The sequence below is a fragment of the Suillus subaureus genome (genome assembly GCF_016647635.1).
Source record: "Suillus subaureus strain MN1 chromosome Unknown BJ212scaffold_66, whole genome shotgun sequence".
In the NCBI taxonomy this organism is placed as follows: domain Eukaryota; kingdom Fungi; phylum Basidiomycota; class Agaricomycetes; order Boletales; family Suillaceae; genus Suillus; species Suillus subaureus.
Window position 1 is genome coordinate 1 of NW_024538622.1, and position 124,947 is coordinate 124,947.

Consider the following 124,947-nt stretch of genomic DNA (forward strand, 5'->3'; position numbering starts at 1 on the left):
GCAGCGGTTGATGACTCTGTGGGTTGAATACGATGGATCTTCCAGTAGTCTCGGACCACGCCAGTGTTTAGTGAGAGCCAGGTGAGTCGTGCAGTACATTTCCACTGCCCAGAGCCGGCTCTCACACTGCTAACCAAAACATGGCTATTGCAGATCGAATTTTGGCGATCGCCAGCAACACAGACAGGTTTAAAAGATGGCTCCTAGCCACTAGGGCTGAGGCTTTTTAATTCGTGCGAATCGTGCGGTTACATCGTAATGCAGCATACTAACCACTGGGATCCACCACCTTCAGCTGCTTACACAATCACACTCCACTCGATGCTTTGGCATGTTCGAACGCAATGGAGATAACGCCTTGATCTTGACGTCGTCTGCAGCGATGTCCGACTCATTTCGCCGCAGTACAATGTTTCGAAGACGAGGTGAGTCGCGCTTTTAAGATTCGGTGAAAGAGCACGGTACTCAGACATCCATTTCAATGATTGGTCCATGATCCAAGGCAACATTCCGTTCGAAGGGTATGCCCAAGCAATATCATGCTATGCAACAAAGTCTTCTAGTCTAGTTTTTGATTCCCTTCTATACTGGCTACTCTTCACGAGAGCAGTTGGATGACCGTGGGCAGATTCATTTATATATGTTAGATACGTGTCTGCTGATTGCCCCAAAGACGACTAACGACGAGTTTGTTGGCTGTAGGATGCACATGAATCTTCCAGGGGCTTTACTCCACACTGAAGGGGCTTCGAAGATCTATCAGGCAAACGAGTACATGGTCGTTGTTACGCAAGTATACAGCAGATTGAGCATGAATACTGCTATCTTAGAACTCCCCTCCTTATCGGCATTGTGATGGTATCACCACAAACCTTCTTCTATTCGTCAAGCCAACCGTGTTCATGGGCTTGATGACATGGATATTAAGAACCTCCCCAGTAGGATATAAATTGGTGAATTTTGATTGATCGGGGAGCACAGGCAAGATCCGATTTCACTGGCCGGATATGGCTCTAAATACCTAGACATGCGGGTGCGGATAATATATGATGGGCAACAATTGACCACAATGTTCAATTGTTTGATTGTGTGCAATGGCGCAAGATCTAGGTATTGGTATTGATGAGCCGACAGGGTGGTGTATTCGGAAAAACAAGAATGTCAAAGGGGGCCTGGGCAGGGATGCTTTGATGTGATGCTAAGGATGAATATGAGTCTGGTCAACGGTCGAGAAAACATGAGCCTGTATCGCACATGCCGCAAGCGCGATGATCGGTTCTGTGCGATATAGCGCAGCAGCGGGGGAAATCGCAGCAATTGTCGATGAAAGAAAAGCGGTACTTCGCCCACAGGAAGTTGTTCGAACTTTTGTTGGCACTATGAAGAAAACCAGAAAAAGTGCACCTCGTTCACGGTCACGAGTCATGACACTCATTTCGTCCAAGTGACGAAGATTGCCCTTCGAGGATAGGCCCGACCAGCTCGTCAATTGGGCGATGTAAGATTAAAGAACGAATGTATGTATAGAAGGCGAAAAGACACATCATTGATGGCATGTCACGACATGTCTACATCTTGAGCGACGTCGGGTCGAGGTTCTCCTCGAGCTACTGAGTTAACCAGCTCCCTTCTCACTTCGACGCCGATCTGTAAATGCGGGTTAACGCGAATAACGTCCAGGAGAGCATCTTTTTGGTCAGGAGTAAGATCCGGTGAGTATCTATAAAAATCGGATTTAGATTTGTACCGATGCCAAATGTAACAACCTGACCTCTGGCAGAAGGCTAGCAGGCTTTGATGCCAGAGCACTGGAAGCTTTTGAGTGTCACCACGCCCACGGGCCTTGTAAGTGTTGGAAAGACGAATAAAATGGAACACCAAGGCATCAACAACTTTGTATGGGAGTTGGTACTTTTTATCAATCAGGACGCGAATGAATAGAGAGTTTGGTCCTGGAAGGAATGAGTTAGCCTGGAAATAGCGAAGAATGACACTGTACCCGTATAGTCCATGTTTGCTATTCGGAGTAGAGCTGCTGCTGAATGTAAAACAGGTACTTTCTTCTTAGCAACGACAGAAGCAATGATAGCGGCCTCTTTAAGGGTACAGCCGTTCTAGTAGGTGGAAGAAGTAATTAAGCATGGTCAAAAATGTATGTCCGATAACGCACCTCTAACATTGGAAACACGATACCCTTAAAGAATGCTGCGGGTTTGAATAGTGCGCGCTTCAGGCATTCGTAATATTGTACATTGAGCTTTTTATTACTCTGTATATCCTCCCGTATTGCATCCAGGAGGACGACGGAAAGAAATAGCTGAGCCTGAGCAGGCTTCATCGTTGACACGAAAATCCGTGTTGCTGCTCTACACGCATGAGGACTCCAATTTTCGGGACGAGTGAGCGCTAATACTCTTGCCCATGCTGGGAGCGAGGGAATAACTTTGAAGAATTTTGGTAATGGCCCCGACTTATACCCGTGCAGGAAGATTGCGAGTCTGTAAGAGAGACGAAATTCAGTAAACGCCGTTGCGTGAGAGAGAATATACATGCTTTGAATAAGATTCTACGAGTCTAGGATCAAGACCGAGTGCCGGATCAGGATGTTCTTGATCTAGAAAACATGAGATAATAGCCTAAGCGACCAAGATTTGGACCGTACCCTGCTGCACCTTTTGCATGACATTGACACCATTGGTCTCCCCACTCTCCAATTTAGCGAAAATGATATCTGCTAATGTTCGGCGTTCACCAGAATTAGATGGCAGTAGTGCATCCAATGCTTGGATATCTCCAGAATCCAATTGCTAAGGGGGATGATGAGAGGCAAGCTAGACACATCAGAATGCACTGACAAACATATCCTCTGCATCACCGTTATCACTCATGTCATCATCGTCACTGTCCTCGTCCTCGTCATCCACGAATTGTACTCTGGGCTTGAAGTTCTCGCGTTCATCTTCATGTCGAGACTCATCCTCGTCCTCGGGTATATCGATCTCTTCTTGTTGATCCCTCGCGAGCTCAAAGATTCTCCTCGATATTTTTGAGTCAAGAACTACCTGTGCATTGCGCGATCAATCATTTTAACGGACATGATTGGAGTGTACACACCTCTGTGCTCTCTTCATCGTCGGAGGATTTCTGCCGCTTCGTGCGCTTCCCCGGTTGGGATACGCGACCATATTTCGCTTGTGCCTCATCGACATCTAGTTGTGCGTGAAGAGGGTCATGCCTTTGCTTCACCGATTTCTGTACTCGAGGCATGATGGAATGTAAGAGGTTTTATGAAAACATTATTTTCGGATGGGATATTGATTACCTAATAATCAGGGGGTAAATCAGGTAAGTGTTTTGATCTCCCTCGTCCAGACTCCGACACCTCCTGTTTCCGCAGTGGCGGCGCAGGCAAAAATCTGACCACTTATACTTCAGGCACGCCGCGCTTTGCAATTGTACTAGTCGCTTTTCATCTTCCCAGGATGTCGTCGTCTTCAGTTAAAGATGTAAGTCGTTGTACTATCTAATCTAGGATTTCTCTTCATTACTTCTACGTGTAATATGGCAAACATTTTATCGGGAAAAACTGTACTGACTGTCTTTTTCTCATCGATCAGTACCGCTGATGCATTTTTCTACTCATAGACCCAGACCCTGGATAAGAACGGCCAAGAAATCAAAAGCGTTGGCTTCCAACGCTTTGGGTTCGACTGTGAGGTGGCCCTTGACATCCTCCGATCACTGTATCTTCGATCGCACTATGTGGTCTCAGCTCCTGCATCCCAGGTTCAGGAGCTAGATGCTAAGGAAGAGGAAGGACACGGGTATTTGACGCAAGGCCCCAATGCCTACCAGTCTAAGTCAATCTTCCATCCAGACACACAGTCGATCTCGTACACAACCCTTTCCCGTTTCGCTCCAGTTAAGCTTTTACCTGCCTCATCTAGGAAGCGCGTTCTCGTCACTGGGGGTGCTGGTTTCGTGGGTTCTCATCTTGTCGATCGTCTCATGCTCTTAGGCCATGAGGTTACCGTCCTGGATAACTTCTTCACTGGTTCAAAGACCACCGTGAGTCACTGGGTTGGTCACCCAAACTTTGAATTAGTCCGTCATGATGTTGTGGAGCCATTCATGATCGAATGCGATCGTAAGCCTTTCGGCCTCGTGCGCTATTCGCTTCCTGGCTGATGACCGTGGAACCCCTAGAAATATACCATCTTGCTTGTCCCGCATCTCCTCCGCACTATCAGTTCAATGCAGTTAAAACCATCAAAACTTCTTTCATAGGCACGTTGAACATGCTTGGCTTGGCCAAGCGCACGAAGGCTAGGTTCCTTATTAGTAGTACATCTGGTACGGTTCTTTTCGGTATCGGGCATCTTATGTGCTCATTCCGCTTCAGAAGTCTATGGCGACCCTGAAGTCCATCCTCAACCGGAAGATTAGTGAGCCACGGTCATTTACCTCTGATTGTGTTTTTTATTATCTTGTAGCTGGGGTCACGTCAACCCGATAGGCCCTCGCGCCTGCTATGATGAAGGTAAACGTGTTGCGGAAACTCTCACGTATGGCTTCCATCATCAAGATGGCGTGGATGTTCGGGTTGCACGTATTTTCAACACTTACGGTTGGTCTTACACTCTTTGCCGTTTCTATTACTTAAGTGTCATCCCTTAGGTCCCCGAAGTTCGTTTCGCCACGTTTTAATCAATCACAAGGCTGATCTAAGGTTGATCTCACAGTGAACCCTCACGATGGTCGTGTGGTGTCCAACTTTATCGTCCAAGCCCTGCGCGGCGAGGATATGACCGTCTATGGTGACGGCAAGCAGACTCGTTCCTTCCAGTACATCCACGACCTCATCGACGGCCTGATTGCCCTCATGAACTCTGATGAGTCGCGCCCAGTCAACATCGGCAATGGCGATGAATTCACTATTGGTGAATTCGCAGAACTCGTTCGCGAGATCGTCGAGAAAGTGCAAAAAGAAGATGGTATCAAACTCGAGCGCCGCGTGCAAATTGTTTACAAGCCAATCCCAACTGACGATCCTCAGAAGAGGCGCCCTGATACGACTAGGGCAAAGAATAGCCTGGGATGGCAACCCCGTTGGTCAGTGCGGATGGGCTTGGAGGAGATGGTCCGATACTATAAGGCTCAGATATCAGAAGGGAGCATGTAAAATGGTACTCAACTCAGTATTCTCACAATGTTATTGTTGGGCTCTGTGTGGTCGATTCTGAACATTATGCATATAGTTGTACATGAGTAGTATGAGCGTACTCTGAACTTTTAGATGTGGATACATATATATCTGCCAAACACATTAAGGTAGTTGTGAATAATCCAAACGTCGTATGTGATCTGTGACAGCCTTAGTAAAGAAAAAATGAGAGTGAGTACTTTTGTACAGGCATCATGAGAAGTCATGACGGTAATAAAGCTTTCGTTATGACCCCCCTAGGCAGTTGAGCACTTTGTGTTACTACCTTCTGCATCGTTCCTCTAATAACGTGCTTGTCGACTGAGCTAGCATTGTAAGTCGTTCGACGCATGCGACCATCCTGCGCGACCTCGTCTGTGACTAGGCTTTCTTTGTTCGCAGTTAAAGATCCCGCTACCGGACGTTCCGGAGAGCTGGGAGCCTTAGGATGTGATTGTTTGTATCCCTTGTAGTTACGAGCAGCTTTGAGCTCGGAAGTGTCTGTAGTCTTATGAGGCACGGTAGGGTGAATCCGTAGAGCACGTGAACGTACCGATGTAACTGTTGCCATGCTTGTCTCCTTGGAACCAGTGAGCCTCCTTCTTCCGTTCAGAGTACCTTTGAGTAAAAGGGGTTAGTATGATGAAATCGGAGGGCGAACGCTGTAACTGACTTGCGCAACGGCCGTCCATCTCTCCCAAGCGGACAGTATGCTTGATTCAAATCCTTTGCGTAAAACGACAAATTTTCCAACTGGCTTTTCGCAACCTCGGTTTTTACACATGAAAACGAAAGGGGAGAACGAGGATCCCTCTGGGCAATAGATGGAATGCCGACGAATTCCGCAAGCTTCGATAGAGCGACCTTCGACCGTTCTCGTATGGACAACTTTGGAGTAAGGAGGTCGGACCGTGTACGAGGCTGTTGGGCAAGAAACTTTGAGAAGACCTGGTTAACTATCGAAGCGCTTCCAGGCAGGATGTTTAAGCAAGCTTTGGCACCTGCAAAAGTCATAAGGCAAGTCACCATGTGCGATCATAGGCGCACCTACCCTTGACAACGTACAATCGAGGTCCATCTTCAGCGTTTATTAGTTGCTGTTTAAGGTTCTCTGCGTATTTCAGCGGAGCTATGGGACTTGCTTCTCCCTGTAGATATGTATCAACACCCCGCTCGTTCCTCCAATCAGATTTGCAGGATCAATACCTGAATAATAAGAACAGGGCAACAGATACTGGCAAGTTCCTGGGGCTTCATAAGTGTACGCTTACATGACAGATGAGCTGGAAGCATAAACGGACGTCAATATAGCGCTCACGTTCATCATAATGTTAACAAGTTCTACAATCCTCAGGCGTTTTGTTGGAGGTGTATATTTCTCCCAGTAGGCTATCAACTGTCATTGACTTAGCAATTGTGCTCCGACTGGTCAGAAATGACATACATCATCTTGAAGGTCTAGATTGTCGCTCTGCACACGGCGTCGTCGGTTTTCAAAGAACTTGCATGCTATGATCGGCGGCTTACCTCCCCAGTCATGAAAGTCACTACTTCATTCCCTGCATGTTCGAACGAGTCGAGGTCTGGCGCGTAACACCACAATTGAAGGAGTTCGTCATAAGCGTGGAAGACCCATTGAAGTCTAGGAACAGTTATCAGAAAACAAATAATCAAACACATACAAAGAAGGACATACTCTGTCGGAGGGGGGACGTCGCATAAAGTTAGACTCAGGACCTGCTCAGGCCACCTAGAAACTGACAGTCAGCTGGTAACCATCACGCATTGGAGGACATACACTGCAGCGAGTCTGAGAGCTGCATTAACAGAAATACACTCGAATGCCAATATATGTGCAGGAGGCAAGAGCAAAGCCTTAGATTCAAGTGTTAGAAACCGGGCTGTAAACTTCAATGAATGGATCACACCTGACAGACCATAGCAAGATCTGCTGCATCAACATAACTGTCATGCCATTGACTGGGTCTACATCGTGATCGTCCACAAGTCCGCTGGTCAAAAGCTATCAAGTTGTAGTCGCGGGAGAGTCTGGGATCATCAAAGTGCCTAATCAGCCAGCTTGAGTCCAGAAATAAAGGATGAAGGAGGATGCAAGTGGGGCGCTCTGGGTCAAAGCTGCCAACGTTCCCGTGGACGGAGTTCGTGATGTACCATATAGACACGTAGTCGTCCCTGGATGGGATATCGATGTAGGGCATACGGGAGAGGAGAACAAGAAATAGACCAACAACAAGGCACCCACAGGTTTACAAAACAGTTTTATATATATGAAAAAGGGTCCAACAGTAACGACCGCCCTCCCTAGAAGGCCCTGACGGCCTTGGGTCAAATGCGATCAAATTTCTCATTAGCCGAGTAGTAGCGTCAAGAGGACAAGCTAAAAATTATGGAACAAACTTGTACATACATAGATATTCAATATTCAATCCAGATGGCTGAGCGTCGAGCTGCATGATCGACGACGTCGCTGCCTTCAAATTATCAATTAAAAAGGATTACTTGCTTCCGTCTCCCTTGAATTATTGGCATTAATGCCCATCGATGCGTCTCTCAGGCTGAGGCGCTCCAATTTTAGTTATAATAATGACAACCTTCTTTACCCTCATACTTACTCACGGTCCGGGTCTCTCCAAGTCATTCCCAAGCCACAAGTACCCGTTGTCAAGAACACTCTTCCAAGAATTTTGATTGACGTTACGAACTACGTGTGCTCTCCACCTTCACGGGATGTCGCGGTAAGAATAAGATTGATAACCTCGGAATCTTCCTCTCCGTCTTGCTACCGCCCTTTTGTGCCTCCAGATATACTGGAGTCTGTTTTTTTGGTTAGTCCCAGAATTCATTGGTTGAATGTCGAAATGAGAAGATCCCTCAAGCTGCTGAAGAGTTACAATTGCGATAGCTAACATTCGTTATCGCGTACGACATGCCGGAATCATTGCAGGCAAACGGAAGCGGCTCAGGCTTCCTCCCAGCGTCTCAGTCCCTCTCACGTCTCCATCTCCTGAAGTAAATCACAGTATGCATGTAATAATCTGTGCTTGCCGCCGATAGTATAATCAGTGCCATGTTTTTCATTCCCGGAATGGCCAGGCCTAGAACATTGTCCGATGGGCAGGTAACCAGCTTCCGACAATCGCACACAAGCTCCGTTATGGAGTAAAGTTGCCTGCGGCTGCTATCTCCGCAGGGACAGCAGTTTGGCACCCGCACTCGAGAGTTTTATTGTGCTGAGGTCCGAGGATACTTTGTATCTGTAAATATGGCAAAGATAACAAAACACAGAACAAAAACATTCACAGATCCTCATTACCCCACTATACCTTCCAAGACTTGAACTACTCTCTGTTGTTTCTAGCAACACGGCAATGAGATTGGTCCACGTCTTCGTCACTGCTTCGATACTCACCTCTCTATCGGCTCGCAAATCAGAAGGGAACATAGTTGGTACTCCGAGGCCTTCCAGTGTAGACTGTTGCTTCTGCAAGAGACCGTCCCATGCGAAAAGCACGCGTTCCGCATCAAATTTTTGCAGCTCTTTCCGAAATGCATCGTTCAGCATCTGCCACGCAGGTTAGAACGAAAACGTGGAGTTGGTAGTACTTACATCCGCCTCATGCTGGGATATTCCTCCGCCAATCAACGCGGCTCTACGAGGGACGTCATTATGATGAAAGGAGATCCGTCGCCAAGAATCATACGGACTTGGTCTGCGTAACCTTGACTTTATTCTCGTGTTTCCTATGTATAGCGAGTCGCTCTTCCCACAGCTGTCTCTCCAAGTCCTTCTGCTCTTCTCGTAACTAAAGTTCAGAAATCATATAATGAGTGTGTGAAGACCGCACGACGGACTTACACGAGCTACGGCAGCAACAAAGTCTGCACTTTCCGCCAATCGTGTGAGATGGGGCAAGGCCTGCTGAAACGACATCATGTGGAGGTCCTCCCCGTGCATGAAAGCATGATGAGTCGAGTCCTCTGGAGGCTGAGCGGTGGAGCGGTGGCTAGCCACTTGTGAAAGTGGCAGGGAAGTAAAACGCGAAGTCGAAGGTTCAGGTGGGGGCCTTGATACAATTTTATGTTTGGATGAATTAAGTTGGGAAAGCAAATCGGCCACTGAGGACGACGGTTTAGATGCATCGCTCGTGGTGGCGGGTGGTTGTGTCAGAGGAGGTACGATTGAAGTTGGCGGTGGGTTCTTCGCCACGCCATTGGGGTCAGCGCCGCCACCGATACTCTCTTGCCAGGCCTGTGACGATCTCAGTTGCTCGAGCAGAGCTTTGATACCTGCAGGATCCTATCAGTGATCACGAATCACGATCAATGTCAGTAAGCATATGATCGTATATGGATCAGCTTCTTCAAATCGCTCACATTGATATTCGTGAAGTTCATACTAGGGTCAGCTGTATCATGACTAAACGCTTCTCAGTACTATTTTGACATGGTTTTGATTATGTTTGCCTGCTTATTCCAGTTGCCGCCGGGGTTTCGTTACTCGATCGATCGTGTAGGGAATATCACTGTGCCATCATACTCGAGAAGGATAATCATATACGCCTCAGCTTAACTTGGAAACTAAAATTTCACGACAGAGTCATATTTCGGATGTCAGCTCTAGCCTCGCTCCACGACGGTCTTTCCCTATCTGGCCCTGAATGCTAAGTCCTCTCAACTTACGAACCTTATGCGAGTACTGCGGGAGGCGCCTAACAGATCGCCGACAACGACAGGAGAAACCTCGGGTGATCTTATTGAGGACACGTGCCTTGCAAGGTTCCGGCCATCTTCGGTTGATCTTCGGGGGACAGCCTGATTAGTAGGAGGCGGCAGCGTACTTGTCAATGTGTCCAGATCGAACGTCACAGTGGCCTCGATCGTACCCTGTCGTGCCGCGCGCCGCGACTCATCGGAACCCATCGGCAACCGTAACCACATAGACTCGATCGTCAGTCCGCTCCGGGATGACTCGGATGATTCAGCATTATCACATCGTACATGTAAAATTTAAAACTTTAACAGGGGCTCGGAGTTGTAGTAACATTTTACCTACTATACCCCGAGGATTAATTGTTAAATGTGTCAACGGAGCAGGCCAACGGTCGGGTAACCAGCGCGTGCCTACGTGTGACACGTCACGACTTGACAACGGAGCAGCGGATAGAGGCGGACAGTGGACAATGGGAAAGACGGCTGAAAGACGAAACAAACGGACCGCTTGAAGCCTCAAGACGAACCCCTCCGCCGATTTGCAATACCGCGGAGATGTCTGATAATCGCGCGCTTTGCACGACATGGTTACTAGCATGCTGTGTGAAACGTATCATAAACCATCCACATCTAATCACCACATACGATTTATGTACGCAAACTCAAGCCAAGTGACAGCTATTTGAGGAACGAAACCAGTGTTCTGCCAACGCAAGTCAGTGTAAGTTTGACTTGGTGAAATTCAAAATATACTCATACCGGTAATTTTCCCATACACGCAAATGGATTCGGTGAAATATGAATCATTGAGTTCAGTCGACGTTAAATTTAAGTTTGATATGACAAAGGTAATGAAGTTTGGTTGCATGGTGGATTGTGAGAGAATCTACTTTGCAAACTGGGTGTTCAAGAAAGCCTAATCTGGTTGCAAGTGCAATTAGCATGTTACACGAAGGCACATACCGAGATTACAAGGAAAAACTACTCATCGAGGACCCATCATATCGGCAGGAGGAAAAAAATCGGATAATCCATGTGCTCTGTATATCCAATACAACTCGAGATCCAAGCCATTCATCATCAGCTCGAGGATGGTCCAGTAAGATCTGATCGCGGATCTGCGAGTGAACGGGCGAAGGACACTGCGGAAGGCTGATTGCATGACTTGCATAATGCGATTTCCGCAGTTGGCACATCCTCGTCGGCAGCTTGATGAAGTCCGGGCTGTCGTCCACAGGAAGTTGGACGGGTGGGCTCTTCTTCGTCAGCATTCTCATCGTAATACTGGCGCTTAGCGGAATAACGTTGTTGCAATAGTGATTTTTTACGAATGTGCATAATTTTAGTTCCGCGAGAACTGTCGTATGGTGGTGTAGTTGATAGGTAACCGTTTTCGCCATACGGTAAGTAGGAAAAATCGGATGAGTGCCGGCTGCACGATGAGACAAGGGGCCCAGTTTGAAAGGATAATTGAATTTTGAGAGTATCGTAAAGTTCGAGCTTGCGAACAGTCGCGCAGATAATACACGAGTATAGCCACATGATGGACCAGAAGAGCTGGGAATGATTATGGGTAGTGGCCCACAGGCTCGTATTGTAGTATTTCAAATGAACGAAAGTATTAAAAGGATTTCACGCACAGCTCGCTCTGTCCTTTGAGGTATGCTGCTGGTCTGAGAGAACTTCTTGCTCGTCAGGTACATGCTCGTAAGCAATGCGCTGCTTGTAACACAACCCCTGTAGAACCTCCCGTGCGAGTTGGCCTCCCCTAGACAGAGCAGTAAAAGGATGACAGCTGTATGATTCACATAAATGTCACCTTGACAATACTGCTAAGTTCTAGACACGCAAGTCACTGGTTCCCTTCGGCAAAAACTCTACGTAGTGATCCCACCACCAAGTTCCGTTCGCGGGCCTCTTGCGGGCCTTCGCCATTAAACCGGTCTGAAGTCCTCAGAGGAGGGTCCGACTCGGAATGCTTCAAATGCTATGCAGCGGTTGATACACGTGGAAACTGCATGTTCAAGCAGGGGCGCCCGGTACGCCAGACTGCGCGGATTATATGTATGTACGGCGTATCACCATGCGATCATCATAGAACCTCCTCTAGCTGTCAGAGTTACGTTCAGGTCCATAGCAGGTGTCCCTGTTATTGTCAGTAAAGTCCACCGGTTTCTCACGAAACGCAGCTTGAGCCAGCGTAACCGAAGAAGAAAGCCATGCAAGGCAGAAGAGTCATAGGGCTGGAGCAACGACTCGGACTGTTACGAACTTGACTCAGGGCAGCGAAAGCACTACTGAAGTAGTATATTTGAAGATTCGGACCCTACCCGAAGTTGCAAATACATGATCAGGCTAAAGCGCGATGACTTCAGACAATTATATGGTCGGCAGGGATCGAGTCAGTCACCATGTTACGGAAAGAAGGGAATCTGGTGCCTTGTTAGTATGATGCTAATAAAGTATGTTTTGGGACTCTTGCCTCTTTCCGATAAGGGCCGTGTTAAGTGACGACAACATTCCGTAAACATGACCAATAGACTGTTCTAAAGTAGCAGCATGAATAGATGTTATTACTGAAGCGGGTCCGATGACAACAAAAAGGATTGTTGGATGATATAGAAAACGCAGAAGTTCAGAAGGAGAACGTACTTGGAACGACATCTAGTGGCGATGTGGTAAAATGGAGCTGCCACTCGTACTAGTAGTTACCATGTACTAATAGCCAAGAAGACTGTTGCGAGAGTCTCGGAGGATACAGCGACGGATCATTCAGCATCTCGGGGCAGTGTGCCGACGATTGTTGAGATCAAAGTACCCCCGCCACAGCCGCGCCACTTGCCAAATGGGTCACATGCAAGCTGTGCCGAGTCACTGCGAAGCGATACAATCGCTACAGTCACAATATCGCTTGAGAAGACCGAGCTGCTGAGAATTTTAATCTCGACTCCGGGTGCCTACTACGTTTGCACAGTCTATCAGTTATGTTAAGGGACAACTTGAAGTGCGATGATAAAAATGATGACGGTGTCGTTACTAGCTCAGTAAATCTGCTGTGGGAAAGAAAAAGTCACGAGTTAGGCGGCCGAGGGCCGAGGTGTTTATGGTTCAAATTATTATTGTGACAAATGTGACAATAAATGATATTAATCTTTGCTACACATTTACCCACGACTACCGAGCCTCCTTCCTCTTTACGCCCTGCCTCGCTGCCGCATCAACATCTTTCTTATTCTTCCTTTTCTTGCCGTGTCCGTCGTTTAATTCTGTACTTTCTTCATCGTCACCTCTATCTTCCTTGATTTTAGCCTCCTTTTTGCCCTATCAATGGTATCCGTAGATCAGGCGGAGCAGTCTGCTCAGGCGAGCTCGTCTCATATGATGAAGACTACAAAACGGGGGAGGCCTTTTCTCAAGGCGAGCTTGCATAGTCTTTTTTCAATGGTAATAGCTAATTTGGTTCGGTGCAGGATACCCTCGACCTTTTTGCAACGCTCATCGTATCTCTTAATCTGACCACGCACAAGCAATATTTTCGCACTTTCCCAAATTCATTCTCCACGTCCGTGCTTGATCGCTCATCTCCAGGACATTTATCTCATACACTTTTGCAGGGACGAGGCTGCTGCGAACTTGGCATCTCTCAAGTTCTCTCAGTCAAATCGCGGGCCGGATCCCAGAGACAAATCACGAATAGTGACGACTACAACCACCACGACATTCTCAATGACTCGTGATATGGCAAAGGCTATGTGCCAACACTTCATGGATGCTCGCTTGATCGAAAACGCCGCCGATCTTGGCAGCAATCTTTTCAAAGATCGCGGTACTTATGTCCTCACGCCCAAGGGTCTCCATGTCTTGGAACGTTTTATATCCAAGAACGGCATGAATTCCGACCATCTGCAACCCGTGTTCGCCTCACAACCAATATGCATCAAGCTATTACACTTGGAGCGTCGATCGGCTGATGACGAGATCATCGTTACACAATCCGTTATAACTGCGCTCTTCCGTCGGTTCGTTGGTCGTCAGCCCAACTACCCCGCTCAGCTCTCGACCAATCCGCCGGACGCTTTTCAAGAATACCACGAGCGATCCAAGGGTGTGCCTTTAATGGATGTGCAAGAGCGTGCACAGCCTTTACTGGGAAAAGCCATGGTCATGCACAAGCACTGTTTCGCCGCTGTGAGTGCTCTTGAATGGCTCTGCGACTTCACCTCCGTGGTTGGAAGAGAAGAAGCGGCGGAGATGGCTGCTCAGTTTGTTCGCTTCGGCCTCATCACATTGGTTAGCGATAAAAGGAAAAATAATGACTCTGCAATCATTTTCACTGTTCGTGGTTCTACTCCAGGCGGGAATTCTCCAGTCAGCGTAAGTCCCCGTCAGCGAGTCATTCACAGGTGTTCTTATCCCCTCGTTTGTTCCAGCAACACGGAGAGTTCCGATGTACAGCTAAAGCTATCTATAGAATCACAGATGAAGGCAAGCGGCTCGCTCAGTGGGACGAAGCTACCGCATCTCCTCTCAGCTCGACGGTGAACCTGCATCATACGGAGCGCTCGTCACTGGAAAGTGAATCCATCAATGGTACTCCGAAGACGGGAATTGAAGCAGCTGATGCTAAAATTCATCGTCGCATATCCATGGCGGAGAAGCTTAATTCCAGCCACGAGGCTGCGGAGAAGAAAGGCAATGTCAAGAGCAATACCGACCGTCTCAAATATATCCTGGAAGAGCCATCTTATCGCGCTCTCTTCCGTGATTTCTTGAAGGCGAACTTTTGTGAAGAGAATCTGGCATTTTGGATGGATGTCGAGGATTTCAAGCGCAAATTCAATACGACTTCCAGTGCACAAGCTGCAGTTCCTGCTCGATCGAGCAGCAAAGCAACACCGGGACAAGCCGCCATGGAGAGGCATCACGAGGCTTTGATTCAAACTGCTTTCCAAATCTACAACAAATACCTCGCACCATCAAGTCAGAACGAGCTCAATATTGATCATGGTCTTCGCCTCGATCTCGCCAATTATCTTGGTGAAGTCATGGTTGGCCTGCACGGCAAATCGTTCGACGGACAAGTAGATGCCACTCAAGCTGGTTCTTTCAACGCAACGCAACTGCAAGTTCTGATCAAGCTTTACACGCGCATTCAAACGCATGTTCTTCGGTTGATGGCTATGGACTCGCTGCCCAAGGTATGCTTTGTTTTTTGCTTCAAGATTTTCTCATTCTTACCTCGTCAATGTGTCTGTAGTTCATTAAAACGCAGCGGTTTCTGGACGCACGGCAGTTTCTTGGTGAAGGAGATGTGCCGGGTGATGACGTTCATTTCCTCACCAGTCCTCCTGCTCCTCCTGGCCTCGGTTCTGAGGAGACTGGTGGAGCTTACATCACGGTGTCTTTGAAAGGCAGTGAGCGAGAACACCGGAGCAGAGACATGCCAGGATCGCCACATGTCTCATGAGCGGATGTTCTCTCCATTTCGCTTTCCATGGACTTATTCATTGCTACTCTAATTGTGGCGTGCTTGCGAGAGCCCCTGCACGACATCGTACATTCATCATCCCGGCTGACCACCGTATGCTCGCCATTCATGTTGTTTTCTTCTTTTATCGCATTTGATTCCAAACCCGGGGGGTTATCGTTCATACTTTCTTCATCGCCGTAATTGTTTTCATCTCTTTGGCATTATCCAGTATAGTATCCTGGGCCGGCTTGTCATGCTTTAACAATATTCCCCAATCCTGTCGAGCCTTCCCATCTCATCGCATTACGACGGTATCTTCTCTACATCCAGTCCCTTCGCGGTGTACAGTCTACTTAATACCCTACACTTACCTACTGCCTTGTTATGTAGGTAGCACTTAATTTCATGGCTTCCTGTCGTATATCAAGGAGTCATGTTACTTGTTGCATGTATGTACTCGAGGTGGAACAACTAAAGATTGATTGGAAAATCAATAATCTTGCTCCGTTGTAATCTTAACACAAGTGGCAGCTGCAAGGTGATCGGCAAGATCTCGGCTTCATTAATGCATAGCACTATTAAACACAGACGATTGTGTTTAGAATTAATGGGAGTACTTAGAATCATACAATTGCGCTCCTCGGCGCATCCGAGGGCTTAGGCCTTTCAAATAACTTTGTGATGCGAAATTCGACGAGGTTGTCAATACAAGTGCAAACAGCTTAGACTTGTATTAATATTGCTTCCGAGTTAATACCGCCAGAGTGCTCATTGGCAGAATCAATTCTCATCCGCGAGAGATGTCTTGGATCTGGAACCCAGACGGTGATGCCCCCAAGCCACCAGCAGAAGATAATATGGTTCAGGACCCATCAGACCCTACCAGGAAGGTAACCAAGAAAGCCGCCAATCAGCCCTTCTTGGCGTAAGTGGTTGTCACCTGTTTGCAGACAGCAACTTATGATTTGTAGCCATAAGCAATATAGAGAGAAGCAGGAACAGGAGCACCAAGCATGGCTTCAAAGAAATCGCGAGCGTGAGGAGAAACTTGCCAGAGGGGAAGAAGTTGGTCCTGCGGAAGTGGATCCTACTGCCGAGCAGGAAGTAGAGTTGCTTGGGCTGCTGAAGTTCATTGTATATTTGATTCTCATTATTGTCATCGCGGGCAAGTTCTTCACTGGCAGCTTCCTGTGGGAATACGATGGAAAGTGGGCGCGATTAAAAACATATTGGCCAGTCCGTGTGGTTCCATTAAGTTCTTCATTGACGTCCCTGACTCCGTTTACATTCTAGGAGAATAGCGGGCGCCTCTTCTCGGAAACATATTTGGCAACATTTGATGGGAATGACCCAACGAAACCCCTGTATCTCGCGGTATGGTCAACTGTTTCAAGTGATCGTACATACACCCTAATCACTCTCATGCAGATTGATGGTGACGTATTTGATGTCTCAAGTAATAGCAGAACGTATGGTCCGGGAGGTCCTTACCACCATATGTGGGTATATGCTATGCTTCCTAGACTTCCTCATCATTTATTTGCAGGGTCGGAGTGGACGCAGCCAGGTCATTTGGTACAGGATGTTTTGCCACTCACCGGACACATGACTTACGAGGTCTGACCGACAACGAGCTCAGGGTTGGTGATAACGGCGTTTTCCGTGTTCACACAGGACTAATCTGTCGATACACATGTAGGGCGTCGAACATTGGAAGAAGTTCTTTACTGAGCACAAAACATACTACAAAGTTGGCAAAGTCTTGCACCACCCCATTGATCCCAAAAGTCCGATACCGGAACATTGTGATCCAAAGAAAGAGCAGACGAATCATCCAACAACCGGAAATTCTAACCCGATGTCCCATTCTAAGGGTAATACGGAGACGCCAATCCGCGAGGAGTTATAGTCTACAGGCATAGCTATTGATGTCCATTATCATTAGGCACATATGGCGCGTATATATAAGTCTAGGGTGTTCCGTATGGCATGTCTACATAAGGTTTTTTCATAAAGTAGATTGTCCGTGTCACAAAGCATCTTCTGGCCGGCGTCCGCATACAGCTAGGTGGCCGTTTTTTAAGACTGATCCCGGCAATGATCAGTATGGCTTCGACAAAGAACCACTTGCTTGCTTACCTGAGGTGCGCCGTGCGTCATAAAGTAATTCCTCAGTATTGGAAAGTCAGCGATTGATCCATTGATCATTGATGAGAAGGGGCTCTCCCGATACTTGGCGATAATGATATTTCCGCGCCACGCAGCTGCCTCTCTGAATGATCGCCCCTGGATTTCCCTAAGACACTTATTGATAGGGAAGGGCATCCCGTCACGGGAGACGGTTGGATAGAAGATAACGTAAGGATTAACGAATTTTTTGTTCATACCGTCGAGAGCCTCGACGAGCTGAGTCCAACATCAGATTTCGACAGTAATGATACGCAACTTTGTACTCACATGATAATGCCAGGCTCGGGGACCGAGGCCCTCGGCGATGTAGTCCATGTAGACTTCAGGATGCGGCATCCGAGCTGGTAGGGTGCTATACGGAGCGTGTGGGTCGGGCACCGACATGGGGCTTGTCATCAAAGCCACCATATGCGGATTGCGACCGTCAGAAGGAAAGAGGAGAGCCTCAAATGATACTAGTTGGTCCATGATGTCACTGGAAGGAGATGAATTCGAGTACACTTGGTTTTTGAAGAGAAGATAAAGTAAGATTTGAGCAGGAAAGCAGAGATAGTCGTAGACCTCAGGTCTCAGACTAGTGTGGACTTCAAGTCTCAATGGTGCAGTCGAGCACTTTGGGGTTGAAAGAGGAGTAAGTGGCTCTTCCTTATAAAGTTCTTACCTGGAGACATGAGGCCGCCGAGATCTGTGAAGTATCACAAATGATACAACGGTTTTAGTGCAGACACGAGGACGGTCAATAGAAACAAGTTAACGGATTAAATTGGATGCGCCGGGAAGTAGATGAGTCGCGTCAAAGTGGATTTGCAATTTGTTGATGGGGAGTCATAATAGCTCACCCGATCTACTCTTGGCTGTTCGGTCGGTTTCAGCCTGGATAATGGATGCATCGATGATGATCTTGATTCTGTAGTGATCACAGTGTGGTCGCTGTGAGTGCGGGAAGCAACGTAGCATAATATAGCCCCACTAGTGCGCGGGCGGTACCGACAAATCAGGAAGTTTTGATGCTTATTAGCTTATTCCCTACCACACCGTCTTCTTGAGGTCGCAGAGGACATAAAAAATTGCAAAAGTTGACATAAAATCAGGGTATGTGCTGTCTGTACATGCCTTGAGGTCGTTGTTGACAGTTTTGGGGTCGATCATTAGCAACGCGTGTTTGTCTGCGTGCGTTTTTTAGTCCTTCCGGGTCGGCTCGGCACCCTCACAGCTTGCCGGTTGAAGTAAAAGTCAATCTTATCTGTTAGCTTTCGGGAGTCGCGAACAAGCCAACAGATTTATATAACATCAGATATAGCGGAGCTCTTTTTCAATTCCACACCGGGCGCCTTACAATGTATCGCTACTGCGTCCAACCTGGCCGCGGCTCCTCGAATTGGCCGTCGAGCAATACGGCGTGTAAACAAGGGGTATGAACGTGGATATAATTCTTTCGCGGCCGACTCATGATTCTAATATCATGTAGCCGGTCCAGACCTTCTTCAAACAGATTGGTCCTAGCGGTGCCTATGCGCCATTGGTGTAAGATCCCGTGCACAAATCTCTAAAAACCACCGCTTCCATGCTGATCATAAAGTGATTGTGACTCGTACGATACTTTGAAGGCTGTCCAACCGTCTCCTTGAGGGTGACATGAGATCATTTCGTGACAAGGAGGCTCATCTAGGCTCCGCCCACTCCCAGCTACAGGAATGTTCTCTTTTTCATTCATTTACTAAATCTTCTGATCCGTTCCCTGGGGGCACTCTCAACGTTGTAGTGGCCGCGACCACAGGGCCCAGAGCATGTACGTTGTGACGCAACGGTTTTTGCGCCTACTTCCAGTTACGAGCACTGATTTTTTGGGGTTGGCTCTCCAGGAAGGCTATCACTGTACGATATACCTGATTGAGAGAAATCGTTAATGCCCGGCATACACATCAGTACGTGTTCGTGATGGGATCCGCCATGACTTCAGCGCCACCTGTGATTTTTTGGCACGGCGCGGTTATGTTGTCCCATTTGAAACTTAGATAAGGTGAGATTGAAGAACATAGGGGAGTAGCTTTGCGCCACCTCGACTTCATGTGCTGTAGGCAATGCGCGTCTGCATAAATGCATAATGTTCTTTTACTTATCATCCCACTCAATCGAACGAGAAATTATTATAATTGAGCATCATGACCCATCAATTATTCATGTCCGCATGGTAGTAATAGATCAGGCTGGTGGTTGCACGCAGCTGCACAGCACACAACAATGTATAACATCCCGAGTGCACTGTATGTACTATTTTCGACACGATTAATACCGAAGTAGTATATAACTATATATACTGTAGTCAAAGTTTGTTTGAGACTGATACAGGAGTCCACGATCAGACGGTATATATGAGTTAGCGTGTTTCTCGATCAGACATACCCTTCGTGCTATCCCACAACGAAAAGAAACCGAAGGAACAAGCTACCGCGCGCGCCGGTACCACACGAAGCCTATCTCACTAGGCTGAGTTGAGTACCTGTTAGGGAGATCAACGTTGCAACTAAGGTTCATTTTGATGCTTTAGGCGCTTGTTAGCCGAAAAAGGTAACTAAGTTTAGCCACCAGCGTCTATTGTTTTCCAGTAGCGCAGACCTTGACCTCTCTTTGCAGAAACAGGCCATTTGTTGCTCTATCGTCTGCCTGTGCATCATCTGGCTACGATCTATTCTAGCATCAGAATGAACAGCAGTAACATTCTCGTTGCTGCTCAGCTCTCGTCGCTTTATCCTTCCTCTAATGCTGTATCCCTAGTTCTTCAAACTGAACGTCGAAATCTTCCACTCCCCCCACCATACACCGACACGGATTCGTCGTCAGAACATGCTTCATATTCATCAACATTCTATGCTCCTCATACAGGGACAATCCTTCTGCGCGTCATTCACGGTGGTCTGATATTAGAACTCATCTCTCTTTCCACTGATATCCCCCCAATTCGTTTCGTCTTCCCCTCTGCAGTCTTGCCTGCTCCAGCTATCTTCGCATGGGGCGAGAAGGAGTTACACGTACTGGCAGTAATCTCTAGCGGCTCATTATTCCGTTTGGTTCTACCCACCGTCAACCCGACGCGATTGTGGCACGATCCATTGCCCAAACAGTGGAGTCGAGAATATATAGTCAAAAACGTGCCAGAACAATTTTATGGTGTAGTTCAAGCACAAGGTTTACTATGTGTGGTGATTGGGTTGACAAATGGCTCCCTTATCCGCATAGAAGCTGAGAATATCGGAGATGACAATTTCCATGGTATGTACTTTTAACGTCCGCTGAGTAGTCTTTGACATTCCCCTGCTGCGTAGATCTTTGGGCGGAGCACGTTTACTCGCCAAGTTCATTTTTGGGAACACTCACTTCGTATTTGCCTAGTCTACAATCCTCGAGCTCTGCAGGATCAGAGATTCTCTCTGTTGCTAGCAGGCCGCAGCCCACCGAGTTGGGCCACATATGGACGCTTTCACGGGATCGTACTTTACGACTTTGGACAGCAAAGGGTGGCTGTGTTGCCTCCAAAGCTTTGTCTTTGTCAGGCAAGGCGTCTAGCGAGTCATACGTGACTTCCAACGGCATCAAATCTGAGCTTCTTGGAGCTGAGCCACGCAATCTCCTCCGGATATTTGGAAATGGGGGCGACGATGAAACTACGTACGCCGTTGCGTTTACGCCAACTCCTTCATATCCACAGTCTGGTGGTTATTTCCAACTCGTTGCCACTAACTCCGATCAAATGCGCGAGGTTCAGACCGTCGAATGTTCTGCCTCCAGTGCTCATTGTCACCTTCAAGATTTCATAATTAACGATGACTTCCTGTACACATTATGGGAACGTCAAGGGTCCTCAATGACGGAGAGAACGAGGTTAAATATAGCAGTGACTGGTGATTCTGATGCAATTTGGGAGACTGCTACCTATGGAGAAGAAACGGACTTGACTCCTACGAATCTTGACGAGCTCCTTCGCTCCCCCGGTTCATTGGCTGATAAATTCATGACGGCCATATTGAGACCAGGCGTGTTCTCTCCACTTACTCTGCGGACTGCTGTAGAGCAGTACACAGATGCATGCCTCTCAGTCTCCGGATCACATCCACCCCCTCAACTCACATCCTCTCACCCCACTACGGCAGAAAACATCGCTGCGGTAGTCGGCTGTACTGTGACTTTAATGCAGGATCCACAGACAGGGGCGCTGCAGCATGATCGGTATTGGAATGCACTCAAAAGAGATTGGGAGGGATTTGTTGCACGTTGCCGTGAAGTTGAGCGGAGCGCACGCTGGCCTCTGGGATTGGGTAAAGGGAAGAGCAGGGATGAAGTGATCGTGATCGAACGAGAACGCGTGGGTGTCTGTGTGAAGGAAGACCTATCACTAAGCGTCTACCGGCACCTTTCGGACTCCCTCCCAGTAGAATCTCATTTTGCCGTCCTGGACATACTCTGGACACTTTGCGACAAGATAGGGCACGAGGCGCTACAAAACCTGGAGACCAGGATTGTTGATATTCTCCATCAAGAGATTGCGTTTTCCATCGTGGATATTATTGAAGACCAAGCGCAGCGCTTCAACTTCAAGGCTTCCCTTGATGAGCCATCCGAAGCCAGCATTGTAGCAAGGTTGCAAGGCATAGAAGACCTTGATGGCGCCGTCCGAATAATTCTTGATCTCGTCGCAGGCTTTGAACAAGAAGTAAAGCGGGAAGAGGATGAAGTCGAGCTGTTGCTCCCAAGCAGTCGATCTGATTGGACGACCGCTTTATCCGCGTCATACATCACAACGACGGTACATGCCCGCTATGATATATGCATTGCACTGGTCACCTTGCTATTCTTCCTAGCTGATGATCTGAAGGAATGGGATCCTTCTCTGGTAGAAGAAGTCTTCGCCGTGTTTCGAGGGTTGGGGATGTTACGATCTGTAGCACGCCAACCTGCGGCAGACACCGGCGGTGAACAAGAGGCATCAGACGAGTTATTGACCACTGACGATGTGATTGCTCGAATGAGCAATATGCATGTGTCTAGGAATCAGGCTCGCTTTGTCCCGACTTTTTCGCTGCTTCACCGCCTCGCAGGTCAGTCCGGTGAGACGACAGAACTACCAGGGGCAGCTCATCGTTTTTTGGACGCGAGCGGCATGCTTCAGTCTACTTCCCCTGCTCGGGTGACGCAGTTCGAAGCGCTCTTTTGTGAACGTCTCCGCCTTTTGGGATACTACGAAGTCGCCCGCGAAATGCTGGCATGGCTGCCGCGCACGCCGGGCGTAGTATTCATTGCTGCATGCCTGTACATCAATATTGGTCGTGCTGAAGATGCTGCCCAGCTGATGGAAAAAGTTGCTGGAAGCTTTGGTGAGAATGTCGCTTGAAATCGACAGCTTCGTGCTTATTGTTCTCCCATAGGTCACGATAGTGGACTCTCCCTGGAGGATGCGGAAACCCTAGCCTCCGTTTTGCCTGGAGCTGTGCTGTTCGATTCTGAATTCACTTTTTATATTCATGCATCTGCCATCTTTAGATCAAGTGGTTTGATTCAACAAGAAGTGTCCTTCATTCGACTTGCGCTGTCTGTTGCACCCCAGGGCGTTGATACATCTGAGCTGTGGTTCGGCCTCATTCGAGGGTATATAGATCTCGGCTTCTATGAAGATGCATATTCAGCAATCATCGCAACCCCATACGATAGCGTGTATGTCTTAAGTTCAAACCCCAGATGTTCGCTCACAATGGCCGCAGGAAAAGGGAATGCATTTCCCAGTTGGTTTATCGAATGTGTGAGGAAAGCACAATCGAGCAATTGATGTCGTTCAATTTTGCCACTTTTTCGGCCGAAATTGAAGATGCATTAGCGTTCAAAGCACGCAACACGGACCCTCGAGCACGTCCATTCTACTCAAGAATACTCTACACGTGGTATACGCGCAGAGGGGACCATCGCAACGGTAGGTTTTCGACCGTCTAAATTAACATCACTTCTTAAACCCTTGATCTAGCTGCGCGGACTATGTATCAACGCGCACGTAAATTGCAGGAAAACGCCGCTCATTCAACTGACGTTATCACCCTGATGGAAGAGCAGCTTGAAGCGTACTTGCTCGCTATCAATTCTCTTTCTCTCTTGGGTGCCAAATGCGCTTGGGTTGTGATACAAGCTCCACCAAGTGCCATGATCGATACTGAGGTAAGTCTCCAGAAAAATTTGGAGTTATCTGCACGCTTTCTATGTTAACGTTTGCAACCAGTCTCACAAGCGACGGAGGCTTTCCAAAAATATTCCTGATTCAACATTTAATGGGGACAAACAAGATTCAGAGATTGTCAATCTCAGCAACATTAAGTACGACTACACGCTGCTTTCTGCTCGACTGTGGTTGATCCGAAGAGATCCCACACTTCTGTCTGCTGCAGGCTAGTTCATAATCTAGACGTTCGTTTGACTCAATATCCTAACGTAAACACTTTACTCCATCAGATGTCCTGCTTTCGCCGATATCGATCATACTCCGATTGGGCCAAGCAAACCAGTTCGATATGGCGATGGCTACTGCTCGGAGCCTCGATGTTGATATGAGTGAATTATTTGCGACATTAACAAGCCAGTGTTTGCGGCTATCTCACAACCCAGAAACTGTACTGTTAGTTGACACTTTCCATCCCATTCCTGTGAACTGTGAACTCACTAAGAAAACACAGCCAAGAAGACACATCAGATTGGCTACTCACTGACAACGTCTCTTCGTGGCCTGGCAGCCCTGCTGACCGTGGGTGGCGGTACCTCCGTGTCGCGCTTGAGCGCCACGACAGCATACAGACGGACTACAAGTACAGTAAGACTGCCTTTGAGACAATTCTGTCGTCCGATAGGTCTTCGCCTCCGCCTCCCTGGTTGGTCCATTCGCTAGAGGTATGTGCCGCCTTTCATTAGCTTACGAACTACGAATGATTGTGCTAATTGATGTGCAGGAAAATCATCACGAATATCTTATAAGAACAAGTCTCCGCTACGACATCATCGAAAGCGCACTAGAGCACTCGCTCTCACTCTTGCGCAAGGTTCGTTCTTTCATTTCTCTCACTCTGATTTCCTCAAGCCATCCTCCAGGCCAACACTGCGCTTTCGCGTGCACCCCAGAAAACCGCTAGTGTCACCTGGCTCCCATACACCCTGATCGACCAGGTGCTAGCCGCTTCTGCCCAAAACGACTTGACCACACGCGGGCAAAGACTCCGCACCGAGTTGCAGACGGAGGTGAACAACTGTGTCAAACGAATGCAGAAGATGAGTCGCTTTGCGGTTTGATCATAGTGTGCACTGTCCTGTATATCTGACTGCCACCACGTGTACATACAATACGATGTATTTGACAATGATTGACTATCGCGGGCCCGCGGCACTGCGAAGGCAATGTTTGGAATTAAAAATGGAGAATCGCAGTATCGCTGAATGCTGCAATACATTAATGATCATGGCAAAGCCGTGCGATCTCACCTTGCGAGCCTCATCACAGTGCACAGACAAGCAACCTGGTCTTAAGGACAAGTATGCAATCGCCGTCAATTTATTTTTCTTTCAATAATCAATTACAGAAACCGGAGGCCTGAGTGATGAATGAGGCGAAGAACAAGTGTGTTAGTGCAATGCGCGCCGACGCGAGAAGCGGAGTTGCAACGTTGAATGATTAGAATACGAAGCAATGCATATAGATCGCTTCGTACCGTCTTTTCCCCTCAGTCTGTTCCGTCACGACTGAGGGTGAGCTCTTTTATTTAATCGGACCGTACCTAGATACTAACGAACGCTCGTGGGTTGACGCTGTGTCTAGGTACATTATAATATAGTCTATTCCATCACGATTGAGGGCTGACACTGGCGCTGTGTCTAGCTTTCATAAAGCGGTTCGATGGAATACATTCAAGACTTCTTCTGCCGCTTTCCACGGCCACCACCACCACCGTCACTGGGAGCTGCTCGTATCGCTCCTAGTACATCCTGTAGATCCTGATCCGATTTTTGCACAACTAATTTGTCAGAGCTACCGGTCGCACTGACGGCAGTTCGTTTGACCTTCGCTCCCAAACTCGCGTTGAAAACAGCATCGATCTCGTCTTCAGGCCGGCTTCGTCGTTTCTTAGACGTCTTAGATGGATGAGAGACCTCGGCATCGTCAGAGTTTGGCCTCTGCACTATCGCAGAGGGCGCTGAAGGAAGAGCTGAAGGAGATGTGGTTGGTCCAGTGCTTGATTTGCTTTGTGATTGCAATTCTCTCCACTCGTCTGGTCGTCGTTGCAGAAGATATAAATTGATGTTTCGAGCGAAGAATTTTCCGAAATAAGACGCTGCAAGAAATTGCTCGTGCGCTACGAGAGAGCGCGCAATTTTCTCCTGAACAACCAAATTGTAAGATGAGTGCAACAGTGAAGTGAATGGCCTACTCTTAAATATGGGTCAGCGAAAGCCCAACACCTATCACCCACTCTGCTTCCAATTCGGTCATCAACTAGCGTGTGGTAATGACCAATGAGGGACATGACAAGAGCGCGCTTCACTTTAAAAGGCACAGTTTCCGAGTCAAAGAGTACGTCTATAACCCTAGAGCTTATCGGATTTTGAGATAATAAGATCAGATCTTCAGTGGGGAGGGACTTGATGCTGTAATCGCTTACGTCAATGTTATCATTCGACTTAACGCCTAAACCCACCTCTCGGTAACCATCATACAATGCGGTTCATTGAGACGAAGTAAACTTTGCAGAATTAAGGCCCCCTGAACTTTTGGTTCCTTGGAATTATCTACTTTTCCTTTTTCCGAGCTTTGCCGCGCATCCTCGGAGATGTGCTTTGTAGGTTCTGTTGCCATGTATTCCTTTAAAATGTGCATGAGTTCGGTGTCATTATGAAGTAAAAAATTAATTACCCGAAGAGGCTTTAGAACCAATACACATGACACAAGGTGACTACGATCTTTCGGTTGGACTAGCTCAAACGCATTGCACACGGCCTATCAACAATGCCTTAATTCAGCAAACTTTAAGAATTGCTATGCCATACCTGGCAGATATCCTTTTCGTGAGCACGAAGCGTGCATGCTCTATCGATCATGGCGCGCAACACCCCAGTTCTTGCTGATCCTACGTCCATGCGGAATGATAAAGAACGAATAAGCCAGGTGGGTGATCATTACATACCAATAACCTTATTCCACGAGCTCTCAAGCTCCTCCAGGGCACCTTTCAACTGCGTGGGATTTAACCTGTCTGCAGCTTTAGCTACCACGAAGTTAGCTACAGGATGTGTAGCCAGCCTCGCAAGCTTCCCCCGGAAGTAAGTCGCCCAAAGTATCGTAAACGCAGGATCAGGACAACGGGAAACCATCGTTTCCAGCAAATGAGAGGAAGTTGGGTCTCGAAGAAGTGTGACAAGGTAGTCAGATGCCTCTAGTTGTTCATCAGGGTCTCTGTCTGACGCCATTCAATACGTGATCGAGATACCCCATACAGCGTGTCAGAGAACTCACAACAAATTGTAATAATCCCGACCAAGACATGATCCATAAGAGAATCAGGCAATGAAGATTCACCGTGATCGGCTTCAACTTCAAGGATAAGCTGCGAAGTCGATCAGTTTGCATCAGGTGGAATGTCGGATGTCATGTACCTGGAGTAATGGGCTGGCCACTTTATTGGCAGCCAACGCTCGGACCTCGTTGTCGCTGAGTTCACTCTTTAAGACGCGCACAAACCTGATAGCGGCCTCGTGAAATTCGTTCGCTACCGCTCGAGTAGAATCAACACGATCATAGCTCTTATCGTCAGCGAATACAGACTTCATGGTACCCTGACGGGCTTTCCATGCACTGCTTTTCTTCGATCGCATGTTCGACTGTGCTTTATGACTAGCAGCAGAACTTGTAGGCGATAACAAGAGTAGCAGAGCACGGAGAACATGCGAGGCAAAAGGGTCCATCACAAGGGACGTGAAGGCCGGCGTGAGTTCCTGTTGCACAGTTTATTGCGGCGCAGGATTGCTAAGAATATGTGACAAACCTCACATATGTCCAAGATGAGGCGTGTTAGAGTGCGCAGTTCACCCTTGTCCTTGGAATCGGCAACAGACGGATATATACCCTTAGTCTTGTAACCAATCAGGGCGAATACTGAAGGATCGGTGACATTGGTGTGCTTACTTCGCGCGAGACGGTGTCTGCTGCTACTGTGAACAGTGTTTGACAGACATGTGAAGCAAAACGATGTTTGACGAGCGCCTCGTATCTACAAGTTACTTGATATCTGGATAGGCACACTACGAAGAACTGCTCCTACTCACGAGCCACTCAAACTATCCAAAAAACACCCTTCGAACGAAGTCATCCATCGAGTGCGCCATGCGTTCTAGAACAACAGAACAATCCGGGTCTGTGGCCAGTTGTTTCTCTTTTTCAGACATTTCACTAAGTGCGGCAACTAGGAATATCCGCTTTGCTAGGTGCAAGCATTGTTAAACACTTTCTGTATCGTAGCTGCTGTTCCAAACCTTCATTCGGATCGAGGTCTGTGGCTTGATCCTCCTCGTAAGGTCTCTCCTGCTGCCAAGTTCGAATTTGGTCGTCGACGGTTCTGAAATACGCCTTTATGTCAGGGTCTACATAACCGAATGGTGCCTCCGGATGGGGCTCCTCCAATTCTTGTGCAGGGACTATCCATGACGGCCGATTGTGATGTTCGGCATTTTGGGGTGCTTGATTAGTGTCGCGGGAAGGCTGGCTAGGTTCCTGCGTTTTCTTATGCTTCTTCCCTCGTTTCCTGTTTTCGTTCGGCATGTCGACCAGGTTCCTAAGATGGCTCAGAGAACATCAACAACCTCTTTCGAAAAATAAGCAAGAGAAGGACCCCGGGATTTGAGAATATGTGCCGGATTTGGACTCAATATTAAGTCAAGTGGCTTGACCCCTGGCAGCAGGTCACATTAATGATTCACCACACTCACTCAGGCTGGTAACAGGACCTTATAACACATGGCACCAACATCGTGTTCTCTATGCCGCGACGCAAAGGCAATTCTGAAACGCCCTAAAACAGGGCAGCAAATTTGCAAGAATTGCTTCTTCTTTGTCTTCGAGACCGAAGTCCATCATACAATCACAGAATCAAAGCTGTTCAAGCCAGGCGATCGAGTCGCAATCGGTGCTTCAGGCGGAAAAGGTAAGACTACTATTCAAACTTATCTTGCATCTTATTGCTCTTGTGGCAGATTCGACCGTCCTCGCGTACGTCATGAAGACCTTGAACGAGCGGTACAATTATGGCCTCGATTTATTTCTCCTGTCTATCGATGAAGGGATCACAGGTTATAGAGATGACTCCTTAGAAGTGCGCTATTAAGTGCGCTATATTGGAGGATATTGCGTATTAATTAAACCTCATGCAGACAGTTAAACGAAACCAGCAGCAATATGACATGCCCCTAAAGATACTCTCATATGATGAACTCTACGGCTGGACCATGGATGCCATAGTAGAGCAAATAGGAAAGAAAAACAACTGCACATTTTGTGGCGTCTTTCGCAGGCAGGCACTTGACAGGGGTGCAGCTAGTCTGAAAGTTGATCACATCGTCACTGGGCACAATGCAGATGACATCGCAGAGACTGTCCTCATGAATAGTGCGTCCAACTTCATGTTTAGGGCAATGTATTGATAATTTTTCAGTCATGCGTGGCGATATTGCTCGACTTGGGCGGTGTACTTCAATATGTACCCAGGGAGAGGATACAATCAAACGATCCAAACCTTTCAAGTACGCTTATGAGAAGGAAATTGTCATGTGAGTACAGTGACAGGGTGGTTTTATTCGGACTAGGCTGATTTTGTAGGTACGCTTACTTCAAAAAACTGGATTATTTTTCAACAGAGTGTATATATTCACCCGACGCCTATCGAGGGCATGCACGGACGTTTTTGAAAGATTTAGAAGCTGCTAGACCCAGTGCCATCATAGATATCATTCACTCCGGTGAAGCATTTGAAGTCAAGGAAGAAATAAAGGCAACTCAAAAGGCCCAGCGTCAGTGATGTCATTTTCACATGGTTATAGTTATAACACTGACTTGCCCGCAGAAACATGCAAGAGATGTGGGTATATGTCTAGTAATGATCTTTGCAAGGCATGCACGCTGCTGGAGGGTTTGGAGAGAGGTATGGCGAACTCCGTTATAGTGAGTTCAGGCTATGCATTTGTTAAAATGACTGAGCATTTATTTTTGTCTAGACTGACCGTGCCCGCAAGAAGATGGACGCTATAGGTCCTGCACCAGATAACATACGAACAATTCCATTATTTCGTTCGACACCAACAATTGCAGTAGAGCTGCCATCACAATCTTGAGTGGGTGGCGGTTGCATATTTATTCCCCGAATAAATACTATCACCATCACTAATAACAATCAACTCAATCATAACATATGTCGAAGAAATAGGGTATAATTATTATTAACCTGACATATCTGGCGGGTTCGTTAAGAATGTACTGGACGTCCCTCTGCTTCACAAAATGCTGTGAAAAGTCGCTCGCAACGGTCCAAGAGCTCATCACACTGGTTGTTATGCTCTTTGGAACGCGTCAGCTTCATCGTACCGACACGCTCTTTGCCCCATCTGTCACATTCTGAGATATAACGGAAGCCCACTTCAACCGTAGCTGTAGGGTCTGAATCGTCCAACTCCGTCGAGCTCACTGTGGGAAGCAAAGGCAACGGCACTAAGCAGAGATGCACCGCAGAGATGGCTGCCTTGAACGCGGTTATGAGATGGTATGGAGATCCAAGAAAACGAGCCTAAGACGTTTGGAATTATCAGGAATAGATCAGCTACAATGGCGCACAACTCACGAGATAGAAAGCCAGGAACATGCACATTGATGAGAAAGTACCCAAAAGAGCGTTGGCGATGTTTGTGCCAGCGACACCAGGTAGTACTATCAGGTGTCGCGTGGGCAACTTGTCAGAGTCTTGGAGTGACACCTGGTCCAGTTGATGGGCGATCAAGTCTATCTGGAATTTTGAGCTTTCGTATGAATGCGCAGATTTGATCAACTGCCAGTCTGTAGGGTTGTAATGAATTGGGCTTGATTCATGAGATGACATCCAAATCACGCGGGCGCCAGTAGACGTTTGGTATTTTGCTAGGTGGGATTTCAGGGCTCGAAACTGGAGCAAGTTAGCACATAAGATGAATTCAAGGTCAACTACGCATACCAGAACATAGTGTCCAAAGACGTTGCACTGCCATACCCACCCTAACCCGTCTTGACTGACTTGTCCAACTTCTTGCGTGTAGTATATAGGAGCTGTCACGGCCTCAACGCAGTCCATGACAAATTGCTTGATAGCTAAAAGCCAATTGATGCTGACGAAAGAAGCGACTCCTGCATTGCAAATGAGATGTGAGACATATGGGTACCTAGAGTGCCGTCAACTATTTGCACGTCGCCCACACCGAATACTCACGTTTTGATGACTTCGTCAGCGAATCGGAACACCGTTTGAATACGCGACAAGTCTACGGTATGGACCACGATGGTTAGGTGTTTTCTAAAGGTCTCGGCATGCCCATCGTAGCCTGAAAGGATTTCAAAGTGACGAACTTGTTCGTCTGCAAATTGGTACAATTTGTCGCGAGCAGCCTCTCCTCGTTGTCTACTACGACAAGCAAGAATTAGAGTCAACCCGTCGAAAGAGACGTCGTCGGTTGTTGTCGTTTTTTGGACGTGGAAATCATAATGAGGTTGGGCATCCGTTGGAGATCTGGATATCAGCTGAACAAGTAAACGCTGGCAAATTCCTAAACCGACGCCGCTGTGTATGTTTCAGTAGAGACCAAATTATGAGCGACTTGATTCATCACACCTGTTAGCGCCTGTCACAACGATAACTGGCCACGACGAAGGGGATGACATCCGGAAAAAGACGTGCGTGCGTGAGACGCTGTGAAACGCTCTTCGTACGATTACCGGTTACCTAAAATTGGGTGCGATCATAGTCTTCCGTTATACCACATCATGGCGAGCCCCTCATTCCAATGAAATCCGAAATATTGTATTCAAGAAGGCGGCAGCGTGAAGGAGTGCGAAGACTAGAAATAACAACAGACTACAACGCTCATGCCACTCTGACAGACTACACCTCCGTCTTCTTTTTCTTCTTCTTTGGCGGATCACTGTCCACTTGTGAAGCTGCTGCTGCAGCCGCAGCCGCAGCCTTTTCCGCCTTGCGGGCCTTCTTTCTGGCTTTGCGTTCTGCTTCCGTTTCTCCATCCTCCTGTAGTTCATTGGTTGAGTTGCGGAGGTGGGAGCATAAATTTGCCTACCTTGGGAGCTTCAGAGCCGTTGACCTCGCTTTCTCTTCTCTTCCGTTTCTTATCCTTGCTGTCCTTCTCCTCCTCGACGTCCATTTGATCATCATCCGACTCCTCCTTCGCTTTCTCGGCTTTCTTTTTACTACGTTTCTCCTCTTTCATCTTCCTCTTCTCCTCCTTGACGTCGAGGACAGCTTTCACGGCTAGCTCCAGAGGGTCACGTTGTGCTGGAACCAAGTCCACAGCGTCTGCAGCCGTATTGTATGTCTTGGTCTGACCCGTCATCTCAAAGCGTTGCGGTTGTTGATTTTTGTCTGCAAATCTTCGCACACCAGACAAATCGTTTTGATGTTCCAGGGCACGTAGGCGAGACTCCAATTTTGCGCGGTTTTCAAGTCCTATTGAAGGAGCAGTTTCTTCCGATTTTCCATCAGCGTCCGTCAATGCATCGACACGGATCGAAAGTGCGGCTTTTGTGGCAACCATACGGGCCATCTCAATAGTAACATGTCAGCCTGACGAGTTCTTTGTGGTTTTTTAAAGTAGTGAATTACCTTGCCCTTCAGTTTTGGGGGTGCTTGGCCAATGAGAGAGGCCTATACAAGGTAAGCGGGTTGGACAGCCGAGAACGATCAGTAACCCACATGATAGATGAGTCCATATTTCGGGGTATCGTGCTTGGTCTTGAGGGCACGGAAAAGAGCCTTTTCTGCACCGAGAATTTGCACCGTACTAGCTGGGTGCTTCGCCAGGCTCAATAGACTTCCAGCATGTGATATAAGCCGTGCTCCAACGAGGTCGCCAACTAGTGCGGTAAGATTTGGTGCCACTGCGTTCATGCGATTCCGCAAGTACTCTGCAAGTTGTGCACGATATGCAGTTATAGATATGACCTGGTCACATAGTGCATGTATATGCTGTATATCGGTGTCAGATATTTCGGTTCCCATGGATATTTCAGCAGCAGCTTTCAAAACAGCTTCGAGATCTTCTGGCAGTATGGTATCAAACGCTGTCGTGGCGGCATTCGTGCGGAAACCTGGACCAAATAACATCAGCGCTAAACGGTGAGTTGAGGAAGAACGCTAAACTTACCCATTGTCCGTACAACCTTAGCATAGGCAAGGTTATCAACGATAATCTTCCCCATTTCGGGAAAATGCCATCCATACCACTCCTAGACGCCAAATGAGACTTCAGTCATTTAAGATTTGATGGACTTTCCTACCTTAACTCGCATGGAATATATATTGATCTCTTTATCGAGATCATCAAGTAGCGCAATAGCTTGCACAATCATTGTATCGACTTTATTAGGAGAGAACTTGAGTTTAAATCTGCAGGAATACGTTGCAAACACCGCCTTTCACAATCTGACTTCATAAACTCACCGCGAGAGCGAATGGCTGAGACCTAAGCTCATGGTAGCAAGATCTTTTGGGTCAAGGCCGTCAAGTAATGCGGCAATTTGACTTCGGATACCCCTCCATAAATCACTATGGTCTTCTGGTGAGGGAGAAGTGACTTGGATGCTCAATTTTTTCGAGATGGAGTGGGCTTGTCACAAGTGTAAGATGACATGCATGATACTGACACAGATAACACAACGCACCTAGTTTTGGGTCGACCACCACCAAGGTTTCTTTCCGCTTTGCTTTCTCCACTACCTGTTCAGTTAAGAATTTCTTCAGACCCTTCCCCAGTTTACCCTCTTGTACAGCAGTCAGATCTTCTACTGCGTTTGCAGTAGAAGTAAAACGGTGAAGCGCTTTCAGCTTCAACCTTGTCCATCAAGTCAGGTTGAGTTGTTTCCAGTACGCGAACATCTTGGACGTACAATTTTGTCGCCTTCTCTGGCGTTTCGAAACTTTTATACAGATCTGCTGACTCGAGCTTGGCCGAGTCTGACAGTTTGAACAGGCAATAGCCCATCGCTGTCTCGTACAACACCAGCATTTTGAAAGAGTGGAATATAACCAGAACCAATCGCAAATCTTTGCTGCAAAGCTCAATAAGAAAAACTAAAGTGTAGACTTACATTCATCGGCAAATGCCGGACCGCATTTGGAAACAGTGTTACATCGTGTCACGCCTCCGCCAAGACTCGAGCGTGCGACTGCTGTTAGTGTTACCGTCAGTACATGTCAGGTGCTTGATTCACATGTGCAACTTCCCTCTTGCTATCGCCGTCGGAGTAGTCTCGGTTCCAGATATTTAAATACCGTCCGAAGTCGAGACTACTTCGCCGCGTTCAGGACATCAATCAAACATGCTTATCAGGCTACTGGTGGCTCTACTTACCCTAGCTGTTGGCATTGGTGCTCACAAGCAGACGATTTTCACGGATGATAAGCTCCGCAACGAAACAGTTTCATATGCCCGTCCGACTGTGCCAGAAAGCCTGGCCTCTCTTGCGGCTGTGGACTCTTTCACAACTTTGTCTCATGCCCGCTTCCCTCACCACGCCGTTCGCATCAAAAAGTCAGACTTTTGCGACCCCACTGTTTCGTGAGTGCTTGGACTTGAACGAGATATGAGTGGAAAAGGTTTACTTGAGCGTTTGTTTAGTGTGTACACCGGTTATCTTGATGTCGATCAGGGAGCAAAGCACTTGTTCTTCTACTTCTTTGAAAGTCGCAGAAACCCTGAAACTGGTGCATAGTTTGTTGTTTTGGCATCCTGCGCATTAAATCAATGGTATTCTTTAGATGATGTGATGATGTGGATCAATGGAGGTGTGATGTACCGCGTCGCTAGGTCCTTTCCTTCCTTCACTACAACTCACAGGTCCCGGGTGTTCTTCTGCGCTTGGCCTGTTATTTGAACATGGTGCGGACATCACTATATATGACGTGATCCATTCAAACAGTTTGAACACTAGGGCCATGTAGCATCGATGTCGACGGTTCATCCCCAAATGGTACCAATTGGAACCCATATTCATGGAATAAAGAAGCCAATATTTTCTTCCTGGACCAACCGTAGGCTCATGCGTCAGATCATCTACATTTATTATTAATATTGTGAATGTAGAGTTGGAGTAGGCTACTCATACGCCGACTTTGGTGAAACAGTTGAGACGACGGAGGATGCTGCTCAGAATGTGCATGCGTTCATCACAATTTTCTTCGAGGTTTTCAAACAATTCGAGGGTAGACCATTGCACCTCGCTGGTGAATCGTACGGCGTAAGTAACATATCCATGATTTTGGATGATTCTGATAACGTTGGATTTAAGGGGCGGTATCTTCCTATCTTTGCCAGTGAAATTTATGATCAGAATGAAATTGCAAAGGCAGAGGGACGACCGACCATCAACCTTCAAAGCGTCCTGATCGGAAATGGTATCACTGATATCTCAACGTGAGTAAATGACTTTACTGTAGTTTCAATAGCTCTCATGAATCTTAGTTTATACCAAGGGCGTTATGAGATTGAATGCGGTACTGCTGCCCTAGAAATACCATTTCAACAAATTAGCACTTGTGTGCGCATGAAGTCGGCGGTGGGTTTTTATCCTAATTTGTCGTCCCTCCGTTTTTTGATGACGCATCTCACAGTTACCTCGGTGTCAAGCTTTCATGCGTGATGGGTGCATCGACCAATTTGATCACATGAATTGCGGGGCTGCTGTTGCCTTTTGCGACACACAGCTTAGCACTGCAATGTGGGCGAGTGGTCAGTTGAACCAAGACTTGCTGGAAACCACTACTGAATTACTATTACTTTTGGATGTAAGGTCGGAATGTGTACGATATCTCGATGGTCGGTGGTTCCTTGATATAACGTGACGTAGCTGTTGACTTTGCCCACTTTGAAGACCTGTGAAGACCAAGAGCTGTGCTATGCAGGAGACGCCATTATCCGAGATTTCCTTGATGCGCCAGAGACACGGAAGATGCTTGGTGCTGAAAGCCCCGGTGAATTTTCTCTATGCTCCGGTGTTGTCGGGCGAAACTTTGTCTCTCACCTTGATAAGTGGGCACACCATACCCAACACTACGTTGCAGCCCTCTTGGAGAGGAACATTAGAGTGTTGATTTATGCTGGCACTTATGACTGGCAGTGCAATTGGATTGCAAATAAGCTGTGGGTGGATAAATTAGATTGGACGGGACGTTCTGCATACGTGAAAGAGAGCTGGCAGTCTTGGTATGTCGATGGGGAAAAAGCAGGTGAAACCAAGAATGCTGGCCCTCTGACATTTGCTACGGTGCTGGGTGCCGGCCACATGATGAGTCCTTTGTCGTTCTGGCTCCGCCCTTCAGCTGACCCTTTTATACGTCCCTCATGACAAACCTGCAGAAGCACAGGCTCTAGTTTCCAGATGGCTCGCCAATCAAGCCATTTACGGTGTCAAAGACATGCACACTGACACAGCCAACACAGCCACTTGATAGCTGAGCGTCGCTATTTCAGTATCGAGAGAGGAAGTGTCGCAACGCGGCGAAGTTCTTGTGTCTTAGCTAATCTGATTTGAAATTTGAAGTGTTTTTTTTCAACGGTAACTATGAACATTGATCACCGCGACAACGCAGCCAAGGCGCAGCTGTCAAATTGTCAGGCCCAATCGGGACCCCTCCCTGCAACAACAGTGCATTGTAAACACAGCCAATCACTTGTGCATGAGATAAAAACAACATTCATCCTGATGGCGTATCGGTGTTGTCCACCTCTTTTGCAACCTCCGTTCATTGTTTGTGGGCTTTCCCTAGAGGTATGTCTGCCGCAAGGACTCGAATGAACGTAGCTCACGAATTGTTGCGCTATCCAGGATCCCCTATTCTATCTTGACTTGGGTTGCACAGGTGCACCTGGCCTTTTCCTTCATATCTTTCCTTGCGCCTTTTTTTCCCCGTAGAACTTCCATTTAGTTTCGAGCTATGGCTTTCACTTTACTATACTCGCTCTGCGGCGCTGGCTTCGCCCTGCTCCAGCTGCTAGCTCCAGCCACAGCACGTCCAATAGCACGGTCTACAAGCTCTTCCACATTAGTGGCCCTTCGTGAGTATTTCTGTATTATTCTAGAACAAGCTCTCACAATAGAACAGAGTTCGCCAACGTACTGGAGCAGCTCGAGTCCACTTTCTACGCGCAGGCTCTTCAAAAGTTCAATCAGTCAGATTTCACGGCAGCAGGCTTTGCTTCGGCCCAGGTCCCCTTGCAACAGTTTCAGGCTATCTTCAAAGATGAATCCACGCACACAACTACATTACAGGTGTGTCAAATCATATGTAACATCTTTGAGTATGACGTTGACATCCTCTTAGTCGGCTATTAATGCGTTGGGAGGCCAAACGATATCAAACTGTACATTCAACGTTGCTTCCTTGCTCACCGATGTACCCACTATGGTGGCGGCAGCAAGGCTCGTGGAAAATGTTGGTGTGAGCGCCTACCTTGGCGCCCTGACCTTGATCAACGACACGGTCCTCTCCACTGCAGCTGCCACCATTATGACGGTTGAGGCGCGCCACCAAACTATTCTTAATGTGCTGGCAGGGGCCACCGCGATCCCTCAGGCGTTTGATGTCGCTTTGAATCCATCTGAGATTCTTGCATTGACAGGGGGGTTAATTTCTGGATGCAACCTCGGAATTCCAGGTACGTACCTGGTGTAATTGATTGTCCTCTCGTTTACCTTGAAACACCCTCGTTTAGCAAATGTTCCGCTCAAAGTGAACAATTCTGGTCCCATTCAAGCAGGAACGAAGTTGACCTTCACCTCTGCCGCACTGAACGGAACTGTAGAGGTCTGTCCATATTCGTTGGTCTGTCGCACAACAACTAACACGTAACTTACGCCAGAACCTGTCCTGCCAATTCCTCTCTGGCGGCTTGCCTGTTGCCATCTCACAGCCGCTATCTAACTGCAGCGTCCCGGCGAACGTTACTGGTCCTATGTTGGTGTTCGTGACCAACAGTAGTCAGCCCCTTGCGAATAACATCCGCGATGCCGCGATCGGCACTATCGTCGCAGGTCCAACGATGATCTTCATCGACAATCAACAGGATGCGCTAGCTATTGCAGCACGTCCTGGTCTCAACTCCACCGTGACCACCAGCAGCACCTCACACACTACAACATCTTTCGCGGCGCCAACGACAGTCACTTTGACTCCAGCCACTCCGAGCACAGTCACAAGAGGTACCGTCACTTCAAGCGTGACGTCTACTTCTCGGGCTATGGCTTCCACCACAGTCACCAATGATTGGACGGCTGTGACCAGAACGATCTCGCCATCTGAAGTTAGTAGTATTCTCGCGAGTGCTGTGACATCTATGGGTTCGAGATAAAGGTCGAGAATTAATACGGACTATGAGACGCTGGATCAAATTATATTGCACAGATATCTAAAGTACATCAGAACTGATGTGGTGACTTTACGGAATATTGGTAGAGGAGGACGATATTCATAGGGTATGAGTTGTACAACGATAGAACGTACTGCAAGGAATGGACTTAATCTTCATCACTATCCTCGCTGGACGATGTATCGTCTTCATCCGCACTGAGTTGACCGCCTGCGAATTGATTGAGTGACATGGGTCGTCCAGAGACATTTGCCACTGGTTCAAGATCTGGAGACATTGCTGCCATCAATATATCATCGTCAGATTCTTCTTCGAGTTCAGCTTCCATCTCCCGCCCGAAGGCGTCAAGATCTATCTCTTCCTCCACTGGATCATTGTGAGTGACTTCATCCCAGTCTTCTTCAGAATCCGACTCTGCTGCTGCAGGCTTTGTAGGAGGAGCAGGAGGCACGAAAGAAGGCGTTGTTCCTGGCAAGGCTAGTACGGTTGAGACAGACGGCTTTGGACGTTTCGAAGGGCGAGCGGGGTGACCAAAATCAAGAACCTCTTCCAAGTCGGAATCTTCTCTGTACGTATTGATTTCTCTCTTTGCCTTCGGCACTTCCTTGGGTTTGGGTTTCGGCTTCGGTTCGGACTCATGCTTTTTTGGAGGTGGGGCGGTAGGGCGAGACGCTTTAGGTTTTGGAGGTGGCGGAAGTGGCGAAGGAGCTTTACGAGGAGGTATTTCAATTTCCTCGCCCTCTTCTTCCTCTTCCTCCTCTTGCCTTTGCACCGTGACCTTCGCCAAAATGTCGTCGACGTCGTCCACGGCCTCACCATCAGCATCTGAGAGCCCTAAAAGATCACGTTCTAGCTCTTTCTCCAAATCTCCCGCGTCTTTAAGCTGTGCTGCAGGAGGAGTTGTTGCAGAGGCTGGAAGTCACTAGCATGAATGACGATGCCCGATCAAGCACTAGGTAGACAACTTACGAGACTTTCGAGTAAAGCTGGAGCTGGAAGAAGAGACTTTCTTGTCGTATGTAAAGCCCATGAAGCACTCTACTTTTTCAAGGGTGAATGTCTGGAGCAGTGTCACGAGCTAGATCCAACAGAATACAAGAGAACGGTTACTCACTCCCAGTTCCTCATCATAAATTAGAACACAATCATACTCCTTCACCGGCTGTTCAGTTCCTTTGAAGAGATGGTTTTCGCCCGCCTTTCAAAATCATCAACGAAGGCTCTGAAAGCTGAGCATAGCATATACGCCATACCTGTGTGCTAGGGCGTTCTAAAGTGACACTGGTCGAGTCTTTCCCGCGTTTTACTTCAACCGTTCCAGACCTGCTGGGTTCTATTGACTCAGGCTTGAAATTATCTGCCCCGTGTCTTTCAGCACGCCTAGAAACTGACAATAAAAGGCTTCGTACACCTGAAGGAGTAGAAATCCTTGTCGGGGAGATTAGAGCGCTTCGGTGGAGCTACGCCCTTGCGGGCTTTGAGTGCGCGCCTCAGTGAAGTTCCTATTGCTACGGGGTGTCGGCCTGTTGTGGGCATCCATTGGGTATCTGTAGTCGCCATCGCGTGTCGAGGCTTGACTAGGAGGCGAAAGGAAAGACTTGGATCAATAATAATGCTGAAGCAACGCTGAAGTAAGCTTGGCAGTGTTCATAAACGTTCATTGTTTCCTTGTTGTTTCCCGCGTTGTGGACAAGATAGGTTCGATTCAGGTAGACCTTTCAAACCAACTCGTCTTTACACTGTCAGTAATGCAACATACTGCCCTATGACAATCAAATGTCTTAACTCGATCGCAAGCTCGGATCATATGTTGCTAACGACCAGACGCTTAAATTGAACATTTCGGATCACATGCTTGAGTCATTGACAGCCGCCCTCAGGCTTGTGTAATCGAGTGAAGAGCTGCCTCATGAACATACTTACGACTAGCCACACTTTCAAGACACTTCATGCTCTACCATTTTCAATGCTCCACTTGGCACGAATGTCTACTATTATCATAGCCACCAACGGGGAATCGATGCATCGCAGCCTGTGCTCTGCATGCTGTTGTAGTCGAAGTCGCCACATTGGTCGAAACTTGAAACACTCGAGAAAGGCCGCCGGGTGTCCCCTAGCTCGTCTATTGATGCTTCGCAAAAAAATTCCCCCATAGCACGACAAGGGACGCCGAAGGAACAATGAGAGACGGAATGAGTAGTGGGGCGAGAATTGGGGGTGCCGAGCCTGAGTTGCCAACTGGGTGTAAGTGAGACTCGGAGCACTTGACGGACTGGTGCTGTATACGTACACTGAGCGCTGACGCTAACTCTTGAATGACCTTCATGTCAATAAAGTAATCATTACGCATCATGGTTAACACGCTTATCGTCAAGAGCACCTGCAGTGACGCCGTGAAAGGTCATTTCCGAGTCTGAGGTATTAGTCACGAGTTTCATCTATGCGTGCTAACTTAATCGATGCGCCCGTTCACGCGTCCTCCGGGACTATCATAACCCGCTGAGGCCAACCAAGTGAAGGTCGTGGAATAGACCCCTCAAATTATATCGGTACCTCCTTTGCAAATGATTGTTGGACTCGGAGGCTGAGGCCATCATGGGATCATGCTTAAGTGCCATGATGAATCCCCGTGCCTCCACCGAAGGCTGCGGTATATGGCACAAAATGCAACTCGTGTTTTTCAGCTTGTAGGTTGCCCAATTTGTCATTGATCTTACTTTGTGCCAGCATAATTTACTTATTGGCGATTCTTTTCATAGACCTGGAATTTGTACGTGTATGATATATGTAGGCAATCCTAATAGGCTAATGATAGCTAACGATGGGAAGACCATGATGGTATGTGAAACGATTCGAACTTCCGAAGTAGTGTTTCATCATCCTTCTGGCACTGTGTGAGGCTGTGTTTCATCATATTTGAGAGGTATGCTCCCACTTACATGCTTATCTGCGGAGCAGCTACACAGTCCGAATCACATAACAGATCTAGATCTATGCCATTTACTGGTCTCGTGTCCTTCTGTGGCTGTAGGATATATAGTACGGCGCAAACGTTGCTTTACTTGGAATGGACTCCAGCCCCAGCCAACATTAATGTCTTCCCCAACGCAGGTCCTCATCTCTCAACTTCAACTCGGGAACACATTTGGGGCATTGTTTATTGGGGTCACCTTGGCAGCAATGTTAGTGACCTATCTACTCGCAAAGCTTAGGGCTTCATCGAGCCTTGTCGTCCTAACATATCTCACGGAACAGTCTCTTTGGTCTGAGTAACATTCAAGCTTTCTTCTACTTTCAGACGCACAGGGGCATAGGGATATCATTCCTTAAGCTAGCCGTACGTCGATGCTTCCTCCTCTCAGTTCACTCGTTGATGCTACATTAGGTCGTCTTGCTTTGGTATGTATACTCTCCAGTTGCCATCGTCGAGCGCAGTGAGTTTACGCCCTAACCTGAAATTTAAGGACACTCGATGCTCTGCACCTATTCTTGATAGTCCACTGCGTCTATTATTATTTAGTGGCCCACTACGGGGACATGAGTGTACTCACAGAAATTGTGTGGAGCTTCAAAGTGAGTTTTGTTGTGGCTTCCGTGCGACCTCCACTATGATATTGATGGACTCGTGCAGCTTCAAATAGTCATTGATGTAAGTGGGTTTTCCCATGCATTGCGATTCACCCACAGATCCATTACAGGTTATAATCATCTACGGGGTACATCTGTAAGTTGGAAGTGTACTGTCATTTACAAATTGAAGGATTAATGTGATGCTTTTATTGGTTCGCAGTCTGTACTTTCATCGCATATGGATAGGTAGGCGTTTCCCTATCGAGCCAATGGTTCATCAAGACTGATGCAGTGTACCAGTTGGAAAGGGCCGATCTAGAGTCCTCCCTATAGCGGTGGTGGGTCCAAATCGATGATCACGTATCATGGCATGGATTTTGACGATGCAATATTAGGGCGTAATTGTAACTTTAGGTTCAGGTGAGTTTGTCATTTGGTATTCCTCTTTGCTCGGTTTTGAAAATTTCTTCAGGTGTTGCCATCGGTGAGAATTCAAAGCTCGGTACTTTTGCGGTCGGCTCATCATTGTAATCCAACTTCAGCCCTTATTTGGGCCATGTGAGTCAAACAATGTGTCCATAAATACACAAATTACTGATAGCGAGTAGCTATCAGTGTCATGTGTTCACGGATCTGATAAAAATCGAGTGGTCGACATTCATGTCCTTGGGCACAGTTGCTTTCATCGATTTCGTTATCGCATCATCGCTATGCTATCTCCTCGCTACTTCCCGTACTGGATTCTCTAGGTAAGGAGCGGTCTGTTCGCATCGAGGGATCTGACATACTAACACGGAGTACTTAGCACCGATTCCCTGATCACAAAACTCATGGCTTACATTATCAACACGGGCTGTCTGACGAGGTATTCCTTCTTCCAGGCTAGTCCACATCTTGACTCATATCCCATGTAGCGCGTGTTCACTGACAGCTATGATTACAGTAAGCCTCCGGCGATTGTACTACTCATCTTGTCTCTGAGGTCCTTACAGTGCGCAGTGATGCCGCACAACTTCATTTTCCTCAGCGTTGAATTTTTAATGGCTAAATGTATAACCCAGAGCATTCTCAGAATATTATGCTGACTACTGATCCTTTTTCAGTATACGTCAACTCATTCCTCGCACTTCTGAATGCGCGATCCTACTTGCAGCCCGCCGCCGAAACTGGTCATTCTTCTGAAGTCCACATACGCCACAGTGTCTATCGTCCAGAGTTGAACGTTATGGCGTCCCAAGAGGAGGAATTCCAGGGATCCCGGAAAAATATATTTAAACATCCTGACGATGATGTGATGCATCTTACTCGATCTGCCACAGTTAGTAGTTGCGTTGCTGGCGATGGAAGAGTACTGATTGTTACGCTTTAGCCACAACGGCCCATCGAGGTGACGGTAGAGATGGATTCCCACTCATCAATGTGATGTATCAATACTAGTATGTATGTATGTATCATGTGTCGTCCGCCTCTTCGCGAGATGGGACTCGTCTTTATTAGATTATCGCAGTGTCGGGACAGGAATTTACATAATCCATCATGCTTCCATTTGTGGGTTTCATATATATCACTGCTACCTAGAACCACAAGGAGCTACTACTTGGTTATTCGGCATACATGAGTTTTCATGCGCTTGGATCAACGGGACTCTCGCACATATACCACTAGTGGACTTGCCATCCGCCGCCCCGATGTACAAAACCCTCCTCTACTTCGACGCTGTCCAATTGCAATGTCTCACGCCATCAAGCCACCCGTAAATTGCTATAGACAAAGTTGGAGTTCTTGTGTGATTGAATACACCAAGGAAAAGTATGCGACTAGTCATCATTGCAAGACGCTTCATACTCTGATATCCTCAATACTCCACTTGGGACGAAGGTCTATTGTGTAGTCATCATAGTCACCAGCGAGGAACCGATGCATCGAAGCCCATGCAATCATCGCTGCATTGTCTGTATCAATGATTTTCAAACCCTGTGAATCGGTTGACACATCGAAACGCTGACCTGTGCATAATTCCAGCGGGGGGAAATGGAGCGATATGCGCTCATCAGAGCTGTACTCATCCAGTGCTGCTCGGAGCCTGCGGAAGCTAAGCACGAGAAAGAAAACCGAGCTTTGGAAACTCACCTTTCGCGTAAAAAGATGTTGCTGGCGACCCCACCGCTAACGACGACATCCCTAACATTCACGCCTTTCAGCTCGAGATTTTGCAGGCTCAACGTAAGTTTAGCACAGAGTTGACGGGCCGCGGCTGTCTGGAATGCACGAGCCAAGGCAATTTTATGTGAACTGGACAGAGGTTCGTCCACTGAGAGAAATGTAGCGGTCTACTGAAGATTGTAGGGATGCAAAAGAAAAGGCAAGTCTTCCCGGCATCGGCACGGTGAACGGTGGAATATCAGGTAGGGATTCCAGTTCATCATTTGTCATGCGGCAGAGCTCCTCGAGTGCTGCACCAGGGCCTCTGGTTCCCCAGGACAGGCCAAGTGCTCGGGCTGCCTTGTCAAACGCACGACCAATACTCGCGTCTGCTGTTGTCGCAAGGATCTGGAATGAGGTAGGAGATGAAGCTAAAAGCAGAAGCGTATGGCCTCCAGAGATGAGCAGTGTCAAGAAAGGAAACTTCGGGAGATCCGCAGTTGGAGTCGTGAGCAGGGGGGTCAAGGCGTGTGCTTGCTGAAATTAGATGAAAAAGTGTAGTGCTCAAAAGAAAAATTATGTGCGAACGAACCATGTGGTGGACACCGACAAGAGGCTTACCGAGGGCGGCGGCGAGCGACTTTGCAGCATTCGAGCCCACACTAAGGCAGCCTCCAATTCCTACAAACAACTTACAGGTCAGGAACGTTTGCTGCAGATTTAAAGGGAAGGCGCGGATACCTGGACCTCGCGTGAATGCAATCCCGTCGACATCGTGAATGCTAATATGTGCCTGTTCGAGAGCCATTCTGACAGCACCCGGCTAAAGACTTGAGTCGGAGCAAACAACTTGGGAGAAAGGGACGCATTCACCATGTTACGCTGGTGTGCTTCAATAGCTACAGATGGATGAATGCCGCCGAAACCTTCGTGGCTGATTGATTTGGGGTCAGACAAACATGCGCTGGACACAGAAGGGGCTCACAGATCGTGCTGCTTCACAACAACATTTGAAAGTATTTGACGTGAGGATGTCACGACGGCTGCACAGGTGTCATCCTGCTGAGCTCTCGAAGCCGAGAACAGTAAACGTGCGCCTTCCCGTATGCGCTCGGAACGTCCTATGCGCTAACGAAAATTTTGTTGGTATCGAGTGACAAAAAATATAAGGACTTACCAGTACGAGGTACACTCCTCAGTGCTCGAAGTAATAAGACATCTTGTCTGCGAAGCCCACTTTCGAGAATGGGCATGAAAAGTGGTGTCAAAGGCGTCGGAAGCGTCGTCGGTTTGCTGCTGTTTGTTTGCGTCGGTCTTTATGTTCGATTCTGAGTCTTGCTTGCGTTGTGATCGTCAAGCTTAATGCGCTGAGCAACGTTCAAATTGTCGAGATACTTGTTTCTAATTAATATCATGTCCTCAACGTATAACTCCATCCATTATCGTGCTGAGACTCGCACTCCCAGTCCTTGCTCGTCATGCTAATAGTTCTACTGCCGCTGAATGAACACTCGACCAGAGTGCCTAGTGTTACTTAACTCTAATGGGATCTTCATCAGGCCTCGACTTGAAGACTTCATCACTATCACACATATTATCTCCCCTCAGTGCATGCCCTCAATTCAGAATTCAACTCCAGACGCATCATAAATGCTCATTCCACCAGCATCTGACGGTTCTGATCCCCTTCTTCATTTCTTCGCATTTCCCCTACTTAACTATGGAAAGCGTGTAAGGGCAGAGCGCATCGTCTCCCGTACCCTCCTTTATATTCGCACTCTTACCCGCGCGCCGCCGCTACCTGTCCACCGCCATGCTCTCATCACCGTTTCCCCTGCTGTCAAGTGCATGTCACAGAAGCGCTCAGGAAAGAACGTTGTGAGACTTACCGCACATAAGGCGGGTGTTCATGCTGCATTGGCTGGCAGCAAAATAAGAGAGGGAAGACGGTGGAGGAGCGTTTAGCACAGGAGATTATTGCTGTTGTTAACGGAGATAGCAAAGCTATCACTGAGAAAGGGCTGGCGCGTGGACATGCCATGGTCAATAGGTATGTGCAACATTACGTCGGGTAACTCTCATTGGCACATCGCGCAGGGGCAATACGCTCGTGAAGTGAGGTGAGGATCTTGTATGCTTACTGTATTTCCCCCTTCCTATAATGGACCGCCGAATTCAATGCAGTATGATGGCGTGGCTTCCCGGCTTCTTTAACACGAGGCAACAAATACTGCGCCACTTTCAATGGACTGGGATGCATCAATTGATCGACTTGGCGTTCTCACCAAGGCTGGCATCTTTGAAGTCGCATTTACGCAATTTACGCATGCAGACCCTCTTTATGCCAGATATCACTGCTACTTTCTGATTGGCATTTTCTCATCCAGTTTCTCATTGGCCTTACTTAATTGGCAGACAACGGCCGGTCTGTGCATCTTGCACGGATTTGTGTGCAGTACAAGCAAGTTAGACTTAACTGGCTTTGAACGATCACCATCCTGACATGTGCACTTTCAGTATCGCTGGATCATGATGTGACGTCAATCAACGGTGCACTGGATACACACAAATATCCCGCTGCACGACCGCTCTTCCATCAGGAAGTCACATGCACCGGAGGCTATGCTCATAAGCGAAATATATTTAATCTGCTTGTTCATAATGCGCCAGCCCTCCTGTCTCTGCCTCCCATGACAGCTTCTTCCAAACTGACAGAGAAAAATTGGCATCCATCCAGCCTTCTTGCATATGACACACTTCCGGGTCACCAGGACTTTGACCCGATAATATCTGACGCGAAGTCCACTGCTGATACTGGAACCGATTTCTACGACCGCAGTCTGACGAGTCGCAGATATGCCCTTGTCGGAGTGGCATGCTCATGCATCTTCAGTTGCTCATGCATCGTTGTGGGCATTGTCATTCTGGCTAATCACGGAGTCTTGGGTGTGGTCATGGTCAACACAGCCCCCGTGAATGTGGATGATGTTCGGTTACCCTTGCAGTGGGAGATATTCACCCTGACACTGAACTTAATTATCACGTTATGCACTGAGTCCATAGGCTTCCTATACGGCATCTCATTGCGCTCTGCGCTAGCCTCTGAGTCCCGGCTTCGCTTCAACACCAATCTGCGCCTTCTAACCGCAGCTCGTGGATGGTATAACCCTAACGGCGCTCTGCTTAACGGTATCTCGGCTGTCCTCCTCATTATATCCTACAGTTCGGCCTCACTCGTCGTGTGTCTCGACTCTCCGTCGACACCAACATCAGAAATACTGGACGGTGTTATTGCCTTTACAGAGTTACCTTTCATCATTTTGGGCGTTGCACTCCTTCTTCAAGTGACGATCGCATTGTCAGCGATGCAGGCTGTCAAAATATTGACGTGGAGCTCCTCACCTTTCGACTTGACCGCCGCACTGGTCCACCACACGCGATTGACTCCTGTTACTTTGCGGTGCATGCGTTGTGTATCTGACCCTAGACACGGATGGAGGTCCAGCAAAGCCACGAGAGATACAGCCCTCGGCGTGGCATGCTCACCCTAGCATCCGGAAAGTTGTCATTTTTCTTTGGGTGATCGTTGCAGCATGCGCTGGATGGGCCGCACTCGTCATGTATATCTGGGACAAGTACTTGAGTTACGCGTCCAATGCGCTAACCCCACAAACGTGGTCGTTCTTGCCTAGGTTGCTGTCCAATCAAATTCAGTATTATCTTCAGAATTTCAGTTTTCTACTGTAGATTCTGCTCTTGGTCAACATCGCAGTTGTCCAGGGACCGTTGACACTTGGGCTGCATTGCTCGGAGCTCATCGCAAATGTCATTCGAGACGAAAGACAGTGGAGATGCGCTACCGGAAGGAAAGGACTTCAAGTGGCGATGAACCCGTTGAAGACGATTTTCACTCATCCAATCTGTCTCGTACTTTTCGTCGCGAAGCCTTTCCTGCGTGAGTCATTCTCGTCTAGTATTTTTATTATTAAACACCATCCTCGATGATCACAGACTGGATGTTTGGGCTTGCATTCAACATAACTAACATCGCATATGACGGGCAGCTGGCAGAGTTTTCGATGGCCATGTTCACTACCCAGGTTCGCACTTACTGCCTATGTAAAACTGCTGCGACACCCTCACACCCTCATGCAGATCTGGAACCTGTGCATAGCGTTGTTTATATTTGCCTGTTTCTTCACTTTCGTCGCACTGCGCTGGCCGCGTGGCCCCCAGCCGGCTGCATATGGCCACCTCCAGACGCTCGCCAACCTCGTAGACGAGTGGTCGCCTTTGATGTGGTGGGGACATAAGGAGGACGGAATTCCGTGCTGTCATGCTGGTAGGGTGCTTATATGCTCACAATGGTGCTATTTTGACACTTTTACAAAGGGACGAGCGATCGCCCGCTGCCGGATGTGAAGATGGACTGCATTTATGCTGGTTTCGGTGCTGGGTCTCTGGTACCCCTCTCGTGAGAGGCACTTGCTTTGCTTTTTAAAGGACATTCATTGATCTCTCTTTATACAGAGGAGCTATGTCCACGTCAAGTTGGCGATGCATTCGCGGTGCACACAACTAGCCATGCCGTTGAACGATACATATAATTTCTGCTGCGTTGTAGGTAGTTCATCTTGTACTTATACCATTCATATTTGGGACAGCTTTTAGTGGTCAGAGACACGTTCCATTCGACCTTCAAACAAATGCCGAATTGTTGTGATTTTGGTCGATGACACGTCGTAGGGTTAACTTGCAAAGTTATACTTTAGACCGTTCTGCCCCGAAGTGAGCACCATAACCTAGGATTCAAATGTTTACCAGGTATTCAGTAGAAACATACAATATTCCACGTCCTTGATTTTGATGATCGTCTCCCAAACAGCAAATTGCACGCATTACCCGCACATTCCTTATGTTATATTATCCGGAGTACCATCCAGACGTATTTTCGACTGGTGCAGGTTTCTCTCCGTGGTTACAGTCCGCTCTCTCTTCACAGCAAGTCTTGTTTTCGATGCGACTCTTGCGCACGTGCTGTGTCTGTCTTATTTGGTGGCATAGTTGGGCATTTGCATTCGTATCGACCCAGGGCCTGACCACGTCGTTTTCTCGATCGTGCAGATTTTGAGAGTTTGCTGTACAGACACTGTAGCATGTTCCATCGCTTCCTCTCTTATCGCGCAACGGTTCCTTTCTCTGTGGAGTCGATCCTTCTCTTGTGGTTAAATGAGGGGTTCTTATCCGGAAGTAACGTATCAGGAAAATCTGACCCCCTTAGCTACTCCGGTACTTCGAGCTGCTGCTGAAATTTTGCAAAGTGCGCATTCGGAAGTCTGCCTCAAGGGCGGTTGCGCCCAAGCTATTCTGCGTCATTTCACCCATCACATTGTGAGCTTTCTGGCTTTTCGGGCCAGCATCTGTTGGATCGTCTACTTGTTCAACTCTTGCCTGGTTGCCCCAATAAACGTGGCACGTTGCTCGCTGAAAAGGTGGATCACATGTACTGTGTCAAGGTGTTCCGTGCTTTGCATACCCCTCTTTGTTTTCGGATTTTACTAAATGTTGATGATGCCACCATCGCACAAGTCGGCGGATGGACGGCCGGCATGCACAAAGCAGTCGAAACAGTGTCGCATAGCACCTGAATCCAGGTCTGCGCTGGATGGATGCAGATAAATTACCGGCGTAGATCAATTAGCATGCGAGGGTCTGCTCGAAGTGGCTGACAACCGAAACGACAAACGAGGATTTGTGTTCGGTGGGTGATGGAACCTGATGGATTTACCAGCTTGATTCAACAGCATTCCAAAAACCCGGGAGACGTTTGCAGATTGGTGAAATCCGACTGACAACAGTGATCCCAGCATGCTAGATGTTTTCAGGGACCATGTAAACCTCGATGAGTGAAGTTCAAGATGTTGAGAACAGCAGTTGCACTGAGGATCACTACTAAGCCCTCTTAGTGACAATGCACAATAGGGTTAAACGTTAAACGTATACTTCGTGTGAGATAGTGCTTGGTTACGAACAAATCACCAGACATGCAAGGCGAGCACATGGGATGGCACGGGAGGCCAGAAATTGAAAGAGGTTCACATAATAGGATGAATCTAACAGTTGGCTTGAGATAACCGTGCGGAGCACGGTCATCTACAATGTTGCGTGACGTGCAGATTCAAAACAACACCAAAGAAATCTGACTCATTATGGTACCAAAGGCGACCTGACACAGTGACGTCATGAAATCCGGAATATACCATTCTCACGGGTGTCCCGCCATTCTAGTCTCTGTGTCGTGCGTGCGGTCCACCCTTTATCGAAAATTGTAAACAAAGCTGAGATTTCATCTGCGGAGCTTTGATTCATCATACCCAGTGAAAATCGACAAAATACAGGTAGATATACGTAGATAGAAGCCTAAAAAAATAATCCCTATGAAAAATATCGATACCGTTTGACCTCTTTTGACAAATGAGACTTTTCGAGACGCAAAAAGAAAGACATCGAGAGAAAATTTAGATGTTTAGATGCGATTCTCGCTGCACAGATATCCATTTACATACGAATTTATCACGCGATTTGTTACAAAAACAGATCTAATGAGAGCAAATAAGATTATCTGTAGGTATCGCCAGGGTTAGGGTGGTATCGCAAGCATTACTAGATTGGGTATCGCTGCGCCTAGTGCGCCATCCCGCCCTCCCCGCCCTCCCCGCCCCCTCCCCGCCATCCCGCCCACTATTCATCCTGGTTGTCGTCTGCTTGAGCCAGTCCTGTGGCAGACAGCTATAGAACATGCGGTCAGTACATGTGATAGCAATGCAAAAAACACTCACCCGAACAGCTGCTTTGCGCTTGTATAACTAGTGTGATTGTAGACAGGTTAGTTAGATGTTAATAAAAGAAAATTAAACGAACCTCTTTGTCAGCTGTAGACAACCTATTCCAGTAAGTAGCGAAGACACTGGCTGGTTCCTTTTGATGGCCGTTTGACTGCCACTCGAGGGCGCAAAGATTCCTAGACAGATAGTAATGAGCTTAATTACTGAAAAATATGGAATAGGACTCACCGCGCCGTGATCTTGGGGCTCACACGCATCGGCTTGGTACTCGGCTGTCGCTTCTTGATGGCATCAGCCTTCGAGTCGATCGTGTTAGCATTGACGAGTTCCATTTTCACAGCGAGTGAAGCCAGATTCAATAGGTGCCGCCGGTGGTTGTTGGTCTGGCTGTGCGACACCTTGAGAACCACGAGGTTGGTCGGAATTTTGGTCCTCTTCTAGAAGCACCTCATCAGGAAGCCGATTGTCAGGAAGCGCCTCAGGTATGGTGTCATACTCGAGGCCATCATACTGATAAAAATCTAGATAATATTAAATTCTCGATCATGATCGAGAAGAAGGACTCGTACCTTCATGAGCGTCATCAGGGTGGGGGTCAGGCTGTTCAGAAATATGTGAGTGAGCCTCTGGAATAAAACAATCGGACTTACCTCAGATGTATGCACTAGTTCTGGGCTGTCAGAACGTCCCTTTTTCTGATTTATAGGTCCCCCACCATCGAGATCTTCCTGAGGCCTCTTGCTGGACGAGGATGCAGCTGGTGGAGGGGTGCGTCGAAGATCTGGTGATGGGAGATCTGGCGCAATGCTCAGAGCGATCGGAGGAAGGAAGATTGATGTGCATCTGCTGGGCTTATGTCTGAAGTAAGTAGCTTTGGAAACACGTAAATTCCTCCCGCCTGTTTTACGAAGACAGGATTTACAGTCGCACACATGGATGATAGTGCCATCGTCGAGTCTGTGCACGCCAGCTTCCATAGAGTCCATGATATGCCTTACGGTTTTGCAGATTCGGACTTAGTGATATTAATATTGAAATTGGCGATCTGATCTTAGCTTGCCCGTGCACATTGCAAAGTGCATGTGATCTTTGCTTATTGTATGTTTTTTTACCTTTGCAAAGATTCTTGACATTTTGCAGACAATTTCATTTTTGACGTCTCGAATTTATTGAATTTCTATCTATCTCGTTTGGTACTTAGCTATGTATCTACATGTATCTACCTGTATTTTGTCGATTCTCACTGGGCATCATACACATTCCGAAAGATATGTAACGACCCTCGTCGCTGGCGCAAGGAACAACGATGGAAATGGATCATTCTTACTCAGTGCGTTACTGTAAATATATGCTTCACTCGAAGTTGACCTTATTTTCCAGTTCAACCATCGCATCATGCGTTTGTACCGTATCAGCCGTTAAAGCAAGGACTGTGTTGCTTCTTACTGGGGAACTTCTAATCGACACAGGACACCAACAAGGCACGATGTCCTATGCGCAATACTACACAACAGAAACCAGCATCTACTATGTACGAGACGAAGACTTGTGAAAACGAAAATGCAGGACAACCTCAATTGAAGAGAGTGCGCCAGGACAACGAAGCGAGTACATCTTGAGTAGTATAAGAAGTCGAACGAAAGTTGGGAAAGCACGATGGCGTATCTTGCATTGCATCTATATCTCGATGTCGATTATTCGTAGGGTCCCAAATAAAAAGGCAATCGCTCCGCACGGTCACAAGTCGGCAACGCCGACGCCTAGTAAAAGTAATGAAATTGGTCCAGCACTAATATGCACATAGTGAAAAGAATATACAAACCGTATGATCCGAGTCGCTACGATTTGTTCAACGGTGTCTATAATAGCTTGAACACGTGTGGACGTGATACGTATCTGCTATGATTTTCTACTCAGTAGATCATACGCGCCTTCGTCCATTGTCCAATCTGTGTGCACCATTCGGCCATCCCTCCCACAGAATCGCTGGCACGCTGCCAGTGAGACCGCAACCACTGCAGAATTACTGGCCTTCTCAAAAAATTCCAAGTTCTCTGAGTCATTACAGATCGCTGTGCCACCGATCAAATGATGAGCAAGTGCCACATCACAGTGATGGACTGCGGTGCTATTCAGGATAATATTTTTGTCAGGACGCCAGTGGGACATGGGCACGGCGATTGAGCTCCTCTGGCAATCACATGTACGAGCAAAGAAGCGTGTTGATCGTGGCATGCTTTGATGGGTTGTACTCTCGCGGTCTAAGTTTATGCTACATGCTACCATGAACCAACCCTAAGGTAGTCGTGAAATTATTCGACATAGACACCCGCAAGTACTTGACCGACACCTTGTCATCTAGATCATACATCGCTTGCACCGAGGAAGTCATTCAGAGGAAATTATAGCTCGTTGACCACCAGACATCCGATATGTCTGTACCACCGCCGTCCACCGGTCAGCCGAGGTGTGTTCCTGCTTCCTAATCTGACTCGAGATTTATTGGCCACTAAATGGATCACCAGGATTGCGACTTAGTTTTCTTAATCTTGTTATATATATGGGATTCTGAAGGCTAATGCACCAATACGATACGAACCTCTGTCCACTGATATATCAGCACTATAGCGATACAATCCGAATCATATACCCGATCTGAATTGATGACATTCACTGGTCTCGTGTCCTTCTGTGGCTGCAGGATATATAGTACGGCGCAAACGTTGCTTTACTTGGAATGGACTCCAGCCCCAGCCAACATTAATGTCTTCCCCAGCGCAGGTCCTCATCCCACAACTTCAACTCGGGAACACATTTGGGACACTGTTTATTGGTGTCACCTTTGCAGCAATGTTAGTGACCTATCTACTCACGAAACTTAGGGCTTCATCGAGTCTTGTCGTCCTAACATATCTCACGGAACAGTCTCTTTGGTCTGAGTAACATTCAAGCTTTCTTCTACTTTCAGACGCACAGGGGCATAGGGATATCGTTCCTTAAGCTAGCCGTACGTCGATGCTTCCTCCTCTCAGTTCACTCGTTGATGCTACATTAGGTCGTCTTGCTTTGGTATGTATACTCTCCAGTTGCCATCGTCGAGCGCAGTGAGTTTACGCCCTAACCTGAAATTTTAGGACACTCGATGCTCTGCACCTATTCTTCATAGCCCACTGCGTCTATTATTATTTAGTGGCCCACTACGGGGACATGAGTGTACTCACAGAAATTGTGTGGAGCTTCAAAGTGAGTTTTGTTGGGGCTCCGTGCGACCTCCACTATGATACTGATGGACTCGTGCAGCTTCAAGTAGCTATCGATGTAAGTGGGTTTTCCCATGCATTGCGATCCACCCACAGATCCATTACAGGTTATAATCATCTACGGGGTACATCTGTAAGTTGGAAGCGTACTGTTATCTACAAATTGAAGGATTAATGTGATGCTTTTATTGGGTTGCAGTCTGTACTTTCGTCACATATGGATAGGTAGGTGTTTCCTATCGAGCCAATGGGTTACCGAGACTGATGCAATGTACCAGTTGGAAAGGGCCGATCTAGAGTCCTCCCTATAGTGGTGGTGGGTCTAAATCGATGATCACGTATCATGGCATGGATTTTGATGATGCAATATTAGGGCGTAATTGTAACTTTGGGTTCAGGTGAGTTGTTCATTTGGTATTCCTCTTTGTTCGGTTTTGAAAATTTCTTCAGGTGTTGCCATCAGTGAGAATTCAAAATTCGGTACTTTTGCGGTCGGCTCATCATTGTAATCCAACTTCAGCCCTTATTTGGGCCATGTGAGTCAAACAACGTGCTCCCTAACTACATGAATTGCTAATAGCTAGTAGCTATCAGTGTCGTGTGTTTACGGATCTGATTGGACTCGAGTGGGCGATATTGATGTCCCTGGGCACAGTTGCTTTTATCGATTTCGTTATCGCATCATCGCTATGCTATCTCCTCGCCACTTCCCGTACTGGATTCTCTAGGTAAGGAGCGGTCTGTTCGCATCGAGGGATCTGACATACTAACATGGAGTACCCAGCACCGATTTCATACTCGCAAAGCTCATGGCTTACATTATCAACACGGGCTGTCTGACGAGGTATTCCTTCTTCCAGGCTAGTCCACATCTTGACTCATATTTCATGCAGCATGTGTTCACTGACAGTTATGATTACAGTAAGCTTCTACTGATTGTACTGCTCATCTCGTCTCTGATGTCCTTACAGTGCGCAGTGATGCCGCACAACTTCATTTTCCTCTGCTTTGAATTTTTAATGTCTAAATGTATAACCCAAAGCATTCTCAGAATATTATGCTGACCACTGATCCTTTTTCAGTATACGTCAACTCATTCCTTGCACTCCTGAATGCGCGATCCTACTTGCAGCCCGCCGCAGAAACTGGTCATACTTCTGAAGTACACATACGTCACAGTGTCTACCGTCCAGAGCGGGACGTTATGGCGTCCCAAGAGGAGGAATTCCAGGGATCCCGGAAATTCATAATTAAACATCCTGACGATGATGCGATGCATCATACTCGATCTGCCACGGTTAGTAGCTGCGTTGCTGGCGATGGAAGAGTACTGATTGTTACGCTTTAGCCACAACGGCCCATCGAGGTGACGGTAGAGATGGATTCCTACTCACCAATGTGATGTATCAGTATTAGTATGCATGTATCATGTATTGTCTGCCTTTTCGCGAGATAGGACTTGTGAGTCTTTATTTGATTATCGGATTCGCAGTGTCGGGACGGGAATCTACGTAGTTCATTATGCCTCTATTTGTGTTTCATATACCATTACTACCTAGGACCACAAGGAACTACTACTTAGTCATTCGGTTTCATGCGCTTGACTCTCGTACACAGACCACCAGTGGACTCCACCCCAATGGACAACCTTCCTCCACTAACGTGGGAGTCCTTGTGATTGAATACATCGAGGAAGAGCATACGACTAATCATACCTGCAAGACGCTTCATACTCTGATATCCTCGATGCTCCACTTGATACAAAGGTCTACTAAATAGTCATCATAATCACCAGCGAGGAACCGATGCATCGAAGCCCATTCAATCATCACTGCATTGTCTGTATCGAATTTCAAACCCTGTGAATCGATCGGCATATTGAAGTGCTGACTTGTGCACAATTCCAGCGGGGGGAAATGGAGCAATGTGCGCTCATCAGAGCTGTACTCATCCAGTGCTGCTCGGAGCCGAGCACGAAAAAGACAACTGACTTCTAGAAACTCACCTTTCGCGTAAAAAGATGTTGCTGGCAACTTCGCCGCTAACGACGACATCCCTGACATTCACGCCTTTCAGCTCGAGATTTTGCAGGCTCAACGTAAGCTTGGCACAGAGTTGACGGGCCGCAGCTGTCTGGAATGCATGGGCCAAGGCAATTTAATGTGAACTGGATAGAGGTTTGTGCAGTATGTACTCAGAAGGGGGCTCACAGATCGTGCTGCTTCACAACGTTTGAAAGCATTTGACGTGAGGATGTTACGACGGCTGCACAGGTGTCATCCGCTGAGCTCTCGAAGTCGAGAACAGTAAACGTGCGCCTTCCTGTATGTACTCGGAACGTTCTATGCACTAACGAAACTTTTTTGGTATTGAGTGACAAAAAATATAAGGACTCACCAGTACGAGGTACATCCCTCAGTGTTTGAAGTAGTAAGACATTCTGTCTATGAAGCTCACCTTCGAGAATGGGCATGAAAACTTGTTGTGCTGAGAGCGTCGGGAGCGTCGTCGGTTTGCTGCTGTTTGTTTGCGTCGGTCGAGGCCAATCGCCATGTTTAGAATCTTTGTGTTACTACTATGGATTCTTTGCTTTCGGCTCTCTTCGTGATCATCTCAGTGACATGTGCTTAGCAACGTTTAACGTGTCGAGGTACTTGTTTCTATTATGTCAACGCACACCTCCATCTATTATCATGTTGAGACATGCCCGCGTTCCCAGTCCTTGCTCGTCGTGCTAATAGTTCTACTGCCGATGAACGAACACTCAACCAGAGTGCCTAGTATGACTTGACTCTCCAATGAGGTCTTCATCAGGTCTCAACCTACAGACTTCATCGTTATCAGATATATCATTATCTCCCTCCATGCCCCCAAGCCAGATTTCAACTCCAGACGCTTCACAAATGCTCCTTCCGCCAGCATCCGACACCATTCTTCATTTCCTCCCATCTTTCCTGTTTAACCATGGAAAGCGTGCAAGGGTAGAGTGCGTCGTCTCCCGTACCCCCTCTATATTCATGCTCTTACTCGCGCGCTGCTGCTGCCTATCCTCTGCCATGCTCTCATCACCGCTTCCCCCGCTGTCAAGCGCATATCACAGAAGCGCTCAGGAAAGAACATTGTGAAACTTGCCACACTTACAGAAACATAAAGGTGGTTGTTCATGCTGTATTGGCTGCCAGAAAAACGAGTGGGAAGATGGTGGTGGAGTGTTTAGCACGAGAGATTATTGCTGTTGTTAATGGGGACAGGAAAGTTATTACTGATAAAGAGCTGGCACACAAATGAGCTATGGTCAATAGGTATGTGCAACATTGACATCGGTTAACTCTCATCAACGTATCGCGCAGGGGCAATGTATTCGTGAAGTGAGGATCTCGTACGTTTACTGTATTTTTCCCCTTGTAATGTCAGATCGCCGAATTCAATGCAGTATAATGGTTCCCCAGGTTCTTTAATGCGATGCAGCAAATACTACACCATTTTCAGTACTTCTGAACTGGTACCAGCCAGAAGCGCTCTCCGATCTGGTCCTAAAGTGCCTTGTTAGTAATCTTCCTGCCATTAGCAAATTTGTGGAGCTCTTCGTACACTTGTTGATGAACAGAAGCTCCACGATAGTTCGAGGTTCGAAGTTCGTTAAATGATTTATGCCGCTACATGTCAACGCAGCTTTCACAGGGTCCTCACCACTTAATTCTTGTCTGCTTCTCCATCAAATATCGCATCCAAAACCAGGTTACGACTAGGTGTAGTGCTCTGACCCATTAGAGGAGGGCTTTTTCTCTGACGAGGGCCACACATATTCAGCTTCCCACCATTGGCGACCACTGTCCTCAGCGGTCACTAATGCATCCTGGAGTGTTCGTGGAGGGAAGTGAGAGCAATAAGGGGATGAACGTGTCGCGGAATCCTGTACCAGTGTCGCTTTGGAGCTCATTGAATGCCACTAGTCGTCCCACAGACCATTTAAACGAGGGTTTGACTACCAGAAACAAATTTATCACGCCTGGGATGCATTAATCACCAACTGGACATTCTCACCAAGGTGAGTATCTTTGAACGTGCATTTGCGTTACTTTCGCACTACTACCTTCCGATGATTCACACCTGCAAACTTATTTGACTTCTATTTCTGTTTCTAACTGGCCTTACTTAACTGATAGACAACGGTCGGTCTGTGCATCTTGCAAGGATATGTGTGCAGTACAAGCAGGTCTGGCTTGACTGGCTTTCAATGATCACCATTCTGACACGTGCACTTTTAATATTGCCGTACAGCAATGCGATATAAATCAACAGTGCACTGGATACACATAAATGCCGCGTCGAACGACCACTTTTCTATCAAGGAATCAGATGCACCAGAAGCTATGGTCATCAGATTAAATCTGCGTGCCCATCGTATCAAAACGCATTCGTCGTATGAATTTCTATTTTACATCACAATCGCTCTTTGCTGCACATGTTCCACACATGCACTTTTTGTTCTCCGTTTCAACAGGTTTCTCTTATTCTGGCATACCCAGAACGAACTCTTCTCGATCTCTCAATCCGAATACTGAGGTGTGTATTAGCATTTAGCGACACATATTTTCATTCTAACTACCTACATAGTTCTCTTTTCATTCATAGGTATGTACTGCCGTAGTATGAGTTTCTCAATCCGAAGACTAAGTTCTCCTTTCTTTCTAGTCCGAGCCTCTTTCATTTGAGACTGGTCTTCCTGTGTCTGCCTCCCATGGCAGCTTCTTCCAAACCAGCAGATGAAAGTTCGCATTCATATAATGCACTCCCGAATGACCAGGGCTTTGACTCAATGATATCTGATACGAAGTTCACTGCTGATACTAGAACTGATTTCTACGACCGCAGTTTGACGAGTCGCAGATATGCCCTTGTCGGAATGGCATGCTCAAGTATCTTCAGTTGCTCATGCATCGTTGCAGGCATTGTCACTTTAGCCACTCATGGAGTCCCCGGAGTGACCGTGACCAAGTTGTCCGTGCATAATGATAATAATCAGTTACCGCTGCAGGGGGAAATATTGGCCCTGGCACTTAACTTCATCGTCATGTTATGCACCGAGTCCATTGGCCTCGTACACAGTATCTCATTGCGCTCTGCACTAGCCTCAGAGTCCCGACTTCGTTTCAACACCAATCTGCGCCTTCTGACTGCAGCTCGTGGATGGCATAACCTAATGGCACCCTGCTTAATGGTATCTCGGCTGTCCTCCTCATTATATCCTACAGCTCGGCCTCACTCATCGTATGCCTCGACCACTGAACCAACGCCACAATGGTTAGCACCACCTGATAATTTTATTGCCTTCGCAGGGTTACCTCTCATCGTTTTGGGTGTCGCACTCCTCCTCCAGGTGGTAATCGCATTGTCAGGGATGCGGGCTGTCAAAATATTGACGTGGAGCTCCTCACCTTTCGACTTGACCGCCGCACTGGTCCACCACACGCAATTGACCCCCGCTACTTTGCGGTGCATGCGCTGTGTCTCTGACCTAGACACCAATGGAGGTCCAGTGAAGCCACCAGAGATACAGCCTTCTGCATGGCATGCTCACCCTAGCATCCGGAAGGTTGTCATTTTTCTTTGGGTGATTGTTGCGGCATGCGCTGGATGGGCCACACTCATGATGTATATCTGGCACAATTCTCCCGGCGACGATTCAATGTCCCCATATGCGCTGACCGCACATACGTGGTCGTTCATCCCCGATTTGAAACACGGGAAGGTCAATTATGTCACGTATACGATGCCAGGTATCAATCTTGAGGCGTGGATTCTGATGTTTGGCAACATGGCAATTGTCCAAGGACCATTGACCCTTGGGTTGCATTGCTCGGAGCTCATTGCGAATGTCATTCGAGACGAAAGACAGTGGAGATGCGCTACCAGCAGGAAAGGACTCAGCACGGCGACAAACCCAGTGACGACAATTTTCACCCATCCGATCTGTCTCATACTTTTCGTCGCGAAGCCTTTCCTGCGTGAGTAATTCCCGTCTAGTATCTTTTATAGGTGTTATTGACAACCATCCTCGATGATCACAGACTGGATGTTTGGGCTTTCACTCCAAATATATACCGACGCTGCTTATGGGAAACTAGGTATATTGTTGGTAGCCATGTGCACTCCCAGGTTCGCACTTACTGCCTACGTAAAGCTGCTATGACATCCTCACCCTCGTGCAGATCTGGAACTTATGCATAGCATTGTTTATATTTGCTTGTTTGTTCACTTTCGTCACACTGCGCCGGCCGCGCGGTCCCCAGCCAGCTGCATACGGCCACCTCCAGACGCTCGCCAATCTCGTGGATGAGTGGTCGCCTGTGATGTGGTGGGGACACAAAGAGGACGGAATTCCGTACTGTCATGCTGGTAAGGTACTTATATGCTCGCAATATCACTGCTTTGACACTTTTACAAAGGGACGAGCGATCACCCACTACCGGATGTGAAGATGGACTGTGTTTATGCTGGTTCCGGTGCTGGGTCTCTGGTACCCCTCTCATGAGAAGTACTTGTTTTTCTTTTTTCAAAGGGTTCAATGATACGCGTACAATTTTTATGCTGCTTGCTGCGCTGTAGGTAGTGACATTACTCCAGCTCGGACTTTATAATACCATGATGGATGATTGGTACAAATCTATATGAGCTGTAGAGGATGGAATATGAATCAGAAGTGTACAGGTGGGGCTGTGAATGCCAGTGAAATTGGCGGACATTAAAGAATCAGGGTCTTGGTAGGATCGTATCACATCGTACGTACTACTTGCTGTAGTAGGCATGTAGTAGGTCTGTATGTAGTGACCGACGAACAAATCATTATCAACAGTGTATCTGAGATCTGAACGTACATCATGATTGATAACAACTGCATAGGAAAGGGTCTTGACCTGAAGTAGGATGACCATGACATACCCTGAACTTAAACATCCATGAAAACGAGACTGCGAATTGTCTGAAACAGTCATGATCTCCTCAAAATCTCCTACAAATATTGAGATTCAAAGTCAACATTCATCGTTCTGCTGTTTCAGAGTGTGCTTATCGAGTCCACTACCGTAATACACAACACCAATTCTCTTCGCAACGGGAACAGATCGGATACGAAGAAGTCATTGTCAAATGGCAATCTGAATATCAAACTGTGCCATATGTTGACGTCAGCAAGCTCAAGAACATCACCATTGATCCATAACCTTGTTTGAGCCAAACCTCAGCATCAAATGTTCTGCTTGCGAAAGATACCGAACACTAACGACGGATATGAAACACTGTTGACTATCAGTTGAGCAGGCAAGTTGATACAAGGCAGTCGCGGGTTGCAGATCACGTAAAGGGCAAAATCATTCGATGTACACCAGTGGGTGAGGGAAATTGCCATAGTGGGAGAATATGGCACGTCTTTGTGTAATCCGTAAACCTGCATCAATGTGGCCTGAGTATCGTAGTTTGAATGCGTGACTGGCAAGACTTACCATTAAATCCTGTACTGCTCTGCCACAACTCATTATCTCCGACGACAAAGGCAACTTCAATGTTTGCAGGGCAGGTATGAAGATGACAAAAGTCGTGTCATGAGGACGCAGGATTAATGTTGAAACGACAACCAGATTTTGTGGAAAAAAAATGTCGGAGGCGGGATGCGAGCAACAAGAGTGAAGAAACAGGTGCTGCCCAGGTCGGTGTGCAAACCAAGGCTGAAATCTGGGATGGTGCGTGAATAAGTTAGCTGGTGGATATGATATGGCATTGGCTGTTCAGTGATGATTGCAACATAGGTCGAGCTATAGAGTCTGGGGTCACTTCATTGTGAGTTCCGTAAGGGTGTTCTCCGGGACTTTGTTTGCTCAGAGTTTGAAGTTGATGAGTTACTAACGCCATGGAATATGGGCGTAGAATAAAGCTGAAAGTACTAAGAAGCCAGCATATGCATCAAATCGATCATGCTTGCTCTCGGAAGGGCACATATATGGCAATTGGATCTAACCCTAGAACAGGATTTTGATTCACCTCAGAACAATATCACACAACCACTGCTTAGCACCGCTCCTGCATCACTCTCTACCAGTGATAAGCTTACGCTTAGCCTGTTTTAATGCAATATAACGACCCTATACCCTGATAAATACCGCGTCACATGGCCGTTTTTCCATCATGAGGTCGCACCATGCACCAGGGGCTGTGGTCGTAAGTGAAATATATTTAATCTGCGTGTCCATAATGCCCACATGCACTGTTCATCCCCAACAGGTTTCTCTTATTCCAGCATCCCCAGAACGATCTCTCCTCAGTCTCTTGATCCGAATACTGAGGTGAGTATTAGCATTTACCGATACTGATTTTCATTCTCACTACCTACATAGTTCTCCTTTCGTTTCTAGGTATGCATAACCATAGTACGAGTCTCTCAATTCGAAGACTGAGCCATCCTTTCATTTCTAGTCCGAGCCTCTCTTCATTTGAGACTAGCCTTCCTATTTCTGCCTCCCATGGCAGCTTCTTCCAAACCGGCAGATGAAAGTTCGCATCCATACGACGCACTCCTGAATGACCAGGACTTTGACTAGATGATATCTGATGCGAAGTTCTCTGCTGATACTAGAACCAATTTCTACGACCGCAGTCTGACAAGTCGGAGATATGCCCTTGTCGGAATGGCATGCTCAGGTATCTTTGGCTGCTCATGCATCGTTGCAAGCATCATCACTTTAGCCAATCAAGGAGTCTTCGGAGTAACCAATGTGACAAACTACTCTACATATTTGCCTGGTTCCTGGTTGCCCATGAAGAGGGAGATATTGGCCCTGGCACTCGACTTAATCGTCACATTGTGTACCGAGTCCATAGGCTTTGTACACGGTATTTCATTGCGCTCTGCACTAGCCTCAGAGTCTCGGCTTCATTTCAACACCAATCTGCGCCTTCTGACCGCAGCTCGTGGATGGTATAACCCTAACGGCGCCCTGCTTAACGTCATCTTGGCTGTCCTCCTCGTCATATCCTACAGCTCGGTTTCATTCATTGTATGTCTCAACACTCCAAGCTCTGACTCGAGTGACCTGAGTGAGAGTGTTGCCATTGTGGGGTTACCTCTCCTCATTTTGGGCATCGCACTCCTCCTCCAGGTGATCATCGCATTGTCAGCGATGCGTGCTGTCAAAATATTGACGTGGAGCTCCTCACCTTTCGACTTGACTGCCGCACTGGTCCACCACACGCAATTGTCCCCTGTTACATTACGGTGCATGCGTTGTGTGTCTGACTTAGACACGTTTGGAGGTCCAGCGAAGCCATCAGAGATACAGCCCCTGCGTGGCATGCTCACCCTAGCATCCGGAAAGTTGTGATTTTTCTTTGGGTGATCGTTGCAGCATGCGCTGGATGGGCCGCACTCGTCATGTATATGTGGAATAACTATTCGGAACCGTGGGGCGGTTTTCAGTGGACATCCTTCCTCACCTGGCAGTCCAATGGCATCCAGTATCCTATACCAGGTGTTGATCTTGAGGTGTGGATTCTGCTCTATGTCAACATGGCAGCTATCCAGGGGCCATTGACACTTGGGCTGCATTGCTCGGAGCTCATCGCAAATGTCATTCGAGACGAAAGACAGTGGAGATACGCTAGTACCCGAAAGAAAGGACTTACGACAGCGACGAACCCAGTGAAGACGATTTCCAGTCATCCGATTTGTCTCATCCTTTTTGTCGCAAAGCCTTTCCTGCGTGAGTTATTCACGCCTCATTTTCTTTATCGGTGTCATTGAACACTGTCATCAACGATCACAGACTGGATGTTCGGGCTTGCAATCAGACTTAAGCGCTGAGGTACGCCATAGGCCTGATTACAAGCCTGTACAGGCATTAACAGCGCCGTAGACGGGCAACTGGCCGGCTTGGGGGTATCTATGTTCACTGCCCAGGTTCGCACCTACCGCCTATGTAAACTGCTACGACATCCTCATGCCCTCCTGCAGATCTGGAACTTATGCATAGCGCTCTTCATATTTGCCTGTGTCTTCACTTTCGTCGCACTCCGCCGACCGCGTGGCCCCCAGCCGGCTGCATACGGCCATCTCCAGACACTCGCCAACCTCGTGGACGAGTGGTCGCCTGTGATGTGGTGGGGACACAAGGAGGACGGAATTCCAGTACTGTCATGCTGGTAGGGTACTTATGTGCTCACGATGATGCTGCATTGACACTTTCACAAAGGGACGAGCGATCACCCGCTGCCGAAAGTGAAGATGGACTGCGTTTATGCTGGTTCCGGTGCTGGGTCTCTGGTACCCCTCTCGTGAGAGGTACTTGCTTTGCTTTTCAAGGACATTTTTTAATTTCTCTTTGTAAATAGAGGAACTATATTCACATCAGGCTGGCGATGCATTGACGGGCACACAACTAGCCATGCCATTGAATGATACACATGCAATTTTTATGCTGCTTGCTGCAGTTGTCGATAGTTTGTCTTAACATTGCTCTAGCTTGGACTTTAACGCATGAATGGACAAATCTATATGAGCTGTGGAGGATATGTTGAGTTGGAATAAGTGCACAGGTGAGCTGTGAATATGAGTGAAATTGGCCAACATTAAAGAATCCACTGCAGAAAAAGGCAGATTATGTCGGCGACAGATGTGGCAAGAATCTACAGATCTGTAGCAGACTCGTGCGAGATTTTTGTCAGGTTTCTCGCTACTGTAATGTCAAACGATTGGTCGCAATTTTCATGTATCTGTGTCTCATTTCACATAGGTTCGTGTATAACTTGTTCGCTCTATAGTCCTCAACCACCTATCCCACAATACCCTGTAGGTATAATATATCAATATCTAGTATTGTAGAAGGCTGATATTATATCAGAGCCTGTGGTCCATAGACCATGATGTATCAACTCCCCCACCTTTCCTGCTGCCTGTCCCATGATCATCAGACATCCAATGATAAAATTGTATAGGTATATAAAGAATTGCAATGAGTAAAATAGCTACATTAAGTGCAATATTGATAAGTTACATTGTGAAGTTTTATATAGTAGGATAGAGATGACAGAACTCACCAAATATGCAAGGATGAGCTTCATTGACAGGTTCCTGTCATATTTATGCATTATTCCTTACAATTGTAACACTAATTTGATGCAACAACACTACAGTTCTAATGTCATTTGCATCAGTAAACCCCAATTTTCTCCACAGACATAACATTTCTGACAGTTTCTGACAGTCACCCACAGTGCATCAGTAAAACCTCGAGTCTATTTTTGGTTCTGAATTTCAGTTTATCTTGGTTTGAATGGGTTGCCGAAATCTCAAAGTACATCATGCAAAAATAGAAAAAAAGGCCACTTGCCCTCTGAATTCTACTTTAAAACTCTTGAAATCACTTTACCAATCAACATGAATAGATCAACCAGCGTCACATTGTCCAATGAAAAGTACGAAAAGTGGTAAAATAGAAAAAAAGGTGTTATGCAAAGTGCAAACAAGAGGAAAAAATAGGGAGAAAGGATGGTAATGTGGGGCACGAAAAGCATGCTAAGTGGATTAAATGATGGTAATGCAGGGCATGAAAAGTATGCAAATTGAAAAAAAGTGGATTAAAGAAGCTGAAATGGTTCAAAGGATATGTGAATGCAGATAAGACAAAAATCATTATGAGTGAGAACAGGATAGGAAAAGCAAATGCAATAGGACAGAGACTTGGGTGCACAACACTAAACATTGGAAAACACCAGGAGGAAGCAGCGCAAAAATGAGATCTAGTATGAGACAGTAGTACTATCAGCTCATCAATATTAAGAGCAAGTAAAACAACTTCTTACCACAGCAGGGTGCAATGATCAATTTTGTTGTTGTCATCGTTGTTGTCATCGTTGTTGTCTTCATCACTAAGGTGAAGATATTTATCAAGACCACCCAACTTCTTCTTGAGTAATTTACAGGCTGTTGACACCAAATCCTTCATGAAGATATCCCCCTTTGCCCTGACAGAGATAATGTATGCTGCAGTCACATCGCCCCAGTTGCCAATGGAGAAAGCATTCTGGATAGTACTATCCTTGCCGGTGGCTGGGTTGAAGGTCTTTGGCATCCTGAGCTTGCACTTCATTTGTGCAGGACCCACGTCAGGGGTGTGCGCATCAATGTCCACAGTGCCTTTATGGAGCCATTTGATAGCACGCTCAAGCTATTTATGAAAGTATATTCATCAGACAGGTCCCTCATACTATGTTGAAGGTACTTACTGAAGTAGTGCAGAGAGCGATAACACCCTGCATGCCAGTAAGAGCCAGTACATCTGTCTTAAGCACAGTGACATGAGCGTGTCCAACAATGCTGTGAAGATGAGCAGTCGCAAAGAGCTGTAACATGAATGGAGACTGAAAAGTTTGCATTGCATCCAAATTGTCCATATCCTCAAAGAGGAAGCAAAAATCATGCAGAAGTGCCATGGCAAGCACCTTCGGCTCTGTGTCTGAGTTTCAAGCAAAGAAATCTATCATGATAGCCAGTCCTGTTGAACTGAAGTTGCTATGCCACTCCGCTAGATGTTGGGTGGCCTGAGTTAGATTATAACTGTTAGTAATAGCAATAAAAACTATTAATGTGCGACCTACCATGCCAAAGACACAACCTTGAGTGGTCACTTTATACAGTGGCTCAAAAAACTGTCTGCATGTTTTGACATTTTTCACTATCTATGATATTGTGTGAGAACAAAGAAATGCCTCAAGGACATGCTTATACCACATTGTAGTATGGCTTCAGGGCTTTTATTTGAGCCCTACACCGTGGGAATCGGTGGAGATATGGTGGAGACATAAGGCTTACAAAATCATGACTCATGCGGACAGTTTTTTGAGCACATATTAAAACTATATAAATCATCATTTATGACACCATAACAATCGTGCCACCATTAAATAAATTATAAAGTGGTGTCATTATGTCATTTTAAAACCATATCTAACTATACAAACCAAAAATTTCCATATGTCATGGTTATATTCACCATGAAAGCCACCCCCCTGCTCAAAGGGATAATATCCTCTCTCTTTCCTATTCTGGCCTCTCTGCTTGTCAAATTTCCTCTAGAACTGGAGTATCCAAGTCCACTGTGGCCAAGTTCATCAAAGAAAGTCACACAGACAAGGAAAACTTCTGTGAAGGGCGTCCATCCAAGCTCACCTCTACTGATAGGAGGGCTATTATTCAACATATCACTACAGGAAAAGCTGATAATGCTGTCCAGGTCACCTATTACATCAATTCCACCATCACATTCCCTGTCTCTTTACACACTGTGAGAAACATTCTCAAGACAGCTCATCTCAGGTCAGTAACAAGGAAGAAAAGGCTCTCCTCTCTATCACACATATGCAGAGAGGACTAGCACCCTTCTTGTTTCACATATATACCTTGCCATCTGACCCAATCCTATTTATTGTGGTCTTATATGATCATATAACATGCTTCCAGTCCATGTAATCCAATTCTGATGGGCTAAGGCAAAGGTTAGTCATCTCTGCATATGTGTGATAGAGAGGAGAGCCTTTTCTTCCTTGTTACTGACCTGAGATGAGCTGTCTTGAGAATGTTTCTTACAGTGTGTAAAGAGACAGGGAATGTGATGGTGGAATTGATGTAATAGGTGACCTGGACAGCATTATCAGCTTTTCCTGTAGTGATATGTTGAATAATAGCCCTCCTATCAGTAGAGGTGAGCTTGGATGGACGCCCTTCACAGAAGTTTTCCTTGTCTGTGTGACTTTCTTTGATGAACTTGGCCACAGTGGACTTGGATACTCCAGTTCTAGAGGAAATTTGACAAGCAGAGAGGCCAGAATAGGAAAGAGAGAGGATATTATCCCTTTGAGCAGGGGGGTGGCTTTCATGGTGAATATAACCATGACATATGGAAATTTTTGGTTTGTATAGTTAGATATGGTTTTAAAATGACATAATGACACCACTTTATAATTTATTTAATGGTGGCACGATTGTTATGGTGTCATAAATGATGATTTATATAGTTTTAATATGTGCTCAAAAAACTGTCCGCATGAGTCATGATTTTGTAAGCCTTATGTCTCCACCATATCTCCACCGATTCCCACGGTGTAGGGCTCAAATAAAAGCCCTGAAGCCATACTACAATGTGGTATAAGCATGTCCTTGAGGCATTTCTTTGTTCTCACACAATATCATAGATAGTGAAAAATGTCAAAACATGTGGACAGTTTTTTGAGCCACTGTATCTGATGTCTGAATAAACAACATCAAAAATACATTGTAGTGCTTCGACCAGAGAAGCGTCTGTGAATTGCCAGGGGTCGTCTTGACTACCAGCCCAAAGGTACAGGGTTGGCAGGAAATTCTTGGACCACCGCTGATCTTGGCATTGAGGAGGGAGATGATGATTCCAGTAGCTCAACCGTGATTGGTAGTGCTTCTCAATCCAGTAGCCAGGAGGCGCTGTAAGTGTTGGTGCTGGCATAGCATCATCATCAGCTTCTTCGGTCTTGACCTTCTTTGCAAGTGGTCATACAGGCAATGTAGCAGGCAATTCGGAGACACTGACAGAAGTCTAAACAAAGATTTTGCATCAGTAATTGTATCAATAGAAGTGGAAATAAACTTACAGATGATGTAAAATGTATGGCCTTTGATCGATTGGCTGCTTTGGTAGTAGCAACATCAACTTGAAGCTCGCCATCCTCATCTGAGGTGTCAAGGTCGAAGGTATGGGGTTTCTGATTGGCAAGTTTGCGCTTCCTGGTTGTTGATATGTGTGGTAAAAAATCACTACTATCACTATCCTCAGACATCCCAGCTTCATCCTCAAGGGTGTCGGCAACCATCTGTGTGTCCGGCATGTTGATATCACTGAGCTCCATGTCAGTATCCTGAGTCTGTTGGGGTAATTCTATAGCGACCTATACAACTCGCATTGTCTCAGAATCAGTATTTATTTGATGGTACCACACACCTTTACAGCAGACTGAGACTGTTTCCCTTTCTTCAAGTGTGCATCCAGATGTTCTTGGGAATCATCCAAAGTCTCATCACCAAAGCCACCAACAAGACCAGCCTTATCAGTGATAGCAGTGGTACTGGTGGAAACAAGAGGAACTTTGCTATGAGAGTTTGTAGATGCCGCTGTAGTAGGTTGGGAACTTAAAATGCTGCTTGGTGGCCCATGCGCCAAGGACAATGTGGAGACAGTGGTACCAGATCTTGAAGTGGTTGAAGGAGGCCGATCTGTTGACTTGGAGTTTGGTGTGACATCAGAAACCCAGCTATTGATCTGTCCTGCAAACAAGAACTTTGGATTGTTTCTGAATTCGGCAGTTAAGTTGAGAAAGAAAAGTGTTGATTCAGTGAACATCAGCATCATGGGCGGAGACCAACTTAAGAAAAATGACTCACAACACAACAGAAGACTTTCCTTTCTGGTCTTCAACACATGCCCCCTGAATGGTTGACCTGACCTGTCCCATCAGTCGAACTTCACCAACTTTGTCCTTCAATGACATCTTAGTTTGCTTCTTGGCTTTCTTCCTGACCTCTCCTCCATCAACATAGTCAAAATCGCCTCCCTTGCTGTCCTCAACAACGGCACCCTCATGTGGATCAGCATCAGTGAGTTTGTGCTTCCTGTTCCCACCAGATTTACCTGCTGATGTGGTCTTCTTATCAGCTGGAGGAGCAGGTGCTACTGCTTGTTTCTTGACCTGATGGGGGTGGGGTTTGACTGGTGCAGGTTTCTTTGCCACACCTTGAGCTGCTTCCTCCATTTCTACTTCCATAACAGCAAGCCGCTGCAAACCTTCCATTGCAGCGCATTCATTGGCCTCATGGATTTTCTGGAGGGCCTGGTCATCTTCTGCTTTCTGTGCCTTGCTATGTTGTGAGATTTTGCCTTGCAAATCAACCAAGCCTGGGCGCTTGAGTGCATTCTCTTGGTGAGTCTGGATCTGCTCAGTGACTTGGGACATTACTGACAAATTATAAATTTTGACAGGCCTTCAACGAGCTGGAACTGAGTAAAAAATGCAAGGGACTGGATGTGGTGGAAGTGAACCTTGAAAATTTGTAAGTTTGTTACTTAAATTTCAACCAAACAAGCGCTGTTGAATTGCCAAGTCAGTTCTAGTGCCCGTCCCTTCATGCCAACTGGATGGGCCCATAAAATTCATCCGTTTTCTGAGGTCAGTCCCTTATCATCTTGCCCATTATATTTTTGATGTTCAGTTGATGTCCTAGACTAGCTATCTTCCAATATGACTTCATCTGACAATCAAACTCAGGTTGTAGCTGTAACAGTAGCACCCACACCCGCACCCACACCATCCTTGCATCTGCACCAACAAATCTAGCAGCAGCACAGCAACAGCGGCAGCAGCAACAGCAGCAGCAACAGCAGCAGCAGCAGCAACAACAGCAGCAGCAGCATCTGCACCTGCACCCACACCCGCTCAGGTTGCAGCTGCAACAGTAGCACCCACACCCGTACCTGCATCAGCACTCACACTGACACCTGCACCTGCACCTGCAGCAACAACAACAGCGGCAGCAGCAGCAGCAGCAGCAACAACAACAACAGCACAGCAGCAGCATCTGCATCTGCACCCACATCCACACCTACACCTGCACCCACACCTGCACCCATGCCCACACCCACACCTACCGCAACCACCACCACCATGCCTAACACCATTCCATGCAGTCACTCATGCCAACAAGACCACAGCACACTCCAACTGCCCTGTGGAAGTTGTAGGCAGTATTTCAAGACCCCTGGTGGGCAGACAAAACACCACTTGTCTGCACATCCTGCTCCACCCATAGCACCTCAGGCCACCCATCAGCACTCTCCAGAACCTATGGATGTCAACACAATCAAAGAACACGAGAATTGTCCAGAATTTGATGTGGATATCGAAATGGACGAACCCCCACATCATACATCTCCTCAGCCAGATGTCGATGCTGAATTCTTTGGGCCTGGGGATCATTTGTATCGAAACTACCATATGGTTCTTGATGGTGAGTTTATTTTTCCTATCCTACATTTCTCACTGAGCCAAATTATAGGAAGACTGTGTGATGCAAATGGTGTATTTCTTCCCCCTGGTGCTCCACCCCTGCCACCTAACAATGTGGATATGAATGATTGGACTCCCTTTCGCAATCATATGGAATTCGAGATGGCCAAGTTCCTGTACACTCAAAATCAGATGCCAGCAGGTCAAATTGACAGGCTATTGGACTTATGGGCATCTACTCTGGTGAAGCATGGTGACAAGCCACCATTCGCAGATCACCGTGACTTGTACCAAGTCATTGATAGCTCACCCCTCAGAGATGTAAAATGGCAGAGTTTTACAGTTGCTTATGATGGCAAGAGACCTGAAAATGATACAAAGCCTTGGATGGATGACAAGTATGATGTCTGGTATCATGATCCTCACAACGTTGTTCACAACATGGTTGCTAATCCAACATATGCTGATGAAATGGACTACTGCCCATACTGAGAATATTCAACTGAACAAAACAAGCGTCAGTGGAAAGATTTCATGTCTGGTGACTGGGCATGGGATCAAGCAGTAAGTACTCATTGCATCTTTGTTGATCATTCTGAGCGCTAAATATATTCAGGATGAAATCGCCAAAGACCCAAGCACCCTAGGTTCAACATTTGTGCCTGTCATCCTTGGGAGCGACAAAACTACAGTCTCTATTGGTACTGGGAACAATGAATATTATCTGCTTTATGCCTCGATTGGGAACATTCACAACAATGTTCGATGAGCTCATTGTAATGGAGTCATGATCATTGGGTTTCTTGCTATGCTGAAAAGTACATTATACCATAGGATCCTATAATTTATCTGACTAATTATCATACAGCTACACAGGAGCATGCTGGTGAGCCAGCATTCCGAAAATTTCATCAACAACTATTCCACTCATCGCTCTCAAAGATTCTTGAGTCACTCAAACCCGGTATGACAACTCCCGAAGTTGTATGTTTTGGAGATGGTCACTACTGATGGGTTATTTATGGGCTAGGGCCTTACATCGCAGATTATGAGGAGCAGGTACTGTTAGCATGTATTGTCCATTCTTGGTGTCCTAAGTATGTTTTTACCTTCTAGTACATGTTTCTAGTTCTAACTCATATTCACAGATGTATGGCACCTAGCAGTGATCTTGATCAAGACGCATTATGTTGTTGTCGTAGCTATACAGAGGCACTCATTGAGGAAGGTACCTCAGGTGATCTTTGGGATAACTTTGGAATAGTCTCCGAACTTGTGGTGCGTCAATTAGCCTTCCTTGCAGCATTATTTAAATAAAAACACTATTTTAACAGCCCTTCACAAATGACTTTCCCCGGGCCAATAACTATCAGATGATCTTGCCTGACATCCTCCATCAGCTCGTAAAAGGGGCGTTCAAGGACCACCTTGTAGACTGGGTTGAGAAGTACCTCAAACATGTGCATCTGAAATGACAGGCGCAGTGAATCATGGATGACATCAATCACAGGTATGTTCTACTGCATTTATATTATATATTGTTGCTTAGTACCACCTTAGAATTGCTGCTGTCGCCTCATTTGCAGGCTTGCGGCAATTTCCTCAGGGATGTGGCTTCAAGCAATGGACAGGAGATGATTCTAAGGCCCTTATGAAGGTTATTTATTATTTTTTCTGTCATGCTGCCCCTAACTCATTGAATCATTAGGTCTATTTGCCTGCTATTGAGGGTCATGTACCCAAAGATGTGGTGTGGGCATTCCGTGCCCTTCTTGAATTTTGCTATCTAGTCCGCTGTAATATCATTTCTGAAGATGCCCTAGTTGAGATTGAAGATGCACTTTCACGTTTTCACCACTATCGTGAAGTATTCAAAATGACAGGCATCATTCCCACCTTCTCCCTTCCTTGTCAACACTCACTCAAACACTATGTTCAAAATATACAGCTGTTTGCAGCACCCAACAGCCTCTGCTCTTCCATCACCAAAAACAAACACATCAAAGCAGTAAAGGAACCCTGGAGATGATCGAGCTGCTACAAGGCACTTGGTCAAATGTTGCTGACAAATCAGTGGCTCGACAAACTTGCAGTGCTGTGACTAGACTTTACATGCCAGGGGATGCTATCTGGTACATGTCTCTCAGCAGCAATGGACATCCTAGGTAAGCCAAACATGTGCACAACAGTACCAGTACAGATCAATTAACATGACGAAGATATAGCAGCAGGAGCAACAGCAACAGCACCTGCATGCACACCTGCACATGTTCCCACAGCACCACTGTCCCCTGATCTTGCAGCGCCAATCAACATTGATGAGGACTTGGAGATCAATAATGGCCCGACAGTCTTACAAGCCTTTGTCCAGCTTGCAAAAATTGCCCATAAGTCTTTTTTACAAGCTCTGATATTCCACTAATGCACTATATGCAGAGGGCAAAAAATGCACTCAAACCATCCCTGCTCTTGCTGAAGAATTGAACATTCCTTGCCTACCCAAACTTGTCAGCTGGTTTTTATTCTAGAGTTGCATCCTGATGATCCCCACGAGGCATCTGATATACGCCTCTCCGAATGCCCTCACTACCTTGGTAAAATCTCAGTCATCAATTCTGTGTCATCCTGATCCTATGTGCCAAGTTACTTGAGTGGGATTGGGGGTATGTGTACTGAGCATATTCATTCATGTCCATCATGGTGGAAGGAGCATCTGTGTCATGACTGTGTCTTCATCAATACAGACCCTGACCTACCTGGAATGCAAGGCCTTGATGTTGCCCATGTACATGGCTTTTTCTCATTCAGGTACTAGGGTGAGTTGTATCCCTGTGTGGTGATATGCTGGTTCAACAAATTCGGTGACATGGCAGACGAGGACACCGGAATGTGGGTCATCCATCCATCACATGTGGATGGTGTTCCTGAGTATGCTGTCATTCATATCGACTCCATCTTCCAGGCTGCACATCTTATTCCTGTGTATGGCACTGAATTTGTGCCTCAAGGTCTCAAATTTTATCATTCATATGATGCATTTCAAGCTTACTACATGAATAAATATGCTGACCATCATGCATTTGAGAGTGCCATTTGACTTCATTTTGTTTAGACTTGTACATAGCTACTTTATACAATTTGAATATATAGAATATGCACCTTAACTCTGCTTTTTGCAGCAAGACGCTCTTAGCTCTCTTAGCCACTCTGTGGCACCTTTGAGAACTTGCCTTGTAATCATTAATTTCATTTGCATACTTTGCAATTTTTTCCAAGACAGAAAAAGTGACATAATGACAGAAAATAGATCCAAGGTTTTACTGATGTGCCCCACAGCAGCACAGAGCTCACAGTAAATTTCTCCCAGCATCGACATTTTCTGATACTAGTTCCTCACAGTAACCCACAGAGGGACAGAGCTCACAGGATGTACAGCTGCTTACAGTGTTTGTCAGTAAAATACTAGTCACCATTTCTCAAGCGCTACTACTAGTAGCTATGTAGTTTGAGCTAGAGCTATACTTGGAAAATTAAAACAATTTGAAGCACATCCACCAAGGTCAAGACATAAACAAAATTTCATGGCTGAATCATATTTAGTGATAGTACTACTGCCAAATACAATGTTTCTATTTGATACAACTCAAAAGAAGGTACTTGTCATTAGTCCAACTGGATGGCAACCTGATGGCAGGATGTGAATGAGTCTATGATATGAAGGTGTTAGTTGGTAGTACTATGTAAATGATAGGCATACTTACCATGAAAATTGTGTGGTGCTGGGTGGTGAGAAAGACTGTGTTTCCTGAATGTGATGTGCATATGACCCAATCCTACATCTGCCTTGTTGAGCTTGCACTTAGAGATGGCAGACTTGTGTTTTGAAAGAGTCATCATGACTTCATGTTCTTGGATGATACAATTGGCAAGTGTTTTCTCTGCATCGAATACATCATGTCGGGCCCTTGCAAGGTCCATGATGAGGTTGGCTTCAACATCATCAACATCATTGATGGTCTGTGGGCATGTGAATGAGCATTGCCTAGTAAGATATCACAGTCACTTACCATTGAGCCAATAGCGTCAACCATGTCATACAAATCTGTGATACCACTGCCAGAGTCACCCAGAACATAGCTGGCTTGCCACTTATTGCATCACAGGCACATACATGATGCTGATGGTATGTCACTAGAGACATTCAGATTGAGATGGATTGGTGTGTGGCTTGACTTGGACATGAGGGATTGAAAAACTAATATGTTTGGATTCCAGAATCAATACCTTTACAGTTCAACATCTCAGAATTCTCATGCGCATGCTATGTCGTCATTCCAGTGTCCTTCATGCAGCAAAAGCAGTTTCAAGAATGACATTGCTGTTGCTTGTCACATGAGCCAACCTCACTCTGGGTGCAGTATGTAGCTGCAGGGTTTGGTATGCTTGCGCTCTGAGTCTGATGACTCTCATATGGACTTGGATGATGAACTGAATATTTCCATGGATATGGATGATGGACCAAATATACCTGACATTGAGTCTGGTGGTTTTAGGGATTGGGATGAGATGTCTTGAGGGAGTACTGGTGGTAGTGAGAGCCAGGGAATGCCAACTCACAACTTAGAAGTTATCAACTCATATCCTGACTGTGCTCAAACATATGGCAGTGGCTACACATTCCTTGATCTATTCAATTCTGACAATAACAGAAAACACTGTGCAATGAATCTGTATTACCCATTCAGCAGCTGGAAAGACTGGGAAGTTGGGTTGTGGCTCCTTTGCTCAGGATTGAGCATGGGGAAGATAGACAGTTTTCTTTCACTTGAGATGGTGAGTAACAAATTTGTTGATAATATTTACAATTTTTCTAAGTGATTCAGATAAAGACCCTTCCATTGTCATTCCTTTGGGCCAAGGAACTCTGCAGTAGAGTGGAAATGTTGCCCAGCAGTCTGTGCTGGATGTCTCAAATCATACCTACAAAATATCCTACAAAATTGCCCATTGTGTTGTATTGGTGCGATCCCCTGGACTGTATTTCAAACCTTCTCAACCATCCTGCCTTTCATGATCAGCTGGACTTTATGCCTCGCAGGGTGTATACCACTACACAGAGGTTGTGTCACATGTACTCAGAATGGGCAACAGGTGATGATGCATGGAATATGCAGGTATGCATAGTATCATTTGTGCAAGTTGTTGTACTTATCAGTTTTTGGACAGTCAGCCCTACCACATCAGGCATTTGACCAGAATTTGATAATGATTTAGCTAGCTTTATTTAATAAATAATATTAATAATATGCATCACAATTGTAGACCTCATGATAAAAGAATAGATAGGCAGGTTATGTAGGTGAAATCTGCCAAAGCTGTAACATTGACATGTCTATGGTATCAGGTTGTGATCTACTGGCATGCTGGTGTGTTGTTATCAGATGTGACAGTGTGCTTTGGTGTGACATTGGTTCACCGCCATCTATCGTGATGTTGATATTCTACCATCAATATCTAGCTTTAGATAGGCAGCTTCCAGTGGCCAAAGCTACAATTGCTAACATCATGCTCTGTTGTGACATTGGTTCACTGCCATCTATCATGATGTTGATATTCTACTGTCAATATCTAGCTTTAGATAGGCAGCTTCCAGTGGCCAAAGCTACAATTGCTAACATCATGCTTTGGTGTGACATTGGTTCACCACCGTCCAGCCTATCTGGGTGTGATACCAAGTTATCTCATATTAGCACATCACTGATATGCACAAATTCCAATAAAGATTTCATATGTGGTATTTGACTCTATGGAAAGATTATTTATTAATGAATTATGAACTATTGACTACAAGGCATATAGAACAGCATCACATTATGAGACAATGGATCAATCAGTGTTAGCATCAGCCCATGCACGAAGGGCAGCGCGTTTTTCCTGAATTTTGAATAGCATGCTATTTTTGCTGATACTCCGCTCTGAAGAGGAGGAATTGGGAAAAATGCGACTGTAAGGTGTTAATGTAGAGCTTGGAGATGAAGAACTATGATACAAACTGTGTCCACCACGTCATCAGGTCAGTTACTTCCTCAATTTCATCAGGGTCCTCCAAGAGGTCAAGAATACTATGATAAAAATTTTCTGAGTCTGTCACAGTGTCCGTGTGTGAAAATACAGATGAGGAGCTCAATGCAAACTGAACCTGGAGGAACAATCAGTAGGAGCGCACCATTATGAATGGTTTAGCTCACCTGTGTCACAATGTAGGCCAGAGAACCTTTTGTAACAGACTTCATGCCATGGAGGTACACATTACCAGAGCACGTGGCTTTTGGCTCCTTCTCCACAGAGCTTGGAGATGTAAAAATGTGTTTGAAACCCTGGAAGGGAAATAGAATTGAGCAAGAACTTGACTGCTAATAGTGAACTTATGCAAACAAGCATCTTGCTCCTCAATAAACCCTGCCATGGAGCTTCGGGATCATAAATATACCCAAAATATAAAAACATAGGCCACTGGTCACCATGGACCACTGTTTTGCCGCTTTTAAGACTCTGTTTGGTCCTGGGGACTGTTATGACAGCGATTTTATTAAATAGCACAATGGCTTACTCTGGATTTGACCAATCAAGTCCTGCAGGGCAGAGTAAGGCACCGGTCACTTCATGGTTTAACCCACGGTCGGACTTGATGTTTCGAGAGAGGGGTGGTATGAGGGGCTGTCCTCTTGGCACAAGCCATTCAAGTATGGCAGACTTGAGGGTTTTGGTGTTGTTGCCCCACGCACTAGATGCTCCTTTGCCCATCTAGAAGAACATGATTACTGATACACCTTTGAACATGAATGACTTACCAATTCTCCAACGTGAATGACATCCTCCTCCTCGCCAGCCATCAGACACTCTAAAAGACCAGGGTAGGAGTCTATAAGTTCCAAGAATACCCTGTGTTCCCGCTGAATGCTAACATCAAACTGTAAGACACCTGATATTCAACCATGACAGTTCCACTGACTCTGCTGGGTAATCATCTATGGGAGAGTCTAGTAATTCTTCTAGCCGGAGTATGCCTCCAGTCAGGAGAGAAGGATAATTGCACAGCGCAAATACAGTCTGCCCAAAATGCTGACCATGAAGCACCAGGGGATTTGACAAGTTACTGATCAGGACAAGTCAGGAAGGGTGCATTTCAGCACATGAAACACCACTTACACCTTTTTGTGTGGGCCCATGTGAAGTGCCAAACCAGCACGTTTGCGTGAAGAACTGCCAGGAGAAGGATCATTCTCATCACCACTCATACTGGGTTGGGGACAAATTCGAATCTGATATGAGCAACAAACAAGAATTTATATGTTCAAGTGCGCCATCAAGATCGAAACGAGAGGGAGCTTTGCAACCCTGTGCTATCAGAATCAGGATACGACTGGAGTGACATCCTAGATGCAATCAGGATCCGAGCGGAGTGACGTCCTAGATGCCATCAGGACCCAACTGAGACTGAACCCTGTTGTCCTGGCACTATAAATGGATTGGATGGCGCATTACGACACCTCCCAGTGTCATGAAACTGGCCTGCAAATTATATGTATATATAGGGTATGGGAACCAGCACTGTCGCAGCTACAATCAGCAACAATTCCCATATCATGCAAAGCAGCGCACAGGTAGAACCTCAGACACCAGGCTCGCTCTCTCAGCAGCATTTGGGACAATGTATTCTCATTGGAAGTACTGTTACCCTCAGGCAAGTCCATCAGTATTGCACATAGTACAAAACTCATACAAGATTCACTTACAGCTTCCCAATTTCCTCGGTGCATATGCATAGTTGCTCTGATGTCAGCACTGATTGCAAGTAAGTGATACAATTACATAAAAACTCAGAACAAGACTTACCATGCAGGGGATATCAAAACAATGAATCATTCAGAGCAATGCAGACTATGAGTGAGAATTTGAAATCCACATGTGTGCATTGATCTAACGAAAAAACCCATCTAGGCACCAGCGAACATTGTACACGCAAAGAAGTATCCGAGCTGCATCAAATGAAGAACCAGCTAAAAGAAGCGGAAGAGAGAATCAAGTATCTCGGGGATAGGGTGATAATGTACAGGTACAGATGGTTGGAGGAGTACTACCATGCTGACAACCTCGAGCATCATATGCCCAGTGGTGTCCATGTACCTGGCCTTGCTCAAATACCACAAGGTACCTCGTCTCCTGGCTTCTGCCCAGAGTTCTTGGTTGGGGATAGTATGTAAGAAATTTGGGACTGGAGTAATCGAAAGAGGGCGCCTGTGGGAGGACATATTTCATGCCGAAGTTAGATTCATGACTACTCCAGTATAGTATTGATACATAGTATATCACATCATACTTTGTGCCCATTCTACAAGACATATCTGATCAAAACGCAGGGTAATACTACTTGTAGGCGAAATTGCAACCTCAACACTATTCTTCTTCAGATTACATTTCATGACAGTAAATATATGTCTGCAAGAATCCCCTTCCAGAACAAGGACCTGTTGTTTTTTTCTGCGTGGGGGAGCTGGGCTCAGATCCTTGGTGGGAATGTGGTAGTGTTGAAGTGTAGCCCCTGCATTACTGGATGTGCAGAATACAGCGATACAATCTTCAGGTGCAGGTCCATTCACACCGCAGAAGGGGTCAGGACAAGCCATGAACACAAATTGTTTGTGTAACCTGCCTCCCATGAAACCTACAGCGACTTTCAACACTGTGTGATGCAGAAGGAGCATTGAGGAATACTCCTTGCCCATTAACCAGGGTAGAGGGCCTTCAATACAATAAAATAAGCAAAAGATCTGATTGCTCTGTAGAATGCTCACCAATGTCTGTGAGTTTGTCTGCTCTGGTGTCAATATCATCTTGGGTGTCCCGAGGATTGACAGTCCAGGGGTCAAGTGTCAACAAGCTGGGTGTGATGCTTGACGATTCGCATGGATGCACAGGATTCTCTGGGTTGGCAGTCCAGGAAGCCCATGATGATAGGCTACTGACTGCACTGGTGGAAGAACTGGCCAGGAGCTGGACAGGTGGGGGGGTAATGCTTCGCGGCTGCATTGTTGTTGTGTATGAGCTTTTCCAGATTTTACAGAAGGAAACCAAATCTGGTCCTTCCAGTATCACCCCATTCAATCTCATCCCATAACTAAGAGTCATAAGCAATTTAGTCGCTAAGAAAATATGTGCAGCGCCTACCTAGTGACAACATCATCACATGTGAGAATCATACATGCCTGCCCATGCACAGCGACTGTGCAAGTGTCTGAAGCGATGCTGTATAGTGTGGCTCAGTAGCCCTTCTGATTGCCCCCAACAATGAAAACTTCTTGGCCAATGATATTATCGAGCGAATCCAACTTCGCGTTGCATACCTTTATCACAAATCTGATTGGGACGTTGATCTGTCACAAGTGTCAGAAATGCCTGCCTCAAAGAGATCAATACTTACAAGGGAGTGATCACTATCAGAAAGAAAGGTCAAGCGAGCGTTTGGAAAGTCGATGTTTTGTACAACCCCTTTCCTCTGATACTCCAATCCATGAGCAACACTCATGACATCTCCAGGCCTCACATCATAGCCCCTTTCCTGTGTGTATTTGAGGGTATCAGGGAGCTTGGTCCGCTGAACAACTGCTACAGGAACTTGAATTCTTAACAGTCCAACACTAGTACCCACATCATCCCCAGATAACATAGGGTCCATATCCTGGAACCATAGCATTGCGCTCCCCATGGGGAACCACTCCACAATGCTGCATTTCTTGAAATGCTCTCCCACAAGCACTTCTATGTGATCTCCTACTTGTATAGATTTGGACTGAGGGGGAGGCTCGAAGCGCTGCTGCACAGGTAGCTGCAGGTGAAAGACATGATGCAAGGGGCAATGATCTAAGTAGTATCTCGAAACAAGCACCTATGAAATGAGTGTTAATGAATTGTAAGATTGTAATTTACATGTAAAACCAACCTCTTCTTTGGAGACTGCCTGATAAATGTGGAACATATCATCGCTTATTTGAATGATGTGGCCCTCCAGACCCAAGTATGGGCCTGCAACGACTTGAATTTTGTCGCCAACACAAAAAATATGCTCTAGATCCTCCAGTCAAATGTCAATTTCTCTTTGATGTCTATTGAAGATTATTTCCAAGCACACGGAGCCAGAGGTGTGACCTGTCAAAACGACTGTACTGATCTTTGAGCGAATTTCTCCTGCAATAATCCTGACCAAATCGCCTGTGTGCAAGAATTGCATCGAAAATGCTAACAGTGTTTTCCTGACGAAGGGCATGTCCCACGCAGACTGCATATGCAGTTTGATGTCATCAGTGTGAGGAGAGGCAACAATTTCTAAGTGATCGCGGTGAAATTTTTTCACCAAGAGTCCCATGTAGTATTGTTCGCCTCTATAACAGCACCCCACAACTTTCCCATCATGGAGAATATCGCGAATGGCCTGGTCATTAGGGAGGAGGCATCAGTCAAGTAGAGCCACAGATCCACCAGGCATGGGATAGGGAAAGTCCCGGAGAGCGATTAAGATGGAGACGAGACCATTAGATTGATCAGAATTGAAAATGTAGCCTATGTCACCCTTGTACTTGCCGTATTTGATCCTCACCCACCCTGGGTTAGGAAGTTTGGAGTTTGCATGTTCAACTGCTTGACGTTCTTCTTCTGAGATTCGAACATATTCTTGAATGGCAAAACTATGTGAGGATGGAAGCAATGCTGTGATGGTTCTGGGGCTGTCTGCGACAACATACAACTGGCCTGCTACCCAACCGGACACAGTAATGAGAAATCCTTGACTCTGAAGGTGTTTGGCAATATAATCTGTGCCATTTCCTGGCATGCAATGAGTGGCATACCATGACATTAAGGATGAACATACTCTGAATATGGAGAAGGTACATTCTGCCTTCAATTGCCCAGGGGGATGAGGTGGCCTTGCAATGGCAAGCATGGCGCCCTTCTGATGAAGAGGGCGGGTTCTCTTGGATCCTATCATAAATGTTATCAAATGCTGCTGCCAACCTACCCTTGGCTGATGGGCCAGAAAGGCATGTGACTGTTGGCAACCACACAGAAGAGCCTTCTTCATCCTCTTCATCCTCTTCATCCTCTTCTTTCTTGTCTGCTTCAGTGACAATGTATGGATTCGACTACACGTGTTGGTTTAGCAGCAAAGTAGTCAGAATGATACCACGCTTACTTTGGGTCATTTACACGTTTGTTTGATACGAGTGCTGGAGTCCGTCCTCGACTACATCTATTTAGTATTCAAGTCATAAGGAATGATAATACACTTACTTTAGGACGTTGAGGTGATCATTGAATGGGAGTGCTTGAGAGGTGGCTGTTCATCCTTGATGAAGACGAGGGCAGGGGCATGTGTCTAGTCTTTAAGGCATAAAGGTTTGTTAAGGCAATGCTGTCGTCACCATTGCCAGAGAATAACACATTTCTGGCATCCTTCCAGTTGTCTGCAATGTATTGATCACCAAGGTATAAAGAAAATGTCTCTTCCATCTGAGGATATGTCATGTCGGTAGTGAGGAACTGTTCGAGAATGCACCATGCACCTTGATCTGCCAATGGTGATGGCGCCATCCACCAATTCCCTACCAGACACAGGCTCATGAGTGACAATAATGACCATATTTTATGACTCACCATCATTAGCACTTCACGCACGCTTCGAGGAACACTCATCATCACTAGTACATGCCGTGCGCTTTGACATTCTGAGAATCTAGTTAATGATATCGTCAATTTCTGCAGCACATAACGAACCCAAAGACTCACATGTTACTACATAGCATTATGCTCACAATTATCCTTTTGACAGCAGCGGAAGAAATTTGGCTTGGCAATTTGATCATGGTGGAGTCTTCAATGGCAAAATATATTGGGACAACTTGTTCAACATTGAAGTGTAAAGTAATGTACTTGCACCAGACTTGCGCGCAGCAATGTTAAACTGAGTATCTCGGACATTATATATAATCAAGGCTGCTCATGATATACATGCTATAGCTACTAATACTGTCAAAATAAATGGTAGAAGTCAGAAAGAATTCATTGGTACACGAGGTGCATTGATATGCAGAATGACAATTGGTATTCAAACCCAGTCAGCAATGCCTGGTCGAGGGGCGCCAAGTACTGGTGTCATAAGTTAGGCTAGTTGGGTGCTGCCGGCGGAGTTTCATTCTGAATGTCAATCAGTATATCAGCCCTCTCACTTCATCATGGCAACTTTTCTCACCATCCACCTAGCTCTGCTTGTATATAAGTTGCTTATGGTTGGACAGAATATACTTGTAATATTAGTGCAGTTTACAATGACAATATCGTAGACTTTAGAATGACGTGAAATAGTAATGTATGGAGCAGATGATTGTGAGATCTTGCTCCCATAATCAAAATGTATGATAACCTAATGCAAAGAATTCAGATCAAACATATTGTTGCTTGAGATTCAAGTTCTGACATACCCTCAATTGTCAGGACGTCCCGAATTTGAGTGAGGTCTCCTTTTTTGAGGATAATACATTGTCAGTATGTAGGGTCTCCTGATGAATTTCTTGACATTTACTAACCTAAATATTAGCGATCCACCATGCTCAATTGCGAGATCAACTTACACATATAGCCGCAAGTGCAGGTTGCGCATTCAGCAACATACTGCCCTTGGGATACTCCCCTGGATCGCATGAAAACTGCTGCCTCGACATATCTGTCCCCTGATGCACAAAGACAACATGGATATTGAAATACATGTGCCTCACGGTAAGCTGAAAATCATGAAGGATGGATTTTGTGTCCATGCCAGTCTGCCAGCCTGTTGGGTGGGTTTCATTGTGAGTGAGGAACTGATGTTCATGAAAATACTTAATTTACCATAAATACGTTGACAGTTCCCCCATCTGACCATGGTAATGAAGAATTCCATGGTGGGCAGTCACGATCCTAACAAGCAAATTCACGACATGTTGGTCAACTTCAAATTCCAGGGGTGCGAGTGTGGAACATTCAGAGCAAGGGGAACATGGTATGGACATATCAGGTTATGCAGTGTGTTATAAATTGAATTCAGACATTATATAGGTGAACGGTTCATATCACGGTAGCCGCACCTCCTAAGTGCTTTTGGATGCGAAGTGCAACTTTACGGCAATAACTGCGCTGTGCCATCCTGATTTGCATTTGGCTATGAGCACATCATTCCATCAACCCTTCGCTAATGAAAAGCAGATTTTATGCACCGGTCAACCATCCATGTCATCCAGCTATACCTGCACCTGCAAGCAAGTTTTCACAGCGCAGAATTACTTCAGTCACCATCAGCGCTCATGTGCCCACATGAAAAAGCGATTGTCATCGGCTATATCTTCCTTCAGAGAGTTCATAGGACACAGGAAAAAGGCATGCACCTCACCTGGCCCTGTGGGTGTTGATACATCAACGAGGGAAGTGCCTGATGGGCTATCCGCTCACCTCAGCTCTGGTGATGCCAATACTTCTATCGCAAATCAATATTGTGAGCCAGAGGTTGCTCCTCTGCCTGCACAACCTCCTTCTGGAGGAGGGATTGTGCCCTTGGACCATGAAAGAGACATTGATGGAGGGGAGGATATCAGCTTGGCACAGCGGAGACCGCAACATCAGAACTGCCAGCTGCCCCTAAGATTTAGGGATGTGCTTCCTCAGCCTCTGCCCATGGTGCCTATGGAAGTGCGAGCCCAACCTCCAGAATCTGTTGGATCTGTTGTCACTTCAGCTCAACCACTCACTGTGCGTGCGCACACAGTTTTTCATACCTTGCCAAATATTTTTGGGCTAGTGCATCAATACTTCTCTTTGCAACTGCCATCCCACAACCCAGAAGAGTATACCACTCTCACAGACCTCTCGTTCATACCAGGCAGCCCTCAAGTTCCTGACCAACCCTATCCATTTGCTGCTTCAAGTAGCAAATCTCAGTACTATCCATACCCCAATCGCTCTTCCTTTCAGCTCGGCGACTGGTATTGGAATCAGGGGGTCCAAAAGTTACAAAGTGATTACACTAAACTGCTGGAGATCCTGGATGGCAATGCATTTAATGTTGCCAACATGACGTCTACTCACTGGAAGAAAATCAACTGCCAGCTGGGTGGTAATGAGTATGATGAGGGAGATGGGGAAGAGTGGGAGGATGAAGATGCTGGATGGAAATGCACACCAGTTTCCATTGAGGTCCCTTTTTCTCATACTACTGACATGCCAGGCCCTCGGCTTTACAGAGCCGCAGATTTGTACCATCTCTCTCTAGTGGCTGTGATATGGGAGAAGCTCGCAAATGTGTGCGACGACAAACTCTTTCATTACGAGCTGTACCAGCTCTGTTGGAATCCCCCCCACCTGGATAACAAAGTGCTCATATACAGGGATCTCTACACATCTCCAGTTTTCCATGAGGCCCACAGCCAACTGCAAGACTCACTGGGGGAACCAGGGTGTGACCTACCCCGAGTTGTGGCTGGTATGATGTTCTGGTCTGATGCAATGCAACTCACTTTGTTTGAACTGCCAAGCTCTGGCCTACATACATGTACTTTGGGAATGAGTCAAAGTATCGCTGGTGCAAGCCGTTGTGTAACTTGAGCAACCATGTTGCTTACTTTGAAATGGTAAGCGCACCAAACTTGTGGGCCTTGAGGTATACTAAAGGTTGCATCACCAGCTTCCCAACTCATTTAAGGATTTTACTGGTGGGACCCACGAGGGTGCAACTCACTGTCATTGTGAGTTATTTCAGGGGCAGTGGAATATCTTACTGGATGAGGAATTTCTAGAGGCGTATGCGCATGGAATTGTCATTCACTGTTGCAATGGGATCATGTGTAGATTTTATCCTCGGATATTCACGTACTCTGCAGATTATCCCGAGAAGTGTGTGATTTATCCCCAGTTATATTATGTTGATTCTGATTTCACCAGAGTCCTTATAGCCACAGTTTGAAATTTAGGAGGGTGTCCATGTCCTCGTTGCCTCATTCCAAAGGATAGGATACAAAATATCGGAAGGCCGCAGGATAGACAGCAATGCTCCACCCTGGAACGCAGTGCTCACCAAAGAGGAACTTTGGTTAGTGAAGCAAGGAGATTGATTTATGAGAATAACTATGCAGTCAACAGTGCAGCAGTGGAACACATTCTCAAGCCACACTCCTGGGTCCCTACCTCTGTGAGACTTGATTCCCGATTGCTGACAAGTACTAACCATGTCTCAGAATGCTTTCATTGTTACGGCGAACCGTAGGTCGACTAGGATAGGCTCGACAATAGACACTCGATAAGAGTGACGTCTAAAGCCGAATCGTTAACCTTACAAATGTAAGGGTCTTTAAGACAAGTTGGAGAGAAAGTGTCTCCGGCTTGAATATCGATATCAGACGTTTTAAGATTGGGGGTCTTAAACGAAGGATGTTCTGGGTGAAACCTAGTAGATTAAAGTGAAGACTAACTAAGTACAAGATCCTGCTTATATAGGTAAGGCCTGCTTTAGGGCCGGTACGTACACGTCATCGAGACGAGTCAGAGATAAGAGGAATGACGTCAGCTAATGATGGCACGAGGCGGTCATGCTGTAATACATGAGTAAGCGAACAAGAGAATAGTCTAATGATGGCACACGAGTGCGGTCATGACGTAGTACAATGGAAAGGTAAGAAAAATGATAGGGGCAACCGTTACTGTAACATTACCCCTCGTTTAGCGATGAAGTCACCGACTTCACATATCTTGGTTGGCCCAGTAAATAGGATCAGCGTCGTAGTTGGAGTGGAGGAGATCGTCTTGTTCCTCCGTGATGGTAAGGGATTGCGCCATTTCTTCGGCGTGGGCAATACCATCTTGCTCGATCTCCCAGCGAGCGAGCGCGTCGTAAAAACCGACGTCAGTCCATACCAATGGAATGACCGCTTCTCCTTTCAGGTCTTTACAAAAGACCGACAGGTGCCCGGGCGCATATTCTTTGCAAACTCTGCAATAGTACGCGGGGCAGTTCTTGTGCCGATGACCAGCGATGTGGCAGTTTCGGCATACGACGTTGTCGACCGGTGACGTTTTCACGACGGTGACTGATGAGGATTGGTTGGGGGGCGATGGTGATCGCGATCTTTTGAGTGGTGGTTTAGTAGGGGAGACGGATGTGGCTCGTTTGGCGGCGAGGCGGGAGGATCTACGCTTAAGTGGGAATCGTTTCTTGGTGCGTACGACTGGGTCAGGAGAAGGAGAAGCCGGTACGTCAAGTACGGCAATAGGAGGGATGTTATTATCCGGACTGTCCATGGTAGCGGCAGCGGGAACTGGTTGTGGTATGGGGACGGCAACGTGGGGTGAAGGTGGTCTTGCGATGGGGTTAAGAGCGATTCGCTCAGTGACGATGTGGATGGCTTCTCTGATAGCGTCTCTGGTATCTTCTGGGAGAAGGCGGATGGCGGTATTACGAATACGTATATGAAGATGACGAAAAATAGTTTGATGACGTTCATCATCAAGGAGGGCGGCGGTGCGCTCGATGAGACTGGCGTCTCTGATGATTCTGATTATAAGGCCACTGGAGATTGCTCCTCTTTCTCCGAGGAGACGGTCAATCTCAATGGCGTACTGCTGAGAGGTGATAGCGGACTCGAATAGAGCGCTGGTTTCGACTTGGTCGATGACCGAAAAATAATCGGTAAGAGTCGAGTCGTCGGTGAGGGTAAGAGTGGAGTCAGAAACCGGTGAAGGTACGGGGGAGTATGCGTGCCGTGCGAAGTCGGCAGCGGTGGCGTTTTGGTATTCTTGGAGCGTTACGGGGTGCGCTTCTCTTTCGGCGGCGAGGTTCATAGCAGCGGTAATTTCTTGGATGCGGAGGATACAGAGACGGAGTCGTTCAATGGAGGACATTCTAGGGGAGTCTATAATCCATGGGCCTTTTTATAGGCGTAGAGGATCTCGGGGGCATTATCGAGATTTCCTTCTGGAACCCACTCGTTACTGGCTGATGAGTAACCCTTCCATGATATGAGATAGCGTCTTCGTTTACCCGTTCCTTTGTGCGATAAGATCGCATCAACTTCATATTCTTCTTCGTTATCAATGACATCAGGGGGTGGGTCGTGGTAGTTCGGTCCGTGAATCTCTGTTTCGTGATAGGACGATAGCTCAGACGCGTGGAATGTGGGGTGAACTTTCCACTGAGGTGGTAACTGGAGTGTGAACGTGATGGGGGATAGGACGGCGGTGATTGGGAATGGACCATATCGTTTTGGGGCGAGTTTTCGTGATGGTAACTGCGTGATTAGGTTTTTTCCGGATAACCAAACGTTATCTCCAACTTTCCACGGGTGGTACTTCTGCCCATGAGTCCTTTCTGCCATACGTTGCATTGCAAGGTTGTGGCAGGAGAGTGCTTCCTCTCTAGACTTTTGGAGCGTGCGAAGTCTGTCTTCTGCGGCTGGAACCGTGGAGCTGGGGAGGACATGAGGGAGAGCTCGTGGTTCGTATCCCATCATAAGAAAGAATGGTGAAGCATTGCGAGAGTCGTGCTTGCGATGGTTGTGGACGAATTCCGCCATAGGGAGCTGTTCTACCCAGTTTTCGGGGTTGCTTCGACAATAGATCCTAAGATAAGTTTCTAGCTCCTGATTGAGTCGTTCTGTCTGTCCATCGGTCTGGGGATGATAGGCGGTCGATGCCGCTATATCGTACTTCAGCAATTTGGCAAGGGCCTTGGAGAACTTGGATACAAATTGCGGACCACGGTCGGAGATGACTTTCTCGTGTAGGCCAAATCGGCGGTAGACGTATTTGAAAAATTTGCTGGCGACCCCTTCAGAAGTGATGGTTTTAGTACATGGGATGAGAATTACCCCCTTCGTAAGCCCATGGTCGACCACGACCATGACTGAGTCAAAACCAGAACAGGGGGGAAGGTCGGTGATCAGATCGACGGAGACCTGAGTGAAGGGTGCGGCGGCAACGGAAGGGATAGGAACAAGGGGGGGGTTCGTCGGATGAGTATCCGATTTCATCTGCTGACAAAGGGCGCAACCCTCGACGTATTTTCGAATATAGGTGCCCATAGCAGGCCACCAAAAGTCACGCTTGACCAATTCTTCGGTCTTGAAACGGCCGGGATGGCCGGCGGTGGGGTGGTCATGACATCGTTCCAAAATAAGATGACGCCCGGCGGGGCGGACGTAGGCGCGGTCTTTATAGTAAAGGATATCATCGGCGATTTTCCAATCGGAGAGAGCGGATTTCATGGGAGGGAGAGACATGCCATCCAGGGCGTCAGAGGCGGCGGTGAAGATGGGATCGGGGTCGGAGGGATCAGGGTTTACTAAAGTGGTCATGAGCTCGACGTCGAGGAGTCGGACAAACATAGAATCAGGGAGGAGGGTTTCATTGATATTGTCGTTGGCGGAGTCTGATCCGTGGTCCGGGCGGCGGGAAAGAGCATCGGGAGCGACGAGTTTAGTTCCTGCAACATGATGCAGCTCAATGTCATAGCATGACAGAATTAACTGCCATCGTGCCTGGCGACGGGTCAACTTTTGAGCCGTCCTAAAGTACAGGAGATTCTTATGGTCGGTGAATACAATGACGGGATGGGGGTTTCCTTCCAAATAATGACGCCATTCTGTTAAGGCGCGAATGACCGCGAGGAGTTCTCGGTCAAAGATTTGATAGTTACGCTCCGCGGGGTTCAGCGTTTGAGACAAATATCCACAAGGGTGGTAGACACCATTATCATCTGTTTGGAGTAGTACCGCACCGGTGGCGACTAGGGATGCGTCGGTGGCAACTGCAAACTGTCTGGAGGGATCCGGGTTTCGAAGGACTGGTTGCTTCATAAAGCATTCTTTTAATTCGTTAAAGGCGGAGGTGCATCTTTCTGTCCATAGGAACTTGACATCTTTCTTGGTAAGATCAATTAATGGTCGAGCGATGTCGGAGTAGTGGGAGATGAAGTTCCGGTAGAAGTTGCAGAAGCCTAGGAACGATCGAACTTCTTTTACGGAGGTGGGTGTAGGCCATTCCCTGATACCAGTGGTTTTAGCATCATCCATTGCGACGCACCCGGGACGAATAATCATCCCAAGGTACTCCACTTCTTGAGCATCGAAGGTGCATTTTTCCGGTTTAAGGAAAAGTTTCTCTTGTCGGATTCGCTCAAGGATACGTCGGGTGCGTTCATGATGGGAGGTTAGGTCGTTGGAGAATATGAGAATGTCGTCCATATATATAACAAGCCATCCCTCATTGATTTCTTGTTGGAACGTTCTATTCATATACGCCTGGAAAGTGGCCGGGGAGTTGCAAAGACCGAAAAACATGACGTTAGGCTCGAAAAGCCCGTACTCCGTAGTAAAGGCAGCTTTCCACCGATCTTCTGGATGAATGCGGATATTATTGTAACCTGACCGGACGTCCATCTTTGTGAAATACTTGGCACCGTGTAACCGAGCGACCAGGGAAAGTGGCAGTGGGAGCGGGTAGGCATTCTTGACGGTCCATTCGTTGATATACCGATAGTCCTGACAAGGACGAAGATCCCCACTTTTCTTTCCTACGAAGAAGAAACCGCTAGCCTGCGGTGATTTCGATTCGGAAATAAAGCCTTTCTGAACGTTTTCATCAATGAATGCCTTAACCGCTGTCCGCTCCTTTTCAGATAGCGGGTACACCTTGGACGTTTTAGGAATGAAGCCTGGTTTGGTTTCTATTCGGTGATCTATACCAGGTCGTTCTGGTGGTAATTGGTTAAGACCATCTTTTGCGAAGATATCGGCGAAGTCGTGAAGGTAAGAGGGGACGAGCTCCTCGAACGATTTCTTCTTTTGTTCCAGCCCGGCAGCTAGCGCAAATTGCTGAGCTTTATTACTTGTCTTCACGTATTCGGCGGGTAGTGTCAGAGGAGTGATTGTGGGCCGTTGTTCAGCGATGCTCGTGCCGTCTTTTGTCAAAGGGGTGTCGAGCGAGATGTTGGTAATCACCCGAAGTTCTGAAGCGTCGGCAGGGTATTCGACCAGGAATTCATCGTCTTCTAGATGGTAGGTGGAGACCTCTCGTACGGGTGGTGCGTAATCCGTTGTCCATATATCTTCCTTCGTATCGAAGGAGTCATCGTCGTCGTCCGGGATGGGTTCTAAGTTAGGCAGCGCTGACGGGGCTGCTTCTTCATCAGGTACTTCCTCTATAGTAGCACGCGGTAGTTCTTCATTGATTTTCCTGGGAGGCGCCTCAGGCAGCACTACGACCGGGGTTGGCTTTTCTTCCTTTGCCTTTTTACAGAAGAGGAGAGGCAGGCCGTTCTTCTTTCGTTCTTCGTCAACTTCTTCTTCAATCTGATCGCTCTTCTTCGTTCGAGAGAGTTCTAGCGTTTCCGCTTTCCATCGGATTACTGGGTCCATGGCGCGTAGCCAAGGGATCCCAAGTAAAATCTGATCACGTCGACCAAGTCGCGTGATGTTAAACTTTCCGATCATTGATCGGTTGTCTATCTTGACGATGAGGATACAGTATCGTTCGATAGCGCCCCCTTTTGCATAACTTCCATCCGCAGTAGTGACTCGGAATGGTTTCGAGAGTTTGTGGGTGCGGATCCCGTGGGTCTTAACAAACTCTTCAGAGATAAAGGTTCCGGCGGCGCCGGAATCAACGACTGCTGTCGTTTCGACGGTTTTCAGACGTGTCTTGGAGATGAGGGAAATGGGAACGCGAAGTTCCTTTCTGATTCCTATGCTCTGTACAAGTCTTATAGGTACATCGGAAGATACTGACGTCGATCCAGTCTTCCACATCAAAAATCCTCGGCGAGGCGACGGATCGTAGTATCTTCTTCTTCTTCACTGTCGCCTATCTCATTTCTGCGAACAGGGATCTTCTTCTTCTGTGGGCACGCTCTGGTAAGGTGGCCCTTCTGGTGACACGTGAAACATAATCCTCGTTTCATGTGGTCGCTTCTCTCAGCTTCAGTGAGTCGGTCTACCTCCATGGCATTTGGGTCGTGTCGGTCAACGGAGGGTCTGGGTACATAGCGCTGTCCAGAGGGTTTGGTAGTCATCCGATGATTGGATCTGAATGCGACACCCCTCTGGTAGTTGCTATCGAGTCTGATGACCGCGGCGATGTACTTGTCGAAGTCTGTTGGGATAGTTTCCATCTGGTAGACGGAGTTAACAATCCCTTTCTTCAATCCGTCATTGAGGAACGTGATAAGAACGGCGTCTTGCTTGACTTCTGCCTGAGCAGCAAGCGTCTTGAAGCTGGCGATATAGGAGGTGATGTCACCCGTCTGTTTCAACGTCCTGAGTTTGTTCATGGCGGTACCGACGGCGTCGGCGGGTACGAACGCTTCCCTGAACTTGGTTTCGAAGTTTGCGAAAGTTCCATAGGATTTAGCGGCGGTGTTGTCGACTTCGGTATAGAAGGTGAGTGCCCAGCCCATAGCACTTTCTTCCGTCATATATGCAAGGGCGGTAATGACTTTCTTGTCATCGGTGTTGTAGATTGTAGCGTTGAGCGTAAAATACGCTTTCAGTGCATACAACCAACGCAGTGCTCCTTGGGGGTTCCCGTCATAGGTGGACGGAGCTCCGGCTTTCAATTCTGGGATATTGGTGGACATCCTGAACGTTTCTGGTCAAAAGATGTTTCTTGTTTCAGGGGAACGTTTTCGTTCTCTCTCCGAGTTCTTCTTGGTTCTTGTATAACCTCTTTGATGAGAGGGTCGATTGGCGACTTTAATCTTTTGTTACGGCGAACCGTAGGTCGACTAGGATAGGCTCGACAATAGACACTCGATAAGAGTGACGTCTAAAGCCGAATCGTTAACCTTACAAATGTAAGGGTCTTTAAGACAAGTTGGAGAGAAAGTGTCTCCGGCTTGAATATCGATATCAGACGTTTTAAGATTGGGGGTCTTAAACGAAGGATGTTCTGGGTGAAACCTAGTAGATTAAAGTGAAGACTAACTAAGTACAAGATCCTGCTTATATAGGTAAGGCCTGCTTTAGGGCCGGTACGTACACGTCATCGAGACGAGTCAGAGATAAGAGGAATGACGTCAGCTAATGATGGCACGAGGCGGTCATGCTGTAATACATGAGTAAGCGAACAAGAGAATAGTCTAATGATGGCACACGAGTGCGGTCATGACGTAGTACAATGGAAAGGTAAGAAAAATGATAGGGGCAACCGTTACTGTAACATTCATAGATCGCCTTGGTCCAATGGGATTCAATATCTTTCATGCTCTGGTGGTAGATCTTCTACATGAGTTTGAAATTGGTGCATGGAAAATGCTATTTATTCACTTGTTGCGAATTATTGTTGTGTATGACAAGAGCTTAATTCATCGATTGGATGAGAGGTATGGTGTCAGATACCGCATTGCTGGTAGCATTGAGCTGACCTCTACCCTCAGGTATAGGCAAACCCTGACGTTTGGTGCAGCCACCATACAAAAGTTTTTGTCTAATGCTTCTGAGATGAAACATATGGCAGCTTGAAACTTTAAGGACCTCCTCCAGGTATAAGTTCACTGCATATTGATATTGAATAGGACACTGACATGCTATGTACAGTGCTCTATCCCTGTCTTCGACGATCTTCTTCCTGAACTGCATAATGGAATTGTCCTTCAGTTACTATTTACCATGGCTCATTGGCATGGTCTAGCTAAACTCCACATGCATTCTGATCTAACTCTCGATATCATGGATGAAGTGACATCAGCGCTTGGAGAACAACTTCGTAGGTTCAAGGCTACAGTCTGTGCCACGTACCAAACCTGTGAGCTGCGCCAGGAGGTTGAAGCACACGCCTGATGCAATGCAAAGAAGTCTGGGAAACAGCCCACAGGACATAAAGGAAAAGGAAGCTCTCGCCTTGTGGAGCAAGGGCAGGCAGGAAGATCAACTCAGAATGATCAGCAAACAAAGACATTCAATTTTCAAATGTACAAGTTTCATGCCTTGGGAGACTACGTGTCTATGATTCGCCAGTATGGCACATGTGATTCATATAGCACTGAACCAGTGTGTCCTATGCTTTTCAATGATGAACTTGACTCATTGACTTATTCAGGGTGAACTCGAACATCGTGCTCCAAAGGCCTGGTATTGCCACACCAATCACAAGTCATTTGTCAAACAGTTGACTCAAATTGAATGCCACCAGGCTCGCATTTGCCGTATTGGGGACAAAAGTGTTCATCGCCCCCATATCAAGATTTCTGAGTTGGCGACAAGCCCTCATGCCCACCACCATATTGGTTTGACCCAAAAGTACCCTGTACACATAGGATCATTCTTGTGCAGCCACCAAGGAGATCCAGCCATCACAGTGAGTCTATTCATGCCCCATCAGGAGACTTCTTAACTGCTCCTGCAGAATTTTTTTTCCAAATTGAAAGCCCATCTATTGCATCATTTTATTACATCAAGCAATTCCCTGGGTTCTAGCACTGAAAATAACACCAACACAATAATCATAAAGGATGATTGAATGTATCAGCATAACATCACGAGGTTCAACTTCACAACCTACGATGTTTGCAGAGGCCAAGATGTGATCAACCCGAGGACTCCCCATTGTAATGTTATGGTTCTCCACGCTGACACTGACATAAGGCATCAAGGTCACAAATATATGTACGGGAAGGTTATAGGAGTATATCACATCAATGTGATTTTTATTGGACATGGTATGGTTGGTTACACTCCCCATCAAATGGAGTTTTTATGGATATGTTGGTATGCACCCATCAATCAGGACTCCACCTGGGAGACCCTGGACCGAGTGGACTTTCCACCCCTAGAGGACGAGCACTCATTCGACTTCCTTGATCCCACAGATGTACTCAGGGGCTGTCACATTATACCTCGCTTTGCCAGTGGCAAGAGACATGTCGATGGATTGGGTGCATCAGCAAGTGCGGGAGACAAGGATGATTGGTGTGAATACCTTGTCAATCGGTGAGTCACTCGAACCATATCATTGTCATACATAGCATCTTCATGACATTTTTATGTCAGATTTGTTGACCGTGACATGCTTATGTGCTTCCACTTCGGGCTCAGTGTTGGGCATGTGTACTCTCACCACCTTGCTCTGCAGGCTGAAATTCAGCAAGATAATATTGCAGCGCAGTCCATGTCCACTTCTCATGTCGCAGAAGATGATGAAGATGCCAGAAACTCTGGAGAGGATGACAAAGGTAGAATTGATGAGGAAGATGATGATGATGATAATCCGATAGTGAATCCCATTGAACAGTGGTATGGCAGTAGCCAAGAATCACTGTTGGAACAGTACAAGGAGATGTATGTGAGCGAGGTAGAATTCAATTACGAAAATTAAATAACATTACAGTGAAAAACGTAATGACACACCATCCACGCCTACTCTAGACACTTGATGGCATTGATCTCGGCTAATTCAGTGTCCATTTTAGAGTACATATAATATTTGATGGACAGGATCCGCTTTGAGATAGTGTCGAGGCGATTTTGCTTGATCTAGCATTGAATTAGAGTTTCAGAGAGGTATGCCCAATAAAAAATTGATGGTGATCTAACTCACAAATCCATCACCCTTTCCTTGTCTTGCCAATAGCCCACAGCTTTCTTGTCCAATGCTCACAATTGCTATATGGACCCAGCTGCAATGCTTGACTCGTTTTTGTTTGACAATCCCAGCCTCATGCCCAACTCAGTAAACCTGCTCACTCAGTTCTTGCAGGGCAATTTCGTTGATCTGAATGATATTGACTTCATCAGTTATTTGTCTGTGGGACATGGGCCGATGCTGTACCCTCTATATGTAAGTACTCATGTTTCTGACATTACAAACATTTATCATTGTCAGCCTAGTGTCGACCAATGCTACATAATGCTGTACATGGTTGATTTTGTGGGAGGTTACATACTAATTTTCTTCTAGTTGACAGTACACATTTCACTCTATGCTTATGTTCTCACATCAATTGTCCATCGTTCAGTGTTCGAGACAGAACAGATGGCAGAAGTTCCCATATATGTCAATTCTGTAAGTGAAATCTTTACTGCATTTGCGGTCCCACTGAGCAGTTTTGCAGTTTTACACTGTGAATGCTCAGTTAGATCTTCCTGTGAAGTCCATGAGGGCAGGTCCCGACAACTGATTCTATGTTGTATATGATGGCGTAAGTCTGCCTTTCAAATCTATAAGTATCTCACCTGATAATATATTGTAGGTTAGTTCTAATGTTTCTAGTACTGTCATTCATCTCGCCCTCCATCCCACTGGTTATTACCCTTGGTCCAATGTTGACCTCACAGCCTTTCAGGCTATATCAGATGCACGCAACAGTGGCAGTATCCTGATCATTCCCGCCCTTGTGATGCCAGGCAATGTAAATGCTCCTGACAGTGCAAATGGTGACAAATATGAGCATTTGATACCTGGAGACCCAGTCAGTGCCCTTGCATCCCCAACAGTGACATCAAACTCACTGACCATCTATTCCTGGATTTCGTGCTCAGGCCAAATGGTGCACAGTGCCCCTGCCAGTGCCCATCAATCTCAGGCAGGTGGCGGATCAACTTGGACTTCCTCATGACAAAAGGCGAAAAAAGCTGCTAAAGCCGAAGGAGGCCTCAAGAACGTCATAGGGAGATTACCAAAGTGGAGGAAGGCCATTGCCTACCTCCAGATCGAGTTAAGAGTATCAGTTTGCACAGGTGAAATCGGAAACCCCCACCTGTTTGATTTTGAAAGTTGGGCTGCAGCTATTCAGCTAGTTTGGCCTTGTGCTCTCTCCCGGGCTAACATCAACTCCAGTGATTTGGAAATAGGTGGGCAGCTAAATCTCACTGACATGCTAGACATGCTGACTGCTTTTCAGTGAAGTTGATCAAAACTGGCACTTACATGACTCTTGAAAGTATATTGGAATTTGTGCAAATTAAATTTTACTTCCATTGGTGTAGCTCATCCCAGAATAGGTCAATCCATCGCTTTCAGAGTTTGTCTACAATATCAAGCACCTGGCATTTCACTCAATCAGTGACTCTCATGGAGGCTTTGGTTTTGATGACTTGGGTGCAGGTATCTTATTGATTGACACAGTCCAAAGACTGCTCCAGCTGTTCATCAGACCAAAATCAAATATCCTGCCAATTAGTGTGAGTGTCCCGCATCCCTTCGGTCGTTAATCTTATTTCACCCCACAGCTTAACAGGTTTGCCTGGTTCCTCACCCACCAAATTGCCAAAGAGATCATGTGGCACATTGTTTTCCGTCCAACTACCTCACACTCTGTTCGACTGGTGTTGGCTGATCTAGAGCCAGCAATGTTCAGGAGTGAAGAGTATCCACCCTTTCCAACTATGTCTCTGCTGGGGTCCAGTGTAAGTCTCTTTCCACTGTGTTTTTCATTCACTTACAACATCTTTAAGTGTTACAGTGCTCTCTTGGATAAATATTCAACTTTGACAAAAATACCTGTCAACCTACTAATTCAGTATCCAACCCTGGCTGAGGTGCATGATCAGCTCTGCGAGATGGCTGTAGTACTTGTCAATGAGCACGATGACGAAGATCACCCAGGACTCATGTCTAGCTTGGCCAAATTGTGCAACATTTCATAAGTTCATTCCAAACCTGTTGTATTGTTGCCTGATAAGAAGACAGGGTCAGTGAAGTCCACTGACTTGGCTGAACGCATGATTGACTGATATACTCATGAATGTCACCTATAGTAGTCTTGTAATGTACATTGGTATCTGTTTTTTTGGCAAACATTCATTTTGGATATTAAGTGTAACGGGAGTGTGCCATGCTAAATGTATCGAGTGTGATCATGTGGTTAGAATGTTAGTGATTCTGTGAGTCAAGTAAGCAATGCCAATGTTCACCTGCCCCATGCTCATGAACACTGTATAGAGATCAAACAAAAACTAGATAACCTTCTCATATGTCAAGAAAACATTAATCATCAAACACCTAACAAACGACACACGAAACACTTGGTATACTAAGCCAGAGATGCTCCCCTCAAACATTTTCCAAACCTAGGATGCGCTCAATTTCATCTAACTCATCCCACAGCTTCCTCAAAAAATCTCATTTTTCCTCGACCATGAGGGTGAGGATACATCTGTCCCATTGTGGCATTGGGATGGGGAGGTGGTGCAGCTGCACTTCATACAGATGGGTTTGCATGCATTCAACCAGGATTGCATTTGCATAGTCCCAGAAAGCCTAGTACATATAGATAGAATAAATTAACCACACAAAAACACTGATGACAATCAGAACTTACTGTCGCGGTTGCGGTAATTGCAAATCCAGGCTGCGCCTCATCCTGTTGCTGTCCCTGTCATATATTGTCATCAGCCCCTACATGTCATACTCACTGACGATGGTTTCAACTCACCGTTGCAGACATCAGGGGCACAAACTCATCCTGCGCCTGATCCTCCTGCTGCCTGTGGTCCTCCTGCTGCCCCTGTTCCTCCTGTTGCCCATGGTCTCCCTGGTTTCCTAGCAGTGCCTGTTGCAGGACATCATTAGCCCATTATGTATCTTACACAACGCGTTGAGTATTACTTACATGATAGTCATTGAGAAGTTGTTGAATCTGCCTCAGATTGCTCAGTTAATCCCCACACATCAAATGTCGTCAAAGACTTACATTGATCTCATTGGCATTCTCTTCAGCCATTGTGTGTGGAAGGAGTATAGTAATGAAGATGCACTTGATTGATGAAGTATGAGTCCTATTGCTGGTATGTACAAGCTTACATAATACAGCCAAACTTTGACATTCCATGAGCAAGAGTTTACTGTCCTGGGAGATTCTTAGTTACACAAGGGTCAGCGATCAAAGAATCGACTAATTCATCAACACATTGTTCAATGCATGCAAAAACTTGGTGCACTACATTTTTTTTCTTCTACACTTCAACTACCACGTCCTTCAGGAGTGCGTCTCTGATTTCTCTGCAGCTTATACCCACCTTCAGCTTCAGCATTGCAGCTCTCCTTACTTCCATCGCCCACCACAATTCATAGCACCTCAAGGTTATCTCTACTATTGGCACCAGGATCTTCTAGGAACTTGTGTTAGGGTACCGGAGCACCACCCGCTATCATTTATTTTCGTCCCTCCACTCAAATTCTCCTTTCTGCAGTGAATGGTACTTCAAATAAAAGACTACAATTGTTGATTTGTTCGTCTAAGCTATTCTGGACACAACTGTCTCGCCATGCTCAAGCACACCTCCATGGATGAAAACTTGAGGCATATTCTTGAACGGCATGACTTTCCCCTGTGTCTCTCCATCACCACCGCTAAACCCGACCTTCATCTTCCCTTTGCCCTTTTTGACATGTCTGGAAAGTCAGCAAGACTGACAGCAGGCTGCACATCTTCCTCTACTGCCATTGCCAGTGCTGCGCCTAACGAGTCCCACACATCTGCACCCTCCCAATCCACATCTGACATGATGTTCACCCACGTGTAGTTCACTGGCCGAGGCTTCATCTTTTTGTCCTTCTTGTCCCTGGTGGGCCTGGCAGTTGCCTGAGAGAACTCAGTGTCATTGTGGACTTGCAAGGTACCTTTGGCATTACCAATGTGAAGTGCCCACGCAGAAATGATTGCTTGTGGTGGACACCACACAGTCGGGTGTGTCGCCTACCAGCATGGTAAACTGCCCTTCAATATTGGCTCATGCAGCATCATGAACTGGAAGGCTGAGTAAAGCCCATCCAGCTTCCCAAATCTCATGACCCCCAATTGTGTTGATGACCACATCAAACTCCTTACATTTCCAGATCATGCCAAGGTATGTTGAACAACAAGATTAAACTTTTCAAGCATGTAACTGATATCTTTTTGCCACAGTATTTGGTCACCGATGTCTGCTGCATTGGCCAGTCAAAAAATACAGATCTGTAAAACTCATTGAATTGTCAGTATGATTTCTTCGGTCTCAATTTAGTAATTAATTCATTTTAAAGTTTGATCGCTGCATCAGCATGCCATCATGTCCAAACTAGGACAACATTGATGTGCATCATCACTTCCAGAATCCTGGTATTATAGGGTATAAGCATTCAACGATTGTGTGAATATCCCGTGAGGCCCTTGCTCCCTTCATACTTTTCAATATGTCAAATATCATTTCAGCTCCTCTTTCTATGTCCCGGCCACCTTTGAAAACCTACTTGTTGGAAATTGAACATGCCGAGAATGCCCTGAGATTATGGCTCTGGAATTTCGGGATTCATGTCGTACATAGTATGCTCACAGTGATTTCATACTGTTCATCCACAAGTTCACATCCAGCTTCCAGACTTCCTGTACATCTCAGCCTCCATGCTGTTTGAATCAGTTGACCCACATGATCTCATAGCTCTCCTCGACATGAGCATCAAGGAGCTTGCTACGCAGATGCAGCTCCAGCAAGAGGACAGTAGCACAGTACTTTTTCTGCAAAGAAGGACATGCTTAATGGAGGAGAGGATGTACCAAGCACAAATGGAGGTTTCATTATTCAGTAAAGCCATGGCAAACTTGTGCAAAAAACTGAACATGACAACTAATTCAACTAATTCACATGAATTATTCTATTCAAAGGGTCATATCCAAAAAATTCAATCTCATTCCTAGCTGCATTGTGCCTCGCTTCAAAGACGCTGCCCATGGATGCTGTCGGGTATGAAGGAGTAGATGAAGAGCTTACCTCAGTCAAATTCAACTGTTCTAAACGCATGCAGGCCACCTGATCCAAATGCATGACGTGGCTTTCTGCATGCTGCAAAGCATCGCTTCTGACATCATCACATTTTAACGACACTACAAAAGTTGGCAATAAAACTAGCCAAACACTCATTGACCCTTTACAACATCCAAATTTTTCTCACCACCAGGAAAAGCTCTTTCAGGCAAGTATTACTAATACTATGAGTGGCCTGGTGTACTGACATCATGCAGCCTGGTGAATCAATCCTTTACCTACCCAGTTACTTGAAAGCCCACATTGATGATGAGGCATGTTGTGCATACGCGAATGCATGCTTTGTGGAAATCAACATGCCCCTAGGCATCAGCATCGACAAAAGCAACATCAACAGCTTCAAAGCAATGAGTAAAACACTAGATGAACTCAAGCATGACTTTTGTATTATGTACTTGAAGAAGCAACACGCACAGTCCGAAGTGGACATGTTATCTGAAGCCATAGCACGCACTGTTGGTGAGAATGGAAATTCTGTTTCGATGTTTTTTATACTAACATTACCATCAACTCATCAGAAGGCGCGTCTTCTGCAAGTGCTACGACAATTGAATCACCCCTACCTGACGATGATTGGTTTGATGATTGGAATTCAACCTCATCCCTATCTTCCGACTCTGCACATCTGTGAGATGTGCTATCGTTGTTTGTACCAGTATTTATCTTTTTCAAAGTTCACCTCTTTCATTTATGTTTAAGTATCTTCTGTTGTACATTGGCCTTGGTTGAGTTTATATTATTCCTGCTGCCTTTTTCATTGCTTGTTTTTTTTACCAATTACCATCTCCCCAGCCCAATGACAGCGCTTTTGACAGGCAGACACATGTTCCACCTATGACATGTATATTGGAGTGATGTCTACTTGCCTGGTGCAAGGTACTGCTCATCATCTCCAACTCAAGTGTACTCCTATCATCCTTTGACTCAAATCACTTGCGACCATGAGCTTCACCACAATGCTTAACCCTCCCCCCCTCCACCCTACTATCTTTGTTTATACAACAGTTACTTTTACCTGTTTTTTTGAACCCTGCTTCTAGTGTACAGATAACATGCACCAATTCACATCATGTTGGAATTCAAACCGTGTGCCTCGTATGAACCAGAATAGCATCCTCGTCGTTTTAAGTTAATGGATGTTCTTTTTGGACTTGTGGAGGGATGGTTCTGATTTTATATTAGTTATTAGGTACCTTGCGCAGTTGTATTATGAGCAGGTCCGTTCTAGATTTTTTGTGTGTTTAAATTGATCAGCATCTAATCATTGTACCAGGGTGATCTGGTGGGCAGAAGTGCCGGGGGTCCTGGCGCAGTGGCTGGAGTCCTGGCTCGTAGGTACCCACTGCAGAGGTTTGGCCTTGGGTTTCCCTTGCAGTCCGTGCTGGTCCACCATCACACACACATCTATGCTCACACATCATATCCAACGCTCTTACATCTAATCATCTCCCCAAACACGACTCACAAAGGCCAACCAAGCATTCGCAACACGTCTCACCAGTGTCCTCCAATGAGAAGACCTTGTATGGGTCCATGACTACCATCTCTTGTTAGTCCCTCACATGCTCAAGAACGTGGTGCATTCTGGTGCTGTGAGTGGCATGAGTGGAGAGAATGGTGGGGATGTGTGAGTGCTTTTTTAATGATGACAGCAAGAGTACTGATATACTACGCATAGGGTCATCAGTCTTTTTCGTGCACACACCTTTCCTGAGTTCTGAGGTGTTTAGGTGTTTAACGTGTATGTCCTCCCCCCCTTCCTCACACCTCTACATTCCTTCCTCAAATACCCTAATCAGCACACTAACCTAACACACCTCCCTAGGCTGCAAAGAAATCCTTGACAGAATGCTAGGCACCAACCTCATCTGTTTTCAAACCTACAGCTACACCTGCCACTTCACTTCCACCTGCATTCATGTGTGCGGGTATGAGACTACTAGTAGGGGTGCTATGGCTGCATTGCTAGTGCATCGAGAGGTGCGAGCATTGCTCTGTGTGGTGCTGGTGGTGCAGGCTCGAGCAGTGTGAGTGGTACCAAGGCAATTCTCAGTGTACCCACCTGTGGAGCAAGCCTCACCTGTGGAATCAAAGCAGGTGTTGAGAAATATGTAGGCATCAACATGCTGGGACATGTGGCTGCTGTTACACATTGTCTGGTTGGGGTGGATGTGGAAAGGGTTGCAAGGGATACATGAGTTTTTTATCTGGTTTTATGTGATGGGCGATTCTGATGCGCATATATGCAATTCTAATATGCACTTTGACATATGCGAACCCTAACACATACACACATGCAAATCATAATGCGCACATGTACACAAACCAGCCTCCACACAGGAATACAACCTTAACTCAAAGCCCTTTGCATGCTCTACAAAGACAAGAATATCATCGCAGGAAGAGGCAAGTTGGATGTTGTCAAGGGGGTTTTGCAAAAGGTGATCTTTCTTTTTTTTCTTGTGCCGTTGACTGACATCATCAAAACTGATGCTATAACACCAGCTCCACACATTTGAGAAGCTCTTGCATGATTATCCAGAGTGGCAGCACAAAGTCTTGCTCATTCAGCTATGTCTAGTCATTCCATTTGCAATTTGCAACAGAACAACATTAAAAGTACAATACAACAAACTGATAAATGCCTCTTCGCAGGGTCAAGTTGAACTCATTGCACATATCAATGGGGAATATGGGAGTTTGGATTTCATGCCCATACACCACTAGTGTGTGCCCCTTTCAACATGTCTTTATGTGTCTAATTCATGATTTGTACCACATCTAATCCCTTTCCATATCGCATCTAATCCCTTCCCATACCCTATCCACATCACACCTAACTGCTGCCACCAAACCCCCTACAACCACCAAACCCTCAGAAAGGATGAATTTTATGCACTGCTGAGCACTGCAGACCTTGGGGTGATCACACCCCCAGAGACAGGCTCAGAGAGCTGTATGGCAACACTGGGAAGCGTCTGTTCTTGTTTGATTATGATGTGAGTGGTGGGTGAGGGATGCAGTATTCGGTGTTGACATTTGATGGATAGGACACACTCATGCTGATCCTCAAGATGCCATTCATGGCGCTTCCCTCTCCTGATGCACTCACTGCGCTTGCAAAGCTTACATCTGACCCAAACAATATCGTGTACATCATTTCTGGTTGGGACCAGGCATTCCTCAAGGAACATCTAGGGCACTTCCCACGCCTTGGGATGAGCGCAGAGCACGATGGATTCATCCATTCACCTGACAGCACTGTGTGGATGAATTTCACTGCAAGTTTGGACATGGGATGGAGGAAGGAAGTGGTGGAGATTTTCAGGTATCATACAGAGTGTACGACTGGGAGCCATATCGAGATGAAGAAGAGCTCTATTACTTGGCATTATCAGTCAACTGAACCAGGGTGGGGGTGCGTGTTCCGGTTCGTGTTTGTGGATTTCGTTGGGCTGATGGTTGTGGGTTGCAGACAGTTCCAGTGCAGGCAGTGCCAGGATTTGTTAGAGAATAATGTGGTGTCCAAGAGCTTGATCAAGATGCTCGTGGGTAAGAAGAATCTGGAAGTGAGGCCTATTGCTGTGAACAAGGTTTGTAGGCTTGGTCTTTGATGTACATGCTAGACTAATTGTTCTCTGAAGGGCGAGATTGTCAAGCATATATTATATCAGAACCCTGGAGTCGAGTTCATCTTCTGTGCTGGCGACAACAAAGTCTGTTCTACTGCTCCTTCCCCCATCTTACTTACTCACCCCCAACAGACCGATGAAGACATGTTCCATGCCCTACTCCTCTTCTCACCTTCCTCAATTGGTAAAGTCACGATGGAGCCCCTGCTCTCAGTGATGCTCGTTGACGATGCCACCAAGGAGTATAGTGATGTAGAGCTCATGGTGTCTCCAGAAGCTGTTTTTACAACTGCTGTTGGACATAGTAGCAAATGAACGCTTGCGAGTTGGCATGTGATGACACCTGAGGAGGTGGTGGAGCAGATGTGGTATTTGGTTGGGGAGACTCCTCAGGGAGAGGAAGTGAAGGGGTATTTGTAAGTTGCCCATTGCATAGGGTTTTTTTTTCATCTTAAGATACTGTCGTGGAATATGATTGATGTGCTTGTGCCTTAGAGTTTCTATAGACCAATAGTTATTGTTTTGATTTCATTGATGCTGGGAGTTTGGCGCACAGGATGTACAAGGGGCTTCTCGGCTTATATTCAGATGTAAATACTTTCAAGTCGTGTGTGCTGCTTGTCACGATTTATGTGTAGCTTGGAGTGCTCATCAATTATACATTATACTTACAAGTGATCCCTTTCAGTCGGCACTATGCAGTATGTGGTGAGCGGCGAGTGCAAGCTAGTATCTATAGGACACTTAAGTCTACTGTAAATGCTTGGCCATGTTGGTAATGGCCAGACAAGCAGGCTGTCATGATTGTAGTTCTTGCACCTTCTATGCAATTCAGATAAGATATCTCACTAATTAAAAATTGTTACAGTAGATTATAATTCTACTAGAGATGCAATGACCTGCAGCCATGCAGTTATCTCACTGTTGTTTGCTTACAATATGCACGCCAAGATGGTATTTCTCTGGCATAGTCTTATCTCATTTTACCTATGTGTTACACCATAAAAAATTATCTAAGGTTAAAAAATGATGTTGCAAGCAAGCTGTCATAATTGTAGTTCTTGCACCTTCTATGCAATTCAGATAAGATATATCTCCCTGTTTAAAAAATGTCACAGTGGATTACAATTCTACTAGAGATGTGATGACCTGCAGCCATTCATTTACAGTGCATGGACATGCAGTTATCTCAATGTTGTTTGCTTACAAGATGCATGCCAAGATGGTATTTCTCTGGCATAGTCTTATCTCATTTTACCTATGTGTTACACCATAATAAAATTATCTAAGGTTAAAAAATGGCATGTCATAATGAGTTTTGGTTACCAATCCTGTCTAGTCATATCAATTTCAGGTTGATTTCCTGATGCAAAAGGTGCAACACTCCTTGGGACCATCTTATCATCTGACAAGACAAATGTATCAACCATGACAGGCGACAGAGTTGCACATCCCCTTCTTATTAGCCTTGCTAACATATGCATGTCCACCTGACTCAAATCATCTTCAAATGCCTTTGTCCTTACTGCTCTACTCCCCATCCCAAAATTCATCTACAAGAAGAAACACAGGTGAGGTGTACTTGAGGATCACCTCATTCATGAATGCTTGATTATAGTTCTATGTCCACTCAAGGTAGCCGCCCATGAAGGGGTCATGCTGTCAGATCCTGTCAGACACAGTCACTACTGTTTTACACTGCTCACAAGCTATATTGTTGACACCCCAGAGGCCATGATGCTGGCTGCTGTTGGCAGGAAAACCTCTCCGGTTACTATGGCCATGTATAAACAGTTTGGAGATTCTTTCCATCATGGACCTCACACATGAGCAACTACACTCTCCCAGCTGGCTACTGTTACAAACTCGGATAGAGTGTCATTCCAATAAAGGAATCAAGATCAGGGTCTATCAAGGACTAAGCCTTATCGAGTCAACGCCTCCCTCAGGAGTGATCTCTTAGACTCCCGCAGGATCTAAGGTTCAAATGGGACAATGACTAGCCTCCTTCCCAAGGAGCTAGAGTTTGAGTATCAAGGAGAACCAAGTAGATTCAAGTTAGAGAAAATACAAGTGGTAACTAGGGTTTATATATGTAAGGGAATCATGCACAGACCAGGCTGGGCAAAGGGTAATGACTACTAAGAAAGGAAGGTTCATGAGAAAGCAAGGTATGAGTCAAAGATAAGGGAGACCATGAGGAAACAGCGCAGTGAAAAGGAAGCGTTAGAAGTACAGCCATATAGGAGTCTGCAGTGATGATGGGAAAAAGAGTGGGGCACTGTAACAGCTACTGCACAGAGTAAAGTTGATCCTGATGACATCAAGGCTTTTTTCATGAGGCACAGAAGTTTCATCTGAATGGTGTCAACACACCATTCTGGCTGGATTGGCCCCTCAGTGATCCATCACACTTTCTTACTCCTGAGTTTCTTCACCTCATCCATTGCAAGTTCTATGACCACAATGCAAAGTGGCTCATTTGTGCAGTTGGTGACACAGAGATCAATTTTCAGTTCTCTGTGTTGCAGGTCATCACTGGGTTCCATCATTTTCATGGTGGGATTTCAAAACTTAAACAGGTTACAGGACATGCTCAATGCAATGTCCAGTGCTCAATTGTTGCAGTCAGTATGGATGCAGTACCTAGCACCATGATGACTGCTGTACAAGCTCTCATGGACTTTCAGTACCTTGTACAGTCACCCATAATTGATGACATCCAACTCACCCATATTTCCACAGCCCTTGAAGAATTTCATGCCAACAAAGATGCAATTATAGACAGCGGATTTTGTTGTGGTCAGCATGGTGGAGTCATTGAGAACTGGTACATACCAAAGCTGGAGCTCATGCAGTCCATAGTTCCAAGCATAAGGAACACTGGAGTTCCTCTGCAATGGACCACTGACACCACTGAACATGCGCACATAACAGCAATCAAGGATCCTGCTTTCTCCAGCAACAACAACTATGATCCCCAGATATGTCGCCATCTTGACCGTACCAATAAATGCTGACCTCGCTATGAGTCTGCTCAACAATATGACAGACTCGAAGCAGCAGGGTTCAGATGATGTTGGTGATGTTGACAACAACATTGATCTCAATGCAGATCATGATGATAATGATGGTGATGTTGGTGCTGTTGATTTTGATGCAGATGTCAATCATGATATCCCAGACCTTCTGGCAATGAGAAAATACCCTGGGCATCCATGTCCGACCACTAATTACTTCAAAATTGCCAAGGTCCTTCAGCACAGGGAAGTGGGAACAGTCCCTGTGCCATTGTGCTCATTCATTACTGAATGCACAGCATTCCACCTCACCTATGACCCATCCATCAGAAATATATCTGTTGACAATGCTGCCATTAAGTTTGGCCTTCCTAACTTACAACACTTCAGTCACCCCTCTTAAAGTACCTCTTAGGTACATATATTCTGGCTTACAATCCCACCTAAGAAGCATGATCTTAGATGGTATTCCCATGCAATGCAGGTTGTATCCCAGGCCAATTCAATACTTTCCCCACAAAGCCTGGGCCTGCTGGGCCAATGTATTTGATCTGTCCCATGACCCATCTGGGTTATCCTAAATTCTTTATTATATGAATGCACAGGGGGTGTCAGGGGTCATTTCTCATGAAAAATTACCCACACATTTAGACACTTAGAGTATATGTTTGTCTTCATATGATCCTTGACCTACAAATGGAGGAGGTGAAAAGAAATTTGTGGTAGGAGGGGGGGTTGTCTTTGAAGATGAGGGAAGAATGTAAGTCAGGTGAGGTCCTTGACCAATGAAATTCAAATTGGCTGGAGGAGGTGGGAAGAAATTTGTGGTAGGAGGGGGGGTTGTCTTTGAAGATGAGGGAGGAATGTAAGTCAGGTAAGGTCCTTGACCATGCCCTCACTCCAGATACTGACATATTTTGCACTCCATCTGGTTAATTTCGTGCAATTGGAACATGCCCTGCACCACAATACTCCAGGTTTTATTAGAGTAAGTGTCATCACATATTACTTTGGATGTGAGCATGAAAGTGGAAACAGAAAGACAGTGACTGGTCAATGTGGGATAGCCCACCACTGATTGGGCTAGCCCAGCACTCTCCTATACATGATGTGGGCTAGCCCACTGCTGGTTTATAAGGTGACTGGGCCAGCCCAGCACTCTCCTATGTATGATGTGGGATAGCCCACTGCTGGTTTATATGGTGACTGGGCTGGCCCAGCACTCTCCTATGCATGATGTGGGATAGCCCACTACTGGTTTATATGGTGACTGGGTTGGCCCAGCACTCTCCTATGCATGATGCGGGATAGCCCACTACTGGTTTATATGGTGACTGGGTTGGCCCAGCACTCTCCTACACATGATGTGGGATAGCCCACCGCTTGTTTGTATGGTGACTGGGCTGGCCCAGTCTAAATGTTATTACTTGTTTATCACTATTTTTCCACATTCTATAAAAGTTCTGTACAGTTTTTCTTCTCTCTTTCTTCTACATTCTATTTTGCAACATCCTCATTCAGTATTAGACCTTCAATTGTTCTCTCTCCTTTCTTTACTATTTCACTAGGTTGCTCATCTGGGTCAGTACTTGTTTTTTTTTGTAATATTCCCTGTGGTGACTTGCTCTTGCAAATCTGACATTAGTTCAGCAGCACATTCCATGACTCACCAACAATCTCTCAAATTCCTAACCTATGATTTCATCAATCTCTGGTTCTTAATTGTCCTCATCCTCCTTATCATCATGATCATTCTCTATGCAAACTACATCCTTTATCTTCAATGCACAACTACCAATAGGTTAAATGCCATTGGGCTTCAACCCACCAGTATGGGGCTTCCATGGACCAGATCACCAAGCCCTTCTGTTCTTGTTGCCTAACCTCACACAATATCCAAGTGCAGGACTTTCATGTTAGTACTTCACTATCCCTTCTTACCCAGCTGCCTGATAGGTGTGATATGGGTTAGCTTCTTACTTGTTCAATATTCAAGGGACAGTCTATTATACACAGCAGGATAGCCCATCACTACTTTCATATGCATGGGTCAGCCCAATACAAGCCCTTATACACAGCAGGATAGCCCATTGGTACTTTCATACATAGTACAGGTCAGCCCAATACAAGCCCTGGGCTGGCCCACTGCATATTGCATAGCCACTGGGCTGACCCACTGCATATATATATCTTCAAAATACCACCAGGGATAGCCCATCACTACTTACATATGTATGGGACAGCCCAATACAAGCCCTGGGCTGGCCCACCACATATTACATAGACACTGGGCTGACCCACTGCATATATATATATCTTCAAAATACCACCAGGGATAGCCCACTTACCATCAATTGATCCTTGGGATGACCCAGCAACTCAATATATATATATAAATGGGATAGTTCATTATTCTTAATTTATTAAGTGGGATGGCCATGATGACCTAAATTTACACATATGAAAACTCTTCAATGCTGACATTATCTTTTGAGTGCCCATTGTGCACCACAGTTTGGGACCACAAAACACATAGTCATTCAAACTATCATATACAAGTACATACACAATAGTTTGAGTGATATGAAACATTAGTCACGGTAAATGAAATCATGATCATGCAAATCATACCCAGGAGCCAGAGTGTTCCTGCCATAATTGGATCTCTCACATGCCCTTGCAACCACTCTCAAAGGGCCTGCAGCTGAAAAATCATGGTGGTGATGATGGGCAACATTATACCCATAGGAATGAAGATGACACGGAGACACCTGCTGTACCTCATCATCCCAGTGTTGAGGTAGTTCATAGTCAGATGTAGGTGCACAAGGGCGAGGTTGAGATTGAAGTCGAGGTCAAGGATGAGCAGGGACAAAGTGCAGAGGTGGCAATTCAACATGTGGCTGCACCATAACAATAATGTACAACCTGAAAATTAACTTGAATGAGATAATGATAGAAGATATCAGTCTTCAGCTCACCTTTGACTTCTTTGTGATGCAAGAGTTTGATGCATTCAAGCTATCAACCTCAGATTCAAGTTGTTGATCTGCTAGACACTTAATTAGAACCTGCAAGTAATTCATGGACTTGCCATAATCCTCTGCATGTGGTTGCTTGTGAGACTTCTGTTGCTGAAATACCAATGGGCAGCATTCTGGAATGGGCAGACCATCATCAGTGTAGTGCTTCTCACAAACAATTGAATATTCACAAGCAGTGGAGGTCTGTTGTTGAGACCAGTGATCCTGAGTAGTATCTTCAAGCTGCCTTCCTCCCAAAGGGGCACTGACATTTAAACCACATATTGATGTTGCTTCCTTGTACTTTTGAAGCAACCCTTTGTGGATGGAGTGCTTGAATTTCTTGGAGTCCCTAAGTTTCTAGAGCATAATGTGGGAAGCACTGGTGACCAAAGGAATGTCAAACATTTTGGGGTTATCTTTTTCACATTGCTTGATGTGATCTGAAGCAACAACATTAGACATGAAAATGAACAGGGCAATAAGTACCTTTCAGCCAAGGAACAATATCAATCTCAGACACAGCGATGTCCAACTTGTCAATGATATCATCAAGAGTTTTATCGCTGCATCCTTGCTTGCGCTGAAGTTTGAGTAAGTTCTCAGCTTCTGTCTTCAGTTCAGTGTCATAATGTTGTGAAGCCTTGCACTTGATGTAAGGCATGACAAGTAACTTCAGGTGTTGTGTGCTGAGGGTGTGGTAGTTGAAGTCTGGGCCAACCGGGGGAACTTCGTCAGGCCAGAGTTTGAATTGAAACTTGTTCTGGTATGCAACATTGAGTAACTTCTGCCACTGGACAGACTTCATTTTGTAGCCGAATTGTTCTGTTGAATTGAATTAAAATCAAGTCATGGATGGGAATAAGCCGAGCTTACCTAGTTTCTCAAGGACCATGACTGGCCAGATACATCAGTAACAATCCTGTGGGGCTTCACCAGGCTTCGAAACAAAATATCATATGCCCCTCCAAACTGCAGCATTGCAAGCTGGTAGTTTTTTGCCCTGGACACATTGTAAGATTAAACTTAGAGTAGTTCCAAGCCACATACTTTGCTGCAGTAATAATCCAATCTAACGCAAGTTGGGCATCCACTTGGCATTCATTGATGAGATCCATGAAGGTGGATGAGCCTGTAACAAAACCCAAGGCCTGTCAGGCCACTTCATCAGGAGTTGAATCAAAGACACAGCCAATGACCTCAATGCCTTCTAGGCGAGAATAAGCTGCAAACTTTGCAACAGTAAGCCATAATACAAACAAGTACTGTCAAAAGACTTACACACTTAGTGAGTGCATCCCTTGTAGACATAACAATACTGGCACACGATCAATTGTTGCTAGCACTGCCCAAGTGACAATCATAGTGTGCTTGTATGTCATCCCACAGCAGGTCACTGTCTTGAAGGCTGTAGTAGTGGTCATGCTGTCTCTTTCTCCAATCACCAAGTTCTACAAGAGGATATTGGTTATTGTGGGCACCACAACATGAGATAAATACTCACCTTCATCAGTTTCTCGAGGATATTTTCCTTTGTACCATCCTTGGTGCATGTTCCATGGGGTCTCTGCCCTGGAGTGTTTCACAGACAACCTGGCCTCAATGAGTATTGTATGTGCAGATTTTCCATATTTGTCACCAATTATCTTGGCAGTGTGAAGTGTCTTGTGCCCAAGCTCCTGCACGTCATCTATGCCTTCCCGGCACAGCCACCCAGGTCTAGAAGTGATGGGAAGGTCATTGTTGTCATCATCAGTCTCCATTGCCATGGAGCTTTTTGGCAGAGCACTGGAGATGGCACTCTTCTTGACTGACTTCATCATCACATGCACAGCAGCCTGGAGTACCTGGGTGGATGGGGGAGTCTCTGTTACTGTGAATTTTGGGGGGAGAGCTTTTGGAGGCGCATGCTTCTTGGGCAATTTCGCCTTTGATGGAGGTGCAGGTATCTCATTGTCATTGTCATTGTCTTCTTCTTCTTTTTCTTCGTCGGCATCTTGATCTTCTTTGTATTCATCATCTTCATCAGACTCCTCTTCAGAAGAGGAAGGATCATGCTGAGCAAGCATTGCATGGCATTCAGCCCATCTCCTTGCTTCTTGATTTTGGTACAGGTAGTTGTTCTCCAAGGAAGAATCTTCATCCTCTGGAGTATCAGAGGGGGGTAAGGATTCTGGGAGACAAAAAGTACTGTTAGTAAAAATGATTCATGGGAAACAGTGGTACATACCACAAATTTTGGGATCATCTACAAGATTACCCTTGTGAGCATCCACTTGTCCTTCACCATTGTCCTCATCATCTGTGACAGGGTCATCAGTCTTGGGGTGGTCTTTGTAATAGTCATGTCAGTGGGTAGTTACTCGGTTTGTAGAATGGCCTGCCCATACCTTGGGTATCAGACTCAGCATCAGTGCGATGGCTCTGTGGTAGCAATGGAGGATTTCATGTGCCAGGCAAGGATGGCACTGTAGTCGTCAAAGCTCATGAATGAGTTCCCCCTCAGCAAGGGGGTAGGTTTGATTTTTTTGGTGGGTGGTAGTGTCTAAGGTGTCATTATTACATTAGTAAATAGACAAAAAGGAAGGAAGGGATGCCTACCATTTTAGTCTGAAGCTTTCAAAGACGACAAATATCAATGTCTTGTGATAAATAAAATTCAAGTAAAAATAGATGTACCATGCATTGGTTGATAGGTGCACCACTGTGGGTACACATCACGAAGTCGACTAACTGGAGTTTCCATCCTGTGGGTTAGCGCACTTTTTGGTAGAAGATGATTTTTTGGGAGGCATGGCAGAGGGAGCTTGACAAATTCTGAACTTAAGAGATCTATGGACACGAATATGACAGAAAGCAGCTTGAAGAACATACGAAGTCCTTTTCAGAGGCCAAGACACAAAGTCTCACAAACAGTGAATGCAAGTAAAAACTGATGTAGGAGTAAGTTAGAACAATAGACAACGTGATGGGGAAATTCTAACCTACCTGACTTTTCAAGCAAATTCTCAAGATGGAAGGAAAATACTGTAGTCAGAATAGTTTTGAGTGACAGAGAGTTGATGGTGAAAATTTTGAGCATACCTGGTTTTTAAAGGTAGGAACAGGGCGCCTACAGTGTACTAGGCAATATATGGATAAGATTGTTGGCTGGATGATGAACAGACTTCAACAGAAGACTTCAATACTCTAATGGCGTGGCTTCCCAGATGGCAGATGACACACAGACCACATTTGGGATGGGCAAGGCCATCAGTGGACATTGCTGTGGGTGGACACTAATTAATGAAAAATGATTAGCAGAAACTGCAGGCTGGACTAACCTGATAGGGCCAGATTGTCAGTAGAGACCACAATGATGAGTGTCACCAATATAGGAGGAAAGAGAGCGTGGATGGATGGCGCATCATCTGTTGGATTGGTCTGCTGGCCGAAGTAGCATGCAGAGTACCCAAATTAATTACGGAAAAGTCTAGTTCAATTGATAATTGTCACAATGAATTGATCAGAAACAATACTTAGACCAGATTGTGGGCAATGCTCTCACCCTGATGGTCATTTACACTGCCAGGCTAATAAATGCAAGTCTCCAAGAACATCTCTTTGAGCATGTGGTGCTGCCTGCCAAGCTATCAGCTTTAAGTGAATGCTTAACATCATCGCAAGCGGAAAGTCCTGTCAATGACATTTTAATAGTCTGAGGAGTGACATGCCAGATGGGATGATATGCACTGACAGGTTTGTACCCAGCTGGATTGATTGATATCAATTATCAGACACTGTGGTCGACAAACGATAATGCTCTCACCTGATATGGCTGATATTCAATAACCCTGTGAGGAATGGGCAAGAGCATCGCAGACTGCATCTAATTCAAGTGTGATGATGGGTGCTGACGATTAGATGTGAGTTAGACAATTAAGAATGGTTCTACACACCTGTATGTAGACCATGTCTGATCCTTCGCCTTTGACAGACACTGACCAACGGTTGTGCTAGGAAATACTGGAACATAAGTTGAGTACAGGGAGATGAAAAGTGAACTATGACTTAGCTACCAGACAGTGTCAACAATAGCACCCAATGACATCTGCTATCGCAAAGGCAGGAGCTCCAAGAGACTGATGAGGGTGTCAAAGTAATTCGAGATGGTAAGCCAGACATCAGAGGATGGTGGCAGATTGAGTAGTCGTAACAGTGCTAACATAAAGTCACTTCCAATAGTGTGAGCTACCGTGCAAGGCAGCTTCAGAGGAGTCAAGGGGCAGATTAATGCAGGAATAGAGAGGAGGAAGGTGGTGTAGTTGGCTGAGGTTGACTGAATGTTAGTTCCAACTTCTCACAATTCTCATTTGTCACAAGCCCATTTGGGTCATCCCAGGGTGTAATCACACTTTGCACCTTACCTTCACCTCACCTTTACCTTGTCACTTGCTCTTTCCAACTCTTCCTTCTTCTCCCATTGTTGGTGTTGATTATTCTGCCTTTGTGGTAGACAACCCTATTCCAGTGACTTTGTGTTACTGTGCAATAGCACTCGCTACTCTAACTTCAGTTACAGTACTATACCCTTCATCACCTTCAGATTCCTCTTAGGTTGTACTTACTGTGCCTTTGTTGGTTCGTTGCTCGATCACTCACTCTCATTGGATAGTCACCTTTCCATTATTTGCAGTCCTCTGACAATGCCTCTGACAATACCTCATGAATTCAAACCATTCTTATGCACAGTGACAGTAAGTACCCTTGGTAATTGTCCTGTGATCCTCCTCTAATTTTGATATAGATGCTATCACAGCTACAGATGCATGCTCTCTCGCCTATGATGGTCAACTCATTTTCACTTCACCTAACATGACTTTTGTTCCCCAACTATACGACAATCCCTCCAATATTGTGCAAGTGAGGGTGGATGGGGGGTTTTGGGTGATGAATCCTTTCCAGTGGCCTCAAATGTATGCAGACACTTACACCTGGAGTTTTACCATTCCATGACGCGAATTCCATGATCCTAGCACTGACCTATGGTATGCTTGGTGGTCGCCAGCTTTTTCTGATGATTTTGAGCCACTATCTCCTGGTCATGTCTTTGGCAAGCTGAAGTCCACCCACCGTGATCACCTATTTCGACTCTATAAGCGGGCTAACAAGTGTGTCGGTTCCTACAAGCTATTCCAAGAAAACAAGCAAGATGCAGTTGTTGGATGGGTCACTGGGTTGCGCTCTGTATTCCCACCCTCTCCTGCGCCTATCCCCATTTAGGCATTCTCTGCCTTCCAGCTTTCGGTTACCTCTTGTTCCGTCTTGCTTATTGATCCTTGTATGAGTCTTCATCTCTGAGTCCATTTATTTATGTTCCGTCTTACTTACTAATGTGTTTCCACATGCTTGTACATAGCCTTGCTCCTTTGCTTACTGATTCCCTCAGATATTGTTCAAGTATATAACCCCTGTAGATACTCCTGTAGTTTCCTGAGTTTGAATATCAACTTAGACTTGCCCAATCCTCTCTCGGACTTTGGTCCACCTAAGTCTGTCCTACCCATCAGGCCTAGGGATTGATTCCCTAGGCTGGAGCTCCGCCTTTCCAGCACTTACCCTCTTTCTGGACTTAGGTCCAATCCCTGTCTCTCTGACTCTACCTTAGGGTAGTCTACCTCTGTTTGTTTCTACATCAGACAGAGTCCGATGTAGCCCCTATTTCTTCCAGACCTCCGGACCTCCTGTCCCTCATACCTCCAGGCATCCTGTCCTTTGGACATTCCACCCTCCGTACCTTCAGACGTTCCATCCTCCTAACCCTTGGACATCCTGTCCTTTTGTCCTCCATCATCCTGCCCTCCTGCCCTCCTGTCCTTCTGTCCTCCTGTCCTCCCATCCTTCCATCCTGTTTCCTGTAGAAGTATTACCTTGCAGTGGGAACTCTCCTGAACACCTCCTGTGTTCCTCCAGAACTCTCCCACGCTCCTCCAGATGTTTCCCACACTCCTCTGGACTTTGTCAGACCATCATTGGACCTCATATGAAATGAAGGGCACATACTTGGGTAAGGGGCACAGTGTATGAGCTGAGGCCAAGCCCCTCTGAGTCAGTCTATCCCTCCCTTGAGCAACATGGTTCTTAACAAAGACCATGAAAAATAAGTCTGTAGTATGTGAGTGCAGTGTCTAATTTCAGTTCACCATTCTTATCTAACAATTATCTAGATGAACTGACTGCTCTGCACCAGAACCAGTCTCAAGTTGGATGTGACAAATGGTCTGATGTGGCTCACCCATTCATGCCCAACATCAACACCTTCTTTGCATCAGCTATGACTCACGCAGAGAAAGATTTGAGTTGTGTCAAGCCAACCCACACAAGAATGGATGAGGAATACAGGCTCCCCTATCCTGGATTATTTGTCAATGTCCTTTCCTCACAGTCTCTGAAGAAATATCTCACTAACTGGTTGGCATGCTGTGAGTTGTGGCTGAGGCATGTTTATATGTTGCTGTTAAGGTCGTACTCAAAGGGTAACTGGATCTGAAGGGCTTCGGCCTCAGCTCATGCGCTGTGCCCCTTACCCAAGTATTGCCCCTTATTTCAGGAAGGCAAGACTAGCGCGTCCAGAAGGTCAGACGAGTAGCGTAGTGGATCCAGATGACTTCCAGATGAGGGATAAGTATCGTATGGCTAATCTGGATGAGTCCAGACTAGAAACTAACAGTAGTGGACTGTCAGGGACAGAGGCGGATATGGATAGACTATAGGAATCAATCCTAAGTCTTGGAGGGTGACGAGAGTAGAGGTACTCAAGTCCAGAGGACAGGAATGAGCAGAACTAAGATGATATTTGAACTGAGGTACTACAGAAAGTTACAGGAGGTTATATACTATAGGTATCTAATGGAATGATCAATCAGCAGAGTCTGAGGCTATGTACAAAGCATGTGGATAGTCTATTGGTAAGTAGAAATGGATCACAAATCATGAAACGGAAATGAAACATAGGTAGCGGGTAAGGGAGCAGGACGGATATACAGATAACCAAAATACCGGAGTTAGGGGGTTACTGAAAAGAGATGAGTGCTGGTTGTGGATTCAGATGAGTTGTGGACTGGACTGGATGAGTGGACAGATTGAATGATGAGATGTTGGAGGGGGATAAGATGTGGATAGCATTGGAGATAAGATGTGGATCTGAGATAAGGGTCGGATCTGAGATCCAGATATGTGGATATGACAGTTGCCTCCATCTCCACTCCCTTGGTCCAAAAGCTGGCATGATCTATTGATCATGCAGCCAACAACACCACAGCCCTTGTTGTCAGGTGGTCAGATGCCATCAGGCAAGACTGGCAAGTCCAAAGCCAAACTTGACCTGTTCTTTGGAGATGAATTATTGCTCCTATGCCAGTTTTGGACTGGATTCCAGATGTTGCAATGGAGGGGTCAGGAAATCAAAGCAGCAATGCTCAAGAATCTGCTGCATCATCTCATTCAACAGATCATATACAAGATTTGCAAGCAAAGCTTCTAATACAACCTTCTGGAACTCAATGAACATCTTGCTGGTCATATGCAGCTGGATTGGGAGGTGAAGAAGCGTCGCATGGAGTTTCGAGCCCCTTCAGTGACAAACTCCATATTATACGGGTCACCCAACCTACATAATATCCCATATAAGATGGGCCAGTGGACTATGGGCCAATGTTATGTATATCCTCAATGTTGACAGGTGGGCTGGGAGGGATATTATTTCTGATGGGGATGGGTGGGCCCATCTATGCTGATGTTATAAATATCCTCAATGATGGCAGATGGGCCAGAAGAAATATTATTACCGATGGAGATGGGTGGGCCCATCTGGGCAATATGTAGAGTAGGATAGACATATATTATAGACAGCTGGGCTGAAGAGAGATGTATGGTAGATATTATTATATAGATGGGTGGGCTGACATATTAGTATTATTTGTAGACAGGTGGGCCGCTGAGGTGGGGGTTATATTAGATAGATGGGTGGGCCAATGTAGGGTATATTAGATAGACGGGTGGGCCGACGGAGGGGGATGTCATATAAATGGGTGGGCCAATGTAGGGTATATTAGATAGACAGGTGGGCTGATGGGGCGGGGAAATATGTATTATATATATGGGTGGGCCGATGGGGCGGGGAAATATGTATTATATATACAGGTGGGCCGATGGAGGGGGATGTCATATAAATGGGTGGGCCAATGTAGGGTATATTAGATAAATGGGTATGCCCAAATACATATCATTTAGACATATGGGCCAAGGTATTGGTATACTATATGGACATATGAGCAATGCTGTTGCACTAGTTTTGATCCAAGTCATCAATGACATTCAGACTCAGATCCTGTCAATGTCAATCAAAGTCAACACAGTGAGTACCAAGTCCTGAAACCTGAACATTGAACCACAAACATCAAAACCCAAAACCCAAAACTTCAAAACACCAACATCAAAACTCAAAACTCAAAACTCAAACATTTGTATGACTGTTGAGTTTCCTGTCTTGAATCACTGAGGCCCACATACTGAATGCTGACACCTGAAGTTGTGTCAGTAGTTGGACTTCAGGACTCGGTGATTTGATACTTGAAAGTCATACCAATATCTGAATTTCAAGTTTCAAATTTCGAGTTTCAAGACTCGAATCACTGAGTCCCGAAGCCCGACACCCAAAACTTGAAAGTTGTAAAAATGTTTGAGTTTTGAGTTTTGAGTTTGAAAATCAATACTCGAAACTCATACATTTTTACAACTTTTGAGTTTTGAGACTTGAATCACTGAGTCCTGAAACCTGAAACCCGACACCTGAAACTCGAAAGTTGTAAAAATGTATGAGTTTCAAGTATTGATTTTCAAACTCAAAACTCAAAACTCATACATTTTTACAACTTTCATGTTTTGGGTGTTGGGCTTCGGGTTTCAGGACTTGGTGATTCGAGTCTTGAAACTCAAAACTCGAAATTCAGATATTGGTATGACTTTCGAGTTTCAGGTGTTGGGTTTCGATGTTCAAGTTTCAGGACTCGGGACTTGGTGATTCGAGTCTTGAAACTCAAAACTCAAAACTCAAAACTCAAAACTCAAAACTCAACATTCAGATATTGGTATGACTTTTGAGTTTCGGGTGTTGGGTTTCAATGTTCAGGACTTGGGACTTGAAACCCCACAGTTGTGACAATGTATGAGTTTCAAGTTTTGAGTCTTGAATCACTGAGTCCTGAGTCCCGAGTCCCAAAACCTGAACATTGAACCCCTTATATCAAACCCCAAAATCCAAAACTCAAAACTCATCAAAATGTATAAGCTTTGAGGTTTGAGTGTTGATTTGTAAACTCAACACTCAAAACTCAAAGCTCATACATTTCAATGAGTTTCGAGTTTCAGATTTCAGGGTTTGATATAAGGGGTTTGATGTTCAGGTTTTGGGACTCGGGACTCAGTGATTTGAGACTCAAAACTTGAAACTCATACATTGTCACGACTGTCAGGTTTTGAGTTTTGATCTTTGTTTCTAAGTTTCAGGTTTTGCTACTCGGTACTTGAGACTCAGTGATTGAATAAATGGACTGGCAGAGGTAACATTCATTGGAAAACTTGTACATATGTCTATCACTATGCAATTATGTAGCCATGTCAACCTCCTCAGAAGATGCTTCAACCTTCACCTCAACATCCATGTCATTGGAAGAATCATATTCTGGGACCAGGTTGCCTGGATCACCTGGGTCCACAATTTCACCAGATGTATCTGGAACCTCTGGTTGAACAACCCAGTTGTACTCAAACAGGAGGCCCTCAATGGCAGAGGCATCCTCAAATTTCGGGGGTGTGGGTATCATCTCTCCAATCAAGAGATCAATGAGAGGGGGGAGTGCAGATGCAGATGGTGACATGGTCGGGGGGATGGATTGATCAAGCAACAAGGATGTTGCATTGGCCGGAGGTTCAGGAAGTGGGAATGTGGGGTGCTGGTCAATGATTTCACACCTAAGGCCTTCATGGAGGCATTGCAGGGTATCAATCTTACCATCCTGCTCTGCCACACGAGCCTCAAGAATGGCAATGCGAGCTGTGCCATCCCAAATCACAATTGCCATGGCATGGAGATCTGGCATGGGCAGGTTGAGTGCTGCAGCAGGGACTGCCAGACCAGGTGCTGGAGCAGGGACTGCCGAACTCAAAGACAGAGGTGCTACAAGGGAAAATAATGGTCAGATGGTAATGAAACAAAACTCGGGTGACTTATGAGCTGGTGCAGGTGTGGGTGCCTTGATGGCAGTGATGGTCTTGCTGTGACCATGCATCTGGGTCTTGGGAGTTGTCACAGCAGTGACACCTGGAGTTCCAGACTTGCCACAAGACTGACTGCAAGTCTGGGCCTTGGATTGGGAGGTGGGGGGAGCTTTGGAGGGAGCCTTGAAGGGCGTCCTGGACTTTGTGTTCTGGGTGGTAGAGGACCCATGAACACATTTCGGCGGGGTACCCATAGTCGCCAGGATGCACTTGACCTTCTTTGTTGTGCAGCAGACGCATGACATGCATGGATTCCCAGTCCTCTTGTCCAACCAAGTTGCACAGGGCCACTTTAGCTTGGTGCAAGCCTGGCATGAGTTGTTCTGTGGATTGTGTTAGTGAATGGACACTTTCAAATAAATCAAAGTACTCACTGGTCTGGGAATGAGAATATCACCTTCATCGATGACTGGGGGTGCCTCCACTGGGCTTTCGGGAGTTGGCTGGGAGGGCTCGATGACCACTGGGTGACTGCTGGCAATCACCTGGTACAGTGTGAGCATACACCTGAGTCCTGGACACATAAATGTGACTTACTGTAGTGGGGCCAAAGGGCTTTTTGGTCAGAACCCAGGGTGATCTAGGCAGATTGGAGAGCCAGGGAAGGATGACTTCTGGCACTCCACCTGACAATGGCTACAAGAAACTGTGAGCCAAGTCAAAGACAAACCAGACAACATACCTGAATACCCATGTCTTCCTCATCTTCCAAGTCCACTAGGGGCTTGGACATCACCCAGCAAGAGGACTTCGCATGCTTGTGAGTCTTCATCACAGACTTTGGCAGTTGGGAGGAGAGTCCCAAAATCATAGGAGACTTCCTCTTCTGGCTCCCTTCCAGCTTGGGCTCCGGGTCAGCATCAACAGCCTTACATTTCCCCTTGTCCCAGAACTCGGTGGTGGTGCCGGTGGAGGGACTGGCGACATTGCTGGCACAGATGGGTGGGGAGGGAAGGTCCACTGGAATCAGACCTGTGAAGGGAGGAGCAGCAACTGGGAGATCAAGGTATGGTCACCTAAGGCCTCCCAGGCGAGGAGCTTGGGGGCACCAGACATGTGTCAAGAGACAGGGATCATTGTACCTGATGTTGTACCAGTTGGGCCAGACCTGGGGAGTCATGCCCTGGATGCGCAATAGCTCCTTGGAGCATGAAAGCATGATGCTGGGCAGGGGTCCAGACCCATAGTCCTTGATCACTTGAGCCTGCCTGGATGTTAGAGAGAAAAAAGAAAAGAAAAAAGAAAGCTACATACCACAAGTGAACTGACCTGTGTTGTCAGAGAAAAGTGGCTGTTACCTGGGGGAACCTGCTGGGTGTCGCTGATGATGGCCATGATCTGGGCAGTGGATGCCTTGAGACCAGTCAAAGAGTTGTCAACTGGAGTGGACATGATGATTGAGTTGAGAGATTTAAAGATCTTCAAATAGGGTTGAAATCAGTTATCACAAGGATGAAGTTTCAAAAGAAACAACATATTTGATGAATGATTGATAAAATCATTGATTGTTTGTCTTTGTTTGGTCCCAGTTCAACTTCTGGCAATCGCCATGTTTTGTGTTGAACTTCGAAGTTTTTTCAATTATCAGTCAACAAATCAGTAAGTTCCCCACACAACATGAGTCCACAGTCAGCCGTTCAATTCAATGGCCCTCTGGTGACCGACTACAATTCAATGGATGTGGATGAGTCCACTGTGTCCTGGGCATCACTAGGTGTGTTGTATTTTTATCATGCCTTATCTATTTACCAGATATCCCTTAGATGATCCATACCTAGGGCCGGATGATGACATAGAATATGATTCTCCATCATCTGGATCACCGGATGTCTTGGCTGCAATACCCAGTGAGTTGATCCATTCATTAGGATCGAGGATCACCATGCATGCTCACTAACCCCTTGCAGATCAATCACCTCTGGCTCAAGCTGATCATCCAGGTTTTCTCATTGATCCAGACTTGTACCTCGGGCTTGAGGATGATATCATTGATGTGGATGAGTTGCCGGATTCTGCCGATCCTAAGATTGATGTTCCGGCTGCATCAGAAGCATCTATGTCATGTGAGTCCATTCATTCCAGAGGATTATAGATACTTATTGTATCTCCCAAGTGGATGACACCTCTAATGAACTTCAGTCAGAGCAGCCAGAGCTCACTAATGAAGATTTATGTTTGATGGCCTGGGAGTTCCGACCATTCGGGTCATATGAACACACTGGGTGTGAGTATCTGACCAAGCAGATCATTTATCTCTGTGCTAATTTGTCTGCAAGTGCAATCCGTTCAAGATCAACTTGGTGATTACAAACACCATACCAGGGATCTTCCTGATCCTTCCATTCCACTGCTACTCAAGGCTGAGTGACCCTTCTGGATGGCTTGGGCAGAAACTTCCGACAAACTCAGAAGAGCTGATGCAGACCTCCAGAGGTTGCAAAGAGCCCAACGGATGAGCATTGAAATGCTCAAGGTAGTAGATTCACTGATCAATCAGTTTGAAGATCAGATTCAAATGTAAAGTACCAAATGTTTGATAGTAGTCAAACCACATGTAAACAACCAAATTTGCGATGCATTCCTCTTCCATTTCCAATTGAGTTCTGGAGGCTCAGGAGTCCTGGGTGTCAAACATGGAAGTTTAAGTCTCACTTTGGCTCACTGAGTCCTGAGTGTCAAACACTGAAGTTCAATTCTTGCTGTCCAGAAGATCACCAAGTCCTGAGTTCAATTCAAAGATCAAACTTGGGACTTGGTGATCCTCTGTATAGCAAGAATTGAACTTCAGTGTTTGACACTTGGGACTTGGTGAGCCAAAGTGAGACTTACACTTCTGTGTTCAACACCTGGGACTCCTGAGCCATGAAGATTAAATAACATTGACATGTACATAAAGGCAGGCAGTGTAGTATCAGTCCATTACTTCCCCTTGCTCTTGTCACTCAAGAGGTATTGTCTGATGGCTGTTGAGTTGATTTACTCCAGGTTGTCCTTGCTGATGGCTCAATTGCCGGTTTTTTTCCCCACAAGTTTTTTGGCACTGGAGACATGTGCCCTCCTTCCATCCCAACATCCTCCTCAACATTGCTGGTGACTCTGTCAGTCAACCCAGCAAGGAGGTCACCCATTTGTGATGTCAGCAGTACACCAGTTTTTTGCCAGCTTGACTGGCAAGGCTTTGGAATTGCACATGGGACTGCTGTCCCTTCATGTGCTGTGAAGGACCTGGCTCTCTTCTGGGTCTCTTTTGTGGGTATCTACCATCAGCTGCATCATCATCAACATCATCCTCCATGTGATGAGAGTCACTCTCTGGATTACTCCCAAGGATTGCTCTTGGTGTACGGTGACAAAATTCCAAGGCCTTCCGGATCATCTGCTTTCTGACTTTACAAGTCCAATGAGAAGGTGAATTCCTGGACACAACTGATGCTAACCATGTCTCCATCTTTGTTCTTCCATGCTTTGAACAGGAATGTTGGTCCTTTGCCTTTCTCCTGCCAAGCATGCCAGAAATTGGTAAGGCCATAGTGTCCAATTTTGCAACTTGGAAGGCTCCTTCAAGCCACATCTGCCAGAACATACTTCCTTGCCACAAAGTCATCATGACTTTGTATGATGGCACTCCATGGCATGACTGCCTTGTCACTCCTGGAACAGATCCCTGTGTCCATGCATTCAAAAATTCTTGGGTGTTGCGATGATAGACTCATGATAGTGCGATGTAAGAAATGCCCTCACTATGGCCTTCTTCTCCTTGAGTTTCATTTTAGTGATGTCCGGAAGCAATGGTATCCCATCTCCATCGGTTTCCAGTTTGAAAGCAGGCTTTCTGATTCTTTTTCGACCTCCCTTCATCTGTCGTCCTCCATCCCACGCCCTGGCACCATCATCACAATGATCAACAAATTCCTTCTAGTAG

The 124,947-nt window shown here is 46.2% G+C and overlaps 46 protein-coding genes across 46 annotated transcripts; 24 read left to right on the forward strand and 22 right to left on the reverse strand.

The window, feature by feature from the left end:
- Window positions 1-1,557: 1,557 nt before the first annotated feature.
- On the reverse strand, window positions 1,558-3,267 carry BJ212DRAFT_1449890 (Bystin-domain-containing protein; the record flags this gene model as incomplete). Its single annotated transcript, XM_041338769.1, has 8 exons — window positions 1,558-1,720; window positions 1,772-1,952; window positions 2,000-2,114; window positions 2,171-2,498; window positions 2,554-2,614; window positions 2,663-2,807; window positions 2,856-3,062; window positions 3,115-3,267. The coding sequence occupies 8 exons, from the start codon at window positions 3,265-3,267 to the stop codon at window positions 1,558-1,560; spliced, it is 1,353 nt and encodes a 450-aa protein (XP_041186570.1).
- Window positions 3,268-3,482: 215 nt separating this feature from the next.
- BJ212DRAFT_1486991 (uncharacterized protein) lies at window positions 3,483-5,182 on the forward strand (the record flags this gene model as incomplete). Its single annotated transcript, XM_041341201.1, has 7 exons — window positions 3,483-3,506; window positions 3,646-4,147; window positions 4,207-4,353; window positions 4,403-4,445; window positions 4,494-4,627; window positions 4,678-4,686; window positions 4,743-5,182. 7 exons carry the CDS (start codon window positions 3,483-3,485, stop codon window positions 5,180-5,182), a joined length of 1,299 nt encoding a protein of 432 aa, XP_041186571.1.
- A 144-nt stretch (window positions 5,183-5,326) lies between these two features.
- On the reverse strand, window positions 5,327-7,674 carry BJ212DRAFT_1581165 (alpha/beta-hydrolase; the record flags this gene model as incomplete). Its single annotated transcript, XM_041342294.1, has 12 exons — window positions 7,132-7,674; window positions 7,002-7,078; window positions 6,900-6,953; window positions 6,731-6,845; window positions 6,648-6,674; window positions 6,522-6,599; window positions 6,410-6,469; window positions 6,255-6,351; window positions 5,877-6,204; window positions 5,757-5,821; window positions 5,490-5,704; window positions 5,327-5,374 (listed from the first exon to the last, which is right to left on the reverse strand). Exons 1-12 carry the CDS (start codon window positions 7,420-7,422, stop codon window positions 5,327-5,329), a joined length of 1,455 nt encoding a protein of 484 aa, XP_041186572.1. The 5' UTR covers window positions 7,423-7,674.
- Window positions 7,675-8,533: 859 nt separating this feature from the next.
- BJ212DRAFT_1449893 (uncharacterized protein) lies at window positions 8,534-9,619 on the reverse strand (the record flags this gene model as incomplete). The annotated part of the gene is made up of 6 exons (XM_041338770.1): window positions 8,534-8,578; window positions 8,634-8,786; window positions 8,832-8,874; window positions 8,930-9,027; window positions 9,081-9,521; window positions 9,599-9,619. The coding sequence occupies 6 exons, from the start codon at window positions 9,617-9,619 to the stop codon at window positions 8,534-8,536; spliced, it is 801 nt and encodes a 266-aa protein (XP_041186573.1).
- Window positions 9,620-12,200: 2,581 nt separating this feature from the next.
- On the reverse strand, window positions 12,201-12,783 carry BJ212DRAFT_956867 (uncharacterized protein). Its single transcript, XM_041344447.1, has 3 exons — window positions 12,647-12,783; window positions 12,417-12,598; window positions 12,201-12,366 (listed from the first exon to the last, which is right to left on the reverse strand). Exons 1-3 carry the CDS (start codon window positions 12,647-12,649, stop codon window positions 12,306-12,308), a joined length of 246 nt encoding a protein of 81 aa, XP_041186574.1. The 5' UTR covers window positions 12,650-12,783; the 3' UTR covers window positions 12,201-12,305.
- A 478-nt stretch (window positions 12,784-13,261) lies between these two features.
- Window positions 13,262-15,401, forward strand: BJ212DRAFT_1449894 (regulator of G protein signaling domain-containing protein; the record flags this gene model as incomplete). Its single annotated transcript, XM_041338771.1, has 5 exons — window positions 13,262-13,351; window positions 13,405-13,496; window positions 13,549-14,308; window positions 14,365-15,132; window positions 15,192-15,401. 5 exons carry the CDS (start codon window positions 13,262-13,264, stop codon window positions 15,399-15,401), a joined length of 1,920 nt encoding a protein of 639 aa, XP_041186575.1.
- A 560-nt stretch (window positions 15,402-15,961) lies between these two features.
- On the forward strand, window positions 15,962-17,398 carry BJ212DRAFT_956915 (cytochrome b5). The gene is made up of 6 exons (XM_041344448.1): window positions 15,962-16,329; window positions 16,376-16,640; window positions 16,701-16,778; window positions 16,833-16,903; window positions 16,951-17,044; window positions 17,104-17,398. The coding sequence occupies exons 1-6, from the start codon at window positions 16,205-16,207 to the stop codon at window positions 17,311-17,313; spliced, it is 843 nt and encodes a 280-aa protein (XP_041186576.1). The 5' UTR covers window positions 15,962-16,204; the 3' UTR covers window positions 17,314-17,398.
- Window positions 17,399-17,483: 85 nt separating this feature from the next.
- BJ212DRAFT_1285108 (uncharacterized protein) lies at window positions 17,484-18,062 on the reverse strand (the record flags this gene model as incomplete). The annotated part of the gene is made up of 2 exons (XM_041331867.1): window positions 17,484-17,810; window positions 17,862-18,062. The coding sequence occupies 2 exons, from the start codon at window positions 18,060-18,062 to the stop codon at window positions 17,484-17,486; spliced, it is 528 nt and encodes a 175-aa protein (XP_041186577.1).
- A 2,143-nt stretch (window positions 18,063-20,205) lies between these two features.
- BJ212DRAFT_1395879 (nucleoporin Nup120/160-domain-containing protein) lies at window positions 20,206-25,038 on the forward strand. The gene is made up of 10 exons (XM_041337191.1): window positions 20,206-20,864; window positions 20,918-22,963; window positions 23,015-23,300; window positions 23,348-23,553; window positions 23,605-23,792; window positions 23,854-24,019; window positions 24,084-24,246; window positions 24,305-24,515; window positions 24,575-24,664; window positions 24,714-25,038. Exons 1-10 carry the CDS (start codon window positions 20,297-20,299, stop codon window positions 24,909-24,911), a joined length of 4,122 nt encoding a protein of 1,373 aa, XP_041186578.1. The 5' UTR covers window positions 20,206-20,296; the 3' UTR covers window positions 24,912-25,038.
- A 325-nt stretch (window positions 25,039-25,363) lies between these two features.
- BJ212DRAFT_1395883 (armadillo-type protein) lies at window positions 25,364-28,474 on the reverse strand. Its single transcript, XM_041337192.1, has 12 exons — window positions 28,143-28,474; window positions 27,961-28,090; window positions 27,796-27,898; window positions 27,656-27,742; window positions 27,267-27,605; window positions 27,127-27,217; window positions 26,798-27,070; window positions 26,661-26,740; window positions 26,527-26,610; window positions 26,312-26,475; window positions 26,045-26,261; window positions 25,364-25,994 (listed from the first exon to the last, which is right to left on the reverse strand). Exons 1-12 carry the CDS (start codon window positions 28,426-28,428, stop codon window positions 25,524-25,526), a joined length of 2,325 nt encoding a protein of 774 aa, XP_041186579.1. The 5' UTR covers window positions 28,429-28,474; the 3' UTR covers window positions 25,364-25,523.
- Window positions 28,475-28,538: 64 nt separating this feature from the next.
- Window positions 28,539-30,234, forward strand: BJ212DRAFT_957078 (uncharacterized protein). Its single transcript, XM_041344449.1, has 7 exons — window positions 28,539-28,810; window positions 28,860-28,978; window positions 29,037-29,271; window positions 29,318-29,432; window positions 29,482-29,672; window positions 29,726-29,823; window positions 29,877-30,234. The coding sequence occupies exons 1-7, from the start codon at window positions 28,624-28,626 to the stop codon at window positions 29,991-29,993; spliced, it is 1,062 nt and encodes a 353-aa protein (XP_041186580.1). The 5' UTR covers window positions 28,539-28,623; the 3' UTR covers window positions 29,994-30,234.
- Window positions 29,650-31,612, reverse strand: BJ212DRAFT_1395890 (NAD(P)-binding protein). Its single transcript, XM_041337193.1, has 6 exons — window positions 31,514-31,612; window positions 31,115-31,462; window positions 30,863-31,067; window positions 30,497-30,814; window positions 29,877-30,442; window positions 29,650-29,823 (listed from the first exon to the last, which is right to left on the reverse strand). The coding sequence occupies exons 1-5, from the start codon at window positions 31,561-31,563 to the stop codon at window positions 30,125-30,127; spliced, it is 1,239 nt and encodes a 412-aa protein (XP_041186581.1). The 5' UTR covers window positions 31,564-31,612; the 3' UTR covers window positions 29,650-29,823; window positions 29,877-30,124.
- A 65-nt stretch (window positions 31,613-31,677) lies between these two features.
- BJ212DRAFT_1395892 (Nop domain-containing protein) lies at window positions 31,678-34,061 on the reverse strand. The gene is made up of 9 exons (XM_041337194.1): window positions 33,799-34,061; window positions 33,574-33,743; window positions 33,353-33,518; window positions 33,190-33,298; window positions 33,057-33,138; window positions 32,606-33,000; window positions 32,516-32,557; window positions 31,974-32,456; window positions 31,678-31,924 (listed from the first exon to the last, which is right to left on the reverse strand). Exons 1-9 carry the CDS (start codon window positions 33,915-33,917, stop codon window positions 31,784-31,786), a joined length of 1,707 nt encoding a protein of 568 aa, XP_041186582.1. The 5' UTR covers window positions 33,918-34,061; the 3' UTR covers window positions 31,678-31,783.
- Window positions 34,062-34,125: 64 nt separating this feature from the next.
- BJ212DRAFT_957094 (Alpha/Beta hydrolase protein) lies at window positions 34,126-36,457 on the forward strand. Its single transcript, XM_041344450.1, has 12 exons — window positions 34,126-34,469; window positions 34,530-34,615; window positions 34,670-34,696; window positions 34,749-34,790; window positions 34,843-34,942; window positions 34,995-35,148; window positions 35,200-35,324; window positions 35,373-35,466; window positions 35,522-35,639; window positions 35,701-35,726; window positions 35,782-36,195; window positions 36,245-36,457. The coding sequence occupies exons 1-12, from the start codon at window positions 34,231-34,233 to the stop codon at window positions 36,356-36,358; spliced, it is 1,539 nt and encodes a 512-aa protein (XP_041186583.1). The 5' UTR covers window positions 34,126-34,230; the 3' UTR covers window positions 36,359-36,457.
- A 387-nt stretch (window positions 36,458-36,844) lies between these two features.
- Window positions 36,845-38,258, forward strand: BJ212DRAFT_1487003 (ferritin-like domain-containing protein; the record flags this gene model as incomplete). The annotated part of the gene is made up of 5 exons (XM_041341202.1): window positions 36,845-36,965; window positions 37,013-37,179; window positions 37,232-37,565; window positions 37,623-37,714; window positions 37,770-38,258. 5 exons carry the CDS (start codon window positions 36,845-36,847, stop codon window positions 38,256-38,258), a joined length of 1,203 nt encoding a protein of 400 aa, XP_041186584.1.
- An 83-nt stretch (window positions 38,259-38,341) lies between these two features.
- On the reverse strand, window positions 38,342-39,943 carry BJ212DRAFT_957999 (RNA polymerase II transcription elongation factor-domain-containing protein). Its single transcript, XM_041344452.1, has 5 exons — window positions 39,686-39,943; window positions 39,530-39,633; window positions 39,391-39,474; window positions 39,246-39,336; window positions 38,342-39,188 (listed from the first exon to the last, which is right to left on the reverse strand). The coding sequence occupies exons 1-5, from the start codon at window positions 39,834-39,836 to the stop codon at window positions 38,425-38,427; spliced, it is 1,194 nt and encodes a 397-aa protein (XP_041186585.1). The 5' UTR covers window positions 39,837-39,943; the 3' UTR covers window positions 38,342-38,424.
- A 1,844-nt stretch (window positions 39,944-41,787) lies between these two features.
- On the forward strand, window positions 41,788-43,761 carry BJ212DRAFT_1469815 (uncharacterized protein). The gene is made up of 14 exons (XM_041339007.1): window positions 41,788-41,849; window positions 41,908-41,925; window positions 41,975-42,000; window positions 42,067-42,092; window positions 42,147-42,184; window positions 42,242-42,266; window positions 42,319-42,330; window positions 42,389-42,404; window positions 42,455-42,595; window positions 42,652-42,711; window positions 42,761-42,788; window positions 42,839-42,896; window positions 42,950-43,164; window positions 43,216-43,761. Exons 1-14 carry the CDS (start codon window positions 41,814-41,816, stop codon window positions 43,267-43,269), a joined length of 753 nt encoding a protein of 250 aa, XP_041186586.1. The 5' UTR covers window positions 41,788-41,813; the 3' UTR covers window positions 43,270-43,761.
- BJ212DRAFT_1581179 (glycoprotease family-domain-containing protein) lies at window positions 43,686-45,313 on the reverse strand (the record flags this gene model as incomplete). The annotated part of the gene is made up of 8 exons (XM_041342295.1): window positions 45,166-45,313; window positions 44,974-45,109; window positions 44,862-44,922; window positions 44,730-44,811; window positions 44,581-44,669; window positions 44,232-44,525; window positions 43,977-44,176; window positions 43,686-43,929 (listed from the first exon to the last, which is right to left on the reverse strand). The coding sequence occupies exons 1-8, from the start codon at window positions 45,239-45,241 to the stop codon at window positions 43,686-43,688; spliced, it is 1,182 nt and encodes a 393-aa protein (XP_041186587.1). The 5' UTR covers window positions 45,242-45,313.
- Window positions 45,305-47,851, forward strand: BJ212DRAFT_1581180 (uncharacterized protein). Its single transcript, XM_041342296.1, has 4 exons — window positions 45,305-45,866; window positions 45,917-46,038; window positions 46,404-46,453; window positions 46,506-47,851. The coding sequence occupies exons 1-4, from the start codon at window positions 45,639-45,641 to the stop codon at window positions 47,537-47,539; spliced, it is 1,434 nt and encodes a 477-aa protein (XP_041186588.1). The 5' UTR covers window positions 45,305-45,638; the 3' UTR covers window positions 47,540-47,851.
- BJ212DRAFT_957103 (uncharacterized protein) lies at window positions 47,634-48,647 on the forward strand. The gene is made up of 4 exons (XM_041344451.1): window positions 47,634-47,943; window positions 48,000-48,088; window positions 48,144-48,462; window positions 48,519-48,647. Exons 1-3 carry the CDS (start codon window positions 47,874-47,876, stop codon window positions 48,408-48,410), a joined length of 426 nt encoding a protein of 141 aa, XP_041186589.1. The 5' UTR covers window positions 47,634-47,873; the 3' UTR covers window positions 48,411-48,462; window positions 48,519-48,647.
- Window positions 48,648-50,724: 2,077 nt separating this feature from the next.
- On the reverse strand, window positions 50,725-51,524 carry BJ212DRAFT_1395978 (uncharacterized protein; the record flags this gene model as incomplete). The annotated part of the gene is made up of 5 exons (XM_041337195.1): window positions 51,502-51,524; window positions 51,062-51,447; window positions 50,910-51,009; window positions 50,828-50,854; window positions 50,725-50,777 (listed from the first exon to the last, which is right to left on the reverse strand). Coding segments are annotated over exons 2-5 (275 nt in total), but the record flags the coding sequence as incomplete, so codon positions are not given.
- BJ212DRAFT_1591162 (uncharacterized protein) lies at window positions 50,725-51,995 on the reverse strand. The gene is made up of 6 exons (XM_041342509.1): window positions 51,484-51,995; window positions 51,403-51,433; window positions 51,062-51,354; window positions 50,910-51,009; window positions 50,828-50,854; window positions 50,725-50,777 (listed from the first exon to the last, which is right to left on the reverse strand). Exons 1-3 carry the CDS (start codon window positions 51,817-51,819, stop codon window positions 51,146-51,148), a joined length of 576 nt encoding a protein of 191 aa, XP_041186591.1. The 5' UTR covers window positions 51,820-51,995; the 3' UTR covers window positions 50,725-50,777; window positions 50,828-50,854; window positions 50,910-51,009; window positions 51,062-51,145.
- A 1,601-nt stretch (window positions 51,996-53,596) lies between these two features.
- On the forward strand, window positions 53,597-55,495 carry BJ212DRAFT_1487010 (uncharacterized protein; the record flags this gene model as incomplete). Its single annotated transcript, XM_041341203.1, has 16 exons — window positions 53,597-53,685; window positions 53,759-53,840; window positions 53,889-53,902; window positions 53,968-54,076; window positions 54,134-54,151; window positions 54,201-54,226; window positions 54,293-54,318; window positions 54,372-54,409; window positions 54,467-54,491; window positions 54,544-54,555; window positions 54,614-54,629; window positions 54,681-54,821; window positions 54,878-55,014; window positions 55,072-55,122; window positions 55,176-55,390; window positions 55,442-55,495. The coding sequence occupies 16 exons, from the start codon at window positions 53,597-53,599 to the stop codon at window positions 55,493-55,495; spliced, it is 1,053 nt and encodes a 350-aa protein (XP_041186592.1).
- A 258-nt stretch (window positions 55,496-55,753) lies between these two features.
- On the reverse strand, window positions 55,754-56,442 carry BJ212DRAFT_1396005 (uncharacterized protein). The gene has a single exon (XM_041337196.1). The coding sequence runs from the start codon at window positions 56,154-56,156 to the stop codon at window positions 55,821-55,823; it is 336 nt and encodes a 111-aa protein (XP_041186593.1). The 5' UTR covers window positions 56,157-56,442; the 3' UTR covers window positions 55,754-55,820.
- BJ212DRAFT_1396006 (uncharacterized protein) lies at window positions 56,295-56,680 on the reverse strand. The gene is made up of 2 exons (XM_041337197.1): window positions 56,491-56,680; window positions 56,295-56,442 (listed from the first exon to the last, which is right to left on the reverse strand). Exons 1-2 carry the CDS (start codon window positions 56,564-56,566, stop codon window positions 56,300-56,302), a joined length of 219 nt encoding a protein of 72 aa, XP_041186594.1. The 5' UTR covers window positions 56,567-56,680; the 3' UTR covers window positions 56,295-56,299.
- A 166-nt stretch (window positions 56,681-56,846) lies between these two features.
- On the forward strand, window positions 56,847-57,328 carry BJ212DRAFT_1396010 (uncharacterized protein). The gene is made up of 2 exons (XM_041337198.1): window positions 56,847-57,079; window positions 57,194-57,328. Exons 1-2 carry the CDS (start codon window positions 56,892-56,894, stop codon window positions 57,216-57,218), a joined length of 213 nt encoding a protein of 70 aa, XP_041186595.1. The 5' UTR covers window positions 56,847-56,891; the 3' UTR covers window positions 57,219-57,328.
- A 1,506-nt stretch (window positions 57,329-58,834) lies between these two features.
- Window positions 58,835-60,628, forward strand: BJ212DRAFT_1487011 (uncharacterized protein; the record flags this gene model as incomplete). Its single annotated transcript, XM_041341204.1, has 4 exons — window positions 58,835-60,101; window positions 60,165-60,228; window positions 60,278-60,492; window positions 60,543-60,628. 4 exons carry the CDS (start codon window positions 58,835-58,837, stop codon window positions 60,626-60,628), a joined length of 1,632 nt encoding a protein of 543 aa, XP_041186596.1.
- Window positions 60,629-62,274: 1,646 nt separating this feature from the next.
- Window positions 62,275-65,020, forward strand: BJ212DRAFT_1549517 (uncharacterized protein; the record flags this gene model as incomplete). The annotated part of the gene is made up of 11 exons (XM_041341896.1): window positions 62,275-62,307; window positions 62,371-62,432; window positions 62,484-62,501; window positions 62,723-63,143; window positions 63,246-63,361; window positions 63,388-63,845; window positions 63,981-64,042; window positions 64,097-64,284; window positions 64,335-64,416; window positions 64,494-64,581; window positions 64,604-65,020. The coding sequence occupies 11 exons, from the start codon at window positions 62,275-62,277 to the stop codon at window positions 64,657-64,659; spliced, it is 1,584 nt and encodes a 527-aa protein (XP_041186597.1). The 3' UTR covers window positions 64,660-65,020.
- A 919-nt stretch (window positions 65,021-65,939) lies between these two features.
- Window positions 65,940-66,573, reverse strand: BJ212DRAFT_1487013 (uncharacterized protein; the record flags this gene model as incomplete). The annotated part of the gene is made up of 2 exons (XM_041341205.1): window positions 65,940-66,308; window positions 66,367-66,573. 2 exons carry the CDS (start codon window positions 66,571-66,573, stop codon window positions 65,940-65,942), a joined length of 576 nt encoding a protein of 191 aa, XP_041186598.1.
- Window positions 66,574-68,205: 1,632 nt separating this feature from the next.
- BJ212DRAFT_1487014 (uncharacterized protein) lies at window positions 68,206-70,119 on the reverse strand (the record flags this gene model as incomplete). The annotated part of the gene is made up of 6 exons (XM_041341206.1): window positions 68,206-68,272; window positions 68,320-68,651; window positions 68,703-68,708; window positions 68,764-69,057; window positions 69,111-69,459; window positions 69,551-70,119. 6 exons carry the CDS (start codon window positions 70,117-70,119, stop codon window positions 68,206-68,208), a joined length of 1,617 nt encoding a protein of 538 aa, XP_041186599.1.
- A 708-nt stretch (window positions 70,120-70,827) lies between these two features.
- Window positions 70,828-74,266, forward strand: BJ212DRAFT_1449906 (uncharacterized protein; the record flags this gene model as incomplete). The annotated part of the gene is made up of 17 exons (XM_041338772.1): window positions 70,828-71,170; window positions 71,219-71,613; window positions 71,686-71,733; window positions 71,786-71,929; window positions 72,046-72,169; window positions 72,200-72,266; window positions 72,318-72,447; window positions 72,504-72,629; window positions 72,719-72,826; window positions 72,878-73,177; window positions 73,214-73,261; window positions 73,289-73,334; window positions 73,473-73,534; window positions 73,608-73,676; window positions 73,700-73,788; window positions 73,813-73,954; window positions 73,985-74,266. 17 exons carry the CDS (start codon window positions 70,828-70,830, stop codon window positions 74,264-74,266), a joined length of 2,523 nt encoding a protein of 840 aa, XP_041186600.1.
- Window positions 74,267-74,832: 566 nt separating this feature from the next.
- On the reverse strand, window positions 74,833-75,410 carry BJ212DRAFT_1304565 (uncharacterized protein; the record flags this gene model as incomplete). The annotated part of the gene is made up of 4 exons (XM_041333628.1): window positions 74,833-74,876; window positions 74,931-75,186; window positions 75,237-75,310; window positions 75,341-75,410. The coding sequence occupies 4 exons, from the start codon at window positions 75,408-75,410 to the stop codon at window positions 74,833-74,835; spliced, it is 444 nt and encodes a 147-aa protein (XP_041186601.1).
- A 493-nt stretch (window positions 75,411-75,903) lies between these two features.
- BJ212DRAFT_1246796 (uncharacterized protein) lies at window positions 75,904-76,310 on the forward strand (the record flags this gene model as incomplete). Its single annotated transcript, XM_041329666.1, has 2 exons — window positions 75,904-76,017; window positions 76,059-76,310. Coding segments are annotated over 2 exons (366 nt in total), but the record flags the coding sequence as incomplete, so codon positions are not given.
- Window positions 76,311-77,055: 745 nt separating this feature from the next.
- BJ212DRAFT_1449907 (uncharacterized protein) lies at window positions 77,056-78,650 on the reverse strand (the record flags this gene model as incomplete). The annotated part of the gene is made up of 8 exons (XM_041338773.1): window positions 77,056-77,173; window positions 77,223-77,368; window positions 77,418-77,546; window positions 77,605-77,731; window positions 77,780-77,973; window positions 78,021-78,129; window positions 78,182-78,325; window positions 78,637-78,650. 8 exons carry the CDS (start codon window positions 78,648-78,650, stop codon window positions 77,056-77,058), a joined length of 981 nt encoding a protein of 326 aa, XP_041186603.1.
- Window positions 78,651-79,538: 888 nt separating this feature from the next.
- Window positions 79,539-82,948, reverse strand: BJ212DRAFT_1487019 (uncharacterized protein; the record flags this gene model as incomplete). Its single annotated transcript, XM_041341207.1, has 12 exons — window positions 79,539-79,972; window positions 80,025-80,253; window positions 80,574-80,603; window positions 80,651-81,115; window positions 81,170-81,301; window positions 81,359-81,658; window positions 81,698-82,050; window positions 82,097-82,367; window positions 82,432-82,468; window positions 82,516-82,561; window positions 82,647-82,826; window positions 82,900-82,948. The coding sequence occupies 12 exons, from the start codon at window positions 82,946-82,948 to the stop codon at window positions 79,539-79,541; spliced, it is 2,526 nt and encodes an 841-aa protein (XP_041186604.1).
- Window positions 82,949-84,570: 1,622 nt separating this feature from the next.
- Window positions 84,571-85,738, forward strand: BJ212DRAFT_1487020 (uncharacterized protein; the record flags this gene model as incomplete). Its single annotated transcript, XM_041341208.1, has 2 exons — window positions 84,571-85,656; window positions 85,706-85,738. The coding sequence occupies 2 exons, from the start codon at window positions 84,571-84,573 to the stop codon at window positions 85,736-85,738; spliced, it is 1,119 nt and encodes a 372-aa protein (XP_041186605.1).
- Window positions 85,739-94,202: 8,464 nt separating this feature from the next.
- BJ212DRAFT_1304570 (uncharacterized protein) lies at window positions 94,203-97,877 on the forward strand (the record flags this gene model as incomplete). Its single annotated transcript, XM_041333629.1, has 16 exons — window positions 94,203-94,283; window positions 94,333-94,590; window positions 94,762-94,840; window positions 94,886-95,222; window positions 95,365-95,464; window positions 95,524-95,574; window positions 95,781-95,792; window positions 95,863-96,069; window positions 96,190-96,294; window positions 96,482-96,700; window positions 96,854-97,082; window positions 97,133-97,171; window positions 97,218-97,232; window positions 97,336-97,412; window positions 97,461-97,637; window positions 97,752-97,877. 16 exons carry the CDS (start codon window positions 94,203-94,205, stop codon window positions 97,875-97,877), a joined length of 2,112 nt encoding a protein of 703 aa, XP_041186606.1.
- A 1,718-nt stretch (window positions 97,878-99,595) lies between these two features.
- Window positions 99,596-99,775, reverse strand: BJ212DRAFT_1285061 (uncharacterized protein; the record flags this gene model as incomplete). Its single annotated transcript, XM_041331864.1, has 1 exon — window positions 99,596-99,775. One exon carries the CDS (start codon window positions 99,773-99,775, stop codon window positions 99,596-99,598), a length of 180 nt encoding a protein of 59 aa, XP_041186607.1.
- A 1,449-nt stretch (window positions 99,776-101,224) lies between these two features.
- Window positions 101,225-103,231, forward strand: BJ212DRAFT_1304573 (glycosyltransferase family 20-domain-containing protein; the record flags this gene model as incomplete). The annotated part of the gene is made up of 8 exons (XM_041333630.1): window positions 101,225-101,492; window positions 101,552-101,660; window positions 102,223-102,250; window positions 102,307-102,368; window positions 102,588-102,625; window positions 102,712-102,774; window positions 102,859-103,060; window positions 103,087-103,231. The coding sequence occupies 8 exons, from the start codon at window positions 101,225-101,227 to the stop codon at window positions 103,229-103,231; spliced, it is 915 nt and encodes a 304-aa protein (XP_041186608.1).
- Window positions 103,232-104,092: 861 nt separating this feature from the next.
- On the forward strand, window positions 104,093-105,504 carry BJ212DRAFT_1304574 (trehalose-phosphatase-domain-containing protein; the record flags this gene model as incomplete). Its single annotated transcript, XM_041333631.1, has 8 exons — window positions 104,093-104,451; window positions 104,509-104,626; window positions 104,678-104,749; window positions 104,798-104,929; window positions 105,017-105,081; window positions 105,222-105,255; window positions 105,304-105,373; window positions 105,452-105,504. 8 exons carry the CDS (start codon window positions 104,093-104,095, stop codon window positions 105,502-105,504), a joined length of 903 nt encoding a protein of 300 aa, XP_041186609.1.
- A 736-nt stretch (window positions 105,505-106,240) lies between these two features.
- On the forward strand, window positions 106,241-106,495 carry BJ212DRAFT_1285083 (uncharacterized protein; the record flags this gene model as incomplete). The annotated part of the gene is made up of 1 exon (XM_041331865.1): window positions 106,241-106,495. A coding segment is annotated over one exon (255 nt), but the record flags the coding sequence as incomplete, so codon positions are not given.
- A 593-nt stretch (window positions 106,496-107,088) lies between these two features.
- Window positions 107,089-107,685, forward strand: BJ212DRAFT_1285084 (uncharacterized protein; the record flags this gene model as incomplete). Its single annotated transcript, XM_041331866.1, has 1 exon — window positions 107,089-107,685. A coding segment is annotated over one exon (597 nt), but the record flags the coding sequence as incomplete, so codon positions are not given.
- A 1,791-nt stretch (window positions 107,686-109,476) lies between these two features.
- BJ212DRAFT_1304576 (uncharacterized protein) lies at window positions 109,477-113,503 on the reverse strand (the record flags this gene model as incomplete). Its single annotated transcript, XM_041333632.1, has 21 exons — window positions 109,477-109,569; window positions 109,666-109,688; window positions 109,914-109,985; window positions 110,034-110,063; window positions 110,142-110,230; window positions 110,357-110,383; window positions 110,466-110,588; window positions 110,611-110,624; window positions 110,667-111,068; window positions 111,099-111,151; window positions 111,198-111,533; window positions 111,585-111,605; window positions 111,759-111,780; window positions 111,990-112,026; window positions 112,096-112,159; window positions 112,213-112,881; window positions 112,939-113,040; window positions 113,099-113,132; window positions 113,310-113,324; window positions 113,388-113,412; window positions 113,472-113,503. 21 exons carry the CDS (start codon window positions 113,501-113,503, stop codon window positions 109,477-109,479), a joined length of 2,283 nt encoding a protein of 760 aa, XP_041186612.1.
- A 1,928-nt stretch (window positions 113,504-115,431) lies between these two features.
- BJ212DRAFT_1487030 (uncharacterized protein) lies at window positions 115,432-115,970 on the forward strand (the record flags this gene model as incomplete). The annotated part of the gene is made up of 3 exons (XM_041341209.1): window positions 115,432-115,444; window positions 115,495-115,663; window positions 115,724-115,970. The coding sequence occupies 3 exons, from the start codon at window positions 115,432-115,434 to the stop codon at window positions 115,968-115,970; spliced, it is 429 nt and encodes a 142-aa protein (XP_041186613.1).
- Window positions 115,971-120,352: 4,382 nt separating this feature from the next.
- Window positions 120,353-122,417, reverse strand: BJ212DRAFT_1487031 (uncharacterized protein; the record flags this gene model as incomplete). The annotated part of the gene is made up of 7 exons (XM_041341210.1): window positions 120,353-120,924; window positions 120,961-121,348; window positions 121,400-121,510; window positions 121,563-121,661; window positions 121,708-122,018; window positions 122,094-122,229; window positions 122,280-122,417. 7 exons carry the CDS (start codon window positions 122,415-122,417, stop codon window positions 120,353-120,355), a joined length of 1,755 nt encoding a protein of 584 aa, XP_041186614.1.
- A 225-nt stretch (window positions 122,418-122,642) lies between these two features.
- On the forward strand, window positions 122,643-123,481 carry BJ212DRAFT_1304578 (uncharacterized protein; the record flags this gene model as incomplete). The annotated part of the gene is made up of 5 exons (XM_041333633.1): window positions 122,643-122,739; window positions 122,789-122,872; window positions 122,933-123,088; window positions 123,139-123,249; window positions 123,348-123,481. 5 exons carry the CDS (start codon window positions 122,643-122,645, stop codon window positions 123,479-123,481), a joined length of 582 nt encoding a protein of 193 aa, XP_041186615.1.
- Window positions 123,482-124,947: the final 1,466 nt, after the last annotated feature.

Excerpts from the sequence above, each read along its gene's own strand:
- BJ212DRAFT_956867 (XM_041344447.1), bottom strand. Across the intron at positions 12,367-12,416 it reads ACGGCCCTTATCGGAAAGAG|ATTCCCTTCTTTCCGTAACA; the intron begins GCAAGAGTCCCA and ends ACAAGGCACCAG.
- BJ212DRAFT_956915 (XM_041344448.1), top strand. The coding sequence starts at position 16,205 with ATGTCTTGGATCTGGAACCCAGACGGTGATGCCCCCAAGCCACCAGCA. Across the intron at positions 16,330-16,375 it reads GCCAATCAGCCCTTCTTGGC|CCATAAGCAATATAGAGAGA; the intron begins GTAAGTGGTTGT and ends TATGATTTGTAG. Across the intron at positions 16,904-16,950 it reads GGAGGTCCTTACCACCATAT|GGTCGGAGTGGACGCAGCCA; the intron begins GTGGGTATATGC and ends ATTTATTTGCAG.
- BJ212DRAFT_1395879 (XM_041337191.1), top strand. The coding sequence starts at position 20,297 with ATGAACAGCAGTAACATTCTCGTTGCTGCTCAGCTCTCGTCGCTTTAT. Across the intron at positions 23,301-23,347 it reads GCAACCCCATACGATAGCGT|GAAAAGGGAATGCATTTCCC; the intron begins GTATGTCTTAAG and ends CAATGGCCGCAG. Across the intron at positions 24,247-24,304 it reads CACAACCCAGAAACTGTACT|CCAAGAAGACACATCAGATT; the intron begins GTTAGTTGACAC and ends AAGAAAACACAG.
- BJ212DRAFT_957103 (XM_041344451.1), top strand. The coding sequence starts at position 47,874 with ATGAACCCGTTGAAGACGATTTTCACTCATCCAATCTGTCTCGTACTT. Across the intron at positions 47,944-47,999 it reads CGTCGCGAAGCCTTTCCTGC|ACTGGATGTTTGGGCTTGCA; the intron begins GTGAGTCATTCT and ends CGATGATCACAG. Across the intron at positions 48,089-48,143 it reads TGGCCATGTTCACTACCCAG|ATCTGGAACCTGTGCATAGC; the intron begins GTTCGCACTTAC and ends ACCCTCATGCAG.
- BJ212DRAFT_1581180 (XM_041342296.1), top strand. The coding sequence starts at position 45,639 with ATGCTCATTCCACCAGCATCTGACGGTTCTGATCCCCTTCTTCATTTC. Across the intron at positions 46,039-46,403 it reads GGACATGCCATGGTCAATAG|ACAACGGCCGGTCTGTGCAT; the intron begins GTATGTGCAACA and ends CTTAATTGGCAG. Across the intron at positions 46,454-46,505 it reads TTTGTGTGCAGTACAAGCAA|TATCGCTGGATCATGATGTG; the intron begins GTTAGACTTAAC and ends GTGCACTTTCAG.
- BJ212DRAFT_1395890 (XM_041337193.1), bottom strand. The coding sequence starts at position 31,563 with ATGTCATCCCCTTCGTCGTGGCCAGTTATCGTTGTGACAGGCGCTAAC. Across the intron at positions 30,815-30,862 it reads TCTTTGGACACTATGTTCTG|TTTCGAGCCCTGAAATCCCA; the intron begins GTATGCGTAGTT and ends AACTTGCTCCAG. Across the intron at positions 30,443-30,496 it reads TGTTCCTGGCTTTCTATCTC|GCTCGTTTTCTTGGATCTCC; the intron begins GTGAGTTGTGCG and ends CAAACGTCTTAG.
- BJ212DRAFT_1395892 (XM_041337194.1), bottom strand. The coding sequence starts at position 33,917 with ATGCTGGTGTTGTACGAGACAGCGATGGGCTATTGCCTGTTCAAACTG. Across the intron at positions 33,519-33,573 it reads GGTGGTCGACCCAAAACTAG|CCCACTCCATCTCGAAAAAA; the intron begins GTGCGTTGTGTT and ends ACTTGTGACAAG. Across the intron at positions 32,558-32,605 it reads AATATGGACTCATCTATCAT|GCCTCTCTCATTGGCCAAGC; the intron begins GTGGGTTACTGA and ends TACCTTGTATAG.
- BJ212DRAFT_1395883 (XM_041337192.1), bottom strand. The coding sequence starts at position 28,428 with ATGCCGAACGAAAACAGGAAACGAGGGAAGAAGCATAAGAAAACGCAG. Across the intron at positions 27,071-27,126 it reads CGGGATTATTACAATTTGTT|ACAGAGACCCTGATGAACAA; the intron begins GTGAGTTCTCTG and ends GAATGGCGTCAG. Across the intron at positions 26,262-26,311 it reads TGTATGATGGTTACCGAGAG|CATCAAGTCCCTCCCCACTG; the intron begins GTGGGTTTAGGC and ends AAGCGATTACAG.
- BJ212DRAFT_1469815 (XM_041339007.1), top strand. The coding sequence starts at position 41,814 with ATGAGTGTACTCACAGAAATTGTGTGGAGCTTCAAA. Across the intron at positions 42,185-42,241 it reads GAGTCCTCCCTATAGCGGTG|GGCGTAATTGTAACTTTAGG; the intron begins GTGGGTCCAAAT and ends ATGCAATATTAG. Across the intron at positions 42,897-42,949 it reads TGAATTTTTAATGGCTAAAT|TATACGTCAACTCATTCCTC; the intron begins GTATAACCCAGA and ends ATCCTTTTTCAG.
- BJ212DRAFT_957094 (XM_041344450.1), top strand. The coding sequence starts at position 34,231 with ATGCTTATCAGGCTACTGGTGGCTCTACTTACCCTAGCTGTTGGCATT. Across the intron at positions 34,791-34,842 it reads TGGCCTGTTATTTGAACATG|GGCCATGTAGCATCGATGTC; the intron begins GTGCGGACATCA and ends TTTGAACACTAG. Across the intron at positions 35,325-35,372 it reads GGTATCACTGATATCTCAAC|TTTATACCAAGGGCGTTATG; the intron begins GTGAGTAAATGA and ends CATGAATCTTAG.
- BJ212DRAFT_957078 (XM_041344449.1), top strand. The coding sequence starts at position 28,624 with ATGGCACCAACATCGTGTTCTCTATGCCGCGACGCAAAGGCAATTCTG. Across the intron at positions 29,272-29,317 it reads AGAGACTGTCCTCATGAATA|TCATGCGTGGCGATATTGCT; the intron begins GTGCGTCCAACT and ends ATAATTTTTCAG. Across the intron at positions 29,824-29,876 it reads GTATGGCGAACTCCGTTATA|ACTGACCGTGCCCGCAAGAA; the intron begins GTGAGTTCAGGC and ends ATTTTTGTCTAG.
- BJ212DRAFT_957999 (XM_041344452.1), bottom strand. The coding sequence starts at position 39,836 with ATGGCGACTACAGATACCCAATGGATGCCCACAACAGGCCGACACCCC. Across the intron at positions 39,634-39,685 it reads GGATTTCTACTCCTTCAGGT|ATAATTTCAAGCCTGAGTCA; the intron begins GTACGAAGCCTT and ends GACACGGGGCAG. Across the intron at positions 39,337-39,390 it reads TTTATGATGAGGAACTGGGA|ACATTCACCCTTGAAAAAGT; the intron begins GTGAGTAACCGT and ends ACACTGCTCCAG.
- BJ212DRAFT_1396005 (XM_041337196.1), bottom strand. The coding sequence starts at position 56,156 with ATGTCAGGGATGTCGTCGTTAGCGGCGAAGTTGCCAGCAACATCTTTT.
- BJ212DRAFT_1591162 (XM_041342509.1), bottom strand. The coding sequence starts at position 51,819 with ATGGACTCTATGGAAGCTGGCGTGCACAGACTCGACGATGGCACTATC. Across the intron at positions 51,434-51,483 it reads AACTAGTGCATACATCTGAG|CCTGACCCCCACCCTGATGA; the intron begins GTAAGTCCGATT and ends ATTTCTGAACAG. Across the intron at positions 51,355-51,402 it reads CCCTGATGACGCTCATGAAG|ATTTTTATCAGTATGATGGC; the intron begins GTACGAGTCCTT and ends AATATTATCTAG.
- BJ212DRAFT_1396006 (XM_041337197.1), bottom strand. The coding sequence starts at position 56,566 with ATGCCCATTCTCGAAGGTGAGCTTCATAGACAGAATGTCTTACTACTT. Across the intron at positions 56,443-56,490 it reads GAGGGATGTACCTCGTACTG|TGCATAGAACGTTCCGAGTA; the intron begins GTGAGTCCTTAT and ends AAGTTTCGTTAG.
- BJ212DRAFT_1396010 (XM_041337198.1), top strand. The coding sequence starts at position 56,892 with ATGAGGTCTTCATCAGGTCTCAACCTACAGACTTCATCGTTATCAGAT. Across the intron at positions 57,080-57,193 it reads GGAAAGCGTGCAAGGGTAGA|AAGCGCTCAGGAAAGAACAT; the intron begins GTGCGTCGTCTC and ends CGCATATCACAG.